The 121896-nt window shown below is 36.4% G+C and overlaps 8 protein-coding genes across 10 annotated transcripts; 6 read left to right on the top strand and 2 right to left on the bottom strand.

The window, feature by feature from the left end:
- Positions 1-4014: 4014 nt before the first annotated feature.
- On the top strand, positions 4015-7806 carry LOC141359628 (uncharacterized). Its single transcript, XM_073862367.1, has 4 exons — positions 4015-4027; positions 4110-4424; positions 6066-6365; positions 6716-7806. The coding sequence occupies exons 1-4, from the start codon at positions 4015-4017 to the stop codon at positions 6793-6795; spliced, it is 708 nt and encodes a 235-aa protein (XP_073718468.1). The 3' UTR covers positions 6796-7806.
- Positions 7807-13140: 5334 nt separating this feature from the next.
- On the bottom strand, positions 13141-15785 carry LOC141359457 (uncharacterized). The gene is made up of 5 exons (XM_073861945.1): positions 15473-15785; positions 15022-15348; positions 14531-14842; positions 14321-14449; positions 13141-13270 (listed from the first exon to the last, which is right to left on the bottom strand). The coding sequence occupies exons 1-5, from the start codon at positions 15606-15608 to the stop codon at positions 13239-13241; spliced, it is 936 nt and encodes a 311-aa protein (XP_073718046.1). The 5' UTR covers positions 15609-15785; the 3' UTR covers positions 13141-13238.
- Positions 15786-19527: 3742 nt separating this feature from the next.
- LOC141359395 (uncharacterized) lies at positions 19528-25041 on the top strand. Its single transcript, XM_073861785.1, has 5 exons — positions 19528-19639; positions 20442-20792; positions 22641-22955; positions 23297-23602; positions 24728-25041. Exons 2-5 carry the CDS (start codon positions 20456-20458, stop codon positions 25039-25041), a joined length of 1272 nt encoding a protein of 423 aa, XP_073717886.1. The 5' UTR covers positions 19528-19639; positions 20442-20455.
- A 6733-nt stretch (positions 25042-31774) lies between these two features.
- LOC141359394 (SLAM family member 5-like) lies at positions 31775-33743 on the bottom strand. The gene is made up of 4 exons (XM_073861784.1): positions 33383-33743; positions 32904-33206; positions 32694-32822; positions 31775-31806 (listed from the first exon to the last, which is right to left on the bottom strand). The coding sequence occupies exons 1-4, from the start codon at positions 33726-33728 to the stop codon at positions 31775-31777; spliced, it is 810 nt and encodes a 269-aa protein (XP_073717885.1). The 5' UTR covers positions 33729-33743.
- A 1158-nt stretch (positions 33744-34901) lies between these two features.
- On the top strand, positions 34902-44056 carry LOC129450448 (uncharacterized). 3 transcript variants are annotated; one of them, XM_073861936.1, is made up of 3 exons: positions 34902-41049; positions 42746-43412; positions 43751-44056. In XM_073861936.1, the coding sequence occupies exon 1, from the start codon at positions 35039-35041 to the stop codon at positions 40772-40774; it is 5736 nt and encodes a 1911-aa protein (XP_073718037.1). In that variant the 5' UTR covers positions 34902-35038; the 3' UTR covers positions 40775-41049; positions 42746-43412; positions 43751-44056. The 3 variants fall into 3 exon arrangements, with proteins under 3 accessions (XP_073718037.1, XP_073718038.1, XP_073718039.1); XM_073861937.1 differs by lacking the exons at positions 42746-43412; positions 43751-44056 and adding an exon at positions 41511-41644; XM_073861938.1 differs by lacking the exons at positions 42746-43412; positions 43751-44056 and having other exon boundaries at positions 35060-35195; positions 35363-41338.
- Positions 44057-45148: 1092 nt separating this feature from the next.
- Positions 45149-55390, top strand: LOC129452790 (uncharacterized). The gene is made up of 5 exons (XM_073861783.1): positions 45149-45440; positions 47843-47959; positions 48769-49119; positions 51635-51949; positions 55016-55390. Exons 1-5 carry the CDS (start codon positions 45149-45151, stop codon positions 55327-55329), a joined length of 1389 nt encoding a protein of 462 aa, XP_073717884.1. The 3' UTR covers positions 55330-55390.
- A 3552-nt stretch (positions 55391-58942) lies between these two features.
- Positions 58943-73734, top strand: LOC141359393 (uncharacterized). The gene is made up of 5 exons (XM_073861782.1): positions 58943-58946; positions 59060-59365; positions 59698-59997; positions 64313-64357; positions 71383-73734. The coding sequence occupies exons 1-5, from the start codon at positions 58943-58945 to the stop codon at positions 71427-71429; spliced, it is 702 nt and encodes a 233-aa protein (XP_073717883.1). The 3' UTR covers positions 71430-73734.
- LOC141359392 (uncharacterized) lies at positions 71851-110475 on the top strand. The gene is made up of 6 exons (XM_073861780.1): positions 71851-72472; positions 91127-91453; positions 91721-92020; positions 92146-92262; positions 92359-92426; positions 109851-110475. The coding sequence occupies exons 1-6, from the start codon at positions 71851-71853 to the stop codon at positions 109905-109907; spliced, it is 1491 nt and encodes a 496-aa protein (XP_073717881.1). The 3' UTR covers positions 109908-110475.
- Positions 110476-121896: the final 11421 nt, after the last annotated feature.

Genomic DNA, 121896 nt, shown 5'->3' with positions numbered 1-121896 from the left:
AAACTGAAGCTGAATCCTCAGACTGGAGATCTCAACATCAAAGACTTCAGAGAGGAACATGAAGGAGGTTATAAACTGAAGATTATCAGAGGAGGAAAAACATCATACAAGAGATTCACAGTGTCTTTCGGAGGTAAGTAATTCAAATGTTTCAGTGCAGGGGCGGCGTTTGCATATGGCAGGCTATGGTAGTTGCCATACAAAACATCAGAAATTAACAGGCTATAATGATGCTCATTAAAGATCAGTTTAGATTTTTTTTTTAGTAGAACATATCTGAACATTGATACATCACTAATAGATGTAACTTCATGCTACAACACAGGAACTGACAGGCGAATGACATCAAGGTGCCGCAATAGCGGTTCGAAAGCAAACTCTTCCAATTATTTTTTTTCGACTTACCCTTGCAGTACTTTGATGTCATCAGCCTGTCGTTCTTTCAGCACAGCTTCAAGTCGAACACAACCTATAATAGTGGGATTCCCCCTGCAGGAGGTTAAGGGTGTGCCATATCATACCGTCCATGATAATACCGGTATAATTGTTTACGTGATAAAAAATGACATTTTGTGATATAAAAGATATAGCTACAAGATGACGTATGCCGCATTGATGTTCCCTAATGATCACAGCAACAACACATGACAGCAATAGCAGCACGTCACCAACACAAGCAGGGGCGGAGCCAGACATTGTAGACATTGGCGGCTTAGCCCAATCTGGGGGTTCCAAACATGCTGTCCCCTGCTGATATTTTTCTCAATTTACGGCAGCCTTATAAACTATTTTTAATCTTAGTGTTGTCTTTATTATCATTTTTATTATCATCACACATAAGCATGTTTTAAAGCAACACTATGTAGTTTTTTTAACCTTTAAATAATGTCCCTAAAATTATTTCAGTGATTGAACAACTTTTAACTGGACAAATTGTACTGTTGCTGCAACCTGAGCAGCCTCCTAGCTGCTACAAGCACACTCTGAAAGTGGCGGTGGAGGGTAGAGCACACAGCCCCGCCCCTCCCCCTGCCTGCAGAAGAGTGTCTGATACCAGGCATCTGATTCGTTAGATTAGATTCACGGAGCGGACGCTGTATACAAAGAAAAAACGGTAACACTTTACAATAAGGTTCATTAGTTAACATTAGTTAAATACATTAGTTAACATGAAATAATAATGAACTTCACAAATACAGCATTTATTAATCTTTGTTAATATTAATTTCAACAATTACTAATACTTTTTTAAAATCTTGTTAACGTTAGTTAATGCACCGTGAACTAACATGAACAAACAATTAAAAGCTTTATTTCTGTTAACTTACATGAACAAAGATGAATACTGTTACAAATGTATTTCTCATGGTTTGTTCACGTTAGTTAACACATTAACTGATGTTAATTAATTAACCTTATTGTAAAGTGTTACCGAAAAACCACTATAAAGGTTTTTATTTTAAGTGGTTTTAATGATGGTAAGCAATAATTTATATTTTTTATTTGTGTTGATTAGTTGAATTACTTTTAATCTTTAAAACTTTTAATCTTTAAAAACTCTACTCTAGACGACGCTACAGGTATTCTGTCATCTTAGTTTCACTTTTGCATAGTATTACATTTTGAATAGAAATGTACGAAAAACAAGTTACTCTCTTAACTCTTGACAATCTTTTTTGCCTTTATTATATTTATGATGTGAAAAACAAGAAGGGCATAGCTATATATGAATTAAAGGTGAAAAGTGTGGTTGTTGCAGTTACTTGTCATCCATGCGGTTAAGCTTCTCAGTGCTGCTGCTCACTGGTTACATAACACTTCCCTAATATTTGACTATGAGGTTCAAACTCTCTGAAGAATCGTCGAATCCTCGATTATAAGAAGTCAGCCCTACTTTAGATATAACGTTACCAATGATGACAGTGTGCAGAAAATGCAGACTAGATCAGAGCGATTAAGTACAACCAAGCTGTAAAGGTACGCGAGCAGGATATACTCAGCTGGTGATGTGTGGCCCAAAAGTAAACAAATGACTCAACCGAGCATCACTGTGCAAATTACTTTAGTTACTGTAAAATTTGTAGTTTGTGTTATATACGGAAAACACTACCAACTCAAACTTACTTTACTTACTGAATTTAAATACAAACAATGTTCACATTTTGGAAAATCTAGTTGTATTGACGCATATTTACTTAATATTTAATTAGACAAATCAATATTTTCTATAAATTTTCCAAATAAATTATGTGATCTGATGAGTTTAAAGTGATCTGTTTTACATTTACTGTCGCAAATCCTTTTTTGTTTTAACATTCAAACAGGCTCACGGTTCTCTCCCACACTCGAGCTAGATGCATATTGCATAAATAATTCGAGAAGTAATATGATTTGTTATCTGTGGATAAATAAACATGTTCACAATGTATCACTAAAGTAGTGGTGTGAGCAGTTGGTCACATCCAGTGAAATGAATGGGTCTCTATGGGCATCGGCTTGTTAAAGTGGTTTATTTCCTAAACTGTAATTCTTTTATGTTTTTTTTTCTAAACACCAGATGGCCGAATTCAATGCATAACATCTAAATCAATATCTAAAAACAATCAAATTTAGATAATAATTTATGTAAATTAATCATAAAATATTTATATCATTTTACACACAAGGTAATTCTGTAGTTGAGGAATTTAGTGGTAAACAAATAAAAAATATTTCATATCTCTCAAAACACAGCATTAATGTATAGATGGGAAGTAAGCAAAAAAGATGATATATTATTTGTATCATTAAAAATGTATATATTTTTTGTAATCACTCTTTTAATTTTTGGAGACACTTTTACCCCAGCATAACTCTAATGTATACAGGAAAATAGGGGCTTATGAGGGATAAATCTGATTTTAACTGCAGCGAAAGCAACTTTTTACACTTGTTTTACACGTCTGTTTTTTAATAATATTGATTTAATCACACATGACAACTACATAACGTGACATTTTTAAACAATTAAACACACTGACTGAATATTTAGTGAATTATTACCATCAATAGTACACATTATCATCATTTACCCAATAGATGAATTCTCAATGTAAGGAGATTCATAAAACTCATCATCAATTCATTTATTAGAATATGAGCTGATGTTTATAATCAGTAAATCAGTAAAGCTACTTAATAGATGAAAATCACCTGAATTGATTTCATTTCTCTGTTACAGTTTCAATGCTGGAAGTGGATGAGGGAAAATCTGTCCATCTGAAGACTAAAGTTATTGACATAAAGATAGTTGATGTGATCGAGTGGAGATTTAAAGAAACTCTCATAGCTGAAATCAATCCTGCAAACAATATCTTCAGTACATATGATGGTGATCTATTCAGAGATAAACTGAAGCTGAATCCTCAGACTGGAGATCTCAACATCAAAGACTTCAGAGAGGAACATAAAGGAGTTTATACACTGAAGATCATCAGAGATGGAAAAACCTTAGAAAGGATTTTAGATGTGTCTATTAGACGTGAGTAACTGAAATGTTTGAGTGTAATAATGATTTTATGATCATCTGTACTCTGTTGACAGTATACTGTAGATGTAAGAGTGATTTATGACTATTAACTTATAGTGGAGATTTTCACACTCTGACTTATCTTCTGTTTAAACCTGATTTTACTGCAGATAAACCAACTTTTACACACAACACATCTGTACACCATTTCAGATATTTGGTGTGTTTTATAATAACATTGATTTATACATACGTGACAACTACATCTCTGATATGTTATATAAACAATTAAACACACTGACTGAATATTAAGTGAATTACTGCCAACAATATTGATCAAACTGATATTTTATTAAAGTCATTTACCCATTAGATGAATTCTCACTGTTAGGAGATTCATAAACTTCATCATCTAGATGTTATAGTTGTGTTTATATTTATATACTGATAGAGAATCTGAAAGATTGAGTTAATAAACAGAAATTCATTTATGAGAATATGAGCTGATGTTTATAATCAGTAAATAAGACACTTAATAGATGAAAATCACCTGAATTGATTTCATTTCTGTCTTTCTTTCTGTCTCTGTCTGATGTTACAGGTGAAACGGCAGGAAAACTGTACACGAGAGAGGGAGTATCTGTTGATCTGGACACTTATCTTAATGACATAAAGAGAGATGATGTGATCGAGTGGAGATTTAATGAAACTCTCATAGCTGAAATCAATCCTGCCAACAATATCTTCAGTATATATGATGGTGATGATGATCTATTCAGAGGTAAACTGAAGCTGAATCATCGCACTGGAGATCTCACCATCAATGACATCACAGAGAAACATGAAGGAGTTTATGAAGTGAAGATCATCAGAGACGGAAAAACATCATACAGAAGAACAATGGTGTCTCTCTGTGGTGAGTAACATAAATCTTTCAGAGTAAAAATTATTTATTTACTGTGTTTAATGTGTGTATGTATTATTCAGTTTTTGCTTTGAATATAATCATAGATGCTAGAATGGCATTAAAAAAAAATTACATTAACATCTGTACTCTTGTTGACAGTATAGATATTTCATTGAATGCACACACTTTATGCCTGACCCAATATTAACTTTCCGCTCTGTATTTATTTATTTATTTATTAGTCTGTCTCTTAACTGATCTCTAAAAGAAGTATCTTGTGTAAAATAAATTGTTTTGGTTTGCTAAAGAGGAGGGGAGATGACGAACATTGATCACAACTGTGTGGAGAGGTTTGGCAGCGAGTCAAGAATTCAAGGATTTGTAGTTAACATTTTACACAGTAACATTAGCTCAGTGTAGTTTATACACGTTAGATGTGATATATGCAAGGCTGTACATTAACTGTTTTTGCACAGGAGCTACAGAGGTTTAAAGTTTTGTAGCACCGGCCAAACTGTTGTAGCACAAACATAAAACTTCATCATCACCATTAAGTTATCATGTCTGTAATACAAACTATTACAAAAATTGTTATAAGACAAAGTTTTTTCTTTATTTGATGTGACGGATCACGGAACAAACGGTTCAGATCACATTACAGTTACATCATTTATCAGATCAGCAAAAAAGTGGGGGAAAATTTTTATAAAAACAAAAAAAATTAAAGCTGCAAGCAGCGATGGTAGGGCCCTTGCATGCATGGGTACTGCCATCATATGGTCATTATTAAAGCAGTGAACCAGGGGGATGAATTTAAGTGGGTAAATATAGGTGTATATTCAAAGTCTGTAACAGGTCAGACATTATATGCCTGAGTTACAACAGCTTTCTCATTGTGAAACATCCAACTTTGGACAAGCCTTTGAACGAAAATTCCAGATCTCCACAATTTATCGAAGTCCTTAAGTTCAGACTGGCCAAATATGATGATGATCTGAATACATTTCTACGAGCAGTAAATCACAGTGTAAAACATGTCATTTCCTGCTTCCAGCAGGTGGCGCTATAACTTTTACTGAATATTGCCATGTTGATGTGTTCACTTATCAAACAAGTGAAGTGTGGGTCAGATTGGACATTTAAAGCCTGAGTTAGACCAACTTCCTGTTTCATTGCGAAACACAAAAATTTGGCAGCCAACCACAGACACACCCTCCAACGAAAAGTCAAGACCTTCACAATTTAACATCGCAAAGGCCTTTAAATAACACAGACCAAATATGAAGATAATCTGATTAAATCTCTAGGAGGAGTTTGTTAAAGTACGAAGCCTGGAAATGCCAAAATTTGCACAGAAATTACAACGAAAATTGTAAATTACATGGCAACTACATAACTAATATTTTTAAACAATTAAACAAACTGTATTTAGTAAATTACTGTCATCAATATTTAACAACTGATATTTTATTAAAGTCATTTAACTATTAGATGAATTCTCACTGTTAGGAGATTTATAAAATTCATCACCTAGATGTTATACTTGTGTTTAATTTTTAATTGGATGTTTATAATCAGTAAATAAGACACTTAATAGATAAAGATCACATGAATTTATTTCATTTCTGTTTCTGTCTGCTGCTGTAACAGGGAAAACACTGAAAGTGGATGAGGGGAAATCTGTTGATCTGGAGACTGATCTTACTGACATACAGAGAGATGATGTGATTGAGTGGAGATTTGAAGAAGCTCTCATAGCTATAATCAATCATGCCAACAAGATCTTCAGGACATTTTATAAAGGTTTATTCAAAAATAAACTGAAGCTGATTCTTCAGACTGGAGATCTCAACATCAATGACTTCAGACATAAAAATGAAGGAGTTTATGAAGTGAAGATCATCAGAGATGGAAAAACAGTATACAAGAGATTCAGAGTGTCTATCTACAGTAAGTAATCTTTCAGTGTAATAATGATTTTATGAACATCTGTACTCTTGTTGACAGTATAGATATTTTATTGAATACACACACTTTGTGCCTGACCTAATTTTAAACCTTTGGTCAGTATTTATTTATTTATTTATCAGTCTGTCTAGTGGCTTAACTGATCTCTAAAGAAATATCTTTATTCTTTTTTTTATAAAAGTTTGTAATTTCTTTAAAGTTTCACATTAAGTAAGGTCTAAAATTAGCATTAGGTACAAAAATCGTATCAAATGAATTGTGAATCATCCTTCATTTAAAGATGTTTATCGCGGCTACTTCCTCTCTGAATAACTTCTTTAAGTTTCTTACAGATTTTAAGGCAGAAGATTCAGTGAGGAAGAGAGGAGGACATTCAGTGGAGATAGAGATGCAGCCGCTGTTACACAATTAGCAATTGGTGGTGTAAGTGTACCACAACATTACAAACACATCAGCATCACATCTCTTATAAAATCACCACCCTGTGTGTGCTGATGAACCATTTCTGAATATAGAAACGGTTTCAATAAATATTCATTCAATTCAATTTTATTTATATAGCGCTTTTCACAATTGTTAATTGTTGCAGCTTTACATGAATAGATGTAGGGGAGAACACAGAAAATCAATAGATAATATAAAAATGTAGAATATAGCGGCTACAGTTAAACCGTACAAGCAAGCGTATTAATAGTGTAACGTATACAGTAAAGTGCTAAGTTAAGCCAATGTTGGCTGACTCTCCCGGGGACGAAAAACCCCCCTAGGAGAAAACCCGTACAGGGTTAGCGGAATAAACTGGTTCAGTCGGTGGTCGTTGGTCGCGCATCGGCTGGGCATCACCTTAAAGGACAGCCAGTAGATCAGTGGTGTGATGACCTTCACAGCAACAGGAACTGGGTCTGTTTGTCTCATTGTCCTCTGGGTCGAGGACGAGACAGGGAGACAAAAACAGAGTTCTATTAGCGTATGGGCTATTCATAAAAATATTAATAAAACAAGGAAAGTTGGAACACATCTGTTGTTCAGATTGATCTACAGATAAACTCTCATCTTTATTTTGAACATTAATATCAGATTTCATATCTGTTACTAGATGCAGACACTGTGTACTGAATGTAATAGTTGCTGTTTCAATTCAATTCAATTCAATTTTATTTATATAGCGCTTTTCACAAGTGTTAATTGTTGCAAAGCAGCTTTACATGAGAAGATGTAGAGGAGAACACAGAAAATCAATAGATAACATAAGATGTAGAGAAAGCGGTTAAACCGTACAAGCGAGCATATTAATAATGTAACGTATACAGTAAAGTGCTAAGTTAAGCCAAAGTTGGCTGACTCTCCCTGGGACTAAAAACCCTCTAGGAAAAAAAACCCAATGGGAAAAAGTCCTAGAAGGACAAAAACCCTTGGGAGGAATTAATATATATTTATATATATATATAGAAACGGTAGGGATAGGAGGCGGGTAAGCGAATTAAACTGGTTTAGCCGGTGGTCGTTGGTCGGGCATCGGCTGTTCATCACGTTGAAGGACAGCCAGTGGATCAGTGATGGAATGATCTTCACAGCAACCGGAACTGGGTCTGTTTGTCTCATGGTCCTCGTGGTCGAGGACGAGACAGGGAGAGAAAAACAGAAATCTATTAGCGTAGGGGCCGTTCGCATGCAATGCAAGTGTCATACATTATAGTGGTTCAAGTTGGCTCGGTTCCAGACAGGCTAACTATTGCGGCAATAGTATATTACCCATATGAGGTATGTGAGTGCTTTGTTCTAGACAAACTAACTACTGCGGGAAATTTACATTTACTGGACATTTTATGTGAATGCTTTGTTAAAGAAGAATGTCTTAAGTTTAGATTTAAATTGATCAACTGTGTCTGATACTCGAACATTATTTGGTAAATCATTCCATAGCTTATGGGCTAAGTAGGAAAAGGATCTACCACCTTTAGACACTTTTGATATTCTAGGGATAATTAAGTGACCAGAATTTTGTGAGCGCAGTTTACGTAATGGATTGTATTCTGATAGTAGTTCTTTAATATACGAGGGCGCTAGGCCATTTAAGGCTTTGTAGGTGATTAGTAATATTTTAAATTGTATGCGATATTTAACTGGTAGCCAGTGTAAAGATGCCAGAATTGGACTGATGTGGTCATACTTTTTAGATCGAGTAAGCACTCTTGCGACGGCGTTTTGAACCAGCTGTAGCTTGTTTACCTGATTTGCATGGCATCCCCCGAGTAACGAGTTACAATAGTCTATTCTAGAGGTCATAAAAGCATGTTTCATACAGCTAGTACAGTGTTATAAAATAAATGTCTAAATATCTTACAAATATCTTACGTATAGCTAACATTTGTACCACAGCAGTATTTTTCTGACTGATGTTTGTCTTTTTGTTGATATTAGTTGACATCAAAACTCTCTGTCCCTGTGTCCTAGTATTCATACTTTCATACTTTCAGTTTTCTATCCCATAATGCCACAGATGCAGAGGAGCCATCAAATTCATGAAGTAAAACAAACATAAATACATACATACACTGTAAAAAATACTTTGCTGCCATAAAAAATTTTGTTGAATTAACTTGGATTTACAAATCATTTCAACTTAGTATTATTTATCTTGACTGGAGATGAGTTGTTATAACTTATAATATTACGTTGACTTAAGTCGTGACAACTCATCTCTGTTGACATGACTTGTGAATCTAAGTTGATTTAACAAAATATTTTAAGGCAGCAAAGTATTTTTTACAGTGTATAGACTGTTTCAGCAGTAACAACATAAACAATTGGCTTTCGTGGTCAACACGTAACTTCCGGTAAACTCCCCTAAGAATAAATAACAACAAAGTACTTTAAACATAGTTTATGTTAACAAGCAAAATAAACAACACATAGATTACCCAGGAAACCAAAACATTTGTTATTTGCGTCTGATGAAACTGTCTATAGACTGTTAAGTAATGCAGTTGTTTTGTGTTCCTGTAGTTTAATTGAAAATGTGTGACGCTAGCAGCAGCTTTAGGTTTAATTTCTCTCTTATACGTTTATCAATATTAGCAGATATACCAAAGAATAAATGAAATACAGGTAACAAAAACATTATTCATGTGGTTAAGTTGCTCAGATCAACATATTGTTCACATATTTTCAGGAATATATTTATACTAAACACCTGTGTACATGAAGCATGATCTTTATTGAGAAGTAAATAGTGTTCATACTCTGTAAAGTTCATAGATTCAGCTCATGTAGCTCTAAAAAGAGAAAGTGTTTGTGTTGAAGAAACTAGAAATCTTTGATGATTTAGTTTTACATTGACTGATAGATTCTGTGTGAGAGTTGATTTTTGTATTTAGTTTTTCATCAAGTTAATATTATTATAGCCTTTTTAAAGCTTTGTCAAATGTTTACATTTTATACTCTGTGCCTTGAACTGATAATAATGAACTACTAAGATACATTTTGTTATTGTATATTAATATTGTTTGTGTCATAGAGATGAGGAGAGACTTGTACAGTACAGTACAGTACAGGACATTATACAATATGTTGTGTTTTTCTTTGATTATTAGTGTTAGACTGAATCATGCATCAATTTATAGCACTTAATTCAAAGCTCATAATGCACTTAACCAAATGTCTCTTGTCCTTCACTTTAATCTCTTTTATTTTGTCTTACTATGAACATTGTGTTTATTGTTACAGCTTTAATATGACTTCTGTTATAATCCTCATTTGCACTTTAATAAATAATCATTTGATAAAACTTCCAATGCTTTTTTATTTATGTGAAACATTATATACTCAGTAATATTACACTATGCTAATATGATTTTTATTTGTGTAATTATATAGTTTTACCATCTTATTGTACATAAAATTAATTTGTTAGTTATATTTAGACTTATATGATCTTCAGTGTTGTGTTATTATATTTATGAATTAAAACGTTGTAATTTATTTATTTAATAATAGCTTCTTATTTGCTTGTCAATAATTAACTAAATAATTTGTTTTGGATGCTAGATGGTGCAAAAGTCAAAATGAATTGTAATGAGTATTGTGTTGACGATTCAAAATATGTTTTTTTACAGCTTTTTGTTTGACCACAACGAACAGCTGTAAAAATGTTGACACAGAAAAGGTCTGGTACTAGCGCACAAATGCAATATAGAAAAGACGTGCTCAATCATACACAAAAACGCAAATGTATGACACAGAGAACATTTGTATCATAAATGAAAAACTAAATAAATAAAAATAGATATTTTAAAATGCATGAAAAACTACTATTTGAAATATTTATTTTATGTCCTTTCTAATGTTTATATAATACATTTACAAAATGTATCACTAAAGTATTGATGTGAGCAGTTGGCCACATCCAGTGAAATGAATGGGTCTCTATGGGTATCTGCTGGTCAAAATTATTTATTTCCTAAACTGTAATTCTTTAATGCTTTATTTCGAACCAGTAGATGGTCAAATTCAACACATAACGACTACATTAATATCTAGAAAGAATTTAGTCATTTTTATGTGCATTTTTCATAAAAAGTTGAAATTTTATATGCAAGCTAATGGTGTAATTGAGGAATTTAGGAATTTAGTTAATATTATTTGGACGGCTTGCTAACACTCTCTTTAAAGCTAGTTAAACATCTTTAATAATTTGACTGTATTATGTTGATAATCATGTGATTGTGGAGAAATTAATTCCTGTAGTGTACACTAGAAGACACTTTAGTCAACATTGAATACTAAGGGCTCAGAGATCTTAACAGTTTGCAATATTTAATTTTTTATCTACTGAAGTGAGTTTTACTGTAGGGCTAATGGTCATGTGTCATTTACATTTTGGGTAACTGCTGTCATGCTGAAATATAATAAAGTTAACATTGCTATGTTAGTTACTCCCTAAAACTAAACGACTTAACAACTAGAGATGTCCTGATCAAGTGTTTTGTAAGTCCTGGTCTAATACATGTATTATCCTATTAAAGTTCAGTCATCATTTACTCACCCTCAAGTTGTTAAGTTGTTAAATTTCTTTGTTCTGCTTAACACAAAGGGAGATATTTTGGGCAGTGTTTGTAACCAAAGTGTTTATGGTCACCATTGACTTCCATTGTATTTGTTTTTGCTACTATGGAAGTCAATGATGTTTCTGTTTTCTGCTTGCAAATATCTTTCTGTGTTCAGCAGAACAAATAAAATGTATTTAGGTCTTTAACAACTTATGAGTGAATAAATATGAGTTTTCATTCACACTTTGACTAACTGAACAAATAGTTGCACTTCATTAAGAAATATAAAACTTTTTGTCAGTTTAATTTCTTAAATAAACTAAATGTATTTCTCTTAATATGATTTTATTATAAATTATTGTTTATCAGTTCAGCTCAGTGCAGCATTATTGTAAACTAGCAGCTAGGCCTGCACGATAGTGGGAGAAAACTTACAATGTAATTTTATGTTTTCCTTTGATGTACAATGGTGTAAAAAAGTGTTTCTGATTTCTTTTTTGCATGTTTGTCTCACTTCAAAACAAATTTAATTATTAATCAAAGATAACAAAAAATGCATTAACAACGTGCAAAACGTTTACCGCCATAGAAAACAATTCAAAGGGGCGCCTGCCACTGCCACAAACACGTTCTGTGTGATCCGCCCCTAAACTGCTTTTGAGAATGAATAGCTAATGTAAAAGTATTGGGCTTAATAAAGCTGATTCTGATCAGTTAAAAAATGGCTTGATCAATCTTGATATCATTATTAGCACCCAGTAAACATCAGTATGGTGCAATAAATCTTTAACTTTCAGTAAATAGTTTGTATTGTTTATCAAATTTAATAAAATAATCTGCAATTGACATAAAAAGACTAAAAATAAGATTTTTCTTCTACAACGGCATACAAGACCTCAACATGTGGTTGTTGAGGTGTGAAATCAGCAGGTGTGAGGTAATGATAGCAAGAATAGTTGAAGCTTTCTGAGTAACTTCTGCATTTATTTTTTTTCCAATGTCACAAACATGTAACCACAGTTAAACGCAGGATCAGTAGTTCGGTTATAGATATTATGGAGGGATGCCGCATAGACTAGTTCTGAAAAGATTACTGCTGCGAACATTCAGCTGACGTATACACAAGATGGTGCGAAAGAGAGGAGGTGGGGAATAATTCACATAATCATAGATCTGTGTAGACTAAATAAGGCAAAGGTGAAGAGTTAAGAGATGCTCAAAGGTGAGTTAACACTAAGACAAGACTTTAATATTTCACATTCACACAGTTATATTAGTTTAGTTTAAAGCAATCTTTCATTGTCAAACATGAACATTGATGAATTTAATAAGCTTTGCACACCTCTTACTAACACACAAACCTTTACAAAAAGTTCACACCTCTTACACGGGCACAGACGCACATTAACCACAAACACGTCTTATGTCCACCAAGAAAACAAAACCACATTTCTTTCCACATCAGGTGTAAGGTCAACTATCTACAAGCTTTTATATTAATTTAAAGAAATAATATTTTAATCTCTGTCTTTCTGATAATATTTTACAGTTCTATATCTTTAATGTTTTAAACTGCTGACTATGATCATTATTTAAGATTAAATGAATGCCTGTTTCCCTGCAGTAACACTTTAAGTTTTCAACAATGAGATCTATTCTTATAAATGGGTGACAGTAACAGATCTTGAAGTGAGAGAAAACACAAGACGTTTCAAGTGTAATATAAGTGCTTTATTATAATCTGTAGACTCACAAACAGTCAGAATGTGAAGTTTTATCAGAAACTGAAGCTGAATGTTGAGTTTGATCATCGTCTCATAACTCCTCCACTCGAGCTCTCTGTACACAACACACACAACATACAAACACAAACATTTCATAACAATAAAGAGCTCAGATGAAAAAAGGCCATAGACGTCACCTCCATCAAATATAAGAGAATTATATTAACCGAATACTTTTAGCATTGTACATTTATTGTATATTTAAAAAATATATCTGGCCTCAGACCATTAAGAAATACTGCTTTGTTTGCAGACTCTATTAAAGGCGGAGTCCATGATGTTTGAAAGCCAATGTTGATATTTGAAATCACCTAAACAAACACGCCCCTACCCCAATAGAATCTGGACCTTCTGTTGATAGACCCGCCCCACACATACGCAACCCGGCATTTGATTTGATTTGATTGGCTATAAGTGTGTTTTGGTAGTCGGCCCGTCTCCTTTTCCAACGCGTTTTTCAAACATCGTGGACTCCGCCTTTAAGAGTCTGATTTACTAAAAATGCCAGTTTACACGAAAACATGTCAGACAATTTTAATGTTATTGGTTTGTTAAAAATAGTGACATTTTCTGCAAAATATTGTACATATATATTGTACTTAGTGGACCTTGTACAGGTGTACGGGTTACCTTTAAATATAAGTGCAACTTGGTTATGCAAGTCAATTCAACCTACTATTTTAACTTTTGACTTGATAAGTGACATGTTGGCATAACTTGTAAAAACAAGCTGAAATTGTTTAACTTAATTTGTTAAAGTAACATAAACTATATGTGTTAACATGATTTTATTTTTGACAGTGTGTTAATATTAATTTAATTATTGCTTTTGATGTTGACATACTGTAATTATTATAAACACATTCAATAAGACTGCACTGAACAAAGATTAGTAGAAACAATGATGTGTGCGTGTGTGTGCGTGCGTGTGTGCTAAAAATAAATCTGATATATTTCAGGTAATGATATGAACAATAAAAATCTCACCAGTTTATGTGTTTTCTGCGCAAGTCATCTCCAGTATACCACATTAGAAACCAAACTCTCATTTTGATCTGTTAAACGATTGTTTAGTATTGTTATATTAGTACTAGTTAACATTTACCCTGTTGCTGTGTGTTTGTGTGTTTCCTGTAGATCCAGAACATCAGAACTGAAGAGACAGACATCAGAAATCCAGGAGCAACAGCAGCAACAACACGCAATATCAGAATGACATCATCTGTACTGAGACCTGTGGTAAATAATACAGAGTTATTACTGTAACTGAATCTGATCTTAGATCAGCTCAGTAAATAAACTCTAATAATCACACCTGTTGTATCTGAACACGTCTGACAGAGATGAGTGATGTTGAGATGTTGAGTTTGGTTTGTGATGGTATTGTTGACCACACATCTGTATGTGTTGTTGTCCTGATATTCAACCTCCAGAGATAGAGAGAGTCTGATGTTGAGATCAGACACACTGATGCTGGACAATAAACTGTTTCCTTTATACCAGGACAGACTCACATCTCTCACATTCAACACTGAACACAATAAAACACATCTTGAACTTGATGATAATGCTGATGATGAAGAACATTGTGAAGAGTTTCTGGTGATGACCGGAACGGGCAGGCGAGCTGTCAAACATGAGAAAATAAACAAAAATGTTACATTACATTTATGTATAATATTATCAATATTAGTCAAGAGGTCTGCATATAAGGTGCAGAAATGAGGTGCATATAAATATTTATATATTTAATCACTGCGTAGACAAATATAACGGTTAATATGTCAAAAGTAAATTCTCGCTCACCATAGACAATAACATTAAATCTGTGTGAGGTTATTCTGTTGCTTCTGATATTTATATGATAAAGTCCAGAGTCTTCAGTATTGATGTTTGTGATGGTGAGATCTCCAGTCTGATCATTTAACTGCAGTCTGTCTCTGAATCTCCCATCAAGAACATCATCATATTTTAAAAACTTATTGGCTTCTTTGTTAATTTCAGCTATTACAGTCTCTTGAGGACCAAACATCCACAATATCAGATGATCTCTCTGTAGTTTAGTATCAGTTTGTAGAGTAAGAGAATCTCCCTCCATCACTGACACTGACTTCACTTCATCACCAAACACACCTGAAGAACACAAACACATTCATACAGATTAAAGATCTTCAGTCAGTTTTAATTGGTCTAATATAACACCATTACAGAATCTATGATTATATTCATGAGGTATGTACATATGTTTATAACTCACCTGTCAGACAGCAGAAACACAAAGAGAGATAAACAAACATGAGAAACATTTTCTTCATCAGATGTTGTGTTGTCGTCTGCAGTGAATGAGATGAAGACGACTCTGTGAGCTCTCTCTTACTCTTCATGTGCGTCATACTTCCAGTTTCACACCTCTATGTGTGTTTTTTTTCTCTCTGATGTTTCCACTGAACTTGTGTTTCATCATCACATGTTGTGTTTATCAAACATCACGACTGGACTCTATTCTTCGTGTGTGTGTTTGATGAGCACAGTTACGCGAAACGCAGTGTGTTGAGGACATCTGCTGGTTAGACCCGCTGTGTAAATGCAATAAGAACACATTAAGTGACATGTAAGTTTTTTAAAGGAAATATGCAGTATTAGTTAATGTTATTGAAGGTAATTAATTTGCGCAGAAATTAAGCTATCGTTATTGTCTGGTGGTGTGGACGCTAATATATTTATTGTTATAGTAAAAGAGACACTCCACTTTTTTGAAAACATGCTCATTTTCCAGCTCCCCTAGAGTTAAATATTAGATTTTTACCATTTGGAATCCATTCAGCTAATCTCCAGGTCTGGCGCTAGCATTTTTAGCATAGCTTAGCATAATCCATTGAATCTGATTAGACCCTTAGCATCATGCTAAAAAATAACCAAAAAGGTTTGATTATTTTCCTATTTAAAACTTTACTCTTTTGTAGTGTGTACTCAGACTAACAGAAAATTAAATTTTGCTTCAGTTTTCACTACTGAACTAATAGCTATTTTACTAGCCGTCCAATGGGTGGAAGAAGCTCCATCAAGGACTGTTATTTGTTCAGACTCAATGTCTGCTTTAAGTAGTTTAAAAAGTGGACAGTCTGCCTCAAGACAAGATATAATCTGTGAAATACTAATGTGTCTCAATAGAATTCAAAATATGGGAATAATCTTGAGATTTCTTTGGGTACCTGCACATGTAGGTGTAGAAGGCAATGAAAAGGTGGACAAATTAGCCAAACAGGCTTTGGAGCATGTGGATATTGATTTTAAAATTCCACTAAGTAAAACCGAAGTAAAAGGAAGAATTTGGGAACTAATGAGCATCAAATGGAGAGAAATGTGGGATGGGGAAACAAAAGGCAGAACCTTCATAATATTCAAAGACATGTTGGAAAAGGAAGAATGGTTAGAAATAAAAGGAATGATGATACTATTATTTCTCGACTTCGAATTGGACACTGTGGATTAAATCAATATTTACATAGAATAGGGAAACATCAAACAGGTTTATGTGAATTTTTGATGAAGAAAAGCGTGAGACTGTTGAGCATGTAATAATGAAATGTGGGAAATATAATAGAGAGAGAGAAGAATTATTAAATAAAATGAGAAACTTTGGAAACAACAATCTAATCCTCTCTATATAATGCTCCACACTCCAGTCCAGTTGGTGGCGGTAATACACCATAAGTTAGCTTGTCAACCGCCAATAAACAGTACAAGAAGAAGAAGACGCGTGCTTCTAAATCGCCCATTACTTGCGTCAACATGAAGAATAGCTCTTTACTTTTCATCATCCTTTATTTGTGCATCAACAGTAAGTTAATTTATTAACGTTTCTGCAAGACTTTCACTTCTCTTTAAACCGAAAGTGCGCGCGATGTTTATATTAACTTGTTAAACTTATATGAATGGGTTTGGATTCGTGAACATACTTTAGGGTGCAGATTAAGATATTTCTTAAAATACTTTCCCCGTTGTTTTCTTCTGTTTATGTCATCATCCCTTGACTTTAATACACAGATAAAGTTAACCTGACTTAGACTACAACAAACTATATTAATGATCTTAATTAATTTAATCTTTATACGGACAGTATTATAGATGTAAGTTTAATCTTTGACTTTTTTTCTTTGTATCAACAGTGTTGTGACAAATAAATCAGTGTCAGTGTATGAGGGAGATTCTGTTACTTTACACACTAATACTGTAATACAGAACAATGATAAGATAGATTGGAGGTTTGGAGATCAACAGGATCTTATAGCTAAAATCAACAGAGCAGACAATAATTTACTCAGAATAAATGATGATGTTCTTGATGGGATATTCAGAGACAGACTGCAGGTGAATAATCAGACTGGAGATCTCACCATCACAAACATCACAACTCAACACACTGGACTTTATCAACTGGACATCATCAGAGGGAATTTCACAAAAAAGAGATTCATCATTAGTGTGTATCTCAAGCTTTACTTTAATAATTATCTACATCACTATTAAGCAGCATAAATAAATATACAGTATGCAGTAATAGATGGACTGTAAACTGTCTACAATCGTTAAATTTTTCTGTTCTGTGTTTTATAAGTATTTTACATTGTGTCCTTTCACTAGTCACTGTAACTGCGAAAAGTGCTATACAAATAAACCTGCATTAAATTATATTTGTATATTTGTAAATGTGATATTAGTGCTTTGTGTGATGTTAAAACATTATGTGGTAAATGATTACATAAGTACAGTTAATGTAAGATAAATAATAACTGGCCTGTAACTCGCATCTTCTTTATGGCAAACTAGCAATAACCACATTATATTATTTTAGCTTTCATTATTGTGTTTATCATTCTTCAGAAAATACATTTTACAAAAACCTCACATTTCTCTAGTATTCTTAATATTTTAAATAATACTTTATTAATCTATTCTCATATCAGATTGATAAATGTGGGTCATCAAGGCATGCATCCCAATTCACATACTTATACTTGCCCTAAAAATATAAACTGTTTTTGATATGGGGAAATATAGACATGTAACTGCATCTGTGCATTGAAAGATTTGGGACATTCTAAATCTGAATATTATACAGTAGTACTGTTGGTAAATTTAGGAAGGGTGAATGTGTCTATTTTTATTGGCTTAATTTACAAGATTAACAATGAATATAAAAACAATATTAACAGGGAGGGAGGCTGAAATTATATTATATAAACATATCAAGTATAAGCTACAAAACATACACAGCTGTATACTTATGCGTATAACAGCACAGTTAAAAACATCTTCAGGTGATCTGATCACAGGTGAGACAGATTATTGTCTTTAACATGTAGTAATTTATTTAAAATGTATAATATACATAATATATAACTAAATGTATTACTGCAGAATCAGATTAACACAACAACAAAAATGAAAAAAAAAATGTAAGTGTTTACACCTGCGTTCAGTGCTGTCTGTTTAATTTTATATTAAATGTGACGTCTCTGTTCATGAGTTTGACTCTTTATGTTTGTATTTCAGGTGTGTCTGCTAATAAAGTGAAGACAGTGATGGTGGGAGATTCTGTCATTCTGGTCAATAATGTTATCAAGAAACCAGGAGATGAGAAGATGGTGTTGAGGATTCGACACAACAACTCTCCTGTTGCTAAAATGACTGGAACGGTCTTAACTTATAATGTTAATGGTGAGAGATTCAGAGACAGACTTCAGGTGGATGATCAGACTGGAGATCTCACCATCAGAGACATCACACCTGAAGACTCTGGATCTTATGAAGTAGATATCACTGTCGGCAGTCACACATATACTATACACAGATCATTCAATGTTAAAAGTGAGTAGATCACTTCAGTATAATAAAGATTATTTTACCAAAGTTTTATCTTGGTTTAGATAAAACGTTACACTTAAACAAGTTTTAAGTGTACGAAACAGTATGTCAAGTTAATTTGATAATAAAAGTGCAGTCAGTCAATATGTGTTTATATTTTATAGTTATATTTTGTCTGATCTTCATCTCAGTGCTGTTATACACAAATATATAAACTTTCTTAATTCTTACACTAGAGTTTTACAGACATTAACACATATGTTGTACATCACAATCATTAATTCATTACAGCAGATGTTAGAGGTTTATCATTGACTTTAAATAGAATGAGATTCACATTTATTCAGTTTTTAATCAGATCTGCTGTTGGTTTCTAATGTTTGTTTATGATCAGATGAACAGATTGAGTTACAGTAATGATTGATTGTTTGTTTTATCATTACAGAGACAGGTCAGTCTCCAGGTGCTATAGCAGGAATATCTGTTATCTTCATCCTGCTTGCTGTTGCTGTTGTGTTTTACTGTTACCTTAAGATCAGTCAAACAAAACTATTGGGTAAGAATCATCTACAGCTGATACAACAGAAGAAATATCACTTATTTTTATATTTATGATATTTATTCTCCTATAATAGAGATTGAATATAAAGGTGTTAAAATGTTTCTAAATGTTTAAAATGCAGTTTGTATTTGTGAGGATTTTGTTGGGTTTTAATTCAGATATCAAACAGCATTACAGACACTTCAATAAAACATATCTTATGTTATTTTAGACTGAAGAAGGGGATGATGAAAAAATAAATGTAACTAAACATATTTATTATTTGTATGTTATGTAAGGTATAATGTAGAGACTGCTGGTTGTTATCGCAGAAATAAGCCATATTAAAATCATAATAATGATAAATCATAATATTGTAACATTGCGTGTCATCTGGTGTAAAAAAAGCTTTGTGTGTTACGAAGAGATTGATTTAATGATCAAGACTTTAAAACTGATCAGATTGATATTAAACACGTGACTGTATGACTTTAGTTCAGTGTTATATAAGATTATACTGATGCAATAACACATTAAATATATTCTGTAATGAGGTTCTGTGGTGATTAAAACTATTTCTGTAATAATTATATGTGCTGGATGTATAGTAGTGTTATTATTATGAATGTACTTTTCCATTATATTTTGGACACTTGAATAACACCAGAAATATTTGAACTGATCTTAATATTGCTGAAACAGTTTGTTTTACAGCAGGTGTGTGATGTGGAGTAAATAATAATAAAATTAATCATCATCATTTATAATCTGTGTTTTATGAGTGATTTGATATTTTTTCTTTCTGTCACTTTGGCAGATGAAAACATTACAATGGAGAAAGGTCATAATGCTGTTCTTAAGGCTGGTCTGAAAGAACTAAAGGAAGGTGATAAGATTGAATGGAGATTTGGACAAGATACAGAGATGAAAGATGCTTTAATAATGTGGCCATGGAGATCTCCAGGTACTCTCATAGCTAAACGTGATAAAGAAGGCAGCAACACTTATAATGGTCCTGATGAGAGATTCAAGTACAAACTGAGTCTGGATCCTGAGACTGGAGATCTCATCATCAATGATGTCAGTAATAAACACTCTGGAGTTTATCAACTAAAATTCACCAGAGGTAGAAAAACCTCATACAAGATATTCAAAGTGTTTGTCACAGGTGAGTAACTCAATCTTTTCAGTCTAATAATAATCTTACTTACATCTGCACTAAACTGTTTAAAGGTATTGCAGAGGATTTTCTATTTCCGGGTGGATCATCAAGACTATTGGTCCTTCTAGTTGTCAATCAAGAGTGTTGTGCAATTGCATTTTTTAAAAAGTGGAGAAGGCGGTTCTTTTCTTAAATTCGAGAAAATCCTATGCTATACCTTTAATATATAATTGTATAACCTGCGGTTAACAATTTCCAGTGTGAAAAGCCCTAATGTGGGTGTTTTCCATTGTCCACCCCTGCTTCCTCCCCAAAAAATACAATAACTGAAGTAGATGGGACATTTTTTTCTACTCTGCTGACAGTACAATGTTTAAAGAGCAACAATTATCTGATTCATGATTGTACATTTCCTTTGGTGTTTATTACATGTTAACAATATCCAAAAGGTACAAACTCCAAAGTAAACGATGACGTGAGTAGGGATACACTGAATTTTTGGCAACCAAATTTATTCAGCTGAAAATATCAAATTTTCAGATGACCTCAGAGGTATTTAAGCCAATTGCAATGTACAGATTAGTTGGTCAATCAGAGGACACAGAGCTTTTCATATCGATTAGTTTGTACAAAATCAGAATGGAAAATTTCACAAAGGTGGCAGTACTGTTATCACAATGAAATAACATTTAGGGCAAAATTTTTTTAATACAATTTTAAAAATCTTATTAAAGCTACTACCACTGCTTACATACTGGTACGTACCCCTCCCTGTGTTACCTGGTTTTGCTGGTATCTTTTCAGTAAATTAATTTGCTCTGAATAATGATTTATAAAACTTAAAGTGATAGATCTTCACCATCAGATATGGCACAAAAAAGCACAACTAAGTCAAAGCCTCAAGTTTAACCTTGTTTTATGTCATGGTTAGTAAGACGGCGTACTTCAGGAGTGACATAAAGTCACCCCAACACAACAGCAATGTATAAGACTGAGAGCATAAAAGGACACGTGAAAGATATGATTAAAAATCAGGCTTATTCCATCAAATATTCACTTTCAAAACATTAGCAATGTGTTGTTAAAAAAAGAAATTTAACTTTTTTCTTTTTTCTTTACAATAAGCTTTAGCAAATAAATGCAAATAAAACATTTTGTAAGGAATTTGGCAGAAAAGTTTTTTGGTAGTTGATAGAATGAAACCAAATATTATAATTTTTACTTAAACACATACCTATAAATAGTATATTTAGATAATCTGAAAACAGTCTTAATTTTTTCTACGGCTGAATATTTTACATTTAAAGATGTAACTACTGAAAGAGTACAACCCTTGAGTACTAATAAAGTCTATAAGCCTAGAAGCCTTTCATCGTTACACAGTGGTAATAAAATATAATTTATTAACAAAAATAAAATAAACAAGAATAACTAAAAACACTACTAAATAATACTCATATACTAAAGTATAGAAAATAGAAGTAAATTTATAGAAGAATGTTATATAAAAGTAGTAAAGAAAAAATAATTAAAATACAACACAGATGTTTGTCTTTGCTGTTGAGTCATCTCTCAAATACACAAACAACAGATACACAACAGAAACTCAGATTCTTTAGTAGCAGCATTCTATTAATTCTAATTCTCAATGTTAGAAGATTCATAAAATTCATCATCTAGATGTTATAGTTGTGTTTATATTTATATACTGATAGAGGATCTGAAAGATTGAGTTAATACACAGAAATTCATTAATGAGAATATGAGCTAATGTTTATAATCAGTAAATAAAACACTTAATAGATGAAAATAATTTCATTTCTGTGTTTTTGTTTCTGTCTGCTGCTGTTACAGGTACAACAAAACTGACGGTGTATGAGGGAGAATCTGTCCATCTGAAGACTAAAGTTACTGACATACAGAGAGATGATCTGATAGAGTGGACATTTCGATCTGAAGACTGTGTCATAGCTAAAATCAATCCTGCCAACAATATCTTCAGTACATATGATTGTTATAATAGTGAATTCAGAGACAGACTGCACCTGGATCCACAAACTGGAGATCTCATCATCGATGACATCACATGGGGACACCGTGGATATTATACACTGAAGATCATCACAGATGGAGAAACCTACTACAGAAGATTCCTTTTGGCTGTCAAATGTGAGCAAACTTAAGGGATATTTCACCTAAAAATGAAAATTCTGTCATCATTTTCTCATCCTCATGTTGTTGTAAACTTGTATAAGTTTCTGTTTTCTGATGAACACAAAAGAAGATATTTTGAGAAATGATGGTAGCACACAGTTGGCGGTATCCATTGAATTCCAATGCAATGTTTTAGTAAAAACTGATAGAGAATCTGAAAGATTGAGTTAATAAACAAAAATTAATTTATGAGAATATGAGCTGATGTTTATAATCAGTAAATAAAACACTTAATAGATGAAAATCACCTGAATTGATATCATTTCTGTCTTTGTTTCTTTCTGCTGCTGTTACAGGGAATACAGTGTTTGTGGATGAGGGATACTCTGTTGATCTGGAGACTGATCTTACTGACATAAAGAGAGATGATGTGATAGAGTGGAGATTTGGAGAAACTCTCATAGCTGAAATCAATCCTGCCAACAATATCTTCAGTACATATGATGGTGATGATGATCTATTCAGAGATAAACTGAAGCTGAATCATCAGACTGGAGATCTCAACATCAATGACATCAGACAGAAACATGATGGAGTTTATAAACTGAAGATCATCAGAGATGGAAAAACATCATACAAGAGATTCACTGTTAGTCTTGGATGTGAGTAACTCAAATGTTTCAGTGTAATAATGATTTTATGATCATCTGTACTCTGTTGACAGTATATTGTAGATGTAAGAGGGATTTATGACTATTAACTTACAGTGAAGATTTTCACACTGTGTTTAACTCTGACTTATCTTCTGTTTAAACCTGATTTAACTGCAGCTAAACCAACTTTTTACACTTATGATATTGAAAGGTTTAACTGAGACCACACGTGTCAACTCTCTCTGTACACTGTAAAAACGTTTACCATGATGTACAAATTTTTTTGGTGAAACATTTTGAAAGAGTAAATTTGAAAGCTGTAAAATCTAGTAGATTTCAATAATCACATTTAATTTCCTTTCACAAATTAAATTGAGTAGATATTTATGCAAAGCAATAGAAATCCTAAGTGAGGTCTACTAAAAAATATTGAGTAAACATAATTAAAAATGTTACTTGATGTAGCTGAAAGTTTGTGAATATTGCTAAACTAAAATTAATTGGTTGTATTCTATTTATTTTATACTAAACCATCAATTTAAAAAAAAATTGTGTACACATTATTTTATTGAAAATGACAAACAGTGTACATGTTACAGAAACAATCAGCTGAATAAACTTTAAGAGATCTCTCAAATTCACAGCATGCAGAATCACCTCTTAAACTCAGACAGATGGATCAGCAGCAGCTTGTACCTGCAACAATAAAGATAATGTTATTTAAACGGCTGTCCCTGTGATTGGACGCTGCTCAAATCCCTGTCGTGCCACTAACATAGTTTAATATTAAATGACATATTCGTCCCGAATTGTTAATGATTAAGATAGGCTGCTAATCTAACGCATATTTTGCATCTGGAAGTAGACTCTGTCTGTTTAAGCTCGTGCTATTTAATGCGAATGTCTGGTGTGGTGTGAGACACCTTTGAGTGGTAGGCTACTACACGAGACAGCGCTTCTCGCTGGGTGTACAACCACCTTAACACAAAAAAAATGAAGTATGGCATCATTAATATACATTTATATAAGCGTGTGAGTGTCATGATATCCACTGTAATAACTGCGAGGAGTCAAGAGTACAAATAACATTTAAGTTTACTGGTATCCTGAATTGATTTCATTTCTCTGTTACAGTTTCAATGCTGGAAGTGGATGAGGGGAAATCTGTCAATCTGAAGACTAAAGTTACTGACATACAGACAGATGATGTGATAGAGTGGAGATTTAAAGGAACTCTCATAGCTGAAATCAATCCTGCCAACAATATCTTCAGTACATATGATGGTGATGATGATCTATTCAGAGATAAACTGAAGCTGAATGATCAGACTGGAGATCTCAACATCAAAGACTTCAGAGAGAAACATAAAGGAGTTTATAGACTGAAGATCATCAGAGGAGGAAAAACCTTAGAAAGGATTATATCTGTGTCTGTCAGATGTGAGTAACTGAAATCTTTCAGTATAATAATGATTTTATTATCATCTGTACTCTGTTGACAGTATACTGTAGATGTAAGAGGGATTTATGACTATTAACTTACAGTGAAGATATTCACACTGTGTTTAACTCTGACTTATTTTCTGTTTAAACCTGATTTGAACAGATAAACCAACTTTTTACACACAACACATCTGTACATCATTTCAGATATTTGATTAGTTGTTACTGAATATTATAGTGAGTTAGTACCATCATTATTGAAAAACTGATATTTTATTAAAGTAATTTACCCATTAGATGAATTCTCACTGTTAGGAGATTCATAAATTCATCATCTAGATGTTATAGTTGTGTTTATATTTATATACTGATAGAGAATCTGAAAGATTGAGTTAATAAAATAATTAAATAAGACACTTAATAGATGAAAATCACCTGAATTGATTTAATTTCTGTCTTTCTGTCTGATGTTACAGGTGAAATAGCAGGAAAACTGTTCACGACAGAGGGAGCATCTGTTGATCTGGACACTTTACTTAATGACATAAAGAGAGTTGAGAAGATCGAGTGGAGATTTAATGAAACTCTCATAGCTGAAATCAATCCTGCCAACAATATCTTCAGTATATATGATGATGATTATGATCTATTCAGAGATAAACTGAAGCTGAATAAGCGCACTGGAGATCTCACCATCAAAAACTTAAGAGATGAACATGAAGGAGTTTATGAAGTGAAGATCATCAGAGACGGAGAAACCTCATACAGAAGAACAATTGTGTCTCTCTCTGGTGAGAGTAAAAATGATTTTATTTACTTTGGTTAATGTGTAGGTATTAATCCGTTCTTGCTTTGAACATAATCATAGGTGCTTGAATGGCATTAAGAAAAAAATAACCATTAACATCTGTACTCTTGTTGACAGTATAGATATTTTATTGAATACACACACTTTGTGCCTGACCCAATGTTAACTTTCGATCTGTATTTATTTATTTATCAGTCTGTCTAGTGGCTTAACTGATCTCTAAAATAAATGTCTTTATTCTTTTTTATAAATGTTTGTAATTTCTTTAAAGTTGCACATTAAGTAATGTCTAAAATTAGCATTAGGTACAAAAATCGAATCAAATGAATTGTGAATCATCCTTCATTTAAAGATGTTTATCACTGTTACTTCCTCTCTGAATAACTTTTGATTTGATCTCTCATCTTTGTTTCTTACAGATTTTAAGGCAGAAGATTCAGTGAGGAGGAGAGGAGGACATTCAGTGGAGATAGAGATGTAGTCGTTGTTGTTACACAGTCAGCAATTGGTGGTGTAAGTGTAACACAACATTACAAACACATCAGCATCACATCTCTTATAAAATCACCCTCGTGTCAATAAGTTTAAACAACCCACCTGTGTGTGCTGATGAACCATTTCTGAATATAGAAACTTAATATTCATAAAAATATTAATAAAACAAGGAAAGTTGGAAAACATCTGTTGTTCAGATTGATCTACAGATAAACTCTCATCTTTATTTTGAACATTAATATCAGATTTCATATCCGTTTCTAGATAAAGACATTGTGTACTGAATGTAATATTTGTTGTTTCATACAGCTAGTACAGTGTTATAAAACAAAAGCCTAAATATCTCATGTATATCTAACATATGTACTACAGCAGTATTTCACTGAGTGATGTTTGTCTTTTTGTTGATATTAGTTGACATCAAAACTCTCTGTCGCTGTAGCCAAATATTCATACTTTCACTAATGCACAGTGTGCAAAACAATCAGTGTTTAAATGTAAATCTGTAGATGAAACAGTGTGTTATTGTTACACTGATGATCTGCTGATCTTCACTTCTAGTTAATGTCTAACCAGTGATCAGTTTTCTATCCCATAATGCCACAGATGTCGAGGAGTAATCAGATTCATTAAGTAAAACAAACATAAATACATATAGACGGTTTCAGCATTAACAACATAAACAAGTGGCTTTCGTGGTCAACACGTAACTTCCGGTAAACTCCGCTAAGAATAACTAACAACAAAGTACTTTAAACATAGTTTATTTATATAACAAGCAAAATAAACAACACGTAGATTACTCGGGAAACCAAATCATTATTTTCGTTATTTTCGACAAGGTATTTGTTTAGTTTAGTTTAGTTTAGTTTAGCTACTAGTCAGACCATTAAACAAACTGAAACCGGAAGTAAAGTTCGGACCAGACGCGTATCGCCTCACTGCACATGCGTCTGATGAAAAGGTCTAGTGTTGTGTTGTGTTCCTGTAGTTTAAGTGATAATGTGTGATGCTAGCAGCAGCTTTAGGTTTAATTTCTGTCTCATAGTTGATCAATATTAGCAGATATACCAAAGAATAAATGCAATACAGGTAACAACACATTATTCATGTGGTTAAATTGCTCAGATTAACATATTGTTCACATATTTTCAGGAATATATTGATACTAAACACCTGTGTACATGAAACATGACCTTTATTGAGAAGTAAATTGTGTTCATACTCTGTAAAGTACACAGATTCAGCTCATGTAGCTCTAAAAAGAGAAAGTGTTTTTGTTGAAGAATCTAGAAATCAGACTTTACATTGACTGATAGATTCTGTGTGAGAGTTGGTTTTTTTTTTATTTAGTTTTGCATCAAGTTTATATTATTGTAATCTTTTTAAAGCTTTGCCAAATGTTTACATTTTATACTCTGTGCCTTGTGTTTTATTATTGCCAGAATTGATAATAATTAACTACTAAGATACATTTTGTTATTGTATATTAATATTGTTTGTGTCAGAGAGACTTGTACAGTACATTATACAATATGTTGTGTTTTTTCTGTTTATTAGTGTGAGACTGAATTATGCATCGATTTATAGCACTTAATTTAAAGCTCCTAATGTACTTAACCAAATCCCTGCTGAAAAAAACAATAAAACCATTTTATTGGTTCTAATGGAATATGGCCCAACGCACACTACAGTGTATTGGTCTTTGTTGGTCTCTAATGGTATGTATTGGTTCTATGTATTGGTTCTAATGGAATATGGCCCAAAACACACTAAACTGTAGTGGTTTTAATGGTAAAAGCAAATGGTTTCTATTGGTATTTTAATGGAAACCATTAGAATTTTCTGTAATGGTTTTATTGTTTTTTTTTTCAGCAGGGATGTCTCTCACTTTAATCTTTTTATTTTGTCTTTCTATGAACATTGTGTATTATTACAGCTTTAATATGACAAATCACTTCTTTTATAATCCTCATTTGCACTTTATTAAATACAATCATATAAAACTCTCAGTGCTTTTTTATTTGTTATACTCAGTAATATTACACTATGCTAATATGATTTGTCTGTGTAATTATGTAGTTGTACCATCTTATTGTACATAAAATTAATTTGTTAGTTATATTTAGAGTTATATGATCTTCAGTGTAGTTTTATTTTATTATATTAATAAATTAAAATGTCTAATTTATTTATTTGATAATAGCTTCTTATTGGTCTGTCAATAAGTAACTAAATAATTTGTTCTGGACGATAGATTGCGCAAATATCAAAATGAAATGTATTGCATATTATATTGACGTCAATTCAAAATGTATTTTGTATCATAAATGGAAAATGAAACAAGCCTCAAGACCTAATTCCTGGACATGCACACACATATGGAGAGAGCAAGCAACTGATGAAAGAGAGATAAAAGACAACTGACCTTTTCCACTGTGCCTTATGTTGCATTGTTCTGTCAAATTTCTGTGGTATTTTGTAAAAACAGACATTTCAAAATGCATCAAAAACTACAAAAATATTCTACTATTTGAAATAATATTTATTTTTATGTCCTTTCTAATGTTTATATATACATAAATTCACAAAATGTATCACTAAAGTATTGATGTGAGCAGTTGGCCACATCCAGTGAAATGAAGTCTCTATGGGCCTCTGCTGGTCGAAATGATTTATTTTCCAAACTGTAATTCTTTAATGTTTTATTTCAAACCAGCAGTTGGCCGAATTCAACACATAACATCTAGATTCATATCTAGAAAGAATTTTGTCAGATTGATGTTCATTTTTCGTAAAAGGTAAACGGGTACAAAAGTACTTCATATCTCCCAAAACAGCATTAATATATAGGTGTAAAGTAAGCAAAAAATTATATATTAATTGTATCAATAAAAAAATCTGGACCTTTAGTGTAAACAGGAAAATTGGGGTTTATAACACTAATTATGCACATAAAGATATTACAGTTGCCATAATAAATTGTGAGATGTCTGCTCTACTGTTCTACCATTTAAGCAAACTCAACAGAGATGAAAATGTGTTTGTTTGCTTTCATTTTTATTTTTTTTATTTATGGGCTATGGTTAGACGTCTATTAAAATTTTTACTGACAGTCCGAATTTTGCCTTGTTATAGCCTGTAGACCTGTGATCTGTATTTGGACGGCTTGCTAACACTCTCTTTAAAGCTAGTTAAACGTCATAATAATTTGACTGTATTATGTTGATCATCATGTGATCATGGAGAAATTCATTCCTGTAGTGTACACTAGAAGACTCTTTAGTCAACAGTATAGATTGACTACTGAGGGCTCACAGATCTTAACAGTTTGCAATATATTTAATTTTTTATCTACTGAAGTGAGTTTTAGTGTAGGGCTAATGGTCATGTGTCATTTACATTTTGGGTTACTGCTGTCATGCTAAAATATAATAAAGTTAACATCGCTATGTTAGTTACTCTCTAAAACTAAAGGAATTAACAACTAGAAATGTCCTGATCAAGTGTTTTGTGCTGTTTAAGTCCCGGTCTAATACAAGTATTATCCTAATAAAGAGATAGTTTAGACGTAAATGAAAGTTCAGTCATCATTTACTAACCCTCAAGTTGTTAAGTTGTTAAATTTCTTTGTTCTGCTTAAAACAAAGGGAGATATTTTGGGCAGTGTTTGTAACCAAAGTGTTTATGGTCACCATTGACTTCCATTGTATTTGTTTTTGCTACTATGGAAGTCAATGATGTTACTGTTTTCTGCTTGCAAATATCTTTCTTTGTGTTCAGCAGAACAAATTTTTTTTTATTTAGGTCTATAACAACTTATGGTTGAATAAATATGTGTTTTCATCCACACTTTGACTAAATGAATAAATAGTTGCACTTTATTAAGAAATATAAAACTTTTTTGTCATGTTCCAAAAAAAATAACTAAATGTATTTCTCTTAATATGATTTATTATAAATTATTGTTTATCAGTTCAGCTCAGTGCAGCATTATTGTAAAATATAGCAGCTAGGTCTGCACGATAGTGGGAGAAAACTTACATTGCAATTTTATGTTTTCCTTTGATGGACAGTGGTGTAAAAAAGTGTTTCTGATTTATTTATTTTTTGCATGTTTGTCTCACTTTAATGTTTAAGATCATAAAGCAAATTTAATTATTAATCAAAGATAACAAAAAATGCATTAACAACGTGCAAAACGTGTACCGCCCATAGAAAACAATTCAAAGGGGCGCCTGCCACTGCCAGAAACACATTCTATGTGATCCGCCCCTAAACTGCTTTTGAGAATGAATAATGTAAAAGTATTGGGCTTAATAAAGCTGATTCTGATCAGTTAAAAAATGGCTTGATCAATCTTGATATCATTATTAACAACCAGTAAACATCAGTATGATGCAATAAATCTCTAACTTTCAGTAAATAGTTTGTATTGTTTATCAAATTTAATAAAATAATCTGCCATTGACATAAAAAGACTAAAATAAGATGTTTTCTTCTATAACAGCATACAAGAGCATCAAGGTGTGAAATCAGCAGGTGTGAGGTAATGATAGCAAGAATAGTTATAGCTTCTGCATTACCACCTTATCACCTTGGTTTCCAATGTCACAAACATGTAACCACAGTTAAACGCGAGGATCAGTAGTTCGGTCATAGATATTATGTATTGATGCCGCATAGACTAATGCTGAAAAGATTAAGAACATTCAGCTGAAGTATGCACGAGATGGTGCGAAAGACTGGAGGTGGGGAATAATTCACATATTCATAGATCTCTGTAGACTAAATAAGGCAAAGGTGAAGAGTTAAGAGATGCTCAAAGGTGAGTTAACACTAAGACAAGACTTTAATATTTCACATTCACACAGTAAGAGCTCACAGTTATATAAGTTTAGTTTAAAGCAATCTTTTATTGTCAAACATCAACATTAATGAATTTAATAAGCTTTGCACACCTCTTACTAACACACAAACCTTTACAAAAAGTTCACACCTCTTACACGGGCACAGATGCATATTAACCACAAACACGTCTTATGTCCACCAAGAAACAAAACCACATTTCTTTCCACATCAGGTGTAAGGTCAACTCATAAATAAATATTTAAAAAAAGCTTTTATGTTAATTTAAAAAATAATATTTTAATCTCTGTCTTTCTGATAATATTTTATAGTTCTATATCTTTAATGTTTTAAACTGCTGACTATGATTATTTAAGATTAAATTAATGCCTGTTTCCCTGCAGTTACACTTTAAGCTTTTAACAATGAGATCTATTCTTATAAATGGGTGTCAGTAACAGATCTTGAAGTAAGAGAAAACCCAAGACGTTTCAAGTGTAATATAAGTGCTTTATTGTAATCTGTAGACTCACAAACAGTCAGAATGTGAAGTTTTATCAGAAACTGAAGCTGAATGTTGAGTTTGATCATCGTCTCATAACTCCTCCACTCGAGCTCTCTGTACACAACACACACAACATACAAACACAAACATTTCATAACAATAAAGAGCTCAGATGAAAAAAGGCCATAGACATCACCTCCATCAAATATAAGAGAATTATATTAACCGAATACTTTTAGCATTGTACATTTATTGTATATTAAAAAAAATTATCTGACCTCAGACCATTAAGAAATACTGCTTTGTTAGCAGAATCTATTAAGAGTCTGATTTAAAAAATGCCAGTTTACACAAAAACATGTCAGTCAATTTTAATGTTATTGATTTGTTAAAAATAGTGACATTTTCTGCAAAATATTGTACATATATATTGTACTTAGTGGACCTTGTACAGGTGTACGGGTTACCTTAAAATATAAGTGCAACTTGGTTATGCAAGTCAATTCAACCTACTATTTTAACTTTTGACTTGATAAGTGACATGTTGGCATAACTTGTAAAAACAAGCTGAAATTGTTTAACTTAATTTGTTAAAGTAACATAAACTATATGTGTTAACATGATTTTATTTTTGACAGCGTGTTAATATTAATTTGTTGACGTACTGTAATTATTATAAACACATTCAATAAGACTGCACTGAACAAAGATTAGTAGAAACAATGATGTGTGTGTGTGTGTGTGTGTGTGTGTGTGTGTGTGTGTGTGTGTGTGTGTGTGTGTGTGTGTGTGTGTGTGTGTGTGTGTGTGTGTGTGTGTGTTAAAAATAAATCAAATATATTTCAGGTAATGATATGAACAATAAAAAAAATGTTTTCTGCGCAAGTCATCTCCAGTATACCGCTCTGAACTGTTTCAAAAACACATTAGAAACCAAACTCTCATCTTGATCTGTTAAAGGATTGTTTAGTATTGTTATATTAGTACTAGTTAACATTTACCCTGTTGCTGTGTGTTTCTGTGTTTACTGTAGATCCAGAACATTAGAACTGAAGCGACAGACATCAGAAATCCAGGAGCAACAGCAGCAACAACACGAAAGATCACAATGACATCATCTGTACTGAGACCTGTGGTAAATAATAAAGAGTTAATACTGTAACTGAATCTGATCTTAGATCAGCTCAGTAAATAAACAGTAATAATCACACCTGTTGTATCTGAACACGTCTGACAGACATCATCGATGTTGAGATGTTGAGTTTGGTTTGTGATGGTATTGTTGAGTACACATCTGTATGTGTTTGTATCCTGATATTCAACCTCCAGAGGTAGAGAGAGTCTGATGTTGAGATCAGACACACTGATGATGGACAATAAACTGTTTCCTTTGTACCAGGACAGACTCACATCTCTCACATTCAACACTGAACACAATAACACACAGTTTGGATTTGCTGATGATGAAGAACATTGTGAAGAGTTTCTGGTGATGACCGGAACGGGCAGGCGAGCTGTCAAACATGAGAAAATAAACAAAAATGTATTACATTTATTTATAATATTATCAATATTAGTCAAGAGGTCTGCATATAAGGTGCAGAAATGAGGTGCATATAAATATTTATATATTTAATCACTGCGTAGACAAATATAATTGTTAATATGTCAAAAGTAAATCCTCACTCACCATAGACAATAACATTAAATCTGTGTGAGGTTATTCTGTTGCTTCTGATATTTATATGATAAAGTCCAGAGTCTTCAGTATTGATGTTTGTGATGGTGAGATCTCCAGTCTGATTATTTATCTGCAGTCTGTCTCTGAATCTCCCATCAAGAACATTATCATATTTTAAAAACTTATTGGCTTCTTTGTTAATTTCAGCTATTACAGTCTCTTGAGGACCAAACATCCACAATATCAGATGATCTCTCTGTAGTTTAGTATCAGTTTGTAGAGTAAGAGAATCTCCCTCCATCACTAGCACTGACTTCACTTCATCACCGAACACACCTGAAGAACACAAACACATTCAAACAGATTCAAACTCTACAGTCAGTTTAAATATAACACCATTACAGCATCTATGACTATATATTTATGAGGTATATAAATATGTTTATAACTCACCTGTCAGACAGCAGAAACACAAAGAGAGATAAACAAACATGAGAAACATTTTCTTCATCAGATGTTGTGTTGTCGTCTGCAGTGAATGAGATGAAGACGACTCTGTGAGCTCTCACTTATTCTTCATGGGCTTCATACTTCCTGTTTCACACCTCTGTGTGTTTTTTCTCTCTCTGATGTTTCCACTGTGTCATCATCACATGTTGTCTTTATCAAACATCACAGACTGGACTCTATTATTCATGTGTGTGTTTGATGAGCACAGTTACGCGAAACGCAGTGTGTTGAGGACATCTGCTGTGTAAATGCAATAAGAACACATTAAGTGACATGTAAGTTTTTTAAAGGAAATATGCAGTATTAGTTAATGCCATTGAAGGTAATTAATTTGCGCGGAAATGAATTAACAAAGTTATCGTTATTGTCCGGAGGTGTGGACGCTAATATATTTATTGTTATAGTTAAAGGGACACTTCACTGAGTTTGCTTCAGTTTTCACTACTGAACTAATAGCTATCTTACTAGCCGTCCAATGGGTGGAAGAGAAGCTCAACCATCAAGGACTGTTATTTGTTCAGACTCACTGTCTGCTTTAAGTAGTTTAAAAAGTGGACAGTCTGCCTCAAGACAAGATATACCGTATTTTCCGGACACTTTTTTTCATAGTTTGGCTGGTCCTGCGACTTATAGACAGATGCGACTTATATGCCAAAATTAAAATGAATCAATATAAAACATTACTGTCTACAGCCACCAGAGGGCGTTTTATGCTGCTCTTCTAGCCCACCCCTGAAAAAAATTATCCAAAAAGAAAATGACCCCAAAAAGAAAATCCTATTCTGCAGATTACAAACTAGAATTATTAAAATATGCAGACGAAAAAAATAATTTTCTGAATAAATGCGACTTATAGTCCAGTTCACTATTTCTTTTCTGGTTCGGATTTATTGAACAGCTGCAGGATGTCCGGTTAGAACATTAGGTCTCACACCAGTTTGTACTTATTGATTATTTATTCTTAATGGCATGTATGTGTGGTTCTGTAAACATAAACAAGATACAAATATAAATAATCAATAAGTACAAACTGGTGTGAGACCTAATGTTCTAACCGGACATCCTGCAGCTGTTCAATAAATCCGAACCAGAAAAGAAATAGTGAATAGCAATTTTACATGGTCCTTCGAGCCGGATGAGTGATCTGCTGCAGTTATGTCTCACCCAGAAAGAGAACCCCCTGCTGTGCGACCAAGGAGACAAGTGAATCTCCCACATTACCTTGCAGACTACGAAATCAGCGTACCTAAGCCTCATCGACAGCAGCCATATTCACCTAGCTACCATGATGTACAAGATGATTACCCACCAAGTACTATGGATCATTCCAGATCCACTTCACCACTCAGCCAAGCATCAGAGTGCTCAGAATGGATATTAAAGGACCAGTGGGACAGTACATCTGAAAGACTGAGAGAGGAGAATGCTGCATTAAAACGACAAGTGCAACAGATACCAGAGATTACAGCCATGTTAGAGGAGATGAAGCGAGAGAACGCAACCTTGCAACGACAAGCTAGCCAGCTCCCTGAAATCTTTTCGGCAGTCCAAGAGATGCGTCAACAGAATGTTGCACTCTTTCAAGAGATTCAAAGCCTGAAATCTGAGCGGAGAACCCCTCCTGAATCAGTCATTTCACCACAGCCATTTCCAAGCTCTCACATTCTAGCAGCGCACATTCAGACACCAGAGTTAAACCATCCTATACCAGCCCCACGCTCAAGAATGCCTTCTGCTGCTGCTAAAAGACAGCTGTGCCCAACTGGACCAGATGAAAGCTCAGAGCTGACTGCACATCTGAGAAATATGAATATTTCCTCCTCGTCACATGAGAGACATCCCTTTACAGCACAGTATAGCGACTCACCACAGTTCAGGTATCAAGACTCTCTTCCATATTCCCTGCCACCTCGGCTGTCTGAGTTTATGGTCCCATCACAGGATCAGAGGAAATCAGATCACACCAAACACAGTTCAGAGCATCCTTTACCCTCATCTACCCCTGAGAAAACCTACAGAGGTCCAACCCCTACCATACCCTTTCTGATGTCTCCTGACCCTAGGGAGTTTTCAAGGCTGAGAATTGCGTTACACAACATCCTACCTGATGATGCCACAGAACACTTTAAGTTTCAAATCCTGACAGACCATCTGAAACTGGAGGAGGCTCTTCTGGTGGCGGACTCGTATAGCAATTCGAAGTTTCCTTTCACAAATACTATGAGAGCTCTGAACAAAATGTATGGTCAACCTCACCAATTAGCCTTGCAACGAATCGCTGAGCTTATGGATGGACCTAACATACGGAGTGGAGATGTCGGAAGCTTCAGGATGTTTGGGCTGCAGGTGCGTTCGCTTGTCAGCATGGTGCAGCAGCTGGGCCACAAAGGTAGAATAGAGCTGGAATGTGGATCACATGTGTCTCGTCTACTAAGTAAACTGCCTCATGACCTCAGATCAAGTTTTAAGCGATACATCCATCCTCTCCAAGTTGCTATTCCCACACTGCTTGACTTTGCTGATTGGCTGGAATACGAGCTTCAAGTACAGGAAGACAGTAGCCAGTATACTTGTCATTCAAAGCAGGATTCTTCGGCACGCATCAGAGAGGTGAAAAGAGAGCCTAAGCAGCCTCGTAGACCAACTACTATTCTCCTTGGGACTGAAAAGCCATCGTCCACGTTTACGTCCTCTGCTACGTCTAAACCAGCTTCAGTCAGCACAGAGAAGGTGAAAGCTTTTTGTCCATACTGTGACAACAACAAGCATTATTTGAATAGCTGTGATAATTTCAAGCTGCTCAACAAAGACATGAAGATTGACTGGATAAAGACAAAGAACCGATGTTGGCGTTGTGGTCGTGGACATCAAGCAGCTAACTGCACTTTGAAGACCTTTTGCTCAACATGTAACAGGAAGCACCTGTTAGTTCTGCATGATGTAAATGAGCAAGTAAAGCCACCTCAGCAGAGTACAGTTAATTCTAGTGCAGTTTTGTATGTTGACCGCCTCACATCCAGCAGTAAAGTGCTGCTCAAAGTGATCAAGGTGCTGATCAGGAATGGTAACAGAACGATAGAGGCTTATGCAGTGTTGGACGATGGGTCAGAGCGGACCATCATTCTACATGATGCAGTGGAGCAGTTGGGACTTGTAGGAGAGCCCGAAGACCTTGTGCTTCGCACAGTGAGACAGGATACTCAGGTCATTCATGGGGCGGCAGTGACCTTTACTGTGTCCCCAACTGTTAACCCCAATAAAGCCTACAAGATCCGTAACGCCTTTACAGCCAAAGTACTCGGCCTGGCAGAACATACTCACCCAGTTAGCATCCTGCAAAGGAAGTTCAAGCATCTTGCTGAGTTACCACTAGAACAGCTGGATAAGGTACATCCTGTGCTTCTCATCGGCTCTGATTGCCCCCACCTTATTACACCTATACAACCAGTGAAACTGGGGCCTCCTGGTGGTCCGGCAGCAGTGAGAACACGTCTAGGATGGACCCTGCAGGGTCCAACGCAAGAGTTAAGCAGTCATCTTTCCCCTGAACAATGCTTCTTCACCTCATTGAGACCCATCAATGACCTTTATGCAAATGTGGAAAGATTGTGGCAAATGGATGTTCTACCCTACCAAAGTGAAAAGGTGATCACCAGATCACGCCAAGACAAAGAGTCCATTCAGCTTCTTCAAGAAAACACTGTGAGGGTGAATATTGATGGTGTTCAGCGATATGCTACTCCTCTGCTCCGTGTCAAGAACATGCCTAACCTCTATGCACATAAGGAAGCTGTCTTGCCACACCTGAGGGGAACTGAGAAACGGCTAGAAAGGGACCCTAATCTGGCTACAGCATACCAAGAGGAATTGAACAAGCTAGAGAAAGCTGGGTATGTCGTCAAACTAAGTGAGGAGCAGGTGGACGGAACAAAAGAAGCTTGGTACATCCCGCACCACATAGTGCAGCATAATGGGAAGTACAGGGTAGTCTTTAACTGTTCATTTTCCTACCAGGGGCACAATCTGAACGAGCTCTTATTACCTGGTCCAACCCTTGGTCCGTCACTTCTGGCAGTCCTTCTACGTTTCCGGGAACACTCTGTTGCCATCAGTAGTGACATCCGTGGCATGTTCCATCAGGTACGCCTTTTGCCAAAGGATAAACCACTGCTGAGATATATCTGGAGAGATATGCAAAAGGAAAGGAAACCTGATGTCTATGAATGGCAAGCCCTGCCTTTCGGGACAACCTGCAGTCCGTGCTGCGCCTCGTTTGCTTTACAAAAGCATGTTATTGACCATAGTCAACCTGGAGAGGACACACGGATCTCAGTGGAGAAGTCATTTTACGTTGACAATTGTCGTCAGAGCTTTGCTTCCCCTGACACGGCCAGGAATCTAGTCGACAAACTCTGCAGTCTCCTGACATCTGGTGGCTTTGAGCTACGACAGTGGGCTAGCAATGACCCTTCAGTTATCAGCCATCTGCCAGCCGATATTCAGTCTCAGAACAGCATCCTCTGGATCAGTGAAGGTCATTCAGATGCACAGGAATCAACTCTCGGCCTTCATTGGACATGCCATTCAGACACCCTCTCCTATAAACAACGCAAACCTGACCGTCAAGTGCCCACGATGCGAACCATTTACCAGATTCTTGCTCGGCAATATGACCCCCTTGGCTACCTTATACCATTTACCACTCGAGCTAAGGTGATAGTACAAAGGTTATGGGACAAGAGGAGAGATTGGGATGATCCACGACTGCCAGAGGACTTGCTAAATTCTTGGAACCATTGGGAGAGTGAATTGGAAGACCTACAGGACATCAAGTTGCCCCGCTGCTATTGCAGTAAGGAACTAGACTGCCCCACTAGTATGAGACAACTTCACATTTTTTGTGATGCCTCAGAGAAAGCCTATGGCTCTGTGGCTTACTTAAGAACAGAGAACCCTCAAGGTAAAGTAGATGTGGCCTTTGTAACAGCCAGGTCTCGCGTTGCCCCCAAGAAACAACAGAGCATTCCACGTCTTGAACTGTGTGCAGCACTCACAGGAGCCCAGCTCGCTAAAGTCCTGAAAACAGAGCTTACGTTACCACTTCATAGCATTACTTTGTGGTCTGACTCCACTACAGTGCTGACCTGGCTTTTATCAGATTCTTGCCGCTTTAAGGTTTTTGTGGGGACCAGAGTGGCAGAGATTCAGGAGTTGACTGAATCTGATACCTGGCATTACATTCAGTCGAGTGACAATCCAGCAGATGCCATTACAAGAGGAAAGTCTCTCTCTGAACTCATCAAAGATATCAGATGGAATCAAGGCCCAGCATTCCTCAGACAGACATCAGCCAGCTGGCCAGAGATGCCACCATTAGCCCACATAACACAAGATAGTGAGCTGAAAAAGCTAACCTTCTGTGGACTTGTAACTTCTGATCTGTCACTACCAGATCCACATAAATTTGGCACCTTCTCAGACTACCTAAAAGCACTCATAGAATCCTCGAACAATGGCTCCCCCACAATTGCTACTGCAGAAGATTATAAAGAGGCTGAGCTCACAGCCCTCCGTCAGATCCAGGAAGAATCATTCCCAGATGAGGTGTTGCACTTAAAATCTGCTAAACCACTGCCAAGCAGTAGTCGACTGCTGTGTCTAGCCCCAGAACTGGATAACAGCACCAATCTCATTCGTGTTGGTGGTCGTCTCAGACAGATCAGTCCATTAGCAGAGGATAACATCCACCCCATTGTCATTGATCCACATCACCCACTTACCAAGCTGATTATCAAAGACTATGATGATCGTCTGCATCACCCTGGACCAGAGAGAGTTTTTTCAGAACTCAGGAGGAAATACTGGGTAATAAGAGGACGAGCAGCAATCAGACAACATCAACGCCAATGCACTGAATGCCAGAAATGGCGAGCTAAACCGCATCCCCCCAGAATGGCAGACCTTCCGCCAGCCAGGTTAAGAATCCACCAGCCAGTTTTCTATTCTACGGGGATAGATTGCTTTGGTCCTTATCTCATAAAGATAGGACGCAGAAATGAAAAACGTTGGGGGATCATTTTCAAATGTATGACCACCCGCGCAGTTCATATTGATCTCCTCACCAGTATAGACAGTGATTCATTCCTTATGGCCCTTCGTCGCTTCATTGCTCGGCGAGGCAAGCCTTTCGAAATCCTTTCAGATCAAGGAACAAATTTCAAGGGTGGGGAAAGGGAACTCAGGGAAACCTTTGCAGCTCTTCAACCTGATCTCCAGGTTCAACTTGCAAGCCAACAGATTAAGTTCACATTCAATCCACCCCACGCACCACATTTCGGTGGATGCTGGGAACGGGAAATTCGATCTCTGAAAACAGCCCTGCAAGTAACCCTCGGAGCACAGACAGTCACTGAAGAAGTGTTGCGGACTGTTCTCATTGAAATAGAGGGTATACTCAATGCCAAACCTATTGGTTACACATCTTCAGACATCGCAGACCCAGATCCAGTTACACCAAATATCTTGTTGATGGGGCGGCGAGATGCCTCACTTCCACAAGTGATATATCAGGATGCCAAACTCTTGAGCAAACGGAGGTGGAGGCATAGTCAGGTGCTAGCTGATCACTTTTGGATGCAATTCATTCGTAACTACCTACCTAGCCTACAAACCAGACAGAAATGGATGTCAGAGAAGGACAATCTACAAGTAGGTGAAACTGTTATGATTGTTGACCAGCAGCTACCACGTGCGCTTTGGCCTGTCGGAAAAATTACACAGGTCTATCCAGGAAAGGATAATCGTGTCAGATCAGCTGAAATCAAAGTGAAAGACAGAACATACATAAGGCCGGCAACCAAAATCATAAGCCTACCTCCATTGCCAGAGTGACCTTTCATTACTTATCAAGGCCTTTTTCATTGTTCAAATTCATATCACGAATTTGGGGGCGGCTGTAAAAAAGGACACCCCTCAAAGTGGACTCTTCCAAACTCCCCTGCCTCTATTCGCGAGTTGGACTGATCCAAAGTTGCGGTGAAGTTATGCAAAACAGTTATCAGCGAGTGAGGCTGCAAAGATGCGCTGTAGATAGTTAATTACAGTTAATTTAGTTACGAATATCATGATTAACGGACTTTGTGGATTGTGTGTGCATGCAACTGATTGTAAGTAAGTTAGGCTATTTTCTGCATATTAGTGATTAATATATGGTTAAGAGATAAATAAGAGTGCTATCGCGGCCTTACGTTCGAATGCATAATAATAATTCGGTTTGCATATTACTGTATAATGTCACTTAAATATCTTGTTTTAATGATATATAATCATACAGCGTTGTTTATCAAGAAAGTAATTAAGGCTGCTCTTATGTTATATCGTTATATATGATACCATTACAATGTGTCTTGGAACATGCCCGGGCTTGTCAGTCTGCGCTGTTAACGTGATATATATTGCGGGCAGTATTAAAATAGCCACTGAATAATGTTGTATTCATGTACCTTAGTTTATATTTGTTTCTTTTATGTGGCATTTAATATTCTTCTTATAAGATTTAAATACTGTTTATAGATCTGTGAATGTATACTTATGCTTATTTATATTTGTATCTTGTTTATGTTTACAGAACCACACATACATGCCATTAAGAATAAATAATCAATAAGTACAAACTGGTGTGAGACCTAATGTTCTAACCGGACATCCTGCAGCTGTTCAATAAATCCGAACCAGAAAAGAAATAGTGAATAGCAATTTTACAGCGACTTATATATATTTTTTCCTCTTCATGATGCATTTTTTGACTAATGGGGCTTATACTCCGGAGCGACTTATCGTCCGAAAAATACGGTAATCTGTGAAATACTAATGTGTCTAAATAGAATTCAAAATATGGGAATAATCTTGAGATTTCTTTGGGTACCTGCACATGTAGGTGTAGAGAAGGCAATGAAAAGGTGGACAAATTAGCCAAACAGGACTTTAAATTGGACACTGTGGATTAATCAATTTTACATAGAATAGGGAAACATCAAACAGCTTTATGTGAATTTTGTGATGAAGATGAGCCTGAGACTGTTGAGCATGTAATAATGAAATGTGGGAAATATAATAGAGAGAGAGAAGAATTATTAAAAAAAAGAGAAACTTTGGAAACAACAATGTAATCCTTTCAGATTTACTCAATTGTACAGGAAAATAGTGCAAATGAAATTAATCAGGTATGTTAAAAGTACAAGATTAGACTGTAGAATATAACAATTGACTGAGGTTTAATGTTAATATATATATTTTTTCTAATACTGTCCTCTCTATATAATGCTCCACACTCCAGTCCTGTTGGTGGCGGTAATACACCAGTTGGCTTGTCAACCGCCAATAAACAGTACAAGCAGAAACAGAAGCGTGCCTCTAAATCGCCCATTACTAAAACCTAGTTACAAATGAGCATGAAAAAAATCGCCCATTACTAGCGTCAACATGAAGAAGAGCTATTTACTTTTCATCATCTATTTGTGCATCAAGTAAGTTAATTTAGTAACGTTTCTGCAAGACTTTCACTTCTCTACAAACCGAAAGTACACACGATGTTTACAGGACGCAATAATACTTTATTTAAAATTGGTAAACACCCAACTGGGAAATGTAATGATTGTAGTCAACAAGAAACTGTTCAACATGTTCTGCTTCACTGTAGAAAATACAATAAAGAAAGATGTCAGTTTATTCAGTCATTAAAGAATGTTGATCACAAAGACTTTTCTATAGCAGGTACTCTAGGGGGAAAAGAAAATGTGTGACTACATCATTACATTTATAAGAGAAACAATACATTTTTTCTTTATCTTTTTATTATCTCAGGTATCTCATACACATGTATCCTGGTTCACACTTCAGTCCAGTTAGTGGTAATGCACCTACTAGTTGGTTTGCCAACCGCCAATAAACACCAAAGAAGAAGAAGAAGCTCAAAGAAGAAGGCTGCGTCCGAAAACTCTAAATTGCTGCCTTCTGAGGCAGCTTTCCAAGGCAGCAAGGCATCAAGGCATGTCCGAATTCAATGTTTGGTTTACTTCCTGTCTCCTGAGATACCTATGCGTGGACGTACATTAAGAATGTGATTGGTCGAGTCCGGTCGAGTTCGAAAAAATAAAATGGCGGCCAAGGACGCGACTGGACCACCAATTTAGTGTAAATAAAGGTATATTTTCACTTTTTACACCTTTTAATTGCATTTCTAGCGAGAAATTAGTATTGCAGTTTTCAAATATGTGATTAGTTATCACAAAGGCGCTCTCTGTTTAAATTTCAAACACGCTGCCTTAGAAGTGTGTCCGAAAGTCTTTCTCTGAGCTACCTTCATGCCTCCGAAGTCATTTCCTCATGAGGCAGCGAGGCAACGAGTCACTGCCTTGAGTTTTCGGACGCAGCAAGAAGAAGAAGCAGCAGCGTGCTTCGAAATCGCCCATTACTAGCGTCAACATGAAGAGGAGCTTTTTACTTTTCATCATCTCTTTTTGCATCATCGGTAAGATAATTTATTAACATTTCTGCAAGACTTTCTCTTCTCTACAAACCGAAAGTGCGCACAATGTTTATATTAACATGTTTAACTTATGTGAATGGGGTTGGATTCGTGAACAGACTTTATGATACAGATTAAGATATTTCCTAAAATACTTTCCCCGTTGTTTTCTTCTGTTTATGTCATCATCTCTTGGCAGATTGACTTTAATACACAGATAACCTGACTTCATATTTAGTGTAGACTACAACAAAATATATTAATTATCTTAATTTAATCTTTGTACTGACAGTGTTATAAAAGTGAGTTTAATCTCTGACTCTTTCTCTTTGTATCTACAGGTGTTGTTACAGATGAATCAGTGTCAGTGATTGAGGGAGATTCTGTTACTTTACACACTAATACTGTAATACAGAAAGATGATGTGATCGAGTGGAGGTTTGGAGATCAACAGTTTCTCATAGCTAAAATCAACAGAGCAGCCAATAATTCACTCAGAATAAATGATGATGGGAGATTCAGAGACAGACTGCAGGTGAATAATCAGACTGGAGATCTCACCATCACAAACATCACAACTCAACACACTGGACTTTATCAACTTGACATGAGCAGTGAGATGATCACAAAAAAGAAATTCAACATTAGTGTGTATCTCAAGCTTTACTTTAATAATTATCTACATCATTATTCAGCAGCATAAATAAAATATACATTATGCAGTAATAGATGGACTTTAAACTGTCTACAATCTTAAAATTTTTCTGTTCTGTGTTTTATAAGTATTTTACATCGTGTCCTTTCACTCGTGTAACTGTGAAAAGTGCTATACAAATAAACCTGAATTAAACTACATATAAATTTGTAAATGTGATATTAATGTTTTGTGTGATGTTAAAATGATCACACCACTACAATTAATGTAAGATAAATAAAAACTGGCCTGTAACTCACATCTTCTTGTGACAAACTAACAATAACCAGCTGATATTATTTTAGCTTTCATTATTGTGTTTATCATTCTTCAGAAAATACATTTTACAAAAACCTTACATTTCTCCAGTATTCTTTATATGTTAAATAATACTTCATTAATCTCTTCTCATATCAGATTGATAAATGTGGGTCATCAAGGCATGCATCCCAATTCACATACTTATACTTGCCCTAAAAATATAAACTGTTTTTGATATGGGGAAATATAGACATGTAACTGCATCTGTGCATTGAAAGATTTGGGACATACTAAATCTAAATCTGAATATTATACAGTAGTACTGGTGCTTAACTTAGGAAGGGTGAATGTGTCTATTTTTATTGGCCTTATTTACAAGATTAACAATGAATATAAAAACAATATTAACACGGAGGGAGGACAGAAATTATATTATATAAACATATCAAGTATAAGCTACAAAACATACTCAGCTGTATACTTATGCGTATAACAGCACAGTTAAAAAACATCTTCAGGTGATCTGATCACAGGTTAGACATATTATTCTTTTTAACATGTAGTAATTTATTGAAAATGTATAATATACATAATATATAACTAAATGTATTACTGCAGAATCAGATTAACACAACAACAATAATGAAATAAACAAAAACAAAATGTGAATGTTTACACATGCGTTCAGTGCTGACATTTAATTTAATATTGAATGTGACGTCTCCGTTCAAGAGTTTGACTCTTTCTGTTTTCAGATGTGTCTGCTAATAAAGTGAAGACAGTGATGGTGGGAGATTCTGTCATTATAGTCAATAATGTTATCAAGAAACCAGGAGATGAGAAGATTGTGTGGAGGATTCGACACAACAACTCTCCTGTAGCTGAAATGAATGATACGGTCTTAACTTATAATGTTAATAATGTGAGATTCAGAGACAGACTTCAGGTGGATTATCAGACTGGAGATCTCAACATCACAAACATCACAACTGAAGACTCTGGATCTTATGAAGTAGATATCACTGGCGGCAACAACTCGTATACTATACACAGATCATTCAGTGTTAATGTCAAAGGTGAGTAGATCATTCACTTCAATATAATAAAGTTCAGTTTATCAAAGTTTTATCTTAGTTTAGATAAAACGTTACACTGAAACAAGTTTTAAGTGTAAGAACAATATGCCAAGTAAATCTGATAATAAAAGTGCAGTCAGTCAGTATTTGTTTATATTCTATAGTTATATTTTGTCTGATCTTCAGTGCTGTTAGACACAAATATATAAACTTTCTTTATTCTTACACTAGAGTTTATTACAGTCCTTACAGACATTAACACATCTGGTGAACATCACAATCATTCAGTCATTACAGCTGATGTTAGAGGTTTATCATCATTGACTTTAAATAGAATGAGATTCACATTTATTCAGTTTAAATCAGGGGCCTCATTTATAAAAGTGCGACGTAGGAACTGTCCTACATTTCATCTAAGATCATTTCTGAAATGATCGTAAGTGTGATTCAGAGAAAAGGAGCTTACGCACAAAAAACCGTGCGTACGCCTCATTTCCAGATGTGCGGTTTATAAATCACAAATGATCTTAAAATTGTGCGCAGCTGAATGCTCGTAGAACTCCGCCTTCTAAACGCCCCTAATTTAATTCATTAGCATATAAATATTACATTTTCAAAGGCAAAATTCTCTGACTGCTACAATGGCGAGTGGTAAGAAAAGATATTTGTTGTCGTTTGCTTAAGTTTTTAATATTTCTAAATTCTAACATGGAAACTTCATTGACATCACTCAAGTTAAGGCGATTATTAGTGGATCTTTCCGTTCACGAGTTTCATTTAAATATAGTTTTACACGTAGGGTAAACATATATTATATATTATATTTGTGTCTTTAAAGTTTTGTTTCAGTTTGCCATGCCTCCTGCGCGGCGGTGTTAAAATAAGATATTTTCGACTTTAATATTCAAAGATCGTATCTTAAACTGTCGGAATATATTCCATATGCATTCATTTGGATTTACAGATGTTTAACATTAAAATCGATGCATGGGAATAATTTGTATTAATTTTTGAAATACCCATCACTCTTAAATGTCGCATGTCCCTTGGATACATCGAGGCATCACAATTTAGTTCCTTTCACGTCGTTTTAATCATTAAATTAGATCGGTTTTACTTTCATTCAATAAAGCGCATGTTCTGTAACATTTACATGTGCCTTAAACTCAGTGAAACAATTTTGCTATATTTTTAAATATTTTTTGAAAAGATGACGAACTAGAAAATCGTTTTCTGAACCTATAGCTTGGGCGCCATCTTTTTGCATTAGAATAGGCCTACATTTTAAAATATCAAAATAGGCCAACATATTTTGTTTTAAAATATATTCTAAAACCTGGTTAAATTATTTTGGAGTAGCCTAGTAGGCCTTATTCATTTTCTGTGTGCATCATTGTTGCATGTTTTTACGTTTCTATTCTGAATAAACAAACAGCGCAGTTTACATGCTTCTTCCTTGTTGCATTAGCTCATTAAGATAATTCTAAACAGATTTCTGTAATTCAAAAAACTCTGAATTGTAGTTGAGAACGTCACGGCGCACTATTAAAACATTGTTGGTAATGTGTCGGTCGGGCTGGGCTCGGACACAACGTGTGGTTTTTTGTGCCCGATCTAAGCTCTAATACAGATGATGTTGACGCTGTAAAAGTTTCGAATATTTATTTATTTTTTATCAAACAGATTCAATACTTTTTTTACATTAGCCAGGGGAGGAAAGAGAAAATAATTAAATAAAAACATGGAAATGCTGACATACATTAATACATTTAGCAGCTTTCTTGTTTATCAGATTATTAATAGATTTTAGGTAGCCTATTGCTTAACTTCTAATTGATAAATACGGAATAATGGTTTATAATCACCATATTTACATTTATTTATAATAAACGTTGCAAACAAAAGTAACACATTAATCAAATAATATTTCTTATGTAATAAGATATCATAAGAGAAAAAAACTAATTAAATATTGTCCAAAGTCTTTAGAAAAATATATGAATTCTAACAAAAGAGCACAAATTTAACCATTTTTTTTTTCTTTTTTGAATAAGGACAACTCCAAAACAAATGAAAAAAAATGTTTCTGCATGTTGACCACAAAAGGTACAAAATAAAAAGTTTCGAATATGCCTACCTGCAATACTGCAATATTGCCACAAGGAAATGTGCGTACGTCAAGTCGGAACCTGACGTGGAGGTAAGTACTTTTCCACGTCAAAGACAAGTTTTATAAATCTGAGCGTTTGAGTGGATTTGAGCGTACGCACGGTCTTAGATCAAATCTGTGCGTAAAAACGCTTTATAAATGAGGCCCCAGATCTGCTGATGGTTTCTGATGTTTGTTTATGATCAGATGAACAGATTGAGTTACAGTAATGATTGTGTTTTTATCATTACAGAGCAGCGAGGTCTGTCTCCAGGTGCTGCAGCAGGAATATCTGTTTTCTTCATCCTGCTTGCTGCTGCTGCTGCTGTGTTTTACTGTTACCTTAAGATCAGTCAAACAAAACTATTGGGTAAGAATCATATACAGCTGATAAAACAGAAGAAATATCACTTATTTTTATATTTATTCTGCTATAATAGAGATTGAATATGAAGGTGTTAAAATGTTTCTAAATGTTTCAAATGCAGTTTGTATTTGTGATGATTTTGTTGGGTTTTAATTCAGATATCAAACATCATTATTATACAGACACTTCAATAAAACATAGCTTATGTTATTTTAGACTGAAGAAGGGGATGATGAAAAAATAAATGTAACTAAACCTATTTATTATTTGTATGTTATGTAAGGGATAATGTAGAGACTGCTGGTTGTTATTGCAGAAATAAGCCATATTAAAATCAGAATTATGATTAATCATAATATTGTAACATTGCATGTCATGCGGGTCATCTGGTGTCAAAAAAGTTTTGTGTGTTAAGAAGAGATTGATTGAGAATGATCAACACTTTAAAACTGATCAGATTATGATCTTTGTTCATGACTTTAGTTCAGTGTTATATAAGATTATACTGATGTAATAACACATTAAATATATTCTGTAATGAGGTTCTGTGGTGATTAAATCTATTTTTGTAATAATAATTATATGTGCTGGATGTATAGTAGTGTTATTATTATGAATTTACTTTTCCATGATATCTTCTGAAACTTGAATAACAGCAGAAATATTTGAACTAATTTTAATATTGCTGAAACAGTTTGTTTTACAGCAGGTGTCTGATGTGGAGTAAATATTAATCAAATTAATCATCATCATTTATAATCTGTGTTTTATGAGTGAGTTGATATTTTTTTCTTTCTGTGTCACTTTGACAGATGAAAAGATGACAGTGGTGGCAGGACATCGTGCTGTTTTACAGGCTGGTGTGAAAGAACTAAAGAAAGATGTTAAGATTGAATGGAGATTTGGACAAGATACAGAGATGAAATATCCTGTGATAATGTGGCCATGGAGATCTCCAGGTACTCTCATAGCTAAACGTGATAAAGAAGACTTCAACACTTATAATGGTCCTGATGAGAGATTCAAGTACAAACTGAGTCTGGATCCTGAGACTGGAGATCTCATCATCAATGATGTCAGTAATAAACACTTCGGAGTTTATCAACTTAAAATCACCAGTGGTGGAAAAACCTCATACAAGAGATTCAAAGTGTTTGTCACAGGTGAGTAACTCAATCTTTTCAGTCTAATAATAATCTTTCATCTGCACTAAACTGTTTAATATATAATGTGTATAACCTGTGGTTAACAATTTCCAGTGTGAAAGTTTCCCATTGTCCACCCCTGCTCCCCCCCCCCCCCAAAAAAATACAATAATTGAAGTAGATGCAATTTTTATATTATGTTCCCATTTAATTAAAACCGTTTCTTTATTGAATTAAATCGTAGCGCTCTGAATTCTGGAAAATCCCACTCCCACATCCAGTTTGACAGAGCAGCATATTCACACTTTACTCATTGTAACTGATCACCTGTACAGATACATCTGAGGAGCTGTTCGCTTCTGAAATCCTTGTCAGACAGTCAAGGTTTTTCGAGATGCTAAGATGGTTGTTGTCAATGGGATATTATTTTGTAAAGAAGATGGTGGTTAAAAAGTTTGGTGAAAAGGTGATTTCGTTTCGCATTTTCTTCATTCATTTTTTTCAAATACTTCGAGTGACAGTCATATTTCATTTATTTTTCTATGGGACATTTTTTCTACTCTGCTGACAGTACAATGTTTAAAGAGCACCAATTATCAGATTCATGATTGTACATTTCATTTGGTAAGTGTTTATTACATGTTAACAATATGCAAAAGGTACAAACCCCAAAGTAAATGATGATTAGGGATACACCGAATTTTCGGCAACCGAAATTATTCGGCTGAAAATATCAAATTTTCAGATGACCTCAGAGGTATTTAGGCCAATCACAATGTACAGATTAGATGGTCAATCAGAGGACACAGAGCTTTTCATATCAATTAGTTTGTACAAAATTAGAATGGAAAATTTCACAAAGGTGCCAGAACTGTTATCACAATGAAATGACATTTAGGGCAAAATTTGTTTTAATACAATTTTATCAATCATATTAAAGCTACTACCAGCTTTACTGGTATCTTTTTAAATTAATTTGCTCTGAGAGTGTGAGATATTCACCATCAGATATGGCACAAAAAAGCACAACTTTGACATAAAACAAGGTTAAACTTGAGGCTTTGATTTTGTTAGTAAGACAGAGAACTTCAGGAGTGACATAATGTCACCCCAACACAACAGCAATGTATAAGACTGAGAGCATAAAAGGACACATGAAAGATATGATTAAAAATCAGGCTTATTCCATCAAATATTCACTTTCAAAACATTAGCAGTGTGTTGTTAAAAAAAGAAATATAACTTGTTTTTTTATTTTACAGTAAGCTCAAAATCTGAATCTTTTTTTAATTTAATTTTTCCCATTTCAATTGCAAAATGCAAATAAAACATTTTGTAAGGGATTTGGCAGAAAAGTTTTTTGGTAGTTGTTGATAGAATGAAACAAAATACTATAATTTTTACTTAAACACATAAATAGTACATTTAGATAATCTGAAAACAGTCTTAAAGTGGGCTCTAAATTTTTTCTACGGCTGTATATTTTACCTTTAAAGATGTAACTTCAGAAAGTGTACCACCCTTGAGTACTAATAAAGTCTATAATACTAGAAGCCTTTCATCGTCCACATTTTTTTTACTTGCAACAGTTTGAGAACCCCTGATCTAATTTATCTGAAGGATTTTGTGAGATTCTGGCCCACTTGTAGAACCTTTAACTGTATTATCAACACAAGAAAGACACAGTGTTAATAAAATAGAATTTATTAACAAAAATAAAATAAACAAGAATAACTAAAACACTACTAAATGACACTTAAATACTAAAGAATAGAAAATAGAAGTGAATTTATAGCAGAATGTTATATAAAAGTAGTAAAGAAAAAATTATTAAAATACAACACAGATGTTTGTTTGTCTTTGCTGTTGAGTCATAATAATAATAATAATAATAATAATGCATTTTATTTATATTGCGCTTTTCTTATACCCAAAGCGCTACATCAAATATAAAACAAAAGTAAAAAAATAAATGAAAATACATATAAAAATAAGAATACAACAATAAATAAAATTAAATTAAATACAACCAGTGTCACAATCAGACACCTACACCATCATAAAAAAATGGGTTTTTAACTGCTTTTTAAAACTTATTAATGTTGGGGCGGTCCTAAGAGTTACTGCTAGTGCATTCCACAACCTAGGGGCTGCCACAGAAAAGGCTCTTTCACCCATCGTCTTTAGTTTGCAAGAAGGCTGTTTCAGAAGGAAAGAATTTGCGGAGTCATATCTCAAATACACAAACAGGGAGCTTCACACAACAGATACACAACAGAAACTCAGATCCTTTAGCAGCATTCTATTAATTCTAATTCTCACTGTTAGAAGATTTATTAAATTCATCATGTAGATGTTATAATTGTGTTTATATTTTATATACTGGTAGAGAATCTGAAAGATTGAGTTAATAAACAGAAATTCATTTATGAGAATATGAGCTGATGTTTATAATCAGTAAATAAAACACTTAATAGATGAAAATCAGCTGAATTGATTTCTGTGTTTCTGTTTCTGTCTGCTGTTGTCACAGGTACAACAAAACTGACGGTGTATGAGGGAGATTCTGTCCGTCTGGAGACTAAAGTTACTGCCATACAGAGAGATGATGTGATAAAGTGGACATATCAATCTGAAGACTGTGTCATAGCTGAAATCAATCATGCCAACAATATCTTGAGTACATATGATGGTGATTATGATCTATTCAGAGACAGACTGCACCTGGATCCAAAAACTGGAGATCTTATCATTGATGACATCACATGGGAACACAGTGGGGAGTATACACTGAAGATCATCAGAGATAGAGAAACTTACTACAGAGGACTCCTTTTGGCTGTCAAATGTAAGTAATTTAAAGGGATATTTCACCCAAAAATGACTATTCTGTCATCATTTTCTCATCCTCATGTTGTTGTAAACCTGTATTTGTTTCTGTGTTCTGATGAACAACACAAATGAAGACATGTTTGCGATAATTAATGCGAAATCGCCCTGATTGTCAGTGAACTACGGTTTTGTGTAGTAAATGGCACTCCATCTGAAAGCAACAGAACCGTTTGTCCCCTTGTCGGCGGGCATGCTTGTGACTCCCGCACCAAGGGTAGGAAACGAGCTGTATATTTCCAGTCAACATCGAATACTTGAAATAAAACACACTTACAGGTTGTGATGGTGTTTAAGCAGGTCTGGATCAGGGATTTCTTCAGTTGGGATCAAGTTTTGTAAGATCTTATATATGCGTTGATATTGATATTGAACTGTTTGGCCATTGTAGAAATGATCACAGAGTTAGATGTTAGTTGGGCAGTGATAAACAACTAAAAGTGTTACAGAGGCTGCGTTCAAAAGCGTAAGCAGTTGACTTGTTGCCTCGCAGAGAAATGCATTCAGACAGACTTCATAGGAAGCGTAATAAAATTCTGTTTGAAATATAAATAGAGAGTGCCTTTGTGATAACTAACTACAATACTAATTTCTCGCTAGAAATCCAATTAAAAAGTAAAAAAATTGATTTACCGTATTTTTCGGTCTATAAGCTTTTTTTTTTCATAACTTGGCTGGTGCTGCGTCTTATTCTCAGGAGCGCCTTGTAAGTCTGTATGAATTAATTTTGACATTTATGAGGCACTACCGTCTACAGCTGCGAGAGTCGCCTATATACTGCTCCAGTATTTAGGCAATTCAGTAATGTTGAATAATGAGTCTTATTCAACAACTTGATGCTCGGTGGCTTGTTCGGTTAACTTATCCTCTTCAGCATTCCAGGTATGTTCTGTATGCTATTGTTTATCGTGTAAATAACTGATAATGTTACGATTACATACGCATATCTATTCAGCCTGCTGTTTTGTGTGCTGTTGTTTAGTTGAATAACTTGCCTTTCCAGATGAAATGTGTGTTCTTCGGCGCAGATTTTGTCAATAATTTCATAAATAATTTCATCCCCTTTGGGCATGACCGCATTAAAGAAAATGAAGTAAGCCAGGAAAAACTGTACTCTCTTTACTTCAATGCAGATTATATTAACAGGAAATATTTGTTTTTGATTATAATTAGTTTGTTTAAAAGTAGACATTTCAGGCTTTCTTTGGATATGTGTATTAGAGCCCGACCAATATGCATTTTTTGGGGCCGATGCCGATACAGATATTAGGGAGTAAAAAAGACCGATAACGATATATCTGCCGATATTCTTTATGTGCATATTATAGTACAGTACACATATACTACAGTATTTATACCACTACAGTACTGTACATAGAAAACACTATATACATTAACAGAATATACTACATATAACGTTAAATACTTTTTTTGCAATGATCACTCACAAATGTGGTGACCAAACACTTAAAATAATGTGACAAAGATATGTAATATAGGCAGGTGTGTTTTACAAGTTAACAATAAACTTTTTTATCCAAAATGATTCTGATATAAGTGTACAAAACAGTAAACTTGACTTATTATAAATAACTTTAAAACACAAACAAAACAAAATACATATAACTTAAATCATTTTCAGTTTTGACAAAAATAATGTTATATTGGGCTTATTTAAAAAAAATGGAAACTTATAAAGTCATTGTTTATTAGCTTTACAGTAAGTTATACTTCACAAATTAAATAGAAACTTACCGTTCAGACGACAATGCTTGACTTACTGACAATATAATGATGTAGGCGTATGTTTAATGTACTGCACACCGTTTTTATAACACGAACCCACAGTGTTCTGCCAGGACTTTAAACTTTTATAAAACTAAAGCGTCTGCTCTCCGCCTCTTGTATTTGGCAAGGGTGTAAAGTTGCACAAGCTTATTTAATCAATTGCTTTGAAATGAGCATGTTCAGTAACAACAAAAGCAGCTGTATACTCCCACAAACTGCGCGCCAGTTTAAGCGCGTCCTTTCTCCGCCTTGCGTCATTTCTTCCGCTTGCGTTTTAAACAACTCGCAAGTGGACAAAAGAGACGGATTAAAAACATCAAATGTAAACAGGAATGTGTCTCTCTCGTCCACTTATAATACAATAGACCAAAGCGCGTCTTAATACCAGGTGTAAAATGTTGTGAAGAAACCACGTGACTGCTGCCACCTGAACTGAGAGACTGACTGAAGTGAAGGGGGTTGGCTGGTGTCACTACAGTGAGTGATCTGGGTCGCCATTAGCAACCAGTAGGGCGCGCTCTGCTGGACAAACAAGTACTTACATCTTTCAAACGCATTTAATGTTTTCTGTAAGGAACGTTCGTATCGGCTGCATATCTGCGGCTTATACGCCGATATGATATATCTACGACATGCTCATATCGGCCGATAAAATCGGCAAAACGATAAATCGGTCGGGCTCTAATGTGTATCATGTTTGTGTGACGAGTATTTGTGGAGTTTCAATTGATTTTTGTAACGTGTTTTGAGAGACAGCTGGCGGAGACAGAAATGTCTGAATGCACACCCTGCTTATTTTCTTTATTTGACAAAAACCCAAAGATCTCTTGTTATTATGTACACAAATTAAAGAAGACCCTTTACAGTTTCAAATGATGTCAAACACGTAAGTGTATGATTATTAATGATGGTTATTTTAAGTTGATTCTGCTACGATAAGGAGAAAACACGTCAAAATGTGGCACCGCGTTTTTGGATCCCAGGGGGTTAAACTCTTGTGTCATCAGAACAGAGTGTTAAACGTTTTTTGTTTTTTTAATCGTTATGTAAAGCTTTGTAGGGGCTAAACGCAGACCTATTATAAATACTGATAGAGAATCTGAAAGATTGAGTTAATAAACAGAAATTAATTAATGAGAATATGAGCTGATGTTTATAATCAGTAAATAAAACACTTAATAGATGAAAATCAGCTGAATTGATTTCATTTCTTTGTTTCTGTCTGCTGCTGTTACAGGGAATACAGTGTTTGTGGATAAAGGATTCTCTGTTGATCTGAAGACTGATCTTACTGACATAAAGAGAGTTGATCTGATAGAGTGGAGATTTGGAGAAACTCTCATAGCTGAAATCAATCCTGCCAGCAATATCTTCAGTACATATGATGGTGATGATGATCTATTCAGAGATAAACTGAAGCTGAATCATAAGACTGGAGATCTCAACATCAATGACATCAGAGAGGAACATGAAGGAGGTTATAAACTGAAGATTATCAGAGGAGGAAAAACATCATACAAGAGATTCACAGTGTCTTTCGGAGGTAAGTAACTCAAATATTTCAGTGCAGGGGCGACATTTTCATATGGAATTCAGACAAAACACCAGAAATCATCAGGCTATAATAATGCTCATTAAAGATAATTTAAAATATTTTTAGTAGAACATACAGTATTGTTCAAAATAATAGCAGTACAATGTGACTAACCAGAATAATCAAGGTTTTTAGTATATTTTTTTATTGCTACGTGGCAAACAAGTTACCAGTAGGTTCAGTAGATTCTCAGAAAACAAATGAGACCCAGCATTCATGATATGCACGCTCTTAAGGCTGTGCAATTGGGCAATTAGTTGAATTAGTTGAAAGGGGTGTGTTCAAAAAAATAGCAGTGTGGCATTCAATCACTGAGGTCATCAATTTTGTGAAGAAACAGGTGTGAATCAGGTGGCCCCTATTTAAGGATGAAGCCAACACTTGTTGAACATGCATTTGAAAGCTGAGGAAAATGGGTCGTTCAAGACATTGTTCAGAAGAACAGCGTACTTTGATTAAAAAGTTGATTGGAGAGGGGAAAACCTATAAAGAGGTGCAAAAAATGATAGACTGTTCAGCTAAAATGATCTCCAATGCCTTAAAATGGAGAGCAAAACCAGAGAGACGTGGAAGAAAACGGAATACAACCATCAAAATGGATAGAAGAATAACCAGAATGTCAAAGGCTCAGCCAATGATCACCTCCATGATGATCAAAGACAGTCTGGAGTTACCTGTAAGTACTGTGACAGTTAGAAGACGTCTGTGTGAAGCTAATCTATTTTCAAGAATCCCCCGCAAAGTCCCTCTGTTAAAAAAAAGGCATGTGCAGAAGAGGTTACAATTTGCCAAAGAACACATCAACTGGCCTAAAGAGAAATGGAGGAACATTTTGTGGACTGATGAGAGTAAAATTGTTCTTTTTGGGTCCAAGGGCCACAGGCAGTTTGTGAGACGACCCCCAAACTCTGAATTCAAGCCACAGTACACAGTGAAGACAGTGAAGCATGGAGGTGCAAGCATCATGATATGGGCATGTTTCTCCTACTATGGTGTTGGGCCTATTTATCGCATACCAGGGATCATGGATCAGTTTGCATATGTTAAAATACTTGAAGAGGTCATGTTGCCCTATGCTGAAGAGGACATGCCCTTAAATGGTTGTTTCAACAAGACAATTACCCAAAACACACTAGTAAACGGGCAAAGTCTTGGTTCCAAACCAACAAAATTAATGTTATGGAGTGGCCAGCCCAATCTCCAGACCTTAATCCAATTGAGAACTTGTGGGGTGATATCAAAAATGCTGTATCTGAAGCAAAACCAAGAAATGTGAATGAATTGTGGAATGTTGTTAAAGAATCATGGAGTGGAATAACAGCTGAGAGGTGCCACAAGTTGGTTGACTCCATGCCACACAGATGTCAAGCAGTTTAAAAAAACTGTGGTCATACAACTAAATATTAGTTTAGTGATTCACAGGATTGCTAAATCCCAGAAAAAAAAATGTTTGTACAAAATAGTTTTGAGTTTGTACAGTCAAAGGTAGACACTGCTATTTTTTTGAACACATCCCTTTCAACTAAATGCCCAACTGCACAGCCCCAAGAGCGCGCACATCATGAATGCCGGGTCTTGTTTGTTTTCTGAGAATCTACTGAACCTACTGGTAACTTGTTTGCCACGTAGCAATAAAAAATATACTAAAAACCTTGATTATTCTGGTTAGTCACATTGTACTGCTATTATTTTGAACAAGACTGTATCTGAACATTGGTACATACCGTATATACCCGACTATAAGACGACCCTGAATATAAGACAACACCCCATTTTCCAGACTTATTTTTGGGGGGGAAATTATGGTTTTCAACAGAAAATAATTTTATTTGAAAATTCTACTGATAATTCTTTGGAAAAACATTTTAACACCATTCATTAAATATTTGGATTAATTTGTCACAAAATAAAGTGCACCCTGTCAATGATTTTAGAAATGAATGAATGAGTGACTAAAATTAATAATTTATGTAATTGTGGTACTGTGAAGATGCATATAAAATAACCATCTGCTTTTAATCTGTCCTGTGGACTTGTGGCTCGACCCTATGAATCCATCTCTGACTCTGAGATCAGCCTGGACAACTTCTTGACAGTTCGGGCTGATAGGACCCGTCAGTCGGGGAAGTAGAGGGGCGGAGGACTATGTGTCTTTATAAACAAGCGCTGGTGAACTAACATAAAAATACACAGCATCACATGCACAGCGGACGTAGATATATTAACACTATCATACGCCCCCTTTATCTTCCAAGAAAATTTCCCACTGTGTTTTTTGTGTGTTTACTGTCTACCAGATGCTAACATATGAACAGCAGCAGAGCTAAAAGCAGAAAATGCTCAATGTTAAGTACATACCCCCAAGCCCCGGTGCTCTATATGGGCGATTACAACAACTGCAGTCTTGACAGGGTACTGCCTTCCTTCCTTCAGTATGTGCATTGTCCCACAAGGAGGAAAAATATCTTGGATCTGTGTTACGGGAATGTTTTGGATGCATTTACTGTCCGGGCTCATCCTCCTCATAATGTTTTGGTCTTTCTTCCGGGTTTCTTCCTGTATTGTGGCTCATAAAGGTGAAATGAACAGCGGATTAGAGCATCACGCTTGTGAAATCACCTCTTCCATATCATATTGATTACCTTCCGCTATTATTGTAACATTAAGTCTAGCTCGCTCCATAGCATCTGTTAGCTTAGCTTACAAAAAGATGCCGGCTGATTGTTTTTTTCCGTCTGCGTTCGTATATTTTCGTAAGTCCCACCCACTGATCTGTAATAGGTCTGTAGTGTGAGTGGGTCCAACCCATAGCCCCCTCCCCCCTTTGAAAAATTAAGAATGAGTGTCTGTAGTCTCAAGGACGGGGTATACCTTTTTTCTGCGGCCGCGCCCGGCTTGCGCGTGCACGCGTCCACGCAGCTTTCCAAGTATACTCCCCGCGGCTACACTATACGCAATACAAATGATTTCTTATTCAAATTATTACTCTAGTGCAGCACTGATTTGGCGACATTCACAGTACATTAAAACATTAGGATAGGTGAAGAAAAGTAACTGATCCACCTTTGCAAACACAGTTTAGTACAAACAACAAGACAACAAAGAACAGGAATCAAACAAACATGCTCCAGTGCTTTCTGTTCTTGGAAGAAGTAAAAGTTAAAGAAGAAAAATGATAGTGTGTGTGCAAATGCTGTCTATTTCCTTTGTATAAGTGTTTGTAGTGGAGTGTCCTGTCTAAATATTTTCACGCGCATGCGCTGTTGTACGCAGACTGTACGCGTACTGTCCGCGCGGTCTCAAATTTTGGGACCCTCCTGATGACGAAAATGACGTCATGCGGACGGCACGCATACGTGGACATCCCTAGTATACTTTCGGCTTTACACCCTCGACAAAGATACAACAGTTCCTTCTTTCAATGACGCAAAATGATGATTTTTACATCATTGAAACAAGGAAGTGCAACAAAGAAATCAGTATTTCTCCCATCTCAGGAGAAACTGAGGGAATGATGCACAAACATTAAAAAACATGACTGGGGTTCTAACGATACAAAGCTTAATGCAAATGGGTGAAGTGTCCCTTTAAGAACATTGATAATCAGTAATTAAAACACTTAATAGATAAAAATCACCTGAATTGATTTCATTTCTGTGTTTTTGTTTTCGTCTGCTGCTGTTACAGTTAGAATACTGGAAGTGGATGAGGGAGAATCTGTTGATCTGAAGACTAAAGTTACTGACATACAGAGAGATGATGTGATAGAGTGGAGATTTGGAGAAACTCTCGTAGCACAAATTAATCGTGCAAACAATATCTTCAGTACATATGATGATGATGATGATCTATTCAAAGATAAACTGAAGCTGAATCCTCACACTGGAGATCTCACCATCAATGACATCAGTGAGAAACATTATGGGTTTTATAAACTGAAGATCACCAGAGATGGAAAAACTTTAGACAGGATTTTAATTGTGTCTGCCAGAGGTAACTCAAATCTTTTAGTATAAAATTGTTTTATTATCATCTGTGGAGTGTACAGTGGAGATTTTCACTCTGTGTTTAATTCTGACTTATCTTCTGTTTAAACCTTCAAAAAGCAACTTTTACACTTGTTATTTTGAAAGGGCTAATTGAGACAACACATCTGTACATCATTTTATATATTTGGTCGGTTTTATAAAAACATTGATTTGAGCACACATGACGACTACATTATTGATATCTTAAATAAACAATAAAACAGACTGACTGATGAGATGAAAATCACCTGAATTGATTTCATTTCTGGTTTCTGTTTCTGTCTGCTGCTGTTACAGGTGAAAGAGAAGAACTACCAGTGCAAGATGGGGGGTCTTATGATCTGAAGACTGACCTTAATGACATAAAGAGAGATCTGATAGAGTGGAGATTTGGAGAAACTCTCATAGCTAAAATTGTCAACAATATCTTCAGTACATATGATGGTGATGATGATCTATTCAGAGATAAACTGAAGCTGAATGATCAGACTGGAGATCTCAACATCAAAGACATCAGAGAGGAACACACTGGAGTTTATACACTGAAGATCTTCAGAGATGGAAAAACCTTATACAAGACAATCATTGTGTTTCTAAGTGAGTAACTGACATCTTTCTGTTTAATAATGATTTTTTACTGTGATTAATGTGTGTATGTATGAATAAGTTCTTGCTTTGAATATAGCCATAGATGCTTAGAGAAAAAAATCATTTACATCTGTACTCTGTTTACAGTAGATAGATGTTTCATTGAGCGCACACACTTTGTTGTAGTTAGGCGCCTGACCCAATGTTTTTATTTATTTATCAGTCTGTCTAGTGGCTAAACTGATCTCTGAAACAAAAATAAAATGTTTTGGTTTGCTAAAGACAAGAGGAGATGATGACCATTGATCACAACTGTGTGGAGCAGTTTGGCAGCCAGGCAAGAATTCAAAGATCTGTATTTAACATTAGCTGGCTTACCATCCAATCTTTTCGAAATTAGCAAAAACAAAACAACAAAATAATGCAAATTAGATGCGTTTCCATCAAGTTGTTAGGGAGCCCCATATATGGTAAAACCAACTCCAGTGGAAACAACTAGACAGTCAGTCTCGTGTTTTTAATGTTCCCTACGTCAGAATTAATTCAGCAAATTAGTTTCCATCTCCCATTATTTGCATTTAACTCTTTTTCGCATAAATCAAAAACCACCTCAACCAAGGTTGAAAAGTTTTTGCAAATTAAGGGATTTTTCATTGAAATTTGGCATTTCTATCACTCGTTTTGATGTGATACTTCAAAATACTTTTAAAGCTAATATGATATACTTAAGTGCAGAGACGTTCTAAGTGACTAAAATGTGCTTTTATAGAGGATCCTGTAGATGATGAAGTTGCATTCATTTGTAGGAAGTAAGAGGATTTTGTTATCCACTTGTATTTATTTGAGAGGTATTATTTTTCTTTGCAGTATTTTTAGTATTACAAATATCCTTACGTGACTAATATCAGCCTTTGTGACCATGCTCTTACATCTGAACAGTTGCCTTTACATTTCTTATGTATCCACTCATCATTATCGCTGGTCTAGCGGGTAGTGCTGTGTGCAGTGAATACTGGCTTGGTGCATTTCAGTTTTATTCATGACAAACATTGGTAAAGTTTGCATCTGCATGAAAATTAATATAATAACGTACAGTCCTCAGTTTATTTACTTCTGATATTTTAACCATGATAAAAAATTAAATGTACGCATTTACTAGAGTATCAATTTCCAACAACTCTTTTCTTTAAAATATATGCTCGTAGTTGCTGTACACTTGCAGCAGCACTTTCAGTTTTTTCAGTAAAAAGGATTCAGCCCTGTTTTTAATTTGCTGTTGCCATGGTGAATTGTAATGTCTGAGCTCCAATGATGATGGCTTTTCATAGTAGTTGTGCACGAGCATAACTCAGAGTCAACCTAATCAGAGTTGATTGAACTAACTTAGATCAGTTGTTCTGTAACCGAAAACTCAGAGTTTCCAATCTCAGAGTAAGTTTTAACTCAGAGTTGGTTGAACCTCCTTATTAAAACGGGCCCCTGGTCATCTCAAAATATACACAACAAGCTGCTGTTTCTTCTTCCTTTGTGGGTTAAACTTGACAAGCTGCTCCTTCATTGACGGTCGTGCTGCTACTGTGGTAACACGCGTGGATACTGCCTACCAACGGTCTGCATGTGTTTTTGTACACGGACAACGACGCAAAAGTATAAATGGAAAACCGTCGCGTCCACCTACGCCATCGCTGATACACCGTAGGACCCACGCACAACTATAACGAGCCCTTAACACCACTGATTCGTAGGGCTTATTGCTTTTATAAAATGGTTACTTTATATGCATAGCAGGATTTCATAAAATAAAACACAGCTAAAAAGTTTTAATTATATTAGTACAAATATTTCTCTTCCCCCAAACAAAGTACATGTGCTGGTTGATTGATTTCACTAATTTCATTCAAAAACTTGTATATTATATTTATTCATTTCACACAGACTGATATATTTCAAATGTTTATTTCTTTTAATTTTAATGATTATAACTGATTTAGCAGGTTATGTTGCAGGGTAAGTTCATCTTAGTCAATGAAACGATGCTCCGGAGGATGTCTGCGCATGCGTGCACTTAAGATAAGCGGGCGTGGGAGCATATATTTTGCCTAATATTACAATGTTAAAGAATTTATTGTATTACATTTAAAGTCGCAAATATTCATTGCCGTCCTTCAAGTCCAAAAATTTTTGTAAACAAGGGCCTTGTGAGGGTAATCCGTGAGGTGTTGTTGTAGAAATATCCATATTTAAAACTTTATAAACGAAAATAACTAGCTTCCGATAATGCCACCCTCTTAGACTCCTCGGTATTCAGAAAAGAGTATCAGCAGAGTGTACGCACTTTTCTTCGTGACTTATGACAAATTCGGACGGCGGGGGCACAGAGCAGCAGCAGAGAAACCTTCGTAAACTGCGTACGCTCTCATCTTGAATGCTAAGATGTCGGCGTTATCTGAAGCTAGTTATTTTCGTTTATAAAGTTTTAAATATGGATATTTCTACAACAACCCTGCGTATCATCCTGGAGCCATTTGGATTTCTATGGGGAAGGATAAATGCACATTTTTTGGACTTGAAGGACGTGAACCACATAACTTAACATTTGATTAACTGAAACCCCATTTACACAGACCTTTGGTCCCAGAAAATACCTGTAAGAACGCGAGCGTCATCACAACAAAAGTTTTGGTGCGGCAATTTAAAACGAGAGATTTACATGCATATCCACATTCACGACGAGAAATGACGCAAACTAGATTGAAGCAGTTATCATGAAATGATAAATGAGATGCATAAACAATGACGCACGTGCTGTAGTGAGAAGGACGTTCAACTCTTTAAAATGAGGGATTTGACGTTACATGGAGATCAACATTCACGACGAGAAATGTCAGCATACTGGACTGAAGCAGATATCAGGTCAGTTAGCTCGTCACTGCGCTGAGGCGGAGATCATTCAGCACCATAAAAGAATATCACGTCACATGCTCATTTAAGCTTATAATAAACAAAAATGCCAGAGCGTCATCCCAACAAGATATATCGTTCAGCTCCTCAAAACGGGGGTTTTAAATGCATATAAACAATCACGATGAGAAATGTCTGAAAACTGTATTAAAGCAGAGATCAGGTGGGTTGTCAAATATCCACTCTGAAGCTGAGATCAATCACCAGCATTAGAACGGCACATCACACGCTCCTTCATAGTCTTATCATAAACAAAAATGCACGCGAGTGGTTTCCGGAGAGAGAAATAATAAATAATATGCAAACTTCAGACGCTGCTATAAGAAAGTGCAGGACTTTACAGATCACGTGTCTTTCCGGGACCTTGCAGATGTCGGCAAATCATGGCAATGTGAATGGACAAAAAATCAAACGATCCCGGAATAATCCAGGATGCCTTTTCCGTGTATTTTCCGGAATGTCTGTGTGAAAAGGGTTTGAAAGATCTAAAACATTTTCGTAAATAACTGAAAAAGTGTTTGTCTGAAAAATGATGGACATATGCATCTCGGACAGCTTGGAGGTGAGCTGGAAGCCAACACGGAAGCCTACAAATGACAACAAAGCAGCTTCTTCATTGTGTGAACTGCCGTACATGACTTTATCAAGCTATAACAACAGTTTTGATTGTGTATTGTGTTGTCATTTGTTACATTTATGTGAACAAGAATGACTCGTGTACTGTGTTGAAGGGAGAGTACTGAAAAATCATCCTCAAGAACTGTTATTTACCCAAAAATGTAGTGTGAGTATAGTAAGAATTACCTGTCCTAAAATCTAGTTAAAGTAAGAGTAAAAAGTAACTCTTAAGAGTAGTGATTATTGAGTATTATCACCATGAATCTTGTGGTGGGCTATTAACTCATTGATATCTGTCGTGCGTTGACGCGATAAGCGTCTTGTCCGAGCTTTACTTCCGGTTTCTGTTTGTTTAATGGTCTGAGTCTGACTAGTTGCTGAAACTGAACTCTTAAACAAATACCATATCAAAATAACAAATGTTGTGCATTCCTATGTAATCTACGTGTTGTTTATTTTGCTTGTTATATAAATAAACTACTTTAAAAGGACTTTGTTGTTATATATTCTTTGCAGAGTTTACCGGAAGTTACGTGATGACCACGAAAGCCGCTTGTTTATGTTCTTACTGCTGAAACCGTCTATATAAGATGTATATTCTGAGAGATAGTTTAAGATGTTAAGATCATGAAGAGAAGTTTATTATGAGAATCTGAATTTTTGTTTATAATGAAGAAATGAGACATCTAAAGTAATGATTGTTCTGTGTTTTTATTTTATTTCTTTAAATGTCCTGCTTCTATAGAGAAAATGGAGCCAGACTCAGTGTTTGAGGGGGCATCTGTTACATGTAAGTAACTCAATCATTTTATTTACATTCAGTCACAGTGTCAATGCACTGTAAGTTTCATTTTAACCCTTAAATGGTCCTCGTTTTCTGTTTACACTACTGACCCATGGGGTCTGTATGACCCCAAAATTTAAAGTAGGGATGCTCCGATCGATCGGCCGATAATGCTTGCTTTGTTTCTCAATGAATTACGGTGAAACGCCGCTACATCCAAAAGCCAGGGGGCGCTCTCGTGCAGAAACTCAAAATGCGCTGTAGACAAAGAACAATACACACGCAGCTATGATGACACGCAGCTCCATGAAATGGCTGAAGGATATATTTATATTGCTGTTCTTCAAACTTTTTCAGGTATTTTCAAGATAATAAAAATATGTTTAATAATTATGTTTGACGAGTGTTGCTTTTTCAAATGCATGTTATAAACGACTCAAACTAACAGTGATTTTAGATCGATAAGGACTTACTGATCAAAAGCCGTAGTACATGAAATAGCTGTAATAAGATCGGCTGTCTGATTCAGAATAGTGATCGCCACGGGAGATCGGCATTGATCGGAGCATCCCTAACTGAAAGCATAATTGTAAGAAAAATATAAATTTTCAATAATACAAATAATATATTTTATTTAATTTTCAAATATACAATAAAGCTGTGTTTTGAGAGATTTTAAGTACTTTTGTACCCATTTACCACAAAATCCTCAACTACACCATTAGCTTGCATGTGAAATTTATATTGAAAAAAAATCACTTAAATGATTATCGTAATTTTTAAAAAAAATTCTGGATATTGATCTAGGTGTTAGGTGTAGAATTCCACTTTTTGCTGGTTAGAGATAAACCTAAAGGAAATACCGTTTAGGGAGAAATAGCTTTGACCAGCAGAGGGCCATAGAAAGCCATTCATTTTACTGGATGTGGCCAACTGCTCACATCACTACTTTAGTGATATTTTGTGAATTTATGTATAAATAGACATTAAAAAGGACATTTAATTATGAATGTTTTGCAAATAGTAAAATTTGTTGTAGTTTTTGATGCAGTTTAAAATGTCTGTTTTTCCAAAATGCCAAAGAAATTTGACTGAATGCGTGTCCGTGTGTGTGAGAGAGCATTTCCCTTTTATTTGGGGTCATATTGACCCCAAAGACCACATTAATAAAAAATTGTACATACCTTCAGAACAACCGAATCAAGTCCATTTTTTGGGGGTATGTATAGATAGATTATTTAGGAAAGTCACAAAATGTTATATCCCTGAGATGAAAAAATGTCGGATGGGGTCATATAGACCCCAAGGACCAATTAAGAGTAAAATCAAATAAACTGTAGATTATTCATTTTGTTTTTATTTGTACATTTATTTTCTGTTTCTGTGTTATGGGCTATATGACTATGGGTCAGTTTCACAGACAAGGATTAGACTAGTCCTAGACTAAAAAAATGTAAGAGCTGTCCAAACTTTAAACAACTATCACCGACATATCTTAAAATACATCAGTGCCCTTTTTTGCCTCAAAATGCACACAAGTAATGCTTTTATTAAGGCATGTTTTTTTAAAACTAGTTATTTCCTAATTAAACTAAGGTCTAGTCCTGGCTTAAGCTAATCCCTGTTCAGGAAACCACCGCTACATATTGTATTACTATACTCTTGTTTTATATGACAGCTTTTATGACTGTACTCTTCTTTTTAACAGCCTTTAGTTTATAAAACATCATTAAACCAATTAAAGCTTGATCATATCAGTGATATTATTACAGGAGACATTTGACTGAACAGAAACCCACGTAGAAGGTGACGTTCTCGTGACCTTTCGCAACGTTCCCTAAAAGTTCTCTAAAGAGGATGAAAAGACCTGAACCTTTAGAGAACATTAGGTACATTCCTAAAACGTCCTTTGTTAGTTATAAAAGTCTTGCAGTTCAAGGTTCCTCGTGTGACTTTAGGGGGACGCCTTAGACATTTACAGAACATTCCCACATGGTACTATTTTGGTCAGATAAAAACGTTTCCTGATATGACTGTAGGAAGACGTTCCATATTGGTTATCCTGTGGTCACATAAGAACGTTACAGAGAGGACATTTGGAACATTAACAGAACATTCCCACATGGTACTATTTCGGTCAGATAAAAACGTTCTCGAAATGACTGTAGGAAGACGTTCCATATTGGTTATCCTGTGGTCACATAAGAACGTTACAGAGAGGACATTTGGAACATTAACAGAACATTCCCACATGGTACTATTTTGGTTATATCATAACGTTCCTGATATGACTGAAGGATGACATTCCATATTGGTTATCCTGTGGTCACAAAAGAACGTTACAGAAAGGACATTTGAAACATTAACAGAACATTCCCACATGGTATTATTTTGGTCATATCATAACGTTCCTGATATGACTGTAGGAAGACGTTCCATATTGGTTATCCTGTGGTCACATAAGAACGTTACAGAGAGGACATTTGGAACATTAACAGAACATTCCCACATGGTACTATTTCGGTCAGATAAAAACGTTCTCGAAATGACTGTAGGAAGACGTTCCATATTGGTTATCCTGTGGTCACATAAGAACGTTACAGAGAGGACATTTGGAACATTAACAGAACATTCCCACATGGTACTATTTCGGTCAGATAAAAACGTTCTCGAAATGACTGTAGGAAGACGTTCCATATTGGTTATCCTGTGGTCACAAAAGAACATTACAGAAAGGACATTTGAAACATTAACAGAACATTCCCACATGGTATTATTTTGGTCATATCATAACGTTCCTGATATGACTGTAGGAAGACGTTCCATATTGGTTATCCTGTGGTCACATAAGAACGTTACAGAGAGGACATTTGGAACATTAACAGAACATTCCCACATGGTACTATTTCGGTCAGATAAAAACGTTCTCGAAATGACTGTAGGAAGACGTTCCATATTGGTTATCCTGTGGTCACATAAGAACGTTACAGAGAGGACATTTGGAACATTAACAGAACATTCCCACATGGTACTATTTCGGTCAGATAAAAACGTTCTCGAAATGACTGTAGGAAGACGTTCCATATTGGTTATCCTGTGGTCACAAAAGAACATTACAGAAAGGACATTTGAAACATTAACAGAACATTCCCACATGGTATTATTTTGGTCATATCATAACGTTCCTGATATGACTGTAGGAAGACGTTCCATATTGGTTATGCTGTGGTCACATGGCAACGTTACAAAGAGGACATTTGGAACATTAATAGAATGTTCTCACATGGTCCTCTGTTGGTCGTTTAATAATGTTCCTGATATCACTAGGAGGACAAAATATGAAATTACAGTTAGAGCATTTTATTTTTATAGGCAGTTAATAAAAAGGATGTGTCAATGTGCAGTGAACCATACAAACAAAGTAATAAATAAATGATTTCAGAATGAAGAAAAATAAAAGAGTGATTCAGTCTGCACTATCGTACATCAGACAAAGACAAATTAAATAATTAAATAAGACTTTACATTAAATTGTGTTAACAAGCACAAAAATACTAGTAAATAATATTATACTAATATGTATTATGTTGTACTCTCTGAATATGATGATGTAGATTGCAATGCATCTTGGAAACAGTAGTCAATTAACAGCAACAGCGTTCAATACGCTTTATGAAAAGTACTACCTTTCCCATAATGCTACAGCTTACAAGAGGACCCGGAAGTCGCATGAAATTCAAACTGCCACACTTGACGACGCATGATCTTTGTTTTGTCTTTATATAATACTGTAAGGTAAGTTAAGATACTTTTCTTTTTAAACCTACATAGATTTCACTCGTTGTTCTACAGCGAGTTACATGAATGTTTTTTCTGTTTATTTGCTATTCTTTTCTGTGATGTTTTTTATTTCTATGTTAGGCTATATATTCTTATTTGCCATTTAAAGTATAACGATAAACATGCAGGCTTACAGTGAGCTAAACAATTTTCATAAAGAGGATGTTAAAAAAATCTTTAAGATGTTCGATCTTTACAAAATAAATGAATGCTCAGCCCACAAAGATGCCAACCGAAGATCAAATGTTTTGTGTACAAAACAAAAAAATCGACACTTTTTGGAAATACTGTTGTAAAGGAATTTAATACCTAAGAATCATAAATTAGCGTTTGTCTTACAAAAAAAATGTAAACATTATTGTGCTTTGTTTGCAGAAGTCATGTACCACACATTGTCAAACCTGAAGAAGTGTATCTTCCTGCAATCTGAAGGTGTAACTTTAATACACATTATTTAAAAACATAAGAGTCATGTTCATTATTTATCTTTGTGTAATTTGATTTTAATTACAATATTGAATGTATTGAATTTGTTAAATTTTGTATGAGGTAATTTCTTGTATGGGTTAATTTGCCTAATATTAGTATTAGATACAAAAGCACAAGTGTTTTGGCTTAAAAGTGACAGCATTTTTTAAAAATGTTTCAGGTACTGGGGCTTGGATTGTTTGAAGTAGTAAAGAATAATGGCAAATAATGAAGCAGGCAATAAAAAATACTTGACCAAGAAGTTTTGGAGCTTAACATTTTTGTAGTTTGTAATTGCTTTTTTCTTTAAGTTGGTAATTTGAAAATCTTTCCGGAAGTCTGAAATCTTCCTACATATTTTTTTCACATCTCGATTTGAATGTTAAAAATCTTAGTTCTTGGATTTGTGATGTTTTGTAATATGTGTTTTTGCCCTTACTTATGCATTTTATGTAAATATATTTTTAACTGGATTTGTATTTGTATGCTCTTATTCTGCAGGCTCCAGACCTGGAGATTGACGTTCCTAAAGGTTGATGTTTATCAAGCTTGTGACCTTATCACATGGCGTTATTTTTTTTACATTTATATATCTAATACACATTTGCACATCTGTAAACATAAATTTAATATTTTGTGGGCTATTTTTTATTTTATTTAACCAGTTGTTGTATATTGAAATATGTTACATTTTATGCACTCCAAATGTAAATGTTTTGTTTTAATTGCATCTTTATTGTTTAAAACAATTTAATTAATGTGGGTTTTTGTTAGCTTTTATGTTATTCTTGTATTTTTTGGCTATTTATTTGTTTTTGTTTTTTATTATCCTTCTGTTAATTTGCCAGATTTTGACCTTCTATTTGTTTTTCCTGTAATCTCACTTCAATTATTTTTTGTGTTTCTCAATGATACATTTTTGTCACAGTCCCAATTTGTTCCTGCTTGTTTCTCCACTGTCAGGTGAGGACAACAACAAACACAGTCCAGGTGAGAGAGCGAAAAGGACCACGGGAAACGAAGTCCAAATGGATGATGAACGGGGAACCGTTCATCATCCATTTGGACTTCATTTCCCATAATCCTTTTCACTCTCTCACCTGAACTGTGTTTGTTATTATCCTCACCTGACAGTCATCCCCCTCATCACTCCATTGTCTAAATACCCTGCTTTTCCCTTTGTCTAGGTCAGTTCTTGTTTATAGTGATGTGTTGTGTGTTTTGCTGTTTACCAGTTTCCATGTTCCTTGTTTTATATTAATTAAAGATTATCATTTTGGATTCATCATGATCTCCATCTCCTCCTTTATCCTCCACCACACCAACCATATCAATTTCACAGTATAATTATATATTGTTTGAGTTATGGCTATGTTCTGGGGGTTCTGGATAAGTTGTGGGTGAGTTTCAAATGTTCTGGGAACTTTACTAGGCAATGTCCTTAACACCAGCGGGGTCGTTCTAGGAACATAAAATTTCTACATAAAATATGGTTCCCTTAACATTTCCAGAACGTCCTAAATGTTCCGTGAAGGTCTGCCAAATAACGTCCTTCAACCTTTTAAAGAACTCCACATCACGTCAGTCTCGGAACGTTCTGGGAACTTTACTGGGCAATGTCCTTAACACCAGTGGGGTCGTTCTAAGAACATTATGGGAACGTAAAGTGTACATAAACTATGGTTCCCTTAACATTTCCAGAACGTCCTGAATGTTCCGTGGAGGTCTGCCAAATAACGTCCTCCAACCCTTTAGGGAACTCCACAACACGTCCGTCTCATAACGTTCTGGGAACTTTACTGGGCAACGTCCTTAACACCAGCGGGGTCGTTCTAAGAACATTATGGGAACGTAAAGTGTACATAAACTATGGTTCCCTTAACATTTCCAGAACGTCCTGAATGTTCCGTGGAGGTCTGCCAAATAACGTCCTCCAACCCTTTAGGGAACTCCACAACACGTCCGTCTCATAACGTTCTGGGAACTTTACTGGGCAACGTCCTTAACACCAGCGGGGTCGTTCTAAGAACATTATGGGAACGTAAAGTGTACATAAACTATGGTTCCCTTAACATTTCCAGAACGTCCTGAATGTTCCGTGGAGGTCTGCCAAATAACGTCCTCCAACCCTTTAGGGAACTCCACAACACGTCCGTTTCATAACGTTCTGGGAACTTTACTGGGCAACGTCCTTAACACCAGCGGGGTCGTTCTAAGAACATTATGGGAACGTAAAGTGTACATAAACTATGGTCCCCTTAACATTTCCAGAACGTCCTGAATGTTCCGTGGAGGTCTGCCAAATAACGTCCTCCAACCCTTTAGGGAACTCCACAACACGTCCGTCTCATAACGTTCTGGGAACTTTACTGGGCAACGTCCTTAACACCAGCGGGGTCGTTCTGAGAACGTTATGGGAACGTAAAATTTCTAGGGGGGAATTGACTCATCCTTCATTTAAAGATGTTTATCACTGCTGCTCCTCTCTCAACAACTTTTCATTTGATCTCTTATCTCTGCTTTTTACATCTTCCAGAGGAAAAGATTCAGTGAGAAAGAGAGGAGATTCAGAGGAGCTTGAGATTCAGCCGTTCTTGCCTAAAAGCAGTCAGTATCAAATCAACAATTATTGACTCGGATTATCCTTTATTTAAAGATGTTTATTACTGCTGATTCCTCTTTAAACATCTTTTCATTTGATCTCTTATCTCTGCTTCTTACAGCTTCCAGAGTAGAAGATCCAGTTGAGATAGCTATGTCTTTGTTGTAAACTATCCCACTCTATTGCTGCGAGCTCCCAGATTTCAACCAGAAAACGGCAAGCCCCACAACCATCAAAGCCAGTGGGCCCAGCTCCACCTCCTCGTCCTGTGATAGCTCTTCGGTCTCTGACACAACGCCAAGGCACACACCCTCCTCCAAAAACAAACGATCCAAAAACAACTCATAACGGCTCTCAGTGATATGTGTCGGGTTCCTGCTACGATAATACTAATTTGATCAAATATTTAAGCCCGGTGTGTAAAGACCTTAAACACAGACTAAACCAGGGCGCATGCGCACGCGGCGACCGGCAGGAAAAGTTTGGCTGTCACTGTTCTAATCGTGTTTTATTGTTTTTATTTGTTTTTATGTTTGGGAATAATATCCCACGTGTTTTAACGGTGTGCAGTGCTTTTGAATGAAGTGTTATGGATGTTCTTCGTGTCGTAGCGCTATTTTTGTTACTTCTCCTATTCTGTTTGGATATCATCTCTGCCTGCTCGGCCAGGAAGCAATACAGCAGTGAGCTGCTGCAATTCAACCTTGTGAGACCGGCTGGCGTGACAGACATCACGCTACAGATTCCGGGTTTTATCCGAAGATATCCTGACAACAACTATGGAGAAAAAGGGGGAAAGAAGAGAAGGAAAAGGGGAAAGCGAGGAGGCGTTCGGCTACGTTTGAGGAAGATGCGGCTTAACCGGCTCCCGCTGCCTTCAATGATTCTGGGGAACGTCCAATCCCTAAGAATTGAAACTGATGAACTTCAGGGAAATGCCCTATTTCTTAAGGATTATAAGGACTGTTGTGTGATGGCGTTTACGGAGACATGGTTAACCGAACGGGATCAGGATTCAGATCTGATGATAAGTGGCTTTGGAGTACCATACCGCCTAGATCGGAACAGTGAGGTGACGAAAAAAACCCAGGAAGGAGGGGTATGTCTCTATATCAACCAACGATACTGCACTTCGGTAACAGTGAGAGAACGCATTTGTACCCCTGATGTGGAACTGTTATCAGTGTCGTTACGGCCCTTCTACCTGCCGCGTGAGTTTCCTCAGCTCTTTATTACAGTTGTGTATATTCACCCTAGAGCACACGCTCCATCTGCTTGTAAAACTGTATATGACATAGTGCAAAAACTGCAGTCTATCTCCCCTGACGCCCCGGCTTTTGTACTGGGTGACTTTAATCATGTTTCCCTCAAGAAGTTGGTCCCATATTCAATATATTCAAAATCAATATGTAACCTGCCCCACCAGACGGGACAAAACCCTTGATCTTTGTTATGGGTCAGTAAAGGGGGCATATAAGTCACTCCCGCTATCTCCCTTGGGCCACGGAGACCACAATTGCGTGTACCTCATGCCCACATACAGAACTGTTTTGAAAGGGAAAAGGTATCTACGAAGGACATAAAAAATTGGACAGAGGACTCTGTGCAGTGTTTACAGGCCTGTTTTGACTGTACAAACTGGGATATGTTCATAGAGGCATGTGAGGGAGATTTAGATCAGTTAGCCGATGTAACATGTTCCTATGCTGCATTCTGTAGGGACATGATTATACCATGCAAACAGGTAAAAATGTACCCTAACAATAAACCATGGGTTACAAAGTCTGTCAAATCCAGCATACAGGCTAAGAAATTTGCCTTTAAATATGGGACTGCCTCTGATTTGCATACAGCCACAAAAGACTTGAAAACTGAAATATCAAGGGCTAAACAAAACTATAGAACAACTATGGAAATAAAATGGCTGCAAATAACTTAGGCTCAGCCTGGTCAAGTATGAAAGCTATTGCAGGTATCAGTAATTCAAAAAATATAAGCACTGTCACTTTAGAAGGTTTTAATGCAGACCCTGATCTTGCAAATGCTTTTAATAATCACTTTTTACGATTTGATAATTCTGATTTTAGTAGAAAAATACAGGAACTTAACTATACACTAGCTGACCAGAACCATTTTATAATTGTAGAGGGAAATGTGGAAAAGCATTCTCTTCCATAAAGTCCGAATAAAAGTTATGGACCGGACAATATCTGTGGCAGACTGCTTAAGTTATGTTCTAAAGAACTCTGCCCAATTTTTAATTACATTTTTAATATGTCCTTACAAAATCAGCATGTCCCAAAATGTTGGAAGGATGCAGTAGTTGTTCCAGTTCCTAAGACAAGCTGCCCCAAAGCACTGAATGACTTCAGGCCTATCGCACTGACATCTATTGTCATGAAAACTTTTGAAAAACTAGTGAGAAACGAAATTTTAAAGACGGTAGAACCTGATCTTGACCAATATCAGTTTGCCTATACTGCCCTACAAAGGCTAAGTGCAGTAACTACGCAAACACTGAAGCTGAGAAAAATGCCCTTAAAGTTTTTTGCATCAGGCAGTCAAACATGTTACTGCAATTTTGGCACACACGTTTCTCTGAAATGAGACAAAATTGAACCAGGAGACTTTGTCACAAGACACATCAGATCTCACAAAGCCCATTTTAACCCTTAACTCAATTTTGACCAAATGCGTAGTTACTGCGCTTTGGCTTTGTAGGGCAGTATAGGCCACACGGAGGTGTTGAGGATGCCACAGTCACTCTCATGAATATGCTTTTTAAACATTTGGAAGGGAAGGGAACTCATGCTCAGCTTTTATTTATAGATTTCTCATCTGCTTTTAACACTATTCAACCACACATTTTAATTGAAAGACTCGTACAGCAATTTGATCTCAGTAAAAATCTTGTTGGTTGGGTTTTAGATTTTTTAACTAATAGAACACAAAGAGTGCGAGTCAATGGAGCACTGTCTGATCAGATATGCTCTTCTACTGGATCCCCTCAGGGCTGTGTTCTGTCTCCTCTTCTGTTTATCCTTTATACTAACATGTGTCTTAGCAGCAGGGAAGACAGATTTATTTTAAAGTATGCAGATGATTCTGTCATCATAAGTCTGCTTCAAGGAAATGAAACAGGTCATGGTCCAGTTGTCCAGGAGTTTGTAGATTGGTGTGATGGGTCTTTTCTACAGATTAATATTTCTAAAACAAAAAATATGTGTATAGACTTTAGGAAACTCCCCAGGGCTAAGGAAACTACCAGCATAAAGGGTCAGACAGTGGAGTGTGTCAATAAATACAAATATCTTGGGACTATCATTGATGATAAACTAAGTTTTGAAGCAAATTGTGAGTCTGTGTACAAAAAGGGAAATCAGCGTCTATACTGTCTGAGAAAACTGTCCTCTTTCCATATTAATAGAAAGATGCTCACTATGTTCTACCGCTGTTTTATTGAATCTGTCATTTCTTTTAGTCTGGTGTCTTGGTCTAGTAACCTACCTCTAAAAAACAAGAACTCCTTGAACCAAATCGTGAGGTGGGCTAGTAGGCTGATTGGAGAGACAGCTGAATTTAGAATCCCTACACAGTAGGCAGCTACAGAAGCTAGTTGGGACGATCTTAGAGGATGGATCCCACCCACTATATGGTGAATTTCAGCCTCTTCCCAGCTAACAGAAAAAAGTTCTAAGAACGTTCCCTAAAAGTTCTTTACGTTCCCAAAAACGTTCTGCCAACGTTAAAAGTGTCCAGTTTTCTTGACGTTCTAAGAACGTTTTTGTGTTGTCTCAACGTTAGAGGAATGTCACATTTTACCATTTTTAAACGTTATGACAATGTCATGTTTTAATGTTCACACAATGTTTAAAACAACAACTGTTTATTATATTGACTTGTTTAATTGTTATGTAAATGATAGAGAAACATTGCATTTTATTATATTTATTTTTTATATTTATATTATTTTATTATATTTATTATATATTATATATTTATTATATATTATATATCTATTATATATAAGTTTAGATGTTGATGTTTTGTTTCATTTTAAGTCACCATTATTGTGATTAGTGTTCGTTTTAGTTGGGCTCTTGAGCCTTGTCTTTTGCTTGCTAGTTTTTTCCCTGGTTGTGTTAACTTTTTGTTAATACACCACATTTGTTATGAACATGTTAAGTTAGTAGTGTAATTCTGTGGTGTGGTGGTTGGTACATAATGGTAAAAAATCATTCCTAATTAATTAAAGTTTATTTTCTGTCAATAATGTAAATGAGATCCAGCACTTTCACAGCAGTTTGTCATTAAGGAGTTTAAGAAACTTTGGACAAAAATATCTGCTGTATAATTGGGACGCACAAACACCAAGAATCAGACCACGAATCTCAACCATGGTGACAAAGAAAATTGGAAAAAAATCATTATTTATCCATGCTGCAGTGCATGCTGGGAGTCCTGAATGAGATTTGTAATTTGTTAATACCCAGCATGCATTGCAGCATGAAGTTTTTCATTTAATTGTCACCATGGTTGAGATTCATAGTCTGATTCTTGATGTTTGTGCATCCCAGTTTACAGCAGATATTTTTTGTCCAAAGTTTCTGAAACTCCTTAATGACAAACTGCTGTGAAAGCACTGGATCTCGTTTACATTATTGACAGAAAATAAACTTTTGATTAGTAAATTAATTAGGGATGATTTTTTACCATTATATACCAACCACCACACCACAGAATTACACTACTAACTTAACATGTTCATAACAAATGTGGTGTATTAACAAAAAGTTAATACAACCAGAACAAATGTGGTGTATTAACAAAAAGTTAATACAACCAGGGAAAAAACTAGCAAGCAAAAGACAAGGCTCAAGAGCCCAACTAAAGCGAACACTAATCACAATAATGGTGACTTAAAATGAAACAAAACATCAACATCTAAACTTATATATAATAGATATATAATATATAATAAATATATAATATATAATAAATATAATAAAATAATATAAATATAAAAAATAAATATAATAAAATGCAATGTTTCTCTATCATTTACATAACAATTAAACAAGTCAATATAATAAACAGTTGTTGTTTTAAACATTGTGTGAACATTAAAACATGACATTGTCATAACGTTTAAAAATGGTAAAATGTAACATTCCTCTAACGTTGAGACAACACAAAAACGTTCTTAGAACGTCAAGAAAACTGGACACTTTTGGCGTTGGCAGAGCGTTTTTGGGAGCGTGGAGAGCTTTCGGGGAACGTTCTTGGAGCTTTTTTCTGTTAGCTGGGATGAACAGGAATAAGTATATGCACAAAACTACAGACAGGATAAATACCTGTATATGAGAGACGGATCTCTAGATATAAATATTATAAATATGACAGGTGCTATGATGTGATGAAGTCTGTTTTAAGGTCTTAACGCTCTTTACTTTCTATTAGACCTTAACATTTGCGTCTCTTTCTCATCTTTTTTGATGAAAGATATTTGTACTAAGCAAATCAGGCCTGAAACTACATCGCTCAATCGGCGCATGTGTCACTGATATAAACGAGAGTTTTGTCTTAGCTTGCTTAAAGTTCAGAAAACTTTACAACTTTATATGCGAGAAGAACTCTTTATTTGGCGACCTGTTGCGCGCGCCTCAAGAAACCTCTGCCCGTCAGAGACCCGCTGCATGAGCACAGAGGGGGAGAGAGAGAGAGAGATTCGCTGCCAGACCCGCGGTGGATTCACTGGCGCTTATTATAAAAATAACACAAATAACTCGTTCATTTGTTATGAGTGGATTATTTTACATGTAAATCGCAGCTTTGATCGTTTCTGGAGTTTTCAAAAAAAACCACTTTTGTGGGATACAGTTCAGTGTAGAAAAAATGCGTTGGTCTTGTGCTCGCTGCTGCTGATGGAGTTTGGGAAGCGAACGGGAAGGAGAGAGTGTTGAGATGAGAAGTATATGGGCTGGGCTTGCGCCTCTAGTGGAGGCATCATCGCGCTACCACTTGCCGTAGGCCCTGGCTGAGGAAAAGTGTTAGGGTTAGCTTCGTGAGAAGGACCGGCTAAAACTGTCCTGGCGGCTCTGGCGGAGGCAGCCTCACGTCAGGAGCCGCGGGCCATGAACAGTGGATATTGGCAGCAGGTTGCGTCTGCTCCGCCAACGGAGGCAGCCTCACGCTGACGGGGAGACGGTCGCTGCTGGTGGCCGGTATATCCGGAGTGGAAGCCTGTGGTGGAGAATAACCCGGAAAAGTTTTCCTGGCTCGCGGCTCTGGCGGAGGCAGCCTCACGTCAGGAGCCGCGAACCGCAGCTGTTTAGTGGCAACAGTTCGCGCCCACCCCGCCAGCGGAGGCAACCTCACGCTAGCGGAGCGACGGTTACTGTTGGTGGCTGGTAAATCCGGGCGAGAAGTGTTGGAAGCCCCGCTGAATGACGTGGAGCAGCAGGTTGCGGTGTAGCAGGTATTACTGGGGATCGACCCAGGCCTGCTGGGGGCTCGTACTCTTACCTGGAGGTCGACAGAGTTTTGGTCTTACTATTCTGAAAGATGCGAAGAATTTCCAGTGAGTTCAACTGTGATTTATATATGGCTTGCTTTCGAGCTGATTGGGTGAATTGTTGATTACCGATTGAAAGCGGCTGGTGCCATTGACTACTGATTGAAAACAGCTGAAGTCACTTAGGTATTTTATTTGACATGTTCCTCCCGAACTTTGTTAATAAAACATCATTTAGTAAAGTAAAATAAAATATAAAACTTTTGTTAAAATGTAGCTTAAATAAATTGATTGCAACCACTTACCTTAAAAAACTGATTAAATTCAATGAATATTTTTTTTCAGTGTACTGACACTGTATACTGACACAAAATATCCTAATCACGTATGAATTATGAACAGACTATTGGAAATATCAGTAAAACAACTTCAGCTAATATTATGCAGTGTTTGGACTAAAAATTGAATAAATATTACTCCTCTCTTTAGAAATTTGAAGTAAACATATAAACTCAATCAAAATTTCTCCAAACATGCACGCCTTTGAACCAAAAGCCCAGAGGGATATTATTTTGTAAAGAGCTTTCATGATGAGCATGCATTGCATTTTTCTCAATGAATGCGACTGAGGGTAGAGCCCTGCATTTCAGCCCAAGCCCGACCCGACCTTTTTACACCCCTCAGGTCGCGTTTCGGCCAATTTTAACCTCACAGCTGATACGCGGGCGGACCTCGAGCTTATTTAGGCTTCTCCGTCTTTTTATATTTTTCAATTTAATTAAAATAACATTTTGACAGATGATGATTGCAAAACAAACGTAGTAAGACTTTTAACCTATAGCACGAGTCCGCTAAGCACAGCCAGCCACACATTTACAATGCAGCTGTTGCGTATTTAACAGCAGTACCGCAGCGCACCGGGAAAAAATATTAATGGAGGACTAAAACCTTGGATACTGCGCATAATCTATGCAAACAGCATCCAATACATAATCTATAAATGCATAGCGAAGTTGTAAGCAGGTTGCATGTTTATTCGGTTTCATGTTTATTTCGTTTCGTTTTGTAGCTATAGCCCTTTTCATTTTTATATTTCTGCCCCCGTTGCAGCTGCGAGCAGCAGAGCAACCTGCCTCCGCTTTTAAAAAATAGTGTGTGTAGATAATAAACGTTTAAAGGGGACATATTATGAAAATCAGACTTTTTCCATGTTTAAGTGCTATAATTGTGTCCCCAGTGCTTCTATCAACCTAGAAAATATTAAAAAGATCAACCCAATAACTTAGTTTTGGTAAACCATTTTCTGCAAGCATGTGAAAAATAGGTCATTGTAATTTGGCCCTTATTGTGATGTCAGAATAAGGTAATACCGCCCCCTTTATCTGCACTATCCAACCACAGCACAACCATTCAGTAGGGAGAGAAAGAGAGAGATAAAATATTTCACAGCACAATTGAGTTTCAATAGCAACAAACCACCATCATTGTGATCAGATGTTGCAGTTCATCCGCTCATTTGCATTTTAAATGACACACCCAAAACGGCACACTTTTGCTCAGACCTATTTTAGACTTAGTTTTCATCTTAAAAAAAATCTCATAATATGTCCCCTTTAAACTAACACTGTGATATGCTGAAAATATATATTTTATGTAGTTGTTATTATAGACAAGTGAAGTGTTGATTTGAGAGTTCAATTCATCAAACATGTCGTCAACTTGCTGTCGGCTGCTAACCGCTTGTTGGAACAAACAAAAATACTCTAAAATGTAAATAAAAAAAAAGAAATACAACTATTTTGCCATTTAAAACAAATCTGAACTGCTTTAATTGCTGCAAGAGTAGTTGTATAAGGAATCTGTGCAAGGAGTTATTTTTTGCTATTTCTGCGGATTTCTTTTGCAAAATCTATGCGGAATTTTGCAGAATAATTAAACATGTTTTAAGCACATTAAGCACATTCATTTGAGAGAATGTGCGCTGTGAATATTACAAACCAATAAAATATTTTATAATTACATTTTATTAAAGGATTACCCTGAATTAAACTGGACCAACATGAACCAACAGATAATGAACAATGTGCTGTCACGACCATAGAGTTTTATATAAAATACAAATATTACTGTCTACAGTATAACAGTAAAAAGAAAAGGCTTCTCATAATGAATGTAGCCTATATCAAGATAATTTCATCTGTTTAACAATTTATATTTATCTTGTAAACGGATTTGAAATAATAAATAATTGTCGCGTCACTTAGCAATAGAGATCTCATCTCATTATCTTATCCACGGTAAGTTTTATTTCAAATTCAAGTTTTACACATTAAATATTAAATAGTTTGTGCTTTCTCTCATAAAAACCTCACAGCAAACAGCACATACTTCTAAACACACGCGATGCAGTGACTATATCTGCGGTCACAGATTCCTAATGGGGAGAATTAGGAATTCTATTTTCCTCTATTTTCCTCTATAGGGCCTATATTTTCTTCTTTTCTTTTCTTTTCTGAGCACCGGACTTGTGCTGAGTCTGACCGGACATTTTGAGCGTATTGAACTTCAAATCAAATGAATAAAATATTTTCTTTATTTTTAACAATTATTCCATATGTTCCAGTTCTGGGCCCCCCTCTGGGCCCACCCCCACCCTGGGCCCGGGACAACAGACCCGTTTGTCCCCCCCTGTCGGCGGGCGTGGTCATAGATGTTACAGTATTAGTCCAATACGATGGTGTGCTAACACAGCACAAAATTAAGTGTTCAGATTAACAAACTTACCATAAACAAGCGAGTGGCCCGACAGACACTATTACTTCCACATTTGTACACAACACTGTTGTCATGTGGTTTTCACGTCAGTAAAAGCGGTAACAAAGGGTAACGTGGATATTAACGTCTTTACAGGCGCTGCCCAGTGTCACTGTTTAGAATGGCCATTTTCTCATAATTTACAATTAGTTGAAAACATTATATATATTGTTAGTAATTAGCTGGACAAAATATATAACACTGGACTAGTGGTTTTTGGATATTTTACTGCAAATATCTTACAAATTGCAACTTTAACCGCTCAATTGCATGACACGTCAATCGTTTTATGTCACATTACGCTCAGTTGAATCTACCGATGGGTCTACACAGCCCGGGTAAAGTCAACACATCCAGACATAGCTGGTTCTGTATAAGCAAACTGTTGCGGCATAAGTATATTTACAAGATGAGTTATGTGAATGCTTTGTTATATAGATATGTCTTTAGTTTAGACTAAAGGGCTCGTTATAGTCGTGCGTAGGTCCTACGGTGTAGCAGCGACGGCGTAGGTTCCGCGTCGGTTTTCATTTATACTTTTGCGTTGTCGTCCGTGTTGACGTGCAAACACACGCGTGACCGCTGGTAGGCAGCACAAACGTGAAAGAAGAAGAAGCTTAGCAAGTTAACCCACAAAAGAAGAAGAAACAGCAACTTGTTGTGTATAATTTGAGAAGAGCAGCAATGATGGAAGTAAATAAACAGCGACTTATGTTGCAGTTTGAGTTAAATCACTCTTCAACTTGGCTCATCTTTGTTTTCACCGTCACAAACGGAAATACCTATGACACAGTTTTTTAACCTGACGGGAGGGGTTCTGGTGGACCAATCACAACGCTTGCTGTCCGCGTAGATCTGACGCGCTGTTAAATTTTTTGTGAGGTGCGCGTCAGGCTACGCAGAGCTACGCACAGGCTACGGATAGCCTACGCCGTAGCTACGGCGTAGAACCTACGCACGACTATAAATCGCCCTTTAAATTGATAGACTGTGTCTGATTCACGAACATTGTTGGGTAAATCATTCCAGAGCTTAGGGGCTAAGTAGAAAAAAGATCTACTGTCTTTAGACACTTTTGATAGGGGTACTTTAGTAACCAGAAATATTTAGCAGCATTGTACGTAATGGATTGTATTCTGATCTCTAGTACAGTTTAATCTTAGCCACTGTACTCTGCTACTTTTGTTGTATTTTTCTGTTTTCTCCAGCTATTATTAATGTAAAGCTGCTTTGAAACAATTGTGAAAAGCGCTTTGTTAATAAAATTTTATTGAATTTATGAAACATGCGCACCTTTCACTCTGCGTTGGTTGCTATTTGATCGCGTCATCAAAGGCTTCATTGTTCAGCCGAAAATTCGTTTTTGCTATTTTCGGCAAAATAATTTTGGTTGCTAAACATTCAGGGGCGGTTTCCCGGACAGCGATTAGACAATCCTAGACTAAAAAAAATTTAAGAGCTGTCCAAACTGAAAACAACTTGCACTGACATATCTTAAAATACATCAGTGCCCTTTGTTTTGCCTCAAAATGCACAAATGTTTTTAGTAAGGCATATTTGTTAATACTAGTTATATTTCCTAATTAAACTAAGGCCTAGTCCTGGATTAAGCTAATCCCTGTCCGGGAAACTGCCCCTCAAGGCATCCCTAGCATGCATACCCAGCTAACAGAAAAAAGTTCTAAGAACGTTTCCTGAAAGTTCTTTACGTTCCCAAAAACATTCTGCCAACGTTAAAAGTGTCCAGTTTTCTTGACGTTCTAAGAACGTTTTTGTGTTGTCTCAACGTTAGAGGAATGTTACATTTTACCATTTTTAAACGTTATGACAATGTCATGTTTTAATGTTCACAGTCACACAATGTTCAAAACAACAACTGTTTATTATATTGACTTGTTTAATTGTTATGTAAATGATAGAGAAAAATTGCATTTTATTATATTTATTTTTTATATTTATATTATTTTATTATATTTATTATATATTATATATTTATTATATATTATATATCTATTATATATAAGTTTAGATGTTGATGCTTTGTTCCATTCCAAGTCACCATTATTGTGATTAGTGTTTGTTTTAGTTGGGCTCTTGAGCCTTGTCTTTTGCTTGCTAGTTTTTTCCCTGGTTGTGTTAATTTTGTGTTAATGCACCACATTTGTTATGAACATGCCAAGTTAATAGTGTTATTCTGTGGTTGTTGGTACATAATGGTAAAAAATCATCCCTAATTAATTTACTAATCAAAAGTTTATTTTCTGTCAATAATGTATATCAGATGCAGCTCTTTCACAGCAGTTTGTCATTAAAGAGTTTTAGAAACTTTGGACAAAAAATATCCGCTGTTTAATTGGGATGCACAAACATCAAGAATCAGACTATGAATCTCAATCATGGTGACAATTAAATGAAAAACTTCATGCTGCAATGCATGCTGGGTATTAACAAATTACAAATCTCATTCAGGACTCCCAGCATGCACTGCAGCATGGATAAATTAATTTTTTTTACAATTTTATTTGTCACCATGGTTGAGATTCATAGTCTGATTCTTGATGTTTGTGCGTCCCAATTATACAGCAGATATTTTTTGTCCAAAGTTTCTTAAACTCCTTAATGACAAACTGCTGTGAAAGTGCTGGATCTCATTTACATTATTGACAGAAAATAAACTATTGATTACTAAATTAATTAGGGATGATTTTTTTCCATTATGTACCACCCACCACACCACAGAATTACACTACTAACTTAACATGTTCATAACAAACGTGGTGTATTAACAAAAAGTTAACACAACCAGGGAAAAAACTAGCAAGCAAAAGACAAGGCTCAAGAGCCCAACTAAAACGAACACTAATCACAATAATGGTGACTTAAAATGAAACAAAACATCAACATCTAAACTTATATATAATAGATATATAATATATAATAAATACATAATAAATATAATAAAATAATATAAATATAAAAAATAAATATAATTAAATGCAATGTTTCTCTATCATTTACATAACAATCATATAAGTCAATATAATAAACAGTTGTTGTTTTAAACATTGTGTGAACATTAAAACATGACATTGTCATAACGTTTAAAAATGGTAAAATGTAACATTACTCTAACGTTCAGACAACACAAAAACGTTCTTAGAACGTCAAGAAAACTGGACACTTTTAACGTTGGCAGAACGTTTTTGGGAACGTAAAGAACTTTCAGGGAACGTTCTTAGAACTTTTTTCTGTTAGCTGGGATTTTACATATTGCCTATTTTAATGTAAAGTATGCATAAATGCAAAATACAATGCATACTATAGCTTCAATAGTCTATAGAATTAATAACTTAAGACTCTGTCTATCAAGACTTAATCTGTTGTTAGCATCGGGGCATTTTCACTTTAACATTATTAACTTTAAATTGTCCATATTCTAAAACTGGTAAAACTGAATCATTCCGTGGAATAGATTTTGGTCATTCCGCCCACCCCTATCTGGCACCATTTCATGCTTCTTCAAAAACACGTATCTTGATCTCAAAGATCGGATCAGATCAGATCGAATCAAATCGAATAATGATAATTGATTCAATATCAGGAGAATCGGAATCTAATCGATTCTTGAAATTCGAATCAAACCCCAGCCCTAGCCAGTACCTCACTATTCGGAATTAATCTTCCCGTAAACCATTCCTTGAGAACATTACTCGACGCTTCTCTCAATTCAATTTTCCAAGCCTTTTTCACCAGAACTCTCCAATCATATCTAACAACCTGGAGATGTTTTAAAACCTTTCATTTAATTTTTAATCTTCCATTCCCAGATTTCTCACTGCTCACAATTACATTGTCTATCTCCTACCTCAACAACACCAAAAAACCTACAAATCAGTTCCATTAAAGGCTATCTAAGCGGAATCCAACTTTTCCATAAATTAATTTTCCGCTCTCCCTCTCCTGCTCTAACAAATTCACAAACATCACTGCTTATTAAAGCCACCCCACTCGCCCAGATGCTAGACAACTTTTAACACTAGACCTACTTACTAAATGTATCCGTACCCTGCGTCTAGGCTACCATTCCATCAATACAGCTCGCATATTGGATGCTATTTTTATTTTTTGCTTTTCGGGTTTCTCAGATCCTCGGAACTCACCACAACCTAAAATTTTAACCCAAAGATTCATCCCACAATTTCAGATCTATCTCTAGTAGACGATGAAACTATCTCCTACTTTATTAAACAGAGGAAGACAGACAAATTCAAAAAAGGCCATTTAATTGATATTTTCAACCTCCATTCACCTATCCAACCTTACCAAACTCTCAAATCCTACCTTCAATTCAGGAAATTAACAAGTAAAGACCCCTCAGACCCAATTTATAAACAACGCAAAACATCCAATCACATGCTTCTGGTTTCAAAACATTTAAAATTAGTCCTAATCCAATTGGGCATCCCAGCAGAACACCTTTCAGGTCACTCATTCCGTATAGGTGCTGCAACCACAGCCGCCCAAAAAGGACTCTCGCAGCAGCAGATCCAAGCTCTTGGTCGTTGGTCATCTGAAGCTTTCAAAAGCTACTGTATATCAGATCTAACCGCTTCCACATTAAAAAAGCACACCGAACCCTTAGCAGTTAAATTAACTCCAATCACAAAAGGGGGGCTAACCATCTGATTGCAGCGAGTATTGAACTCCTGTCAAATTTCGCAAAACCCTCCCAATATGAAACAAACAGAAAGCCTTCTAATATAAATGATTAAATTTCCTCACCCATTGTCAGTGTGGCTTACCTGTCCGATCGCAGCGAGTATTGAACTCCCGTCTGGCACCACTAGAAAGCCTCCTAATATAAATTATCATTGCCTATCTCATTGCCAGTGAGGCTACCTGTCCGATCGCAGTGAGTATTGAACTCCCGTCGGGCACCACTAGAAAGCCTCCTAATATAAATGATCATTGCCCATCTCATCGCCAGCGAGGTTACCAGTCCGATCGCAGTGAGTATTGAACTCCCGTCGGGCACCACTAGAAAGCCTCCTAATATAAATGATCATTGCCCATCTCATCGCCAGCGAGGCTACTTGTCCGATCGCAGCGAGTATTGAACTCCCGTCGGGCACCATTAGAAAGCCTCCTAATATAAATGATCATTGCCCATCTCATCGCCAGCGAGGCTACCTGTCCGATCGCAGCGAGTATTGAACTCCCGTCGGGCACCACTAGAAAGCCTCCTAATATAAATGATCATTGCCCATCTCATCGCCAGCGAGGCTACCTGTCCGATCGCAGCGAGTATTGAACTCCCGTCGGGCACCACTAGAAAGCCTCCTAATATAAATTATCATTGCCTATCTCATTGCCAGTGAGGCTACCTGTCCGATCGCAGTGAGTATTGAACTCCCGTCGGGCACCACTAGAAAGCCTCCTAATGTAAATGATCATTGCCCATCTCATCGCCAGCGAGGCTACCTGTCCGATCGCAGTGAGTATTGAACTCCCGTCGGGCACCACTAGAAAGCCTCCTAATATAAATGATCATTGCACATCTCATCGCCAGCGAGGCTACTTGTCCGATCGCAGCGAGTATTGAACTCCCGTCGGGCACCATTAGAAAGCCTCCTAATATAAATGATCATTGCCCATCTCATCGCCAGCGAGGCTACCTGTCCGATCGCAGCGAGTATTGAACTCCCGTCGGGCACCACTAGAAAGCCTCCTAATATAAATGATCATTGCCCATCTCATCGCCAGCGAGGCTACCTGTCCGATCGCAGCGAGTATTGAACTCCCGTCTGGCACCACTAGAAAGCCTCCTAATATAAATTATCATTGCCTATCTCATTGCCAGTGAGGCTACCTGTCCGATCGCAGTGAGTATTGAACTCCCGTCGGGCACCACTAGAAAGCCTCCTAATGTAAATGATCATTGCCCATCTCATCGCCAGCGAGGCTACCTGTCCGATCGCAGTGAGTATTGAACTCCCGTCGGGCACCACTAGAAAGCCTCCTAATATAAATGATCATTGCACATCTCATCGCCAGCGAGGCTACTTGTCCGATCGCAGCGAGTATTGAACTCCCGTCGGGCACCATTAGAAAGCCTCCTAATATAAATGATCATTGCCCATCTCATAGCCAGCGAGGCTACCTGTCCGATCGCAGCGAGTATTGAACTCCCGTCGGGCACCACTAGAAAGCCTCCTAATATAAATTATCATTGGCCATCTCATCGCCAGCGAGGCTACTTCTCCGATTGCAGCGAGTATTGAACTCCCGTCGGGCACCACTAGAAAGCCTTCTAATATAAATGATCATTGCCTATCTCATCGCCAGCGAGGCTACCTGTCCGATCGCAGCGAGTATTGAACTCCCGCCGGGCACCTCTAAGAAAGCCTCATAATATAAATAATCAAATCGCCTATCTAATTACCAGCGAGGCTACCTGTCCGATCGCAGTGAGTATTGAACTCCCGTCGGGCACCACTAAGCCTCCTAAATGAGCAAATTCCCCATTATCAGTGGGGGGCTACACGTCCGATCGCTGCGAGTATTGAACTCCCGTCTGACGCCGCAGAAGCCTCCCAAATTCAAAACGTGAAACAAACCATCAGCGAGGGCTTACCGCCCGGTCACAGCGAGTATTGAACTCCCGTCGGGCTCCATTAGAAAGCCTCCTAATATAAATATTTAAATTGCCCTCCATCAACGGGACTAACCCGTCCGATCGCAGTGAGTATTGAACTCCCGTCGGGCACCATTAGAAAGCACCCTTATATAAATTATTAAATTGCCCACTATCATCGGGGCTTACCCGTCCGATCGCAGTGAGTATTGAACTCCCGTCGGGCACTATTAGAAGGCATCCTAATATAAATTATTAATTGCCCACCATCAATGGTGCTTACCCGTCCGATCGCAGTGAGTATTGAACTCCCGTCGGGCACTATTAAAAGGCATCCTAATATAAATTATTAATTGCCCACCATCAACGGTGCTTACCTGTCCGATCGCAGTGAGTATTGAACTCCCGTCGGACACCACAAAAGCCTCCTTACATAATTTAATCAAATTACCCATCCGACAGCCAGCAGGGCTTACACGTCCGATCGCAGCGAATATTGAACTCCCGTCGGACGCCGCAAAGCCCCTCCAAAATCGTCCAGCTCATCGGAGGTGGCAGGCTCACCCATCCTACAGCGAAGCATATATTAATCTTCCATCGGAAACAGACTCAAAACTCCCGATTCCAGACGTCTTCTCAGCAAACATCAGCCTCATAATTTCTACGTTTGGGGGGCACAGCTCCCGGCTGCTGTCCGAATAATCTATTTTGCCTTTTGGGGGGATACTCTGTGTTTCAGGCTCATTCCCTGCTCAGAGCCCTCTCCCCGGACAGCTCGCCAAATACGTTTACTAATTTAATTCTTTTAACTTATTTGTAAGTGTGAACTTGTGAAATGATGTATTATTAACAAAGTTTGGGAGGAACATGTCAAATAAAATACCTAAGTGACTTCAGCTGTTTTCAATCAGTAGTCAATGGCACCAGCCGCTTTCAATCGGTAATCAACAATTCACCCAATCAGCTCGAAAGCAAGCCATATATAAATCACAGTTGAACTCACTGGAAATTCTTCGCATCTTTCAGAATCCCTCCGCCACCCCGTCTCCTCTCACTTACCAAGTTATTTCCTTAAGAGGGGGGGGGGATACTCTGTGTTTCAGGCTCATTCCCTGCTCAGAGCCCTCTCCCCCGACCGCACGCCAAATACGTTTACTAATTTAATTCTTTTAACTTATTTGTAAGTGTGAACTCGTGAATCTTTTTTGTTTAAATGTAGCTTAAATAAATTGATTGCAAACGCTTATCTTAAAAAATTGATTAAATTCAATGAACATTTTTCTTCAGTGTACTACATTTAAAGGTGCAGTGTGTACATTTTAGAAGCATCTAGTGGTGAGGTTGCAAATTGCAACCAACGGTTCAATCCACTCACCCCTCGCTTTTGAAACGCATAGAGAAGCTACAGTAGCCACCACCGGTAAAACATGTCATCGTCAGAGACAACTTAGTAAAAAAAGTTTGTCCGTTAAAGGTTTCTGTAGAAACATGGCGACACAAAATGGCGACCTCCACGTAAGGGGACCCTCTGTGTATGTAGATAAAAACTTCTCATTCTAATGTAATAAAAACATAACGGTTCATTATAAAAAGGTCTTTATACACCCCTGATAATATAGTTTTGTATATTATTTTGCATTTCTGTCAAGAGATCCTTCTAAAAATTACACACTGCACCTCTAACTAAATGGTTTATACAATGTATAATATGCAATATTCGTGGGTGCCTGAATCTGATAATGCCAAATGTCTTGTTACCAGTAAAAAGTAAGGGGTGGGGGGCCCTGTAAGATTATCTTGTCCCGGGCCCAGGCAAGACTGTCAGCTGGCCTGTCTATGACTAACAATTGCGTTTTGAACATTACATAAAACCTTACATAATGAAATGAAATGACACAACATTTATAAAACTTGATAACTTTACCTCATGTGTTAACATGATTTCTCATTCCCATCTGCCATCAGCGTTTGAGTTATAGACAACAAATCCCATAACTCCACGCTGCATCAAAGCGTCATTAATCTACGTAATTGTTATTGTTTCGATCTGGCGCCCTCTAGCGGCACGGATTATACAAATTGCATCTTTAAAACACGATCGCACATTCTGTATTTTTGTCACGGGTGCCCTGTACTTGTAAAAGAACATTCTGGCCGCAGTCTGGAGCCCTTGATGCCCCCCATTGCCTGGTGCCCTAGGGCACTCGCCCAATCCTCCGGCCCTGCTTCAAGAGACCCCTTTCCATCACCCTTTAATAATTGCAGTAGCTTTTCGAAAATAATGCTCAAGTTTTTCGAAAATCTTTATGGCTACTGTCTCACAATTCTATGTGTGAATAAAATGACTGTAAGAGCCATATGTGGTGTTATTTTTATTTTGTACACTAGGTGGGGTATTGAGATGGGGAAATGTATAAAATGTCAAAGAAAAAAATGCAGCACAGATGTGGGATAATGAGCATTCCAGTTTTGACCGTGAGATTGGTGTCAAACATTGGAAATTCATTGGAATGCCATATTTAAGATATCTGTATGTATTTGTGATTTTTTTACACCTTTTGAGCGCATTTTGCATTTTTACTTGCGTGTACACAAGAGTATACTGTACATTTAGATTTCGTTTGAAACATTTTAGTAAAAGTTGATTCTATAAATACAAAACAAATAGAATCAACTTTCTTTGTGTAACTTTTTTTACACAACTCTTTGTGTACTCTCGCTCACTGGAGCATAAAGACAAAAAATTTAAATTTAAACAGACATTTATGACAATACAGTCTGACTGTTTGCTTTGAAATTATATATTTGTTTTTCAAAATATAAAAATGACTGTAAATTGTGTAATGTATAAAATAGACGATACAACAGTCTCTGAGGTTTGTTATAAACACAACATGTGATGATGTCACACAATTTGAAGAGAAAAATACACAGAGGTGTTAAACTGGAAGTATGAAGCACATGAAGAGTAAGAGAGAGCTCACAGAGTCGTCTTCATCTCATTGACTGTAGACGACACAACGCAACATCTGATGAAGAAAATGTTTCTCATGTTTATTTATCTCTCTTTGTGTTTCTGCTGTCTAACTGGTGAGTTATAAACATATTTTTATATTCTATGTGGAAGCAGTTAATCCAGAATAATAATCATCTTGTTACTCAATAGATCTGCACCTGATTTTATTTTGTGTCTGATTTTATACAATCAGATTTTTTTATTTATTAAATACATTTTTCATCAAAAGTTATGGAATTAATTGATGAGAGGCCATTGAATTATTCGAAAATAATGCACACCCAAGGTGTTAATGTGGCACAAGTCAAAGCAGAGACATTCGACAGGTCAGGTGTGTGTTTTACAGAAAAATAATCAACACCCGTGAAACATTTTTCAACCAATCAGAATAAAGCTTTGTGATATAAATTGATAAATAATAACTGAAACTAATGTAAAGATTTTGTTTGTAAATAAATGAAATAAATGCATTAAACTAAGACATCATTTTTAATGTTGTAAATTAAAGGCTCCAAAATTAGTAAAATCTAATTAGCAAAGGCAGAAATGCAAATATAATTTGTAATTGTTTAAAACTACAGCTACGTTTCTAAGCTTTAAAATACCAACTTTGGTGGCAGAGTGGGTAGCACGATTACCTCACAGCAACAAGATCCCAAGTTCAAGCTCTGGCTGGGTCTGGTGGCCTTTGAGTTTGCATTCTCTCCCTATGTTAACGTGTGTGTGCTCCGATTTCCTTTCACAGTCCAAAGACATCAAATGAACTGGAGATGTCAGATTGCCCTCCATATAGCCATAGATGCTGAAATAGATAAATAAATAAATAATAGACCATCTTAAAATGACTAAATATGTTTAATCTGTGTGAATGTGTTTGTGTGTTTCAGGTGTGTTTGGTGATGAAGTGAAGTCAGTGATGGAGGGAGATTCTGTTACTCTACACAGTAATCTTACTGAGATACAGAGTAAAGATGTGATAGTGTGGAAGTTTGGACCTCAAGAGTCTCTCATTGCTCAAATCAATAGAGAAGCCAATAAAGTATTAATAAATGCTGATGTTCTTGATGGGAGATTCAGAGACAGACTGCAGGTGAATGATCAGACTGGAGATCTCATCATCACAAACATCACAACTCAACACACTGGACTTTATCAAATGGTCTTCAGAGGCAAACAGAAGCCAGAATCGTACAGATTCAATGTTATTGTCTATGGTGAGATTTGTTGTGCCATATGAACCGATATATTTATCTTAGCTGTGTAAACTCATGGGTTTGGGATTAAATATAAATACGTTCATGCACCTCATTTCTTTTTAGACTGTTTGTACTTTGTTTCTCAACCTTGAAACGATCGTTCAAGTATAAGGGCCTTTTATTTATGAATTCATGACTGAAGTCATTAAACACTGTCAATAACAGACCTCTTGACTAATATTGATAATATTAGATTTTTATTTCTGTTTATTCACTCATGTTCAGGTCATCTGCCCGTTCCTGTCATCAGCAGAGAATGCATATCATCAGAAAGATCATCGGTCTCAAACTGTTCATTATTGTGTTCAGTGTTGAATGTCAGAGATGTGAGTCTGTCCTGGTATAAAGGAAACAGTTTATTGTCCAGCATCAGTGTGTCTGATCTCAACATCAGACTCTCTCTACATCTGGAGGTTGAATATCAGGATACAAACACATACAGATGTGTACTCAACAATACCATCACAAACCAAACTCAACATCTCAACATCAAGAATCTCTGTCAGACGTGTTCAGATACAACAGGTGTGATTAATAGTGTATTTACTGAGCTGATCTAAGATCAGTCCAACAGATTCAGATACAGTAAAGATATTCACCGATATAAGATTAGATTCATTTACAATAATGTCTGTTATTATTCACTTCAGGTCTGACCTTAGATCATATAGTTGTGATCTGTTGTGTTGCTGTTGGATGTCTGATGATTGTCGCTTCAGTTCTGATCTTCTGGATCTACAGGAAACACAGAAACACACATCAACAGGGTAAATGTCAATAATCTAACGATACTAAACAATACTTTTTGTTAACAGATCAAGATGAGAGTTTGTGTTTGTAATGTGTTTGTGTTGTTGAAACAGTTCAGACCGATGAAGAGGAAATCACTTACGCAGAAACAACTTTCCATCAAAGACAAACACATAAACCAGTAAGATCAATCTTTATTGTTTATATCATTGCCTAAAATCCGTGTCTGACAGGAGGGTTAATGATAAGGACTTACCACGCTGTTACATGCTGGAGCATTACTGTTTCTGTGGTCAAGTCAGCTGCGATTTAGATTCTGTTGCACTTACTGTTTTGTTTACGGTCATTTCTAGGCCCGCCGCATTTGAAGATTTGTTGTTTGCTACTTTACCAATACGCATTGTCAATTATGTGTATCATGTCTTGTGAATAGTCAGAATATCTTACGGCTCAAACATATATTGGTTAATGTCTCCGGCGACCATTTTTCCACATCAGAAGTTTTCAAAACAATTTCCCACATGTAATGACGCAGGATTGAAAGCTAGTTTACAATGAAAAACTGTTATCAAATCATAGCATCAAAACACAGCCATTCTCGAGCCAGCCTCAAAACCACAAAATAGCCATAACTTCTTGCTTTTGATGTTTTTAAATGTAAAAACCGCACGAACGTCATAGGTATGCCTCAGACAACCATAAACCATAAAAACGCCACAGAGTCACCGCACCTTTAATATACAATGGAACAACATGTGTTTACAAAAATACTTAACAGTGTATTACAAATACACGGAACTAAATAAAGTACCTCTGGAAATTTGTATAGATAGTTTCCAAAAAAGTTAATAAATCCCACAATTTGAGTCATCCAAATTCCATCATATTTTGAAATCAATTTCAGTGCCTTTTCTGTTGTATTAGATATTTAAATAAATAGTTAAAGTGTATGTTGCAGGTTAACCACCACTCTCGATTAATGGGTACATAAATCACTCAAGATATGTGTATAATTTTTAAAATGTCTCAAAAATGGTCTTAAAGACCACTTTTTTTACGTTTTTGGTATTAACGGTTTTTTTAACGCAATTCTGCGATGACGTCACGTTGGGGAGAAGTGGAGAAAGACTCAGCCAGAGCCGTAGAGATAGATGAGACATTTTTTGCTATTTAATACTTACGTATATAATTTGGAAATCATATATACATCGTAGGAAATATATAATGTGTTATACTGCAAAGTTACCTTGCTAATTATTATTTATGATATCTGTGGAGATAAATAAAACTTCGCAAATCTGCTGATTTGATCCATTCATGTCCTGACCACCAGGCTAGAGATTTTTAAACATCCTTAATCCACACTTACTAGTCTATCAAATAATATCTCAAATATATTGTTTTGTGAAATAAAAGGATGCTTTGTTATCAAGGCCGCCTTAATGCACGGGCTTACCTGGGCTGAAGCCCAGGGGCCTCCCAAGTTCAAGGGCCTCCCAAGTTTGCGTTCATGACGAGCTGAAAATGTCATATTGTTTTGTAACTTGTCGGGTTTTCTGTCAATCACTCTAATTGCACGTTACATGGCTGCTGACCCAGCTAGAAATAAAAAGTTCTAAGAACGTTCCCTGAAAGTTCCCGAACGTTCCCAAAAACATTCTGCCAACGTTAAAAGCGGCTAGTTTTTTTTAAGTTCTAGGAACGTTTCTGTTGTCTGAACGTTAGAGTAATGTTACATTTTACCATTTTTAAACGTTATGACAATGTCATGTTTTAATGTTCACACAATGTTTAAAACAACAGCTGTTTATTATATTGACTTGTTTGATTGTTATGTAAATGATAGAGAAACATTGCATTTTATTATTTTATAAAACATTATTTCTGAATGTTCAGTAAATATATTGCTGTAGAAAACTCAATTCACTTGCTGGGTTTGGATGTTGATGTTTCGTTTTGAGTCACCCTTGTTGTGATTCGTGTTTGTTTTGGTTGGTCTCTTGACACTTGGCTTTTTGCCTGCTGGTTTTTTCCTGGTTGTGTTAACTTTGTGGTAATGCACCACATTTGTTATGAAAAGTTATTAGTGTATTTCTGTGGTTGTTGGTACATAATGGTAAAGATCATCTCCTAGTTCATTTACTAATCAAAAGTTTATTTTCTGCCAATATTGTATATTAGATCCAACTCTCTCACAGCAGTTTGTCATTAAGGAGTTTTAGAAACTTTGGACAAAAAATATCCGCTGTATAGTTGGGATGCCCAAACATCAAGAATCAGACTATGAATCTCAACCATGGTGACAATTAAAATTGTTAAAAAAATCCTTATTTATCCATGCTGCAGTGCATGCTGGGAGTCCTGAATGAGGTTTTTAATTTGTTAATACCCAGCATGCATTGCAGCATGAAGTTTTTCATTTAATTGTCACCATGATTGAGATTCATAGTCTGATTCTTGATGTTTGTGCATCCCAGTTATACAGCAGATATTTTTTTGTCCAAAGTTTCTGAAACTCCTTAATGACAAACTGCTGTGAAGGTGCTGGATCTCATTTGCATTTTTGACAGAAAATAAACTTTTGATTAGTAAATGAATTAGGTGATGATCTTTACCATTATGTACCAACAACCACATAATTACACTATTAACTTGGCATGTTCATAACAAATGTGGTGCATTAACACAAAGATAACGCAACCAGGAAAAACTAGTAGGCAAAAAGTCAAGTGTCAAGAGACCAACTAAAACAAACACGAATCACAATAAGGGTGACTTAAAATGAAACAAAACATCAACATCTAAACCTAGGAAGTGAATTGAGTTTTCTACAGCAATATATTTACTGAACATTCAGAAATAATGTTTTATAAAATAATAAAAATGCAATGTTTCTCTGTCATTTACATGACAGTCAAACAAGTCAATGTGATAAACAGCTGTTGTTTTGAACATTGTGTGAACATTAAAACATGACATTGTCATAACGTTTAAAAATGGTAAAATGTAACATTACTCTAACGTTCAGACAACAGAAACGTTCCTAGAACTTAAAAAAAACTAGCCGCTTTTAACGTTGGCAGAATGTTTTTGGGAACATTCGGGAACTTTCAGGGAACGTTCTTAGAACTTTTTATTTCTAGCTGGGGATTGGTCCGTTGTAACTTAACGTGAAATAAAATGTTAGACGTAACATTTTTTATTCCGTGTAATGTAATTAAGTGCGCGTTGTCAACTTGACATTCCTGCACGTTAGACTGAGTGTGACAGAGAAACGGGAAATAATCCACCAACAAATGAAAGAGTAATTTCTGAAATTTCATAATGCACTAGTGAGGTGCAGGTCTCTCTCTCTCTCTTTCGTGCGCGCGCTCGCTCGTTCGCTTTCTGTGCTCGTTCAGTCTCTGGCATGCAGAAGTCTCTGACCCGTGCACAAGAAACTGTGCCGCTAAATTAAGAAAGGAGTTCCCGCACATAATGCTCTTAGTTGTTATAAAGTTTAAGTTTACGCGCATTTATATCAGTGACGCGTGCGCAGCTGGAGCGATGTAGTTTGACGCGACGTCAGCTCACAGTACACACATCTGTTGGTAGAAAGACGAGAAAGAGACGCAACGGTAAAGGTGCAAGTCTAAAGTAAAGAGCGACAAAACCATCTCAAATGATCATCCCCTGATAGCACCATTATAATCTCATTATCTAAAGATCTTATATACAGGTATGTTCCCTGTCTGCCTTGTGCATATTCATACTTGGTCGGTTTACATGCTTATGTATGCATAAATACTAAATACAATGCATACTATATCTTCAATAGCCTACAAAATAAATAAATGATTAAAAAACAAGATTCTGTCTATAAAGACTTAGCTTTTGTTATCATTAATGCATTTTCACTTTAAAACTAACTTTAACTTATTATATTTTTAAAACTGTGGTGAGCATTTAGTTAGTGAGTGGCAATTTTCTGCAAATTATATTCCAAAAACTATATAAACATAAAGCTTATAAACATATAAACTTTCACACATTTTGGTTTTATTATCACCACAAGTTACTGTGTGTGGTTGTTAAATAAAGTGTCTTGTGTTTATGCTCAAGTGGGCTCAGTGATATGTTAATAACAATATTATGGTGTTTTCTGGCCCAAAGAGGGAAAACTCACTGTTGTATGTCTCGAAAGAAACTAATGCATTTTGTGATGTAGATTACCTAGATATTACACTTAAAAAAAGAGACTATAAATCGATGGGAAGGGGGGCCTACAAAACCTCTTAGCCCCGGGGCCTCACATTAGGTTAAGGCGGCCCTGTTTGTTATATTGTTTATGCGATTATAACGAATCACACGATCATTTTATATGCAGCAGCAGTCAGCAGCTGCAGCATACTCGGATCCGACCGCATACATACTGTAATAAACAGGCGTTCGGCGGCTTTTTACATCACGACAGGCTACCCAGCTAGAAATAAAAAGTTCTAAGAACGTTCCCCGAAAGCCCCCGAATGTTCCCAAAAACATTCTGCCAACGTTAAAAGCGGCTAGTTTTTTTTAAGTTCTAGGAACGTTTCTGTTGTCTGAACGTTAGAGTAATGTTACATTTTACCATTTTTAAACGTTATGACAATGTCATTTTTTAATGTTCACACAATGTTTAAAACAACAGCTGTTTATTATATTGACTTGTTTGATTGTTATATAAATGATAGAGAAACATTGCATTTTATTATTTTATAAAACATTATTTCTGAATGTTCAGTAAATATATTGCTGTAGAAAACTCAATTCACTTACTAGGTTTAGATGTTGATGTTTCATTTTAAGTCACCCTTATTGTGATTCGTGTTTGTTTTAGTTGGTCTCTTGACACTTGACTTTTTGCCTACTAGTTTTTTCCTGGTTGTGTTAACTTTGTGGTAATGCACCATATTTGTTATGAAAAGTTATAAGTGTATTTCTGTGGTTGTTGGTACATAATGGTAAAGATCATCACCTAGTTCATTTACTAATCAAAAGTTTATTTTCTGCCATTAATGTATATTAGATCCAACTCTTTCACAGCAGTTTGTCATTATGGAGTTTTAGAAACTTTGGACAAAAATATCCGCTGTATAGTTGGGATGCCCAAACATCAAGAATCAGACTATGAATCTCAACCATGGTGACAATTAAAATTGTTTAAAAAATCCTTATTTATCCATGCTGCAGTGCATGCTGGGAGTCCTGAATGAGGTTTGTAATTTGTTAATACCCAGCATGCATTGCAGCATGAAGTTTATCATTTAATTGTCACCATGATTGAGATTCATAGTCTGATTCTTGATGTTTGTGCATCCCAGTTATACAGCAGATATTTGTTGTCCAAAGTTTCTAAAACTCCTTAATGACAAAATGCTGTGAAAGTGCTGGATCTCATTTACATTTTTGACAGAAAATAAAGTTTTGATTAGTAAATGAATTAGGTGATGATCTTTACCATTATGTACCAACAACCACAGAATAACACTGTTAACTTGGCATGTTCATAACAAATGTGGTGCATTGGCACAAGGTTGACACAACCAGGAAAAAAATAACAAGCAAAAAGTCAAGTGTCAAGAGACCAACTAAAACAAACACTAATCACAATAAGGGTGACTTAAAATGAAACATCAACATCTAAACCTAGTAAGTGAATTGAGTTTTCTACAGCAATATATTTACTGCATACAGAAATAATATTTTATAAAATAATAAAATGCAATGTTTCTCTATCATTTACATAACAATTAAACAAGTCAATATAATAAACAGTTGTTGTTTTGAACATTGTTTGAACATTGGAACATGACATTGTCATAACGTTTAAAATGGTAAAATGTAACATTACTCTAACGTTCAGACAACAGAAACGTTCCTAGAACTTAAAAAAAACTAGCCGCTTTTAACGTTGGCAGAATGTTTTTGGGAACATTCGGGAGCTTTCGGGGAACGTTCTTGGAGCTTTTTATTTCTAGCTGGGTATGCCATTTGAGGAGGAACCGCTCATTGATCACCGTATTTTTATAAATCCTGTACATGTTTGGACCTGCCGAGCACTTGTATATACTTTATTGAGCAGAGAGGCTGCCTGCACAGTTTGACCAGCGGGCTGCGGGAACCGGCGCACATCACGCCGCCAGACGGTGTTGCTAATATAACTCGAAATGTATAGCTATTATCAGGTCGGGAAAGTTCCGACTCTCTCGATTGCCATTCCGCTACTGGCTGTAAGAAAGTGAGTGTGTTTGGGTCGCTGGTCCCCGCGAACAGACGTGACGTGCTTCACTCACCTTCCAGGATTAGAGACATGCTGCCAAAACCGTTTGTGCTGAAGATCGCATAAAGTTACACCCATTTCAGGCAGGATCATGGACCCCCTCAAGCCAGCATGCACGAGTATGTTAATTGTTTGTTTACTTTCTACACGAAGATATGCTAACGTTATGCTATCTGGCTGTCTGCCTATCTCTCTATACTACCCAGCTAGAAATAAAAAGTTCTAAGAACGTTCCCTGAAAGTTCCCGAATGTTCCCAAAAACATTCTGCCAACGTTAAAAGCGGCTAGTTTTTTTTAAGTTCTAGGAACGTTTCTGTTGTCTGAACGTTAGAGTAATGTTACATTTTACCATTTTAAACGTTATGACAATGTCATGTTTTAATGTTCAAACAACAACTGTTTATTATATTGACTTGTTTAATTGTTATGTAAATGATAGAGAAACATTGCATTTTATTATTTTAGAAAACATTATTTCTGAATGTTCAGTAAATATATTGCTGTAGAAAACTCAATTCACTTACTAGGTTTAGATGTTGATGTTTGTTTCATTTTAAGTCACCCTTATTGTGATTCGTGTTTGTTTTAGTTGGTCTCTTGACACTTGACTTTTTGCTTGCTAGTTTTTTCCTGGTTGTGTTAACTTTGTGTTAATGCACCACATTTGTTATGAACATGCCAAGTTAATAGTGTAATTCTGTGGTTGTTGGTACATAATGGTAAAGATCATCACCTAATTCATTTACTAATCAAAACTTTATTTTCTGTCAAAAATGTAAATGAGATCCAGCACTTTCACAGCATTTTGTCATTAAGGAGTTTTAGAAACTTTGGACAAAAAATATCTGCTGTATAACTGGGATGCACAAACATCAAGAATCAGACTATGAATCTCAATCATGGTGACAATTAAATGAAAAACTTCATGCTGCAATGCATACTGGGTATTAACAAATTACAAATCTCATTCAGGACTCCCAGCATGCACTGCAGCATGGATAAATAAGGATTTTTTTAACAATTTTAATTGTCACCATGGTTGAGATTCATAGTCTGATTCTTGATGTTTGGGCATCCCAAGTATACAGCGGATATTTTTTGTCCAAAGTTTCCAAAACTCCCCAATGACACACCGCTGTGAAAGAGCTGGACCCAACATACATTATTGGCAGAAAATAAACCCCTGAGTAGTAAATGAACTAGGTGATGATCTCCACCACTATGCACCAACAACCACAGAAACACACTAACAACTTCTCATAACAAATGTGGTGCATCAACACAAAGTCAACACAACCAGGAAAAAACTAGCAAACAAAAAGTCAAGTGTCAAGAGACCAACTAAAACAAACACTAATCACAATAAGGGTGACTTAAAATGAAACATCAACATCTAAACCTAGTAAGTGAATTGTGTTTTCTACAGCAATATATTTACTGAACATTCAGAAATAATGTTTTCTAAAATAATAAAATGCAATGTTTCTCTATCATTTACATAACAATTAAACAAGTCAATATAATAAACAGCTGTTGTTTTAAACATTGTTTGAACATTAAAACATGACATTGTCATAACGTTTAAAAATGGTAAAATGTAACATTACTCTAACGTTCAGACAACAGAAATGTTCCTAGAACTTAAAAAAAACTAGCCGCTTTTAACGTTGGCAGAATGTTTTTGGGAACATTCGGGAACTTTCAGGGAACGTTCTTAGAACTTTTTATTTCTAGCTGGGTAGCCTATCCGTCTGTCTATCTATCTATCTATCTATCTATCTATCTATCTATCTATCTATCTGTCTATCTGTCTATCTGTCTATCTGTCTATCTGTCTATCTATCTATAATCTGCGCTATCAGAACTGTACTTTACTCGTCTTTCTATAGTCATTCTCAATGCTCTCAAGGCGGCTTTGGTCAATTCTCTCCCCAGCGTGACGTCATACAGTGCGTTGTGTTGTGAGGGAAAGGAGAATCATTGCAAATTGCTGTACTTTTTCATACTTTTTCGGGTTTTGTGATACCCAACAACATAAAATACAATGGATAACAGTTTAAATGTTTATTATCAACAAGCAAATTGCACAAATTCGTTGAAAAATTTTACCTGCAAAACGCCCTTTAAGCAAGAGAGATTTATTTGACAGCACTTTTTAGAAAGTCAAAATATTGTGTTACTTTATGATAATCAGATGTTAGTGTGTCATGTCATAATCTATGCCTGTGGTCTCTGATAGAAACCTTTGTGAATTTAATGCAGTTTTGTTATTAAAGTAACATTTAATCACTTCATTAATTTAATAGCGGACCTCGAAATGTTTTAGGACAAAGAAAGTGCATCAGACAACAGCGTCTATAATAACACCGTCAGTATCTTAGTGTTTGTCATGGGGCTGGGGCGATACATTGCAATACTCAATAAAATACCTGACTGATATTGATTCTGAATTGCAATATTATACACAGATCTTTCATGTACTACAGCTCTTTGATCAGAGTAGGAAGTCCTTATTAATTTAAAATCACTGAGTTTGATTCGTTTCTAACATGCATTTGAAAAGCAACACTTGTCAAACATAATCATTATTAATATTCTTTCTAATAATGAAAATACCTGAAAAGGTTTGATAACAGTGATATAATTAAGCAATATCGCTCGAGTAGGAATGTGATATAGCTCTATATCATCACAGCTGTGATTAGGCCAGAGGCACGAGGCCGTAGGTAACACTTTCGGCTGCTTTGAATCTCATAACAACTCAATGGACGGAAAAGCCGTTTCTTTATATTACCGTTTCTTGGTCACAAAGTGTAGTTTTAAGTTCAGTCGAGAATGTATATGTATTATATTTAAATCTACAGTCGATTAGTAAAGATAGCGCCTGTTTGAACGTTTGCTTAGTGAGATTCGGTACGAATGAGAACCAAAGCATGAGCGGACGTCAGTGTTCACTCGCCCCGCTGACCACCGCCCTCTCTGGTCTACATCTCTGACAGGGATTCCCTGGCTCTCATGTTGGCCTTGTTTGTTTTTGATCATCAAAATGAGATCAAATCAGCAGTATTTGGTGTCATGATAAAACTATTACTTGTTTTTTATTCATATTTAGTGTCTTTTGTGTTGTTATTGTTTTGGCGCGAGGTAAAAGTTAATAAAACTATACTTCTATAACGTTACTATTGCTTTCCCATTTAATCTTAACGCGATACGAGCACTCGATTAGTATTAAACTTTGTTCTTGTCAGTACTATATAAAATGTTTTTTTATAAGTGTCAGAGAGATGTTTTTGCATGCTGCTTATAAATATATCAGTGGCGATATCTCATAACATGTTTTAATAGTCACGATAAAGTAAATGATCAATGTCCACATTTAAAAGCTGCAGTGCTTACCTGCAGTTCCACTGTGTTTTCGCGTTCTGAGAAGAGATATTGCTCCAGAAAAAAATAGTTTACATTCCTCTTTCCAAGTGTTAATCGTCCACACGATGTGACAAGACATTTCTCCCATTAACTTTAACGTAACATCCAAGAGCGCTGATCTTTGACGGAATAATAACTTGGGATACACACTCTGATTTACGAGCTAGTGAACTAATGAGACACACGGAGAGTGACTAAAAACAGCGCGTTTGTGTGTGTGTCCATGTGTGTGTGCAGTTTCTCCATTCAGAGATGAGCCTGTATAGAGGACCTCCATTCACTAGGTGGCGGAATGATATGAAAGGTGAAGCGGTTACTGTGCCGTTATCAGTAGAATATTGCACGCCTCTTAGCCAATCAGATTCGAGAACCAGAAAGGAACTGTTGTATAAATATACTTATACAACAGTTCTTTCTGGTTCTCGAATCTGATTGGCTAAGAGCTATGCGATATTGTACTGATAACGGCACAGTAACCGCTTCACCTTTCGTATCATTCCGCCACTTAGTGAATGGAGGTCCTCTATACAGGCTCATCTCTGAATGGAAAAACACAGACACCCTGTTTTTAAACACTCTCCGTGTGTCTCATTAGTTCACTAGCTCATAAATCAGTCTGTGAATCCCCAATTGGAAGTTATTATTCCGTCAAAGATCAGCGCTCTTGGATGTTACATTAAAGTTAATGGAAGTAATGTCTTGTCACATCGTGTGACTTGGAAAGAGGAATGTAAACACTCATTTTTTTTCTGGAGCAATATCTCTTATCAGAATGCGAAAACACCATGGAACTGCAGGTAAGCACCGCAGCTTTTAAATGTGGACATTGATCATTTACTTTATCGTGACGTGACTATTAAAACATGTTATGAGATATCGCCACTGATATATTTATAAGCAGCATGCAAAAACATCTCTCTGACACTTATAAAAAACAGTTTTATATAGTACTGACAAGAACAAAGTTTAATAATAATAATCGAGTGCTCGTATCGCGTTAAGATGAAATGGTAAACCAATAGTAACATTATAGAAGTATAGTTTTATTAACTTTTACCTCGCACCAAAACAATAACAACACAAAAGACACTAAATATGAATAAGAAAACAAGTAATAGTTTCACCATGACAACATATACTGCTGATTTGATCTCAATTTTGACCATCAAACACAGACCGGGCCAACAGAGCCGGGGAATCCCTGTCAGAGATGTAGCCCAGAGAGGGCGGTGGTCAGCGTGTAACGACACAATAAGGTGGAGGAAGCAAGCGCAGGCGATCAACACAGATTTATTAAGAATGATGGTAAATACAATGAAATGACAGAATGAATGACTGAGTCCAGGATGTTGGCAATGGTGAACGAAGGTCTACGGTGGCGTGATGATTGTGGAGTCGTGCAGTCGGTGAAGAGTGTGATGATGGCCAGTGGATATAACCAGGAACAACCAAACACTCACACGGGGATGACAACACGAACACAAATCCAACACGACGACGAGAGACGATAATCCAAGTGGGAAACAGCAACATGAAATGAGGATCTGACAACAGGAAGAGAACTGAGTGAGTATATGTAGCTGATGGGTAATGAGGACCAGCTGGAGCGAGGCAATCATACACAGGTGACAACACTTAATCAAACGAGCACATGGCAGAGGTGAGTGAACAAACAAACACACACACACACATGACACGGAGGAAACAGAGGATTTCCTACCGTGACAGTACCCCCTCCCCTAGGAACGCCCCTTGGCGTTCCCAGCCTGCTTTACCTGAAGATTGTAATCATCAATAAGGCGGTGATCCAGTATGTCCCGAGCAGGAACCCACCTTCTCTCCTCCGGACCGTAACCTTCCCAATCCACCAAGTACTGAAAACCGCGTCCCCTCCGTCTAGAGTCCAGAATACGATTAACCAAATACGTGGTCTCCCCATTAACGATACGAGGCGGGGGGGGGAACCGGGGCAGGCGGATTAAGACGGGAAAAAATCACCGGTTTAATTTTGGACACATGAAACACGGGATGAACCCTCCTGTACGCCGGTGGAAGGCTAAGACGCACTGTTACCGGATTAATGATCTTGGTAACAGAAAACGGGCCAATAAATTTGGGAGCAAGCTTATTCGAAACGGAACGCATCGGAATGTTCTGGGTTGAAAGCCACACTCTTTGACCGACGACGTATCGGGGAGGCTTCGACCGGTGGCGATCGGCCTTAGCCTTTGTGCGCGACCTTGCCTGGAGCAGAGCTCTACGAGCTCTGGTCCAGGTGCGGTGACACCTCTGGACTAGTGCGTTTGCGGAGGGGACCGACACCTCGGATTCAGTACTGACAAAATTAGGTGGTTGGTACCCTAAACTACACTTAAATGGAGACATGCCCGTAGATGACACCGGCAGAGAATTGTGTGCGTACTCCACAATTGAGAGTTGTTGACACCAGGACGAAGGATTGTTGGAAACCAAACACCGCAATGCCCTTTCGACATCCTGATTGGCTCGCTCGGTTTGACCATTGCTCTGGGGATGGAACCCGGATGAAAGACTAACAGTCGCCCCTAACAATTTACAAAATTCTCGCCAAAATTTGGACACAAATTGGGGACCCGTGTCAGAAACCACGTCTGTCGGAAGGCCATGTATACGGAAGACGTGGTTAATGACAGTTACCGCTGTTTCCTTGGCTGATGGCAATTTGGGCAAGGGGATGAAATGAGCCGCCTTCGAGAACCGGTCCACTACGGTTAAAATCACCGTATTACCCTTAGAGGGTGGGAGGGCGGTAATGAAATCTAGCGAGATGTGGGACCAGGGTCTCGAAGGGACAGACAGCGGTAAGAGTAACCCATCTGGAGGTCGATTGGAAGTCTTACCAACAGCGCAAACCGAGCAAGCCAAGACGAAGTCGTGGACATCACGAGCCATACCAGGCCACCAATATCGTTGCTTGACTAGAAATTTAGTTCTACTAACCCCTGGGTGACAAGCAACACTGGAACAATGACCCCACTGGAGAACGTCTGACCGTAACCCCTCCGGCACAAATAAACGGTTCGGTGGGCAACGAGCCGGGGGCGTTACCCCTTCTAAGGCAGTCAAAACCTTCGATTCGACCTCCCATCTGAGCGCGGAGATAATGATGGTCTCCGTTAAAATGGGCTCGGGAGTAGCAGTACGATCGGAACGCTCAAAAAGACGGGATAAAGCATCGGGTTTGATGTTTTTGGAACCCGGCCGGTAAGAAAGTGTAAAATCGAAGCGACCGAAAAACAATGCCCACCGAGCCTGCCTGGAGTTAAGTCTTTTGGCAGTTCTAATGTATTCGAGATTCTTATGGTCCGTCCATACAATGAAAGGTACACCCGACCCTTCAAGCCAGTGACGCCATTCTTCCAGTGCCAATTTGACGGCCAACAGCTCTCGATTGCCAATGTCATAGTTAACTTCCGCAGGAGATAAACGATGAGAATAATACGCGCAAGGATGAACCTTTCCGTCTGAGGATGCGCGCTGGGATAACACTGCTCCTACCCCCACCTCTGAGGCGTCGACCTCCACTATGAATTGACGTGAGCGATCAGGGGTGACAAGAATAGGAGCTGAAACAAAGCAGCTTTTCAGTTTGGCAAACGCAGCCTCAGCTGCGTCTGACCACCTGAACGTCAAACTAGGGGAGGTCAAAGCGGTCAGAGGCGCGGCTAGCTGGCTGAAATTGCGAATGAAACGCCGATAAAAATTGGCGAACCCCAGAAATCTCTGCAGGGCCTTGCGAGACTCTGGGGATGGCCAATCTACCACAGCCTTAACCTTCTCAGGATCCATGCGAACACCCTCAGTCGAAATTATGTGTCCTAGAAAAGAAACAGACTGTGCATGAAAAACGCATTTCTCCACCTTGACAAACAATCCATTCTCTAGCAACCGCAGAAGCACTCGTCGTACGTGTTGCACGTGTTCCTGGAGAGACGAAGAAAAAATCAATATGTCATCCAGGTAAACATATATGAACTGATCGACCATGTCTCGCAACACGTCATTAACGAGTGCTTGGAAGACTGCCGGCGAGTTAGATAGCCCGAAAGGCATCACGCGATACTCAAAATGGCCACGAGGGGTGTTAAAAGCAGTCTTCCATTCGTCCCCCTCCCTAATGCGGACCAAATGATAAGCGTTACGTAAGTCCAATTTAGTGAAGGCGGACGCTCCCTGCAACCTCTCAAAAGCTGAAGACATCAGCGGCAAAGGATAAGTATTCTTTACCGTTATGTTGTTCAGCCCTCGGTAGTCAATACAAGGTCGCAAGTATCCGTCCTTCTTCCCCACAAAAAAGAACCCCGCCCCCGCTGGAGAAGAGGAAGGGCGAAAGAACCCCGTTGCTAGAGAACTGGATATATATTTCTCCATGGCCGCCGTCTCTGGAATAGACAAGGAATATAACTTGCCCTTAGGCGGAGAGGTACCTGGCAATAACTCTATCGCACAGTCATAGGGACGATGAGGAGGAAGAGAATCAGCCCGCGACTTACTGAACACCTCCTTCAGGTCGTGGTACTCCGCGGGCACGTTAGTCAAATCCACTGCTTCCCCCTGAAACACAGACTCAGAAACATTAACACCAGCAGACAAAAGACAAGACAAATGACACTCCTCGCTCCAGCTAACCACAGATCCGAGACGCCAATCAATCCTGGGGTTGTGTTGATGGAGCCAAGTGTGACCGAGAACAATGGGAGTCTGAGGTGAGTCTGTGATGAGGAATGAAATCTTCTCCGTATGATTACCAGATGTGATGAGTGAAACAGGAATGGTGGTCTGAGTGATGACTGGAAGCTTGTGTCCATCAAGTGCAAAAGGTGCAATGGGGTGTTTGAGGGAGGTGAGAGGAATGTTGATCTTACGTGCGAAGTTGAAATCCATGAAACTACCCTCGGCCCCAGAATCCACCAAAGCGTGCTGATCCAGTGTATGTGTGGACCACCGTAGTCTCACCGGAAGGAGTGTTGATGTAGATGAGGTCTTCCTGGCAGAGATCCCACCCGATAGTAGCCTCAGATTTACTATCGGGCTTGATCTTTTACTGGGCAGCGCTGGATGTGATGTTGCGAGCTGCCACAGTATAAACACAGTCCAAGGGATCTCCGCCTGATCCTCTCCTCCCGGGAGAGCCGAGCTCGCCCCACCTGCATGGGTTCCAGATCTCCAGGTGGGCTGACCGCAACCTCTGGCCGCCGATGCTGAACCTCTGGACTGGTGGTGCGCGTGGTCCTCCCCCTCCGTCTGGCTGCTTGATCTAGCCGGTTGTCAATCCGGATAGTGAGATCGATTAAACCGTTGAGTGAAGAGGGAAGTTCCACGGCTCGAATCTCCTGTTGGATGCGGTCAGCCAACCCATGCAGGAAATGATCCCACTGCGCCTCTTCGTTCCACTTACACTCCGCCGCCAGGGTGCGGAACTCGATGGAGTAATCTGATACGGACCTATCCTCCTGCCGTAGGTCCGCTAGAAGTCTGGCCGCCTCCCTCCCGGCGACGGAGCGGTCGAAGACCCGTCTCATCTCCTCCGAAAGGGTGTGGAACGAAGCACAGCAGCGATCTTGGTTCTCCCACACCGCCGTCCCCCAGAGGGCAGCCTTCCCCGTGAGAAGGGAGAGAACGAACGCCACCTTCATCTCCTCGGTGGTGAACGTACGGGGCTGCAAGGCGAAGTGCAGAGAACAATGAGAAAGAAATGATCGACAAAATTTAGGCTCACCCGCATACTTCTCAGGAATGGGGAGGCGTGGCTCGGACTGAGGAGAACCCCCAGTGGTGATCGGCGGTGTGGGTGGCGTGGGGGGCGCAGTGGGCGGCGATGGATGATGTTGTTGAGCCTGGAGAGCGAGCTCGGAAACCTTCGTCACCATCGCTTGGAAAGCTCGACCCATCTCATCTATCGCTTTCTCTTGACGATCCATACGACCCACAGTGCGTTGTAAAAATTCCTCCAGATGAGATGGGGAGCGATCGCCTGCTGCTTCCATGATGGTCAGATCCTTCTGTAACGACACAATAAGGTGGAGGAAGCAAGCGCAGGCGATCAACACAGATTTATTAAGAATGATGGTAAATACAATGAAATGACAGAATGAATGACTGAGTCCAGGATGTAGGCAATGGTGAACGAAGGTCTACGGTGGCGTGATGATTGTAGAATCGTGCAGTCGGTGAAGAGTGTGATGATGGCCAGTGGATATAACCAGGAACAACCAAACACTCACACGGGGATGACAACACGAACACAAATCCAACACGACGACGAGAGACGATAATCCAAGTGGGAAACAGCAACATGAAATGAGGATCTGACAACAGGAAGAGAACTGAGTGAGTATATGTAGCTGATGGGTAATGAGGACCAGCTGGAGCGAGGCAATCATACACAGGTGACAACACTTAATCAAACGAGCACATGGCAGAGGTGAGTGAACAAACAAACACACACACACACATGACACGGAGGAAACAGAGGATTTCCTACCGTGACACAGCGGGGCGAGTGAACACTGACGTCCGCTCATGTTTTTTTCTCATACGTACCGAATCTCACTAAGCAAAGTTCAAACAGGCGCTATCTTTACTAATCGACTGCAGATTTAAATATAATACATATACATTCTCGACTGAACTAATCTTAAAACTACACTTTGTGACCAAGAAATTGTAATATTTAAAAACGGCGAATCCGTCCATTGAGTTAATATGAGATTCAAAGCAGCCGAAAGTGTTATCTGTCATTCTGTCCGCCATCAAATCCGTGGCGGAAGAAGTATTTCTCAAACAAAGAGGCTTTTAAAATTACTCCGTTGTTGTTTTCTAGTTTTCGTTTTTCAAACGTGTGCCGTCGAACTGTTGTATAAAAGCAATATCGCTCTCGGAGTCGTGTGATATAGCTCTATATCATCACGGCTGTGATTGCCTACGGCCTCGTGCCTCTGGCCTAATCACAGCCGTGATGATATAGAGCTATATCACACTCATACTCGAGCGATATTGCTTAATTATAGGCATTTCCAGGAGCTGCATTATGTAACGTTATGCGGCACATATTGAATTTGCATTAAATTTATCATCCCAGCCCTAGTTTGTCGCTATCATTATTCTTTCATGTTATATGACTTAAAGCTTAGACATAAGAGGACTGACCCATCAAACTAAATTAAACAAAAAAAATTGCCAGAGTTTTTTTGCATAATTTTATTTCAGTTCAAACTGCTTTATAACACATCAAACAACTAAAAACAAAGACAAACTTGAGCTTATGTGCTTTGTCTCCAGAGAAAGTCTCAACTAGCATGCATGACACTTAAAACTTGTATGATCATAAACACTTGTTTCGTGACACGCCACTATGATCGTTGCACAGATGAGGTTGACCACACATGAGTAAGATATGCTAACAACCAGCAGTCACGTTATATTTAACCTCTAAAGTCATAATAATATTAATAACATATACCGGCGGTTTCCCGGACCAGAATTAGCTTAATCCAGGACTACGCCTTAGTTTAATTAGGAAATATAACTAGTTTTAACAAACATACCTTACTAAAAACATTGCCTGTGTGCATTTTGAGGTAAAACAAAGGGCACTGATGTATTTCAATATTTGTCAGTGAAAGTAGTTTTTAGTTTGGACAGCTCTTACATTTATTTTAGTCTAGGACTAGTCTAATCAATGTCCGGGAAACCGCCCCTTTGTGATGTTAGATTATTTAAAACACTGTCTTTAACGTTTCAATGTATGCATAAGATTCTTGAATATAGATTTAATAATGATTTGATAACTTAATATTTGTTATTTTTATTAAATGTTTGTGTTTGTCTGTTGTGTACAGAGAGCTCAAGAAAAGGATGATGTGGTGTACGCAGGAGTCACGTTAAAGTCAGTTTAAACATCAGACATACAGTTTAAACTGCTGAAAAACTCATCTGAACTGTAAAATATCATTTTAAAACACAATGGGCCTCATTTATCAAGCTAACATACAGTATATATATATAAAAACGGAGAAATCACATTTTCCATTTAGTAAACGAAAACACTACCGTATTTTAGGTTTTTCTCATGAATCCTTTTTAGACAGGAAATGACTAAATATCGTCGTGAGATTTAATCGTAGCCACCGCTCACATCCATACTGATAAATGACAAGTCTAAACGAGCCAAGAAACGACCAAACGCACAGTTTTCTGTCATACGCTCATTTCATAAATGAGGCCCAAAGTATGTTAAATGTTTTATGTTTGTTACTGAATGCATCATTTCTGGGTTAACGTTAAACATGGTGTGAAAAGAAATGTGGTTATGTTCTGTTGTTGCAAATGAGATATGTGTTTGTGTTTAACGTCTGGATGTGTTTGTGTATGTAAGAGGTGTTAACAGCATGTGCATGTTTGTGTGAATGTTGTGTCTTTCTTTTGCTGTCTTTCACGCTATACAAAACTTATTATTGAATTCATCAATGCTAAACAAATAAATTATGTTTTTAATCAAACAGTGTTATTACTGTGAGCTCTTACGTCTGTGAAAGTAAAATAATGAGATTTATGGGTCATGTCATGCTATATTGGTTGCTATCATTATTATTATTTATATCATGCTGTTCCTGTAGCTCAGTTGGTAAAGCATTAACAATAGTAACCAAAAGTTCATGCTTCCCAGAAAACATACTGTACATACTGATACAATGTACGTCTTAAAAGTCACTTGCTAAATGCATGAATATAAATGTATTTCTCATGCAAACAATACTAACTTTAGTCAAGTTTTTACAGGCTTAGCAAGAGACTTCTCTATTTCATGGCCTCACACCTCGTCGTCTCACATCTTAGCCACATGCGCCATGATGCCATCCTTCACCCTTTTTTTTAAAGACCACGTCCTGTTTTTGTCAGGGACCATAGTGTCAGGGACAAATACAAATGAATAGTTTTGAGAAGCAAATGCATATGATGTACTAAAAGAATACTCGGATATTATCACAAAGATCTGTCAAAAGCATTGATCAATGTGATGATCAGAAATAGCTTTATTACGCCAGATACTTTGTTTTACTTGCAGTGTTGTACTGAAATTTTACTTCTCATTGGTTCATACACTAGGTGACTGCTACCTGATTGATCACTATGTGTAAACCCCACACTTAATCTTAATCCCATATTAGTGAGTCCACCAACAGGAGATATGCTGATCTTCCTGAATAAAAACACTTATAAACGTGAGAGTTCAAATGTGCTTTAGCTCTGCTTTTGTAATGCTCACACATGCAGGGTGAGAGCTGTAACCTTTTAACATCAGTGCTAAAACATTTGCATTGCATCACGTTTGCATCGTGTGAAACCAAATTTAGCAGTTATGTTTATGAAACTGACATATGTAGCACCTATAAACATCACTGTTCACAATTACTGAAACACCTGGTTAAATGTGCTAAAAGCTGTAAAATACATTTTATTGCAGAATCAGAAGTCACACAAATGTTTTTTTACTAATCTAAATTTTAACTCAAGTGAGTTTTAAAAGAATAAAAAAATCCATAACTAAAAAAAAATCTTTTTTTTTTATTAAATCACCTGTTTCACAATAATTGGCACCTCTATCAAACTCAAATAAAATAAATGTTATTGAATCATTTTTTCAAGTTGATCAGAGTATTTAGAAACTTTTAACTAGTAATTTAAGACTTCCTTCCTGTTTCATTGGGGTATAAATATGACGTGACAGATGCATATTTCTCTTATCATTCCTCTTATCTCTTAACATGGAAAGATAAGAAACACGCAATTAATGCATGTCGACTTTCACAAATCAGGCAATGGCTACAAGAAAATAGCCACTCACTTGCCCATATCTACAGTCAGAGGAATAATTAAAAAGTTTAAAAAAAAGTTTATCTTGCCATTAAAACAAATATTTATGAAGGTGGATTTTTTTTCACAAAAAAATGTACATCTTAAGGGGTGCCAATAATTGTGGAGGGCGCTGTATGTATGGTCTGAGGTGGTTTGAAAGAGTGGAGGCGGAGACTAATTTGCATATTCATATCTATGGTCTCAGCTGTGAGGTTGAGTAGAGGCGGGGACTAATTTGCATATTCATAGATCCCTGTATACTAAATGAGGCAAGGGTGTAAAGTTAGTGTTTAAAACATGAAAAATTACAGTGACAGGTAAACTTTTATATATGCTATTATGATGCTCAAAGATGTGTTTAAGTTGATAAAATTTTTGACTACAGGGAGACTTTAAGATCTCTTAGTATTCAATCTATACTGTTGTGTTGAGTAGAGAGTCATCTAGTGTACACTACAGGAATTCACCTCTTCATATTCAGATCTGACTGTGATCCATATGATTGCAATGGGACACATTAAAGTAAACAAACAAAAAACGTTACAAATGTTTATACTAATAAACACAATCTTTTTTTTTTAATTAGAAAAAAAACTAAACTTTTGTTAGTTTTAAGATTCGCTCACAATGCAATGCTAACAGGAGTAACTTACAGGCTGTGAGTCCAAACTGGAGGAATTATGATAATGTCGGTCTTATCTACATCACCAATCCCAGGAAGTAAACTGTTGCCTACAATCCGTGTGTTTGTTGTAATCCAAGAAAAGAGATTTACATTGAAGATGATATCTCGCATCATTGTTTACTTTGGAGTTTGTACCTTTTGCATATTGTAACATCTACTAATACACACTTACACACCAAAGGAAATGTGAAATCATGAATCGGACCATAGTTGCGCTTTAATAAATTAATAATACATAATTTATATACAGTGCACAGCATAAATGAGCACACCCCCCTTTGCTTTCTTTTTTACAAAACAGTTTTATTAAACATTTTTGAAAGATGAGCTTCCAAAGCAATAGTGGAAGCCAGAAGATACTATCAAATTTACTACCTTATCAATACGACCCTGAATCTGACCCAGAAAACACTGATGACTAAGCTGTTCAATCAACTTTACCAGCGTGATGTGAGCAGAACATAACAGATTGTTAAGGTAAGGATACTTATACATTAAAACATGTCTGCATTTGTAATGCAGTGCAGACTGAGTATAAAATGTCTCACATTAATAAAAAAACACTGTTGAGTTTAATTATATGATTTTATGCAAAATGAGGATTATAACATAAGTGATTTATATCAAATCTGTAACAATACAATCTTCAGAAAATAACAAACTAATAGAGATTAAAGTGAAAGACAAGAGACATTTATTTGGTTAAGTGCATTAAGATCTTTAAATTAATCAATTTCACACTAATAAACAAAAGAAAAAAACACACAAGTTAGATTGTATAACGTACAGATGATCATGACATCTAAACTGAAAGGCAACGTGAAAACTGATTCAGTCTGCATTCAGATCACAGAAAATATTAATATACAGTAACAAAAAGTATATTTTAAATATAGTAATTAATTAAAAGCAACTGTGGCCAATGGCGTAGCGTCTGGGCATGCACGTGTAAATGGGCCCGGGCCAATAGGGGCCCAGCCCTGGGCCCCCCCAGCTTTTAATAAAAAATATTTTCAATTAAATTTTTATTTGTGGCAGCAATGCATATCATGTGTAGTGATTTCTTATTTCTCTGTAATGTCCAATTTCTCCATCATTTCTTGTTTGTGTTTATTTTTTTTGCACTCCGCGGCTGCCGTAGACTACTACCATCATTTTTTTTACATGACGCATTGCCGCGCCAAAAAAAGAAAACACAGTGTGAGAGGTTACTATAGTGGCTATCTGAACATTAAGGATGGACAAATATAAACATAATAGTGGGGCCTTAAAGAGAAAAGAGAAGGCGGGGAAGTCAGTCACGAGTCAAAATCTACCCAAAACATTTCGTTTTCTTTATTTAAATCTACCCTTTAAAGTAAAAAAGTAAAGTAAAAATATTTGACTACCTTATTAAAAGTATATGTTGTTAACAGACCTGCGCACCACAGTAAACAGTGCCAACGGGCAAGGTTGGGGGGAGGGCTTTGGCTTAAGGGGGCCCGTGAATTTTTTTGCATATGGGCCCAGGACTCAATTGCTACGCCACTGACTGTGGCAGTAATAAAAAAGTCACAAGTTGTAGAATATAAACCTTTGGCAAAGCTTTACATAGACTAAAATAATATAAACTTGCTGAAAAACATCATAAAAATCAAATCAGTCTAACTTAGAATCTATCAGTCAATGTAACACTGAATAATCAAAGTCTGATTTCTAGATTCTTCAACACAAACACTTTCTCTCTTTAGATACACATGAGCTGAATCTGTGAACTTTACACTATTTACTTCTCAATAAAAATCATGCTTCATGTACACAGGTGTTTAGTAACAACATATCCCTGAAAATATGTAAACAATGTTGTTCAGGCAATTTAACCACAGGAGTAATGTTTTTGTTACCTGTAGCTCTTATATTTGAACAAAAATATAGCATTTATTCTTTGGTATATTTGTTAATATTCACTGATAAACTAATGAGAGAGCAATTAATCCTAAAGCTGCTGCTAGTGTCACACATTATAACTTAAACTACAGAAACACAACACTAGTTTGTAATGTTGATGATGTTATACTGGAGGAAGAGCACTGCTACTATCTGTATTTACTCAACAGCAGCATCTCTGAATCATTTCTTTCTAGGAAGCTATAGAAACAATGATGAGAGATCAAAACCTGTTTAAAGAGGAAGCGCAGCAGTGATAAACATTTTTAAATGAAGGGTGATCGGAGTCAATCATTCTGTTGTTTTGCTACTGACTGCTATTAGGCAACAATGGATCCATCTCTATCCCCACTGAATCTCCTCCTCTCTTCTCCACTGAATCTCCTCCTCTCGTTTCCACTGGATTTCTTGTTCTCCTCCTCACTGGATCTCTTTTCTTCCTCACTGGATCTTCTCTGGAAACTGTAAGAAACAGAGATGAGAGATTAAATCAAAAGTTGTTTAAAGAGAAAGCAGTGATAAACATCTTTAAATGAAGGATGATCCGAGTTAATCATTCTGGTGTTTTGAAGCATCTCAGATTCTCATAATAAACTCCTTTCATTGTCTAAAACATCTTACTGTCTCTCAGAACATCTTATATACAAGCATTATATCTGATTCCAAAAGATTTGACTTCTTTGGATGTGACATGAACCAGTGACAGATATCAGCCTTTGTGATTGTGCTCTTACATTCACTAATCAGAGCTGCTGGTCCAGTGGGTAGTGCTGTGCATGGCGGTCAGGGCAGACGTACTGACAGTGACCTGAATTCCAGTACCGACTTGGTGCATTTTAGTTTTATTCAAGACCGTTGTAAAGTTCGTAACCTTTTATGCCAAAGTCTTATACCTAATTTCATTTTTATCGGAGCTGTGGTCATCTCTTTATTGTCTTTTTGTGCATGTAAATGAATATAAAGGTGTAATAATTTACAGTCTTCCGTTTATTTACTTCTGATATTTTAACCGTGATGAAAAATTTAATGTACGCATTTACTAGAGTAGCAATTCTCAACAACTTTTTCCTTAAAAATATATGCTCGTAAGCGCTGTACACTTGCAGCCGTACATTCAGTTTTAGTAGTAAAAAGAATTTAGACCTCTTTGTCACGTGCTGTTGCCATGGTGACTCGTAATATCAGAGCTCAATTAACGATGGCTTTTCAGAGTAGTTGTGCACATGGGCGTAGATTTAGGGTGGGACGCTAGGGACATGTCCTTACCAATATTCAGGGAAGACTGAATTGTCCCTAGCAATAATTTCGACCAAACAATTAATCTGTGTTTATATATAACCACTGATGTCCGTCTTATTCTTGTGTTTTCTATTTTTTACTTATTCTATTTTTTTTCAGGAATCATTTAAATGAGATTAGAAATCTTTTGCAATCCCGTTCTGTAAAAATAACGCTCTATGTGGTACACAAACGGTTAACAGCTTTTGTTCTCTGCAATGCCCGCCTCCGTAACTCACATCGCTAATATGATTGGCTTTGCATTTCTTTAGTCCCGCCTCTCTAACTCACATTGCTAATATGATTGGATTGGCATTTCTTTAGTCCCGCCTCTCTAACTCACATTACTTTCTGATGGGCTTCTTTTTACTCGCTACGTGTGATAGGATGGTTTCACTTTGTACAACGCGCCAAAGTTCACTCAACAAGACGCGCGTAATTATTCGGGCTACAGGTAAGTGAGGAAGAAAGTATTATTATACCCACTGTAACTGTTTCATGCACAAAAAAAGTTGTGTCACATAATGATTCAAGGACAGTGTTTTCACCAATACACAACAATCCCATGTTAACCTGAGGAGTTGCAAACTTGTGTCAACCTTTTATAAATGGGGTGACAAGGTTATTTAGGGGGTCCCTAATCCATGAAAGAAAATAACCCCAACATGGTAAAAACATGAATTCATGTCATGATTGCTGAATACTTTACATTACTGCACTGTGGTGATTACTTGCACAGATGTAGACATAATGTAAGGTTGCATTTTAAACTTAAACAATTTTTTTCACACTGACTAACTGTCTGTTAATGAAAAGAAGATTTAATGTGAACTACAGAAACGTTAATAAACGTTGTTCAGGAAACAGCATGATATACATACCAACTTCAACACTGGGATTTTTTTTGGCAAAATTAAATTAAGAATTAAATATTAATTGCATATTCTTCCATCTTATAAAATAAATTTGGATATATGTTACAATGTGATTTTATTTTTTTGACAAAGACTTAAACAGTTACTGTTTATTAGGCTCTAGGACATAACGAATTGTTTATTATAGTACATTAAATTTGGGATGGCACCGGGGGTGGCGAGTCAGATGTCACTGAGTAAAGTGCATACTGAGTTGTCTGTTGTTTATGTCAAGTAAACAGTGATAAACAGTTTTTGCAATGCGACCATTTTATTTATGTCCCTACCAATGCCAGAATCAAACTCGGAGTTAACCTACTTAGAGTCGATTAAAATAACTCATTTCATCTGTTCTGGAAATGAAAACCCAAGAGTTTCCTATCTCATAGTAAGTCAACGCAGAGTTGGTTGAACCTCCTTACTGAAATGGGTCCCAGAAATCAATAATCTAATAACCCAAACCCACCACTGGATTCATGGTCATAATACTCAATACATAGTTTTCACATGTGACAAATGACAACAACACAATACACACTTACACAATCAAAACTGTTTGTTATATTTTGATAAACTCATGTACCACAGTTCACACAATGAAGAAACTGCTTTGTTGTCATTTGTAGATGAAATGCTTAGATGTTTAGATCAGTGGTTCCTAAACATTTTCATCGTGCGGCCCCCCTTGTGTATGGTGCATTACTTTGCGGCCCCCCAAAGAAAATTTGTGACAAAAAACTGTTCTAAACTCAACATTTTATTAAAACACATATTAAATTATACAAAAAAGTAGTGCTTTTGGTCCTTATTTTTTATGTTTAATTACACAGAATTCATGATAAATTAATGTATTTTATAAAATGTCATAAAACTGGGGCACCATCTCGCGCCCCCCCTGAGGGCCCCGCCCCCAGTTTGAAAACCCCTGGTTTAGATGAACAAATATGAATAAAGTCTATTTAAGAGTTTTCTGTAGCAGTAAGTTTCTTAAAATCGTCAGATAATTCTGATCTTTATTGTTAGAAAAAAATCCAAATAAAAAACAGATAAACTCAGTGTGAAAATCCCAGCTGTAACAGATTTACAGTAGATAATTTCTGAGAATAAGCTAAATAAATGAGAAATAGCCTTCATTCATATACACAAGGCTGTACAGTGCGACACATATTCACGTGCTATAAAAAAATTACCAGCTATTGAAAGTTACAAAGGGGACTATTATCAGGCGCTGTGTAATATCATTGCATTAGGGATGGGGATTTTCCAGTAATTTAATATTCAAATATTTAAGCTGATAAAGAACAAATATTGTTTATTTAAATTACGTTAATTAAGACAAATGTGTTTTGTATTTTTCATTTTATCATAATTTCACAGAAGCTAAGCTTATATTTTGTATATATATATATATATGTATGTATGTATGTATGTATGTATGTATGTATGTATGTATGTATGTTGAAAACATTGTAAAAAAATATTTTTAAAATTCTTCTTTAAATAAAAATAGCTTACAGAAAAAAGGCGTTACAAACCCAGTCAAATACTTAGTTTCAAGTCGGTTGATAGCACAAATTCATATTACTGTTTAATCTTACATAAATTATATTATACCAAATATAATACCCTAAACCCAAACCCATGCGTGTAGTTTGAGGACTTGACAAAGTACGCTATCATCGTGTAAACAGACTCAAAACCAACATGATCTCACAAAGTTCCGTGGGATAGTCACGGATTTTTGTGCTCATTTTTCCGTGGCATTCTCACGGATCTCCGCATTTTTCCGTGGCCCTGCTACGGACTGTCTTTTTCCGTGGCATTCTCACGGATTGGTTACTCAACTGCTTTTTCCTATTTTCAAACTATTTTCGCTTCGGTTTAGGGTTAGATTTGGTGTTTGCGTTAGTATGTCACTTTAAATATTGGTTTATACTATTTTTTCTGATTTATTCTTTTATATTTTCTAAACTTTAAACAATTGTCGCCTGGCGTTGGGGTTAGAGTTGGGTTTGGGTAGGGATGTCATTTCATGTAAATCTAACCCTAAACCGAAGCGAAAATGGTAAGAAAATAGGACAAAACAGTTGAGTAACCAATCCGTGAGAATGCCACGGAAAAAGACAGTCCGTAGCAGGGCCACGGAAAAATGCGGAGATCCGTGAGAATGCCACGGAAAAATGAGCACAAAATTCCGTGACTATGCCACGGAAATTTGTGAGATCAGGTTGCTCAAAACACTAAGTAAGAGTCTGGAGCTAACGAAAAAACATAGGCTACATAACCGACTGCTCAGTCGCCATATAAATATCTTCTCTATTTAGTTTGACATGTTTTTGTGAAGAAAGACAACTATATTTATCCTACCTGCTAGGGTGAAAGCCTGTTCTTCTGACTTAAATTAATGCCGGCGGCAAAGAAAACTCTGCTCTGTGGTTATTATCCGGTAAAAACAAAAGACGGATCGAACAAGAATATCTGGATTTTAAATTATTTTACAAATAACGTAAGCTGGCTCGATACCTTATTGCTGACTGTGCAAAGTTACAAGCTTAATTTAACAACACTTCACAAAGATGAAGCTATACTGTTAAAGGACAAGTTCGGTATGTTACACTTAAAGCCCTGTTTTCAGATTGTTTATGATGAAATAGAACGGTTTTGACTGAACTTTGGACATATGCGGCTACCCCGAGAATTTCTGGGTGTTTGTGTTTCACCTCCCACCTCTACAATGGGTCTAATGGCGCACTGGAACAATCCTTAATAAAATGCACCAAACCTTCGTTTACAAAGACGTGAAACTCACCGAGTGGTCAGGGGTGTTCACTGATATGCTCACACAAAAATCGCTGCAAAATGCGCATTCCAACAGGTTTTATCGTAGTTTTTGCCAACTCCATTGACTTGTATTAGATGTGCTGTGAGGTACGGTATTACTCCACGCTGGGAACTTTGTTTCTATTCTTGCAATTGGCAAAGGCGGATTATCGCCACCACCTGGGCTGGAGTGTCTATTATTTAAGCTCTCAACGGAAGAATGTACGGGTGTGGGGCGTTTGGAAAAATAGGTCCACAAGTTTACAACGAATGTTGAAACACCTGTTGGAAAGCATCTTTTGCAGTGATTTTTGTGTGAGCATATCAGTGAACACCCCTGACCACTCGGTGAGTTTCACGTCTTTGTAAACGAACGTTTAATGCATTTTAGGAAGGATTGTTCCAGTGCACCTATACACCTAATGTAGAGGTGGTGGTGAAACAACAAACACCCGAAAATTCTCGGGGCAGCCGCATATGTCGAAATTTCAGTCAAAACCGTTCCATTTCATCATAAACAATCTGAAAACAGGGCTTTAAGTGGAAAATATTAGACCTTACCTTATGTGCAACTTTTTTCTTTTTTTTAAAAAGAATTACTTTATTTGTTCTTATTAGATTTTTCCGACACTTTTTTCCTGATCCGATCAAAAAATAAAACTTTCAACCTCTGTAGCACCAGTGAAAAAAGTTAACATACAGCCCTGCATATATCATATCTAACATATATAAACTACACTAATATTACTGTGTAAAATTAATGTACACACAATCGCAACATATCCTTGAATTCTTCTCCTCACAGTTGTGATCCATGTTCTCCTTCTCTCCTCGTCTTCAGCAAACCAAAACAATTTATTTTCAACAAGGTTCATTTTGTTTCAGAGATCAGACAGACTGATAAATAAATACAGACGGGAAAGTAACACTGGGTCAGGAGCCTAACCGCAACAAAGTGTGTGCGTTCAATGAAACATCTATACTGTCAACAGAGTAATTTTTTTTTCTTAAGCCATTCTAACATCTATGATTATTTTCAAAAGAAGAACTGGTTAATACATAAACATATTAATCACAGTAAATAAAATCATTATTACACTGAAAGCTGTCAGTTACTCACTAATGAATCTCCTGCATATTACTCTTCCATCTCTGATCATCTTCACTTTATAAACTCCTTCATGTGTCTGTCTGATGTTTTTGATCTTAAGATCTCCAGTCTGATCATTCAGCTTCAGTTTATCTCTGAATAGATCATCAACACCATCATATGTACTGAAGATATTGTTGACAGGATTGATTTCAGCTATGAGAGTTCCATTAAATCTCCACTCGATCACATCATCTCTCTTTATGTCATTATGATCAGTCTTCAGATCAACAGATTCTCCCTCAGTCTTATACACTTCTTTTTCTATTTCATCTGTAACAGCAGCAGTCAGAAACAGAGAAATGAAATCAATTCAGATGATTTTCTGAATTTAAGTGTCTTATTTACTGATTATAAACATCAGCTCATATTCTCATAAATGAATTTCTGTTTATTAACTCAATCTTTCAGATTCTCTATCAGTATATAAATATAAACACAACTATAACATCTACATGATGAATTTTATGAATCTCCTAACAGTGAGAATTCATCTAATGTGTAAATGACTTTAATAAAATATCAGTTCTTCAATATTGATGGTACTAACTCACTATAATATTAAGTAAAAACTAATCAAATATCTGAAATGATGTACAGATGTGTTGTGTGTAAAAAGTTGCTTTATCTGCAGTTAAAATCATGTTTAACCAGAAGATAATTCAGAGTTAAAGGTGACATTCCACAAGACGTTTTTAAGATATTAAATAAATCTCTGATGTCCCCAGAGTATATTATGTGAAGTTTTAGCTCAAAATACCATATAGGTAATTTATTGTGGCATGTTAAAATAGGCACTTTATGGGGCTGAGCAAAAATGCACTGTTTTTGTGTGTATCCCTTTGAATCCTAATGAGCTGCTCAGGTGGGCGGAGTCTCAAGCGCTCGCTGTATAGAAGAGCATCAAAAGGAGGGAGATTTTCTCACGAAAGAAGTTATGTAAGCGATGTTAAGCATTATATATTTGAACGAGTTTAAAAAGTCAATCATCTGTTTTATTCATACTAAATACATGTTTATCAGCAGATGGGGAACATTGTGGAATAAAAATAAAGACTTTTAGGTCTCATGCTGCCCTTATTTTAAACAGGCATAATGAGTTTCAGCATGTTACAATAAAATACACGTCCACAAACACTCAGAAGTTTACTTTTTGACCAAACCACACGAGCACATTTAAATGATCTGTAATAAAACAACACGTTTAATGCTTAAACTTCAGAGAAACAGATCAAATGACATGTTTAAGTTTATTG

Source organism: Misgurnus anguillicaudatus, chromosome 23, assembly GCF_027580225.2.
Source record: "Misgurnus anguillicaudatus chromosome 23, ASM2758022v2, whole genome shotgun sequence".
Lineage (NCBI taxonomy): Eukaryota > Metazoa > Chordata > Actinopteri > Cypriniformes > Cobitidae > Misgurnus > Misgurnus anguillicaudatus.
Note: the sequence above shows the minus strand (reverse complement) of the source record. Positions and strands in the feature narration are given on the sequence as shown.

What these genes read in the sequence shown, in the direction of transcription:
- LOC141359457 (XM_073861945.1), bottom strand. Translation starts at nt 15,608, where the DNA reads ATGACGCACATGAAGAGTAAGAGAGAGCTCACAGAGTCGTCTTCATCT. An exon ending in ATTTAATGTTATTGTCTATG is followed by an intron (nt 14,843 to 15,021) that starts GTGAGCGAGAAT and finishes CATGTTTGACAG; the next exon opens with CTCGCCTGCCCGTTCCGGTC. An exon ending in GACGTGTTCAGATACAACAG is followed by an intron (nt 14,450 to 14,530) that starts GTGTGATTATTA and finishes TATTTACCACAG; the next exon opens with GTCTCAGTACAGATGATGTC.
- LOC141359392 (XM_073861780.1), top strand. Translation starts at nt 71,851, where the DNA reads ATGGATGTTCTTCGTGTCGTAGCGCTATTTTTGTTACTTCTCCTATTC. An exon ending in ACGGCCCTTCTACCTGCCGC is followed by an intron (nt 72,473 to 91,126) that starts GTGAGTTTCCTC and finishes TGTGTGTTTCAG; the next exon opens with GTGTGTTTGGTGATGAAGTG. An exon ending in ATTCAATGTTATTGTCTATG is followed by an intron (nt 91,454 to 91,720) that starts GTGAGATTTGTT and finishes ACTCATGTTCAG; the next exon opens with GTCATCTGCCCGTTCCTGTC.
- LOC141359394 (XM_073861784.1), bottom strand. Translation starts at nt 33,728, where the DNA reads ATGTGTTTGTGTTCTTCAGGTGTGTTCGGTGATGAAGTGAAGTCAGTG. An exon ending in ATTTAATGTTATTGTCTATG is followed by an intron (nt 33,207 to 33,382) that starts GTGAGTGAGGAT and finishes CATGTTTGACAG; the next exon opens with CTCGCCTGCCCGTTCCGGTC. An exon ending in CAGAAACACACAGCAACAGG is followed by an intron (nt 31,807 to 32,693) that starts GTAAATGTTAAC and finishes TGTTGTGTACAG; the next exon opens with AGAGCTCGAGTGGAGGAGTT.
- LOC141359395 (XM_073861785.1), top strand. Translation starts at nt 20,456, where the DNA reads ATGGAGAAAGGTCATAATGCTGTTCTTAAGGCTGGTCTGAAAGAACTA. An exon ending in ATTCCTTTTGGCTGTCAAAT is followed by an intron (nt 22,956 to 23,296) that starts GTGAGCAAACTT and finishes CTGCTGTTACAG; the next exon opens with GGAATACAGTGTTTGTGGAT. An exon ending in ATTCACTGTTAGTCTTGGAT is followed by an intron (nt 23,603 to 24,727) that starts GTGAGTAACTCA and finishes TCTCTGTTACAG; the next exon opens with TTTCAATGCTGGAAGTGGAT.
- LOC141359393 (XM_073861782.1), top strand. An exon ending in TTTAATTGTGTCTGCCAGAG is followed by an intron (nt 59,366 to 59,697) that starts GTAACTCAAATC and finishes CTGCTGTTACAG; the next exon opens with GTGAAAGAGAAGAACTACCA. An exon ending in GACAATCATTGTGTTTCTAA is followed by an intron (nt 59,998 to 64,312) that starts GTGAGTAACTGA and finishes CTGCTTCTATAG; the next exon opens with AGAAAATGGAGCCAGACTCA.
- LOC141359628 (XM_073862367.1), top strand. An exon ending in AACAATGGTGTCTCTCTGTG is followed by an intron (nt 4,425 to 6,065) that starts GTGAGTAACATA and finishes CTGCTGTAACAG; the next exon opens with GGAAAACACTGAAAGTGGAT. An exon ending in ATTCAGAGTGTCTATCTACA is followed by an intron (nt 6,366 to 6,715) that starts GTAAGTAATCTT and finishes AGTTTCTTACAG; the next exon opens with ATTTTAAGGCAGAAGATTCA.
- LOC129450448 (XM_073861936.1), top strand. Translation starts at nt 35,039, where the DNA reads ATGTCTCACCCAGAAAGAGAACCCCCTGCTGTGCGACCAAGGAGACAA.
- LOC129452790 (XM_073861783.1), top strand. Translation starts at nt 45,149, where the DNA reads ATGGTGGGAGATTCTGTCATTATAGTCAATAATGTTATCAAGAAACCA. An exon ending in CAGTCAAACAAAACTATTGG is followed by an intron (nt 47,960 to 48,768) that starts GTAAGAATCATA and finishes TCACTTTGACAG; the next exon opens with ATGAAAAGATGACAGTGGTG. An exon ending in ACTCCTTTTGGCTGTCAAAT is followed by an intron (nt 51,950 to 55,015) that starts GTAAGTAATTTA and finishes CTGCTGTTACAG; the next exon opens with GGAATACAGTGTTTGTGGAT.